Genomic DNA, 144179 nt, shown 5'->3' with positions numbered 1-144179 from the left:
CATAGATCCCCTGTTCTTCGTTAGCCTTCTGATGAACTACTTACGGTCAACTCACTGATCTGTTATTTAACTTCCTATTATTCCGGCTGTACAACTTCTTGTGTGTAAGAAAGGGCAGGGAATTTTATCCATTGATTTCTGCATCAAGTTTCTCTTCAAACTCGATTAGAGCACAGAGAAGAAAAACAACAGACACAGATTTTGTGGGTTTCTCTCTCAAATAAACAAAGTGAAGATAAGGACATGGCTGATTTCACCTTCACACAACTTTGTGGAATTTCTAGCTTCTCTATTACTACCACCAGAAGTGGAACAAATTTCCTATCACCAGGGCAATACAGAGGAGGAATAAGGCAGAAATGATAACCAAGCTATTAAAAAAGCAAAGGAAGCAAATAACTAAACACAGGATAAAGCTTGGACAGCGTAAGAAAACAAAAGCATTTGTATTTGAATAGGGATGAAACATCAGAAAAGGAACTAGAGACATAGGTAGAAAACAAGAACATGTGCAGCGCTTTAAAATAAACCAATGCAATTCTGCCAGAAATCAATGGCTACATACTCCTCACGCAACAGAGAGGACATTCCACTAACAAACCAGAACAAATTGGCCTGTACCCCTCAGCCATCAGCATTAAACTGCTGAGGTTACAGGACTGGCAGAAGTGAGCCTGAGGACTCCAAAGGAGATTTCCTCCACAAAGCAACTTCCGTAGTTCACACAAGGCTAAAAATAGGCTCTGTAACAAGGAATTTGTATACAAATTGATACTAATTAAAACATTCCAGTCATCTGCACTCCTCTATCACTATAATTTGAATCGTTCAAATAAATATTCCCTCACGGTACTCAAGTCTGTAGCACTGCAACACTCCATGTGGCATTTTTATAATGGTTAGTATTACCATATTTTTATATTTTTATAAAGCCCTTTCACAGAACCACAGAATGGCCAGGGTTGGAAGAGACCTCAAGGATCATGAATCTCCAACCCCCCCACATGCAGGGCCACCAACCTCCACATTTAATACTTGATCAGGCTGCTCAGGGCCCCATCCAACCTGGCCTTGAACACCTCCAGGGATGGGGCATCCACAACCTCTCTGGGCAGCCTGTTCCAGCACCTCACCACTCTCTCTGTAAAGAATTTCCCCCTAGCATCCAACCTAAATCTTCCCTCCCTCAACTTCAAACCATTTCCCCTTGTCCTGCAGTTATCTACCTTTTCAAAGAGCTGATTCCCCTCCTGTTTATAGGTTCCCTTTGGGTACTGAAAAAAAAACAAACTGAACAAGTCCAGCTCCCTCAGCCTGTCTTCATAGGGGAGGTGCTCCAGTCCCCCAATCATCTTTGTGGCTCTCCTCTGGACCCTCTCCAACAGCTCCCTGTCCTTCTTGTACTGGGGGCTCCAGACCTGGACACAGTACTCCAGATGGGGCCTCACAAGAGCAGAGTAGAAAGGGACAATCACCTCCCTCCCTATCCCTGCTGACCACCCCTCTCCTGATGGAGCCCAGGATGCCATTTGCTTTTTTGAACTGTGAGAGCACATTGCTGGCTCATTTCAAGTTTTTCATCCATCAGGACCCCCAGATCCTTCTCTGCAGAGCTACTCTCAAGGACTCCTTCCAGTCTGTAAGCCTACAGCACCCAGTATTCCCAACAGGTCTCCCATCCAAGTACTAACCAGGCCTAACCCTGCTTAACTTCCAAGATTGGGCATTACCAGGGTGGGATGGCTGCAGGCCATTAACATTTCATTAACAGTACAAGGAAAACTCTGTAGCATCATCTCTTCAACATCTCTTCAACAAGCTCACAGCTACACCCCACTTTTATTGATGCAAATGCTGGCACTCCCACTGACTTCACTGAACCAGGATCTAGTGGCCCTTGAAGGTCGTGGAACCCTAGAGAGCTACTGATGATCTTCTTCTACCAAGTCTATTCCTGGGCATTAAACTGAGTTTTCAGGACGAGAACCAGCTGGCTGCATGGGCACAGCAGCAGAACAGCTGGATGTCAGTGAGGGGGCTGCCACTGTGACGTGTGGCTTCAATTACAGCTTTCTCCAACAGTTGTGCCAGAACAGATCATCCATTTAGCTCCTCTAGTGAAAGGAGCTGCAATGACTTTGTCAGCCAATACAGTACCCAGAGAGAGTTCCTAGACACAGCAACACTTCAGAAGCAATTCTCTTCAGTTGCTTTCCTTTCAGTTCCAGGGGGTAGGGAGAATGAAGCTGATTTTGTACTTGAAAGCATCAGCATGTCTCCCTGGACTTCCAGCCGTAGCCTAATGAGTTGGCAAATATATTTTTGTGCTGCAAATTTTCTCAGGATAATTAACGAGATCCAAGATGAACTTTTCAGTGCAGCCAAGCCAGTTTCTCTTCTCATGGAAAAGAACCATGCACACAGCTGTTGCTGGTCTGGTTGGTTCCAACAGACACCAAAGCCAGCGGGAGCCCCACAGAACTGCTCACTCAAACACGTCTTCCTCCAGGCATACCAGTGGGTAACTTTCCTACTGTCTCACAAATGATTTGGCATTTAAGTAAATTAGGAAGTAATTTTCCAGTGCCATCCATCTGGCACTTCTTACAAATGCTAATTTACTATAAAACAACTTGTTTAAAGTAGAAGCAAACCCAAAGAAACTAAGAAATGCCAACCCAGCTACTGAAGGATGATACAGGGATGAACATAAATCAGAGAAAGAGCCTCTGAGCAGGGACAGACTCAGAACTGAGGAGCGAATGCTAAGCATCCTACTGATGGGGAGGTTCAGGCAGGATATCAGGAAAAGGTTCTTCACCAGAGGGTGGCTGGGCATGGAACAGGCTGCCCAGGGCAGTGGTCATGGCTGCAAACTATTGGACCTCAAGAAGCATTTAGACAATGCTCTCAGACATAGGGGTTGAATTTTGCGTGGAAACAGGAGTGGCACTCCTTACGAGTCCCTTTCAACTTGAGATATTCTATAATGGTTTCCCAATGGCCTCACAGGACTGCTGCAGCACTGGTGCATCCCTCATCCCCACAGGTCCACCACTGTGCGACAATCGTGTAGGAAGCATTGTTAGGCCACCTGTGATGTGTTCATTGGGACTTGCTCTGAGTAGCTCAGGAAAAGAATTGTTCAGGTGACAGACAGCGGCACTGGCACTAAGAACAGCAAAGTAAGAACACAAGAACTTAGATGCTTATGATATGGACAAAGACCACTCACAGGCAAACATCATGATTCTTTTCTCACTGAGGTGTGCACATCCTGCTTCGAGGATGGCAGCATTTCACACAAAGCTGGCAGCAAGCTTCCTGCTTGTGACCATGACACAAAGCTGACCAAGGCTAAGAGTGTCCCCAAGAGCCTCAGCTCAATGCAGAACAGTACACTAGGGAGCTGCAGAAGATGGCATAGATGCTGCATCTGGTTTAATTAAAGCTATTCAGTGTCAAGCATAAGGCTTAGAGACAAAGAATTCACACGCTCAAACCACCACTGCAGTACTGGTCCCTGCTGTCCTCTTCATGGCCAGTCCCCACTACCTGGAGGGAGGGAGATTTCAGACTTCAGCGCCATTAGGTTGCGGTCAGTGACCAAAACCAACTCCCCCCAAGGAAGCTAAGCAAGACGCATCAAGATTTCAAAAGCTATTTACTTATTCCTGTGCAGGTGGCCTCACATTTCTTCTGGCTAAAGCACTTGAAAAGGAGCTAATTATGCACATCCACTCATGGACCAAAAAAGCAGTCCAGCTATTTTAGAATTCATTTACTAATATTTGATGCAGAACATTATTGCCTAACTCCAGCTGTCAGCATTCGGTCATCCTTTTGTTAAAAGGATGACATTTTTCTGAAAGAAGTTTTTTGCAACACGAAAGCTAATTAAGAGACGATGTCAGTGGCACAGAACACTGTCCAAGAATAACAGTTTCTGCTAACCAAATGCCTCAGCTTCACTTCAGCATTTTTTTCTAAAGTAGAAACTCTGACAGTGGTCTAGGACAAAGAAATTATTTATATTACACCAAATGACCAAAGGAAATTTAATCTCTGCTAATGCAAAAGGGTGAGCAATCCTCTAAAATTACTAAGCTATTCCATTTAACTAGTTCACAGCGCAAATCAGGAGCCCTTTCCTGCGGTTCTCTGTAAGGTTAAGTCCTATTGACTTTAATGGAATTTTTCACTCAAGTGGTAACTGTAAGACCCAGCTATAAGGCAAATGTGCTTACTTTCCTGCTCTTGGTTCATTTTTCCAGCACTGCAGACTATCTGCAGCTTCTGCTGACATTCCTTCTCTCACTCCTCAGTCTCCTAAATTCAGCACTGGGGCTGCACGAGCACCGAACCTGCAGCCCCACGGAGAGCATTGCTGCCCCGTGCCATGTGAGGAGGGCTGGCAGCTGGCACTGCTGCACACAGGCAGGCTCCATCCAAACACACGGCCACGCATGGAGGGACGCTGGCATTCCAGGGAGCCGACTTCTGCAGGGAGGCAAGAACGGGTATATGGAACATGTTCCTCTAACAAACTACGTAACCTATTCATGAAACATCCCTGCTCTCGTTCCAGTGTTTATGAATCAAGATTCTGATTAATGCATTCAAATGTTCCCGAACAATTTAGGAGCACAACGTGGATGCAATTGTAGAACTCCTTCAGTGAGGCTCAAGGTGCCAGTTCCTGAGCAAATCACTGCAGTGTAACAAAGCCACCACGCAGCAGCTGAGCTGTGGCAGCTGCTCCCACACAGGCTCTGAGCCTGTGGGACCTGTAAGCCAACGGGACTTTGCTGAGTCTGTCAAAGAGAAAAGTTGAGCTGAGACTTCATTCAGAAGTGCCACGGGCACCCAGACAGCCACTGCAGCTCAGATGGCCTGAGATAACTCATTTGTCTGACATAACTCTTTTCGGAGGCTCAATAATAGAGAATTTTTTAGACATGCCATCTCTCTGGAAAAATAAAGATTAAAAAAATCTCTTATCCACTCCTTTACAAAAATGTAATAAAAACAAATAAAAATGACAGTATGTCCTCTGTACCGAGGCAGAAAGTGCAGCCCTAAAGCATAAGTGATTAAGTTTTTTTGAGACTTGCTTCTTAAGAGCGCAATTATTTAGATTATGAAATGCCTTACTAACTCCTTAGAACTGTAGAAATGCACTGTACCTTAATATTACTCCTATCCCACACAAACACAAAAATCATACTGAAATTCTCCAGAATATTTTCATTATGTTTTTTCTCCAGAGATGACATATGTTTCTAATAACTTGCCACTGAGAAAACAGATTTAGCAGGGTAGCAGCATGCTGAGAAAGATAGCAGGATTTTCAATTTTCAGATGAAAGCAGCTCTATTCCCTGGCAGCCCTGCTCCCAACCCCTCTAGGCCAGATCAAATTTTATCTGAAGCTGGCGGATGCCTGTCTTTGCCTTACACAGAAGTTGAATCAGGTTTTCTACATACCTGAAGCAAACTGTTTGAGCTCATAAAATAGAGCCTTTTAATGAGCACTTATACCAGAAGGAAGCTGTAACAATAAACAGGATTTCTGGGCTTTGTTATTTACGTATGTTTAGCAAACAGAAGACCCAGTTTTTAATCCCAAACCCATTTAATACCCATTCAGCAGACTCACTGCCCAATCTACATCATCAAAAGGAAAGTGCTATGCAAATGATACATGTCTACCCAGCACCTACAAGGAACAGATTTTAAAATCTGTTAAATTGCATAAGGAAAATCCATGGCACTATTGACAAGATTGCAATTAGTTGCTTTGAAAAACGTATCACAACCATAAAATCATAGCATCTTCGTCTCCAATGTTTTCCCCCAGGAAAGAAGGTATTTTTCAATCTTTGGACACAACTGCTCTAAATACAAACTTGAAAGTGAAGCATCCAGTGACTCCTGTGTCCCAGAAGATGTCTATATAAAGGAATATGAAGGTGGTGAGCCCCTAACCATGCTGCAACCACTGGCAGAAGTGTTCCCATTGAAGCCATGCAACTCACACTGGGAAGCTTTGTTCCACAAATGGTTACCAACTGTTCGAAGAGCTGACACCAAACTTTTCTTCACATCTTCACGTAATTTTATTCAAAGTTTTTTTTTTTTTCCTTTTACCAACTTTTTACATATGAAAACTGACAGAGTACCTTATCAAGTTCTTCAAAAATAATGTCTTACCAAAAATATGATTAAACAGCAAGACATACATGAAGATATATGAACAAAAGAAGAACAAAACTCTGTTACTATATTGACAACAATTTGACAAACCAAACATTGCAACTGCTTCTCTCATACTAAAGGCTGGGACTACATTTTTGTACAGCGTTTCTGTTTCTTTTGATAAAATCATTTCTTCCCTAGGACAGCTTAGTGCTTTGGATATGACATTGGTCTATCAGCTGTGTAAAGTAAGAATTAAACTATATTTAGCTCTAGAAAACCATGGATTTTAACGCATGCAGAGCTGCTGAAGAATTAATCTTAATGAGGAAAACTTTTATCAAGTGTAACTCTATCTTTCCCCACCCAAATGGGACTAATTTGTTCCATTATCTCTAAAAATACCAGCTAGACAATGTAACTAAAGCCTCCAAAGCGCATTTGTTCAACTAACAACCATGCAAACGTACAACCATTCAATCACGGCAGGGGCTGCTTCCTGAACATCTTCAGATCTCTCATAAAAAGCTGAATCAATCACTGCTAAGGAGCTGCTTCTTGCCCATGCCAATGCCACGAGATAGGTGCTGGGATGCAAAGAGGGCCATGAACATCCACTGTACCGCTGCCAAGGTCTGGCAGAAAGAAGACTAACACAGCCTGATCCTCCTCATATACACGCTTATATTCCTACATAACAAGGAGTTGAGTCTTTCTTCAATTAAGGTTCCTTGGGAACTTGGGAAGCTAGCTGTCGGTGAGTCAAAGCCTGCAAGCTGAAGGAGCTATTCTGGGAAAACTGTTCTTTCTTCTGTTTTGTGGTTTGTTTTTAAACTGAACAAGGAGTGCAAGATTTGGCTGTGCAGTATATAACCTTAAAAAGTTCTCTCAGCTTCCACTGCACTCAGAGGGGATTTTGGAGCACTCGGATCTTCCAAGAAGCACTCCTCAGCATCTTGCAGATGCTTCATCAATGACCAGATAGGGTCTTCATGTATTAATAAATCAAATCTAGGAAGTAAGAACAGAAAGAATGCTTAACATCAAGCGTGATAGTGTAGAAGAGTATGCAAAGCAGGCTCTCTAATTTGCTTCTCAAGCAGAATATGGGCAGATGACATCAATTTGTCTATGCACAAGTGCATCTGCCAAAATATTTCTACATCTGTTGTGAAAAGAAACCTGATAAATGTTCAAAACATACAGCATAAGGATCTCATCCCTGATGTTATCAGAGCATCAGACACCTCCATTCATACATGCTTATAGAGAACAGAAAAATTTTGCTACTTCCACTACACTGGCCTGAATTTCTGCAAAGACTCTGCTATGATGAAGTCAACTGAGACAAAATTTGGCCTTTAAGAGTGTGTGTCAAGTACCTAAAATATCTGGGAGGGAAAATTCTGAAACATAAAACAGACTTTGTTTTATTACACATCTGTTATGCAAATAACATTCACACATCACTAATTCTAAAGTCTAAATATATGAAAGCAGAAAATGAGAGGTTAATAATGAAACAAGAAGTCAGTTTGAAACCAACTTTCTCTAAACCCAAATATTAAACTTTTGAAAGCAGATTGGACAGTTACAGAGGAATTAAAACTATCATGTACTTTTAAATTGTATTCTGTAGATGACTTCTCTAATGAAAAATATATTTTTCTTAACTTCTTTTAGAAAGAAGGAAGAATGTGGACTGCAGAATGCAGCACAAAATAACTGCGTCATGCACTTGGGATTTAACAGACTAAATGCGTGACTTCAGTAACATGCTGCAAAAGTGCCACAACAACAACATACAAAATCCCCTAGAACCATATTCATAATATTTATTTTTGTAGCCAGCTAGGCTAAAAAATGATCCAACCAGGACAACAGAAAGGCTCCTGCTACAATCTCAGTTTGGAAATGGACCCTTTTTGCTTATGGCCCTGAGCACATCAGAGTCTTTCCTGCTTGTCAGAGATGCATGTGGCCCAATAATCTGCAAGAGGGCCAACAGCACATCCACCAAGCCCTCACACTAGTATTGTGTCTTATGCAAAACGATCTTAAACCAATTAAAATACAGAACTCTGTGCTATGCTGGGGTTAGGCAAGAAAAGCAAATCTCACATTTTAAAGAAAGGGGCAACAGAGCCAAACAGAGCTCCAATTTGCCTACCCCAGTGGCATGAGAAGGACTGAAGTGACTGCTGTGCTGCCAACCGTTACAGCCACTATTTTCTGCCAGCTGCTCCTATTGTTTTGAGCTGCACTGCCAATGACAGGGTCACTTCTTTAAAAATAAATAAATAAATAAATAAATAAAAATCAGTAACAACAATAGTTTGATTTCTCTCATCTGGACAGGTCATAAGGATATGAAGAATGAGACAGAACTATCAGGGACATTATTCTCTGTTGCTACAGACAGGAAGAAATCAGCTAAAAAAAAAATCAAAATGAGAGTAAAGATTTTCTTTCTGATGTCTGCTTTTGAAAGTAACAGAAGCAAGTAAAGGTCAACAGAACTGTAAGAGCTGAGCATGAAAGACTTCTTACAAGTGACCCATTGAGCTCATTGCAGATAGGCAACTTGCCCAGTGGGCACGTTAACATTAACATAATGCGTTATTTGAAAAGCTGGATGTCCTTATGCTAAAAAACCACAATGAGTTTTCATGACTTCTCAAGACAAGGATGTTTACCAGCGCATAATGCAAACACTGCCTACACCACTAAGCATACAGCCTAAAGGCAGTCCTGACCGCGGGCCAGGAGAACAGGTGTTTGCCGATCCCGGGGCAGGTCACACGCCGAGGTCCGAGCTCTCGGGGAGGGCAGAGGCTGAGCCTGGGCAGGACAGCCGGCAGCGGCGCTGGGACAGCCAGGGAGAAACTGCCGCGGCGCTCCCCGGGGCGCCCAGGCCAGCAACGCTCTGCCCCGCCGCAACCCGCTACCAACCGGCCCCGGAGGCACACGGGCGAGGGCTCCTGCCCGGAACCCTGCCCGTAGGAAGCTAACGGCAGCGCGACGCTGTCATTTGGAGGTTCTGTTTTACAGGACGCCGTCCGCTTTCTCCCCTCAGCCTGCTTCTCGACAAGGGAAGCGCATATCCCGTCAGCGTGTCACTCCCAGCTCCTCTACGGACAGAAAAACAGAACCTTCGGTTGACTCTGAGATCCTCCAAAAAAGCCACGAGCGTCAGACTTCGCGCTGACAACTCCAACAACCGAAAACAGCCGAGCGAACCCCACCAGCCACGCAGCCGAACGCCCGCGAAGGGCGAGCGCCGGCCGTTCGGCGGGCCGGTACCCGGCGAGGCGCCCGGCAGCTGAGTCGGTCTCGGACTCCACCGGCCTCGGGGTAACTGGGGCCGCCCGGGCCGCGGCTCAGGCCGCTCCGCGCCTGCAGGACGGAGGGACGGCCGGGAAGCGGGCTGTCCGCGGAGACCCGCCCGGCCGTGCCCGGCAGCGGCCCTCCCTCTCCCCCCGCGGCCGCGGCGCCCCCCTCCCCGCTCACCGTGCTCCGGCCGCCGTCGCGGGGCTGCGGAGGGAGAGAGGGCCGCGGGGCGCTGCGCGGACGGGGCGGGCGGACTCGCTGAGGCGGCCCCGCGGCTCGGCCCGCTGCTTGGGGCCGGCTCACACGTCAGCCGCCACGAGACCCGGATCTGCCGGCTCCCGGCGGCGGCGGACGGCCAGGGCGGTGCCGAGCTGCTCCCGGCTCCCGCCTCCCGCACCGCCCCTCACGGCGCCGTCCGGCCCCGTCGCCCCCCCCTCCCCCCCCGGCTTCTCGCTTGGTCGGAAGCGGCGCAGCTTCTGGTGTGCTTTTCACCTCCCTGAAGAATGAGGGAATTTGTGATGCAGTTCGTCGCTCAAAGCTTGTTTGGATGCTCGTGATTCAGAAGGCTTCTCTGCAGCCATTCCCTTAAAATAACGTCTTTAGAAGCTGTGGAACGCAGAAGGGAGAACTTGAGACGGTGGTTTCCAACGTCAGCCAGTCGGGCACCCTCATGCAGCAGTAGAGCGGCAATGCCGTGCTGCCGTGCGAGAGTCAGGAGCAAGTCTTGCCCTGGGGACAGCGATACCATTCCATAACGCAGTGGGGATCTCATAGGGAAGGAAATCTTGTAAACCATAGGGAAGGAAATCTTGTAATCCAGGGCAGATTACTTGCCTCGGGCCAACATGGATCAAGTTGTAATTGCAATGAGAAAGGAAGGCTGGATAGAGGCTGCAATTTCTCCCAGCTCCGTAACTCCCCATAGCACAAAAACCTCCTGCAATCTGACAGGGCTCACACGGGAGGACAGCCTTGGCTCATCATGGTTCTCTGCTCTCACGAGGAGCTCAAGCCTTCTTTCACTGCAATGGGGATGCCGTTTATTTTCTTCTGAGCACTTTTTGCTAGCACTGTGTGCCAAGCCCACATCACTATTTCTAGCATCAGGCACAGCACCAGCTGGCAGTTTTGCACTACCAGCAATCCTGGGTGTGCAAAGCCACGTCCCTAACACGCAGCCCAGGTGCCCATGCCCATTGCAGGTCTGGCCCTCGTAGACCTTGCAATACTGCAAGTGAACAGAGGCACAGACACAAGGTTAGGCCACCACAGAAAAAAATCTCAGGAATGAGCCATCCCAGAAGCAAGCAGAGACAATTTCCCAACACCTTTAAGAGCCTTGCCTACCTGTATGCCCCTCCAATCTAACACCTAGAGCCAGTCAATGCTCTAGAAAATGGAGCTGAGACCTGAAATCCCCAAACCAGACACAGCTTACCATATTAGTCCTGGCTCAACAACAGAGCAATGGCAAATCATAAGTAGTGGAGAGAAAGGTTCCTATTGTCAAGCTGAAGCAGAAATGCTTAATACTTCTATTTTCTTGCTTGTGAAGCTAAACTGACGTTGCTAAATGGATGGAAAGCACACTTAGGAGAACTGGTAGAATTAGGAAGAGAGTCTCGTAGTGACTGATCCATGGCAAACTTGTACAGTCGTAAAATGAGAAGGGATAAACTAGATGGCTCAGGTGCCTTGTCTGTAATAGCATGAACTTGCAAAGATGCTGCAAAGGAGAGGCAGGAACTGATGGAGATGGAGACCAAGCAAACTGCAAGAAAACACTATGGAATGATGGCATTTAGAGCTACATGTGAGATGACTTCCTCTACTGCTTTGAACCAAATGCAGCTTCCTTCAAACTCTGTGCTTTGCATCTTTTTGGCTCATTTCTCACACCATCCCATCCAGGAACACGTATCACATTGTAATCTCTTGAAATCGTCTCTTGATAAGGCATGCATGCAGCATTCCAGCCAGGCAGCATTCTAGGTGGGATGCAAATGCTCACACCCCTCCCTGCTCCATTTTTCTCCCCCTCACATTACTACTGCAAAGCTCTACATATCTGTAAATAGTTTTACATAACTGGTCCCAGTAAAAAGCTAGCCTTTTTCAGTATTGCATTCTGTACTATTTGCACTGCCTTTCTGACAACAAAATCTGATTATTTTTCTTTGTTTAACAAATATGTTTCCATTGGCATTCTTGAAAAGATGGTAAGCTAGTGAACCTAATGAGGGATGGATTGTTGGAGAGTGATTTTCAGGTAATTAAACATCTGAGTATGAACTGTCAAGGAAGAGGAGCAGGCAATAAGAGCTACATAAAGTACAGACCAGGAGCAAGAGAAACAATGCATAAGGTTATTGCTTTCAAATCAACAAGTACATGTATAGTATTTGTAGGCAGAAAGCAGCTAAGTATTTTACATAAAACATTCTGTCAGCATCCCTCAGTGCATCCCTCTGAATTTGGCCCTCCTGGTTCCCACGGGCAAATGAACAAGCCATAGCAGGCAGTGATTCTATCTCAGCTTCCCACTCCCAGGTTTCAGCCATCTGCTCCCCCTCACACTCAGAAATTTAGTGCACGACACAGCAATAAAACGAGATTCTGATAGGGAGGCTGTGTTCAGACTCACTCTGTGAAGTGTCCTTCCTGGCAGGAAAACTACAATGAAAACAGCGATGATTTAGGCTACCAGTAATGACTTTATGAAGAAAGGCATGAGGTGCATTCAAGATCGGCTAGTAATAACAACAAAACTGTAAATCCATTGATTTTAGCACAGTAGAAATAACTGTACTGCCCACTGCCAAGCAAGAATACAAAGACGACTCTGATTGAAGGGCAGAAGATGGCAATGTTCCTTCCACCAATAACCCTGTACAATAGAGGAGGGTAGGAGTTGAGCAAAACTCAGTATGTCATTCTATAGATCTGTTGACTGAAGGTAGAATGGATTGGGCCCTCTGTGAAGCCTCAGGCCGCATTCCAAATCACAGGGCTAGCTTTCTGCTGTTTAACCCTAATAAGCAGTGGAAAAGCAGGATTCATGCTGGTGAGCTAACTTGACAAACAGTGAATGAATTTGTTACAGATATCCAAAGCATTACCTTTCCCATTGTGAAGCACTCCTGCTGATGTTCTTCTCATCTTTGCTGCCTGACTTGTGCCGCTAGGCATTGTATCACTCCCACCCAGATACCCTGTGGAATGGAAATTCTTCAGCTGCAATTCATACAGGATCTGAAAAATGACCTGGAAAATTGGGCAAGTCCTCTTAACTTTTCTGTCTGCTTTCTCTTTTCCTTTAAGCAGTCCACATAATGCTGTTCCCAGAAGGAATCTGCAAGAAATTCAACTGCAAATTTTGATGCTGAAGAGCTACTTGGAACTCATCTGTATCATGGCCTGAAAATGGCATCCAGTAAGTGGAAAGAAAAAGACTGTAAAGTCTTTTTCCCTTGTGGTAGTATCAAGGTATGAGTTGCCTTTTGGCAGCAATGCCTCTTTTTAGCAATACTTTAAATTAGAAAGAGGCATCTAATTTTGGAAAAGGAAGACGAATCCTCAGAAAAGTTGCTCAGACATTCCTAGCTGGGATGGCATCTCACAGCACACTGGACAATTACAAAGTACTCTGGGATATTAGGCAGCAAGCCTGCAAATTAGCTGATACAAAGCTTGTATTGTGTGCTCAGGTTAATGTAAGAGAAATGTAGTCATTTCATCACAAGTGAACCAAAGTTATGCTGCTAGATTTTCTTACTGTGCAGATACAAGCTTAATGAACATCTGACCATAACCTAAGCTGTCAGGGCTTACAGGAAAAATATGGCTTTGTCAAAAGTAGGAATTCTACTGAAGCTGCCAGAGGAGGGCTTTTGTGCTCTTGAAGCATCAACTCACCAACACAGACTTTTAGATACCAGCCATCAGTCAGGGGAAATGATCACAAAGGATTGCTATAATGCTGCCAGATCGTAGCTGGCCAGTGATGTTTTCCAAACCAGGAAATGGAGGAATGAACTCTGAAATGGAGGGGATAAGGATTATTTTACATTTAACTAGAACATTGACTAGTATCTTACAGTAACTGTGAAATGAAAGGAGATCAATTGGAATGTTAACAGGATTAGGCTGAAAGAAAATATCTAAAAATAGAAGATTAGTGTCTGAACCACTGAATTGTTAATGACAACACTGACTGATAAAGTCATTTGAATTAGGCCAAAAATTGGATCTGTGGAATAAAACCAGTACGTCCTAAGTAATCACACAAATTAATAAGACAAAGGTCTGCTGAATTTCATTGTGTTTGACTATTATGCAATCTCTGGTAGCAACATAATTTGCAAATACTTTGGGAAATCCCCTCTAAAAATGCGGTCTAAGTGGACCAACACTAGTAAAACCTTAACAAATTGTTTTTCCTCTGGAGCAGAAACCATAATAGCAGCTGCACAATTGTGGTGGCTTTCTTGCAAAGAAAACACAAAAAGCAGTATGAACTGCTTCTTGAGTCACTGTAGTTCACAGCCATAAACTATCTGCAGCCATAAACTTACCAGCAGCTATCACTGCTACATTCATCTGAAAACTGCTGCCACTTGGGAAAGACACATAGTGTGTCCCATTCTGTGTTCAGAGCCATTTTACTGTTCTATCTGAATCTGCCTCTGAATTTGAGTCAGAGCCTTCAACTGTTACAGTACTTATGGACTTGAAATGAAAATGACTTCCTGTTCATTTTCCAAGTGAACATCCAACAGAAGATATATCTAATACACCAACCATGGGCACAAAGTTCAAGCCCGTTGGTATAATGAATGTATGTGTACAAGAATGTGTTAGAGAAGGAAATGAAAATAGGACCCCAAAGGATATTCTGAACACTTTACTATGTCTAATATGCACCAGGGAATCAAACTTTTCTGGTCAGGATTTGGGAATTATTCTGATCTGACAGGAATATAACTACTTTTGTAATTGCCAATTAAAATATGTGATTACTCAGTACACAGTTGAAATTTAAGAGTAACTGCTCATTAAAAAAAAAAAAAAAAAGGCATTATTTAGTAAGAACAAAGAGAGATAAAAAAAGGGAAGACACTTCACATATGACTGAGAAAGTGTGTCAAAAGGCATAACTCATGCCAGTCATTAAAAAGATGGCAGCATCTGTATATAGACTACAGAGAACTAAATCAAATTGTTGGAAGAGAATCTGATCTGTTATCATGGTGATACTCTGGTTTCTGTAGTGCTTTCAATCATGGTTTTCATCTTGAATTTTAGAAGATGAGAATCGAAAAAAAAAATTTAGGAATAACTCTTGTCTCAGCTTGCCAAGCTCCATGTGAACTTAATGTGATGGTTTCAGCTTGTGCACATTTCTGTTTGGATAGCCTTAGCTTGTGCACATTTGTCTGAGGATGTGGTATGGCACAGCTGGATTCTTGCTGCAGTAAGATATGCCAAACCTGTAAACCCTAGTAGTTTGGTATAAGAAAGAAAATTAGGATTTATATAGAGCTGATAAGAGTACCAGTTGGGGAAAAAGAAAAAAAAAAAGAATTCTGTAGTATTCAGCTCATGCTTCACACTGCATATCTTGCAAAAATGCTGTAAGAAATTAATGCTTCCATGTTCAGAGTACGAATTTACATTTCCAGTGCTGAAGTAGGTTTTTGTGGTTACCTTTGTGTTAAGCAACTGAGGTTTAAATTGGAAACAGATGTTGCCTCTAAAAATGGAGGTATTTATTGAAAAAGGGTGAAAAGAATTTGAAGTTGGTGCCAGAGACAACTGAGGGAGCTAGACTCTTAGTGGCACCCAGCTTCGGGGCAGGAGATATGGGCACAAACTGAAGTGCATGAAATTCCAGCTGAAGATAAGAAAACGTTGCTTTACGTTGTTGTTTGAATGCTGGAACTGGTTCCCCAGAAAAGTTGCGGCATCTCTGTCCTTAGAGATAATTAGAAACTCAACCAGGCATGGTCCTGGTCAGTGCTTTCGCTGATTCTTTTGAGCACTTCACTTGGATTGAACTAGATGAGTCTGTGAGAGCACTTTCACTACGTTTTCAATGGGAGGAAATTGAGTGAAATGAAAATAAAGGACATCCTTCAAGACACCCAGAAATGTATATGCAGGGAGATGCTATATATCTACACCATTTGGTGTTATAGGTTTTATGTCTGGTGTACGAGTAGGGAAGGAACCAACAGTGTAACACAACTGCATTCCTAGGACTAGGATTTAGAAGCTGCAAAATCCTGAAAGACAATCATACAGCATGACTGAATTTCTCCCAGCATGACTAACCTCTAATTGGGGAAAGAAAAATACAGTCTAGAATACTGCCTTTTAAAAGGTGCCAATTTCCAATTTACCACGTGATCTTTTTGCACTCTGTCAGGCAGATGGGAAAGCTGTAACAGGAAATTTTATGAGATGGGTTATACCTCACAGAAACTGCTATAATTGCTACCTCTCATTTGAGAAAAATGTTCAAGACAAGCTCCTTGTACCCAAAATGAATCTTCTGCCAAAGCAAAGGAAAATGCTACTACTGAAAACACAGGCACATAGAGCAGTAGGGATCTTCTAGATACTGTTCCATGAAATATTACATGCTTGACAGACACATAAAGATGAGAAATTGCCAACTTCTGCTGCATTCAGAGAAACTGTACATTACTTGATACATGAAGTGTATGCTATTTGTGCTTTGATTGTTTAACTTGAATTTATCCTCAATTTCTTCCTCATCACATCCTCTGTGCTTGCTATTCACATGGCCAGACTGGAGACAATTAAATTAGGAAAACAACAAAATCAGTTTATCTTTGTTATCTTCTTCAATTGGTAGCTACTGGTTTATATGACTTCAAATGCAGCACAATTAACATTTTACATGACTGTGGTCTAAACAGTGAGCGGTGATTCAGACTTGATGATTTAGTTAAATTAGTATTCAACCATAGTAAGACCAATAGAAAAGTTTATTTTCCTATTACAAAGTTGTCGTAGCCTCCAGACTGCAGATATTTTAGGATGGTATCAACAGCAATACAACTTGATAAATTACCCATCTGTCATGGATAAGCTCTTTGGGATGACCTCTGACAAGCTTCACTAATTTGTAAATTTTTGTTCTAGACAGTTCCAAAAGACTTGTATCAGTTGTGGATCTGGTGCCCATCATGACAGATGATACTGCAGTTTAGCAAGATGGCTATCAGATCTTCAGATTCTAGTTGGAATCTTCAAAAAGCCTCAGCATCCCAAAATTGCTAGATCAAGCAATACTAGCTGAATTCAGCAACTCTAGCTTTCTTTTTTTTTTTTTCTTTTATTAAAAGGAGAAATATTTTCCTACTTTTTGGGATCCCGTTAGAAAACAGACCACTGAAAGGATTCGTAGCAACTGACAATGTAAAATACACTGAAAATTTTTCTCTCTGTGATTTTATGTCCTCTGGTAGATTTCTTATTTCAGTGTACATGTTCTTATACTGTGATTGTTCATACACTGTTCATCCATAATCTCTTATAACTGGAAAGCTTTTTTGAGTTGGGGCCACATGCGATGCATAACTACTGCCTGTAGGAGCCTGATCCCCATTTTGCACATCCCTCATCGCAGCCTGCATTGATGGCTGTCTCAGGTCACAGACATGAAGAGCAAGTTGTCCAGTCATATCCCTTCCTCCCAAGCAGACGCAGCGGTGATGCAAGAGGACAGCTTGTGACATACAGTCCCTGAATAAGTGTTTTCTGTCTCCTCAAAGGAAAAGCCAGACAGAAGTATCCTGCAGACCCAAATCTGGTCTACACACAGTCAGCTGGACCACTTAGTGGGCAGCCAGCTCAGCTACACTTTCAGAAGTCACGTAGTGACTGCTGTTGTGTGATTAAGTTGTGGCTGCAGTTACTTCTACTCTGAGTGCTTTTATTTTTTAATTTATTCTGGATTCTCATACTCATTCCATTTATGCTTCACAACGATTGCTGCTCCAGTTCTAATTTTAAACTAATTTCTTCTAACGAGACCCTAACTCCACCTCTAAGCAGTCATTCCAAAATACTAGCACCATTTTAATCTTCTTTCACTTTCTCACAGCAATTAGCTACTTCTTGGCTACTACTGCACTGAACAAGAAATCTGAGCTTCTAGCTTCATGGTCGTATATGCTCCAGCCCTGGTGACATTTAGGAAATGGAAATTTCATATGCATCAGTCTGAATCTGACTTCAGTCTCTGTAGTCATTACAATAGCAGGGATTTTATCCAGTCACAAATCCTAAGGACAGGGAAGATGATGTCCTGTTATACAGGAAAAGCTGTCCAGCTACCTTTTCAAGGCAGCTCTAAGTCCCCTTTGTACCTATGAAAGGAGGAACACTGAATTTCTATTAAATAAAGTTACATAGATTAGGTAATTTACTATGAATTGTTACATTATTAGACAGTAGTGCAAAATGCTTAAAATAGTATGAACAGCTCAGTCTGAGTCGAACATGTTTGTGAGTGGAAAACAATATACTGGCAAAGGAGCATGGTAACTATATCTTTTTCATTATCTACCAAATCCTCTCTTCCCCTATAACTCTAATACTCATGAGACTAATAATAATATGTCGTGAAATCTAATTTTGTATTCCCAGCTTGCTTCCATTTTGAAAGGACTCTCAAAAAGGTGGCTGTCTTCTTTCTGTAATAGGAAGAAAGGAGTATAGCTTCACAACTTTTTCTTCATAAGAAGTGCTTTTATTTCCCTCTGATCAATCTGCCAGTCTGCTGAGGCCAATTTTTTTCAAGGCAGATGCCCACTCACTGAGAATATTAAGAAACCTGGGACCTCCTGCAGAATTATGACAAGCTTCTCACAGCCCAATCTGCTTTTTTGTTATCATTATTTTTATTTATATTTTGTGCCTTTCATAAACCCACAGGAAGCAGCCCCTGGGCCCCACAGTGTACATACCATGACTTGAAAACCACTCCTTCACAAAGAAGTATTATTAAATAATAATAATAATTTTGCTGACAGACTTAATAGGAGGCTGCTTATTTCCATGTTTTCCTATCCAAGATATTGGGTTCAGATATAACATTGATTTGGAAGATATTGCCAGGCCACCAAATTAATGAAAGGTCCAGGCCGTAACATCAGTTTCTAATGAAAGTCCTTAACAAGCAAAGAAAAATGGAGTGTTACTACTAAAGTACCCAGAATCTCAGCGCAGGCGCTGTTGAATGGAAACTTTGCTAAGTCTTGCTGTTGAAGTCCTAGGTTGTAAAATCAACAGCTGAATTCATTTCTCATCTGACTCCACTAAGTCAAGTGAATTGCATCATACAGTTTCAGGCTGACTGACTTCACATACATCCTAAGTTTAATTAGTACACGTACTGTATTTTTAGTGTATATACCGAGGCTGCTAACCTGAAAAACACAACTTGTAAAGTGGGTGAATCGTGACCGAATTCCCCACCTCTCCACCGGGAACGCCGAACGATTTCCGTTCTGCTGCTTCGAGCGTTTCGGACTGTTCTTCCTGAACACTTTGACGGAAGGAGCAGGCAACGCCGCAGTCGGCAGCAAGCCACGAGCTCCCTGCGTGCCGAACTGCTCCCCAGCGGAGGGATGCGTCTCGCACGAGCGAGGAAACCTGCGCTGTTCCACCCGGGAGAGGGCACTGTTTCACCTGGCCGCGGACCGCACACGGACACCGCTGGAAGGAACGGGGAAGTTGGGACTGCAGCCGAGAACTCGGCCGACTCGTACGACCGGTAGTTACTTTAACGATAGCGCTAATCTTCGGAATGAGTTGAGTCACCCGGACGCTGCCACAACAGGAACACTATATGACAGTCTGTAAACACGCAGGGTAAGCTTATTTTTGTGCGTCTGAAACCTACTAAGTGATCCTCGGGTAAATAAAGCAGCTCCTGGACTGTAGCTGATGACTTTTAGTTGCTGATGACTTTTTTTTGATAAAGCGTAACATAAATAAGCATCTGACCATTTAAATATGAAATTAATTGCATGTAATAGTAACACGACCTCTGAGGTTAATCCTTTGATGGATGCCTCTTGAAGACAAAGTAAGAGTACAAAATATGTTACAGTTTCAGTCCCTCTTTCTAAAATGTCTAAATGTGGATCCCCATCCCTGGAGGCATTCAAGGCCAGGCTGGATGTGGCTCGGGGAAGCCTGGTCTGGTGGTTGGTGACCCTGCACATAGCAAGGGGGTTGAAATTAGATGATCATTGTGGTCCTTTTCAACCCAGACCATACTATGATTCTATGAAATGGCACTACGGATCTCTTGAGACAGCTCTCTCCTCCCTTAAGAAATCCCCCAGCAGCAATGTGAGAAGACCAAACTTGACATTTCTGATTTCTCTAAAAGAAAGAGGCCACGATTGGGTGGGGAGAAGCCTTGTTATACAAGACATAACAGAGCAAAAGAAGAAAAAAAAATGTTGCATGCTGGAAAGTTATCGTTTCAGAAATTATTTCATTATTTTCACAGGGAACAACCTCAGAAATTCCGAATTCTTGGATAATTCTAACAGAAAGATATCCTACTGAGATGAACCGAATAAAATATGGAATATATTGAAATACAAAAAAAAGAAAATCACCAATAATCTTAACTCGAAGGACAGCAATTTAATCATACTTAGTGCTGTTGTAAGCAACTTGGAGTCCTCAGGCACCGCACTGGGTTGAGGGGCATCCAGTCTCAGACAGATGAACCACGTATGCCATGACTGTCCTATGTCTGCAGTAAGCCCAACATGCTCACATCATTTGTGCATGAACTTTTCCATGAAAATGTAGGGACATTTCTGACATAAAGGTTGTAGAATAGATAATATTTCCCATACTACATGTGAAACTATATATTGTTTAGGCTGTTTGGCTATCCTTGTATCAGCTAATGTATGCTGGCTGCCTTTTCCTAATGAGAGCTTAGGCCGATGCCTTAAATCATTGACCTTGGTTTATAAGCGCTGATCCTACAAACTTCTGCAATAAGATTGCGTAGCTACACCTTCATTTAATACACCATATCTCATGCTCCCACTTCCAGAAGTATTTCAAAGCACTGTGCCAAACATACTCAATGCATGGATCTTTAGAGATGTACCTCTCAGTCTGTTATTTCTGATCAAGACCAATAGATCATTTTGAGCTAGTTTGCAAAAGCTGTTAATGAAAGAACTGTTTGCTCTAAGGCTAAAATGATGATGGGATTAATGAAAAAGCAATCTCCTGAAAGGAGATGTGCAACAAATTTCCATAATACAAGCAGAGAGCTGACTACGTTCAAGGGGCTACAGTTTTATATTTTGTGTATGGATTTTTCTAAGGGTGAAATACTAATGAGAATTTAATTCAGAGGATATACACAGAATTGTATTACCAATATGTTATACAATATATGATGAAGTCAGATATAGAATTCACTGAAATCATGTAAATAGGCTATGTTTTTGTGTTTTTCTAAGCATTTTCTGTTATGGCCTAAAATCCAGTGGAATCTTCTGTAAAAATATAGAATACTACAGTATTGGAGGTGTACTATGATAACCCTAGCATGCTGACTGCATAAGGTACTGGAGTGTTATGCAGGATTTTAATGTGTGAAGAAATTGATCCCACTCCTTTCTACCTCCAAAAAATAAAAAAGACTTTTTGTATTCACCATATTTTACCAAAGAGAAAATGAAGAGAAAAATGACCACAAAAATGGAAGGCTGGAGGAATATACGGTGAATATGAAACAATTATTAGATAAGTGAAAAATGCCTGTTCTAAGGACCATCAAAAAGAGTGGGTTATGGTAAGGAAAAGAGAACAGTAATTCATATTAATCAGATTTGCTTCTTGCAGTAGCAGACTCTGACATTTATAACCCAAATGAGCACATGGAAACGATTCTAGATACAAACCATGCAAAATCCGTGCCCTTTACTGTGGCCATTACTGGATGTCTACTATCTATAACATACAAGCACACTCACAAAGGATTCTGACACTAGATAGAGGTTATTTTTTCACTCTATTCAGAGCAAAATCTGAATATTAGAAACTTTTTACTCCTAGGAGCTGCCTGGAAAGACATGAAGCATTCAACCAGCAGGTTAGATGTCCTGCCTTTTTCATTTTTGTCCGTAACACTCAATAGGAATTCAGCCCACAATAAACCTAGCTTTCATCCTAAAGCTCTGCAAAGCAGTTATTACCCCTGCTTCACAGGTAAGGACTTAAGGCACAGAGAACCCATGGCCTACCTCCTCAAAAGGAATTCAAACACACGATCAGGATATACTCCATCCCCAGGAGTGTCCAAGGACAGGCTGAATGAAGCCCTAGGCAGCCTGATCTGGTATGTGGCAACCCTGCACAAGACAGTGGGTTGGAGCTTAATGATCTTTAAGGTCCCTTCCAACCCTTCCATTCTGTCATTATCTATCTGCGACTTTAATGTCTAAATTAGATGAAGGCCTAAGATCACACTGGAAGTTATCAAAATCAAACCTGGCCTAATGCGAAATCATCCTTCTCAAGAAAGGTCTGAAAACCTCAGCTTGAGAAACTGCATTGTATACAAGCTTACATTTAAAGATTATCTAATTTCATGAATAGATGCTCATGGTACAATACTGTTGCAGGAAAATGGAGCTTTTCCAGTCAAATCACAGGGGAAGAATAAATACACACAGTATAAGGACTATATGCATCCATACATAGCTGTCAGGGTTTGCTGTAGTGTTGTTCTTTTATATTTGTCGGGCTTGTACTTTCTTTAATGGAGCTATAACAGCCAAAATGCTGTGTATGCAAATAGAGACAAGCAGGTAGCACTTGCACATGACAGCCAGTCCACAAGCAGACAACCCCAATCAGAAGCCACTACAATCAGTTCTAAGGAAATGGAAACAAGCTGCTTTGTGAAAAAATGCCTCTACTGCACGTTGTCCGGCAACTGCACAGGAGGAGCAGGCACTTCTATAGACTTCAGTGTCTCAAAGGCCTCTAGTTCCTGAATAATCAACTGCTGTAAATGCAATCTCATGCTCCCCTCAGAAAATCTATCTGCACCGCTCTGTACCACACCATATTCTGCGCACCTCAGATCAGCCGGGATGATCCCTGGTTTCCTATTTCAGCTTCCCAGACAGAGAGCATCTGTGGCTTGCAGCTGCTGGTTCTGCAATACAATATAACAGCCCGGGACTGATATATACGGGACTGACATTTCCACCATTCACTCTACTTTTAAAATCTTGCAGCAGAATCCATGCAAAGACATTTCTTTGCTTGCATTGTGTCCCACAATTACCTGCTGCTGGGCCTATCAGGCCCAGAGTTGCCCTGTGCCGTGTGAGGAGACTTTGGCACATCGGAGCACACGAGGAGTGTGAGGAGCTGGGCTGGGTGCGAAGGGCAGGCACTGCGGTTTTCTCAAGCGAGCATTTGGAAAAAAAAAGAACGACAAAACTGGGAATTGCTGTATAGGCAGACTGAGCAGATTCTCAAAGCGTGAGAGAAGTCGTCCGGTTCCCAAGGACCTGCCCAGTGACTTGCCAGCCAGATGTTCCCTCAGAAGCACTTCAGGGGAACGCCGCTGCCCGGCCCGGCCCCGCCCAGCTGCCCTCAGCGCTCCCGCGCGCCCTCGGGCTCCGCCGTCCCCGCGGTGACGAGGCCGGGGAGGCCGCTGAGTCCCGGCTCAGCCGCCTCGGGGCCAGTCGGCGGCAGGGAGCGCCGTCAGGGCTCTGCCCGCACGCTCTACCCCGCGCCGTCACGCCAGGCGCCGCAGGGGAGCGGCCCTGCCCGCGACACCGCGAACCGCGGGTGTCCCCGGGGCGAGACGGCCGCGCCTCCACACGCGGCTGCAGCAGCCTTCCCTCGGGGGCAACGGGGAGGAGGCTGGGGAAGGGGGAGGCCGCCTACCCGCAGCGGCTCTTCGCCCACCCGCGGTCGACGGCCCCGCTACCCCCGCCACACCGCGCACACGGCGGCCCCGCCTGAGCGGCGGCCGCGGAGCCGGCAGCCGTACCGCGCATGCTCGGCAGCCGCCGCCATTTTGGTGGGGCCGGGAGTTATCCAGCGGGAGCGGCGGCGGCGGAGCTCGCTGGGCCCGGCTCGGAGGTGGCGGCGAGTGGGTGCCCGCTGCGGAGATGGCCAACATCGCGGTGCAGAGGATCAAGCGGGAGTTCAAGGAGGTGCTGAAGAGCGAGGAGGTCAGAGCCGCTCGCCGCCGCGCTCCGCCGCCACCCTCCCCGGCTGCACGGTGGGAGTGCGGGAGCGGGGAAAGGAGCGGGCGCCCGCCGGCCCGCGGGGGGCCTCGCTGCCCCTCGGCCCCACCTCCCCGCGCGGGGGGTGGGTGGGATCGTCCCGCGGCCTCGGGGAGGGGAATGGCGATCCTCAAGGAGAAGGGACCCGCCGGGAAGGGGAGAGAGGGGGGCGGCGGAGACCTTCCCCTGCGGGAGCCGGGGGAATGGGGCCGGCCCGCCGCAGGCCGGGCGGAAAGCACCCCCGTCGCGGGGCGGCGAGCTGCCAGCCGGGCGGGTGGGGCCCGCCCCGGCCTCCTGCCCCGGCCTTCTGCCCCGCCGCCCGCCCCTCGCGTCCCGCCGTCCGCGCAGCCGTCAGCCTTCGTCCTCCGGGCCGGGCTCCCGAGGGCCGGGGGTGATGGAGGGGGCTGGGGATTCCGCCGCCTCCAGCATCGCCTTCGTCTCGCTCCTCTGCTGCACAAGCCCGGGTTTTTAATATCTTGAATTTTTTGCAGGTAAACCTCTGTTTATCTAGGATGTTTCATTGCAGGACTTCCATTATCCCGGTGTAGGTTCTCACCTTCAGCAGTGTGGCTTTAGAGCCTCCCTCATTTCTGTCTCCTTACCCAGTCTCCCTCGTTTTCACCTGCATCCTTCTGAAATGATGCACACCTGAGGGCATGGGTGCTCGGTAAGAATGGCCTGGTGCTCTCAGGGAGGTACTAAGGAAGTTCTGATCTGTTCAGGGGAGAATAGAGCAGCCTTTGGAACATCACATTGGTATGGCTCTTGCTGTACCCGTATGAGTTGGTGAACGTCAGCCAGATAGGATTTAATAGTTGTGTCGTCATCATCGTCCTACTTGGGATGATGTTGCAGGTTAGATGCTTGTGAAATATTAATGGGAGCGTATAACTCCTAAAGCTGGTGTTCTAGAAATCTGGACACGTTAGTGAGGAAAAGTTGAGAGGATGTCTTTCAAAATATATTAATGGTTTAGGGAAAATGTGTTTAGCGTAACAGTAGTTGATGTACTTTAAAATAAAGTGCACTAATAGCATTGTTGCTATACAGCTTGGATGAGCCCCTTGAAGGAACATACAGGCCTGGTTCTACAACTGCCTTAGAGCCCAGGCTGGACATAGCAAAGTTCTTGCACCGTGGTGACAGAATTGCATGTAAACTGAGAGAAAATTCTCAGTGAGTTTCTTCGTACCAAAGCTACCAATTCTAAACCCCGTACCCTATATAACAGCTCATATTTGAAATTGAAGTCTAACAGCTTCAAGACATTTTCCCTTTGCCTTATTTATGTGGAAAAGGGGAGGGAAAGAAAACTTCCCTAGTTTTAGGGGGAGATCCATGCAGCTTTTTTTAAATTTTACTGTAAAAGTTGGGTCTGGAGAGTGCATTTTTCTCAGTTCTTGTTTCTTTATTCTGTGCGTTGAAGAGCTCAGCATAGAATATTGTAAATAAATAATACTGTGAAATGCTCTCCTCTTTAAGCTGCATAAAACCCCACGAAGACCCTGATCCTTACAAATCTAAAATTACAAGATCTTAACATTAGAATGCATCACTTCGGTATTTTTTCCCCTGCCGTTAGCTAGCCATGTTAGAGTGTCACATTGATGAAGTAATTTACATGGAATTGATGTTTAAGGATATACTAATTCTCCTATCATGAAGAGTGAATTTCAGCATTCATCAGCACCTGCAGTTTAGACAACCACAGTGTATTTTGAATGTTTATATGCTCAAAGATGGTCAGACTAGGGTATCAGTAGTGCCACTAATGTGAAAATACATGCAGTGAGTTGAGGAATGGAGGATGGAGATATAACTCATACAAATCAAAAAGGAAATAATTGTGTGTTTTTTTGCATAATTTACATACTGACATTAATCTTAAATCTTGTTCCTTTAAAAGAAAGAAAACACAAATGGTGATGCTATATTTGTTACTTAGAAGTTTAAGTCCCTTTCTGATGGCAAAGTGAGTCATGTTATTTGCACTTCAATTATTCTTCATTTGGTGCTTTGAGCTACACCTGAGCATGGAGAGCAGCCCCTGTTTCTCTGCAGATGCAGTAGGAGTGCAGATGCCTGGGGAAGACTTGAGCACTCTTGGAAAGAATACAAGGGGTTTGCTCTCATCTTCCAGTACTCATCTTGGTACTGAAGTAAGGTGGTAGAACCAGAAATGTTTAAGGGGGAGAAGCTGGGTGGTATTTAACTTCTGCAACTGGAAGCACCAGGTTTCACTTCTAAGTATTGCAGAAGAAGTAATTCTGAAAAGTGTGCTTATTCTTGCTATAGATAAGGTTTAATATTTGTATGACTAAATATACTTAGTGCTTTCTGTTTGTGTGACATTGAATAGTATTTTTGGGAAACCACTACAACAGCTTTCAGTCTTGTCTTGCTCTCTGGCTTGCAGGTAGGAGCTGAGGGATTTTTGATGTGGTAGGAGGGGTTGACAGAGCATTTTCAGCGTTTTTGCTTTTTTTTTTTTTTTTTTTTTTTTTTTTTTTTTTAAACCATTTCTGGCTTTTTTTATAAGGCCTTGCATGTTATCTTTAGGAATGGGATAATGTAGAGATCCTTGCAGCTTTACATCTTTTGAGTTTATGAATAAGGTATGTGAGACTGACAACAATTTCCTTGTTGAGAGCTCTCTCCACAGTAGGAGGCTTTTTGCTGTCCTGTAGAAAAAGTTTTTAAAATTCTCAGATTGATGATGTCCTGCATATGCAACAAAAGTGAAACTGCTAGTCTAGGTAATAACTTCACTAGTAGAATGTATGTTAGAGGGTACTGTATTGTGCCTGTATTAAAACTTAAAGTAGTAAACAGTAATTAACTCATGCAGTGTTTTGAATCATAGTCTAGGCAAAGCATCAGTTGCTCTCTTTTTTTCTTTTGTCATTTCACTAATTTATCTTGTTAGTTTCATGGATTAGGCTAAATTAAAATCCAAAGTAGGGAAACATATCCTAAATGAAAGTGTGAGGCTGCAGCTTGATGGAGAAACCAACAATTGGTGGAGGGAAAATAATAGCCTGATGTTTATCTTTCTTCTTGATGACGGGGAGGAGGCTTTGGTGAGGGTTAGCTGGTATTATTTCAGAATAGGGTTACTGGAATGCTAGCCAGATTCTTACGTTCTCTGTTTGTAAGCAGCTATCTTATGAGGGGAAGGATCTGGCATTTAGCAATGAGTGCTGAAAAAGCATTGTGTTCATTCATGGACTGGTGCTGGCAAGTGGTTGTAGTTCATCAGGCACTTTAATGTGTAAATATTTTTTCTTATTTTAATATAGTATCACATGTTGTGCTTTAAGGAATGATGTTGTGCTGGCGGTGGAGGATTCAAGGTGAAGTTGACCGTCCAATATCTTTAGCATCTTAGGAGCTTTCTAAGTCGAATGCTATTATGGAGTGAAATTGCTTCTCTGTGGTATTGAGGGTAACACTTTGGTAAACATGGTTTCCTCCTGGCAAGAAAAGAGTTGGTGATATTTTTACCACAAGATGTTCCTCTTCCATGTATCAAAAGGCAGAGGTTTATCTGCGTAGAAGGTAAACACAGATAGAGCTGCAAATAAATTGAAGTCAACTGTAGTTGCAGAATATGAGTATCTGCAAGAGCAGGTATGTGCAGTAACAGTTAAAATTTGTAACTTGAGTCCCAAATAGTTTTCAAGTGGAAACAGTACGTTGATGGCAAAAATTTAGTTGCATCGTTTCCAAAAGGAAGTTGATATTTGTTCTGGAGTCTGCTATGTGATTTTGTGATATAAAAGAGAAAAGGAAGAGTAACAGTTGTGTGCCATACTGGGTCCCTCCTGAGGCAGCAAGTAGCTGTGGTGTTTGTTTCCTTCTAGTGGTCTTGGGATGCTTAGCAGTTTGTAAGCTGCTAAATGACTTCTTGGTAATTGGGAAAGCTGTGAACTGAGGATCAGGAAAACATCATTGCACCTGGTTTGCTCATACTTGAGCAGTCTCGGGTGCTAGAAACTGAATTCACTAAAATGGAAGCTTTTACTAGTAATTGTGCTTCAGTGTCATTAGAATGGCCTGATGAACACTTTGGATGTGTTTTTTTTTCTTACCATTTATTATGTAGGACCAATGCAGATGTATAAAAATGAAATGTTGTCTATTATGACTCCTGAGTCAGCAGCATAATATTTAAACAATACCAACTTTCTGCTCAGTAGGCCATTAAGAATTGGCCTATTGAGGTCAAGTGTAGGTTTAGTAAGTGCAGAGTGTGAGTAGAGCTAGAGTGGGCCTAGTTAATTAAAGAAAAAGTGTAAAAATGAGAGCATCTAAAATGAGGTTGTATTGGTACAAATCTCTGGTTTGGCTCTCGGAAAACTTGCGTATGGCCTCAGATCGGGGAGGAGGGAGGCATCAGTGCTTCAAGTGCAGGCTGTTTTGTAGACGGACGTGTAGAGACTGGAGAAATTCATGAGCTGACAGGAGCCTTGTGAAGTGAACTTTTAAGTGCCAAGTCCTGAATGTGGGAAGTAATGCTGCACATCAATGCATATGCTTGGGGACTGACTGGAGACAAAGCAAATTGGCAGAAAAAGACCTGTGGCAAAGAAGGCCAACTGCATACTGGGTTGTTTTAACACGAATGCAGTGAGAGGGATGAGGAAGTGGTTCTTTGCTTTCCCCTGCACTTGTGAGACTATATCTGGAGTGCTGTACCCTGTTCTGGGAAATCCATTTATGTGCCAAACTGAGTCCAGTAGAATGCCACAAAGGAGGTTAAGGACTGTAGTGTGTAATGTGAGACAAGGGCAGAAAGATGGCCACTTAAACCCACCACAGATACTTTACTGCAGAGGTGAATCATACTTATTTCATTAGTGCACAGGGGTAGGATGAGAAACAACAGGTAAGAGCTGGAACCTGAAAAAAAGAAAAAAGGAAAAAAAAAAAAAAGCCATTACAGTCATCTGATTTAACTGATTGGACAGAGAGACTGTGGATTCCCTATCCTTGGTGATGTTCAAAAACTCAGTGAGACAAGTTCTTGGGCAGCCTACCTTTGTTGGACCTGCTTTGAGCTGAAGGTGGGACTAGATGCTCTCCAAATGTCTCTTCCTGCATCATTTTGTGTCTCTAGTATAAGGTTCTTTTAAATTAGTGGTGTGGTGGGGTTTTCTTTATTGTGAAAGGAAATGACAGGCTATAACTGAAGACTATGACGGGGTCCCCGCATCACCCTTCTCTCCAAATTGAAAGTATATGAATTTGATGGGTTGTCTGTTTGATGGATGAGGAACTGGTTGCATGTTTGTACCCAGGGAGTGGTGGTCAGTGGCTCAGTGTCTGGATAAGGATCTGTGACCAGCAGTGTCCCTCAGAGATCAGTGCTGGGAACAGTGCTGTTTAATATCTTCATCAGTGACATCAGCAGTGGGACCAAGTACACCCTCAGCAAGTTTAATATGAGTGAAAACATTTTTGATGGTAAGGGCAGTGAAGATCTGGAGCAGGTTGCCCAGAGAGGTGGTTGATACCTTGACCCTGAAGACAACCAAGGTCAGGCTGGGTGGGTCTCTGAGCAACCTGATTGAGCTGTAAGCATCCCTGTTTTTTGAAGGGGAGGTAGACTAGATGACCATTAAGGGTCCTTTCCAACTCAAAACGTTCTATGATTCTATAACTGTCACCAGACCTCATAAAATATTTTCTCCATGAACAAATTAGGTTTTTTTCTTTATCTGAGAAGTTTCTGCTGTTGTAAGATGATAATGAATCCCCTGTGCTCAAATCAGACACTAGTTCACTAATTTTTTTTTTTTTCTGCAGGTGCCAAGTTGCCATGATTTTTTTAGGTTGAATGAGTTCTGAGTTGGAACCATGTAGGGTAGAATGGATATGAAATCTGTAATGCTTCTGGAACTTCTATTCATTTGAAATGTGAGGATCTTAACTTGAAAATAGCCATTTGTGGTATCCTTCATACCTTGCTGGAAAGAACTCTGCTGTGTATTTCAAACTCTACCTATGACAACAGGCAAGGTTTAGAGGTGGTTTTTTTTTTATATATATATATATAATTAGAGGTTACAAAAAAGGACACTGAAATGCCATTGCTGTGCCCCTTTTGGTGTTCTTAATTCTCTGTTGTGTGCTTTGTTACGTCTTCCAGTTTGTACTAGAAAATCACAGAATCAACTGAATATGGGAATGAGCAACAGAACTTGCCTTCCCATTACCAGCACTTGGCCAACTCACAGGTGTGGTCAAATGATCACTGCTGAGAATCTTGAATGGTAGATTTGAGCAGTGTTATTCATAACACTAGTGTTTGTTGGCACCTACAAAGAAAGGCCTTCACGATGATCAACTCAACTACCAACCTGACCCAGCAAGCCCCATTGTTACACCATGGCCCTTTGGCAAAATAACTTGAGCTGGATCTCTGCACCTCAGCCTTTAAAGAATTTGGTCCATAAGCTGCTTTTTCTTGTTAGAGTAATTTGCTCTAAACAAAACACATTTACTAGGGTGTTTCAAGAAAAGTTCTTACTATTCTCACTTCTAAGGTGATCTTTCTGAACTATTGGTTTACTTGCATTTTACACCTGAAATACAATTGCACTTTTTCAAAAGTGTTATGTAGGTGCTAGAGGCATTTTTGTTGTCAGTATGTATCCAAGATTTCTAGTGAATGGTATTCATTTTGGAAGAATCCCAAAGATGCTCGAAGGTAGTAGAAAGCAGGAAAAAAGTTGGTAAGCACTGAAGTCAGGCTCATTTGATTGTCTTTTGCGATCTTTTAAAAACCTGAGGAAATGTGCAGTTGTTTGTACAGGACTGGGTTAGTCAGTTTAGGATTTGCAGTTAGGCTGCAGCTAGTAGATGCTGCCTTCTCACCACAACCATGTGGACACCCCTGTAGTAGAAATAACCAGTCGTTTAACCTTCCCAGATTCCCATTCATTCTTCTGTGATTGTTTCTAGGAGTTTGACTTTAATGGGAAAGAAGTGTATGAGTTCTAAGGTTGGTTCACTTTACTTGGTCTGAAATTTAAAGGTGGCTACTGTTTTACCATAGTAAACTTCTGTAATTGTAAAAGTGTGCAAGAAAGTACTATTTAACAGTCTTGGGTTGTGTCTAATGGTCTTTCAGTCACATTAAACTTGTTAAATTAGAGCACATACTTAGTGTAGCTCTTACGTTACTCACTGAGCTTGGTTTCTCAACCCAAGGATTATCGTCACTACTATCCTTCATTTTTACACTAATAATTAGTACAGGTTTTACATTAAGGAAAAACTTTTGGTTAAACATTATAGCTACTATGCTAGCTTTTGGTATCTGACAAACCGAGTAAAAACTTTGCTGTATTTAAGATGAGAAAAAGCTGAGTTACTTTATAACAAAGATTATCAATTTTGAGACTTTACATTCTGTGTGGATTGCTCTGAAAATAATGCCCGCTGTTTATTTCCATGGAAACTGCAACAGATACTAAGAGCACAAAAGCACTGTTTGATAGAGGAAATTCTCAGCTACAAAACACTATTTTTCAATGTAGCTAAAGGCAGGTGGCGGTTGTGCATTTTCACCAGTGAAAAACAAGATCTTGCATGCTACGCTTATTAAAAAAACACAGCAGTGGAGGTGACCCACTATTGCCCCTACAAAAACACACCAGCCACTGCCTCGCTGTGCTCACGTCCACTGGTTGGTCTCCATAAATGTTCAGTAAGCATCGGTGAATGTCAATGGGTACCATTTTTTTCTGAATGAAGGGAATTCAGTGACACACTTTTGCTCCATACCCACTTCCATTTTGTTGAGAGTGCCCTCTGCTGCCATCTGTCACATGATGACAGCATGTAACGGAATATTAGTAGGAATGTTCCACCTCTACTGCCATACCATCACTGTCTGCCTCTGACAGTGTGGGGCAACGTGATAAAAGAGGAGGGATTACTTCTGGAGCTGCCCTCGTGCATCTTGCTCTAGGGTTGTAGTCCAGTTCTGCACTCCTGAGCTGATGATATTTTCCCTTTTTGGTGTCCATGAAAACCTATCGCTGTTAGTTCTTGCAGTATTTGAGTTGAGAGCGTGTGGATCTGCTTGCTCTGGGTATTTCATAAAACGATTATCTACATAATAAACAAAGTATTTCTGTGAGCAGCAACTTATTTTGAAGAGTAGGTAAGTGTCTTTTATTCTGTTTTAATAAGATTGCATTGGGTCTTTGGAGTGTTTTTATAGTCATCAGTGTCCACGTAGGAGAGAGAGGTTATGAATATTGCTGGCTGCAGAAGAAGCTTCATTCTGCACTTACACTTTATGGGACCCCAAAGAAGTCAGTCAGTCAGTCATACCACGTAACTCCACTTTGACTATGCATGTGTATATGAGAGCTGAACTCATGCTGTGTGCATCATGCTTCTACTGGAACGTTAATAGGAGCTATCCTGTCTACTTTTGTCTGTTGTCACAAGACAGACAGAAAAGTAACTTCTATTTGTTATTACATCACTTTTAGTCATTACTAGCCAGTCAGATCAACAGTTCATTAGGAAAACAAAACAAAAACAGCTAATGGTTGTGTAAGTCTTGTTGCTATGGAAAATTGAGGTTTAAGGTAACATGCCTTCGTGTTCTGCAATGTTTGTGTAATATTTACTGGGGGGGAAACAAATGAATTGGTGCATGTTTTAAGTAGGTAGTGTAGTTCAAGCTAGGTACATGACTTTTTATTTTAACTGGAAATAAACTGAGAAAGCATTTTGAAGTTTTTTGCTATATTTGAGTAGGGGAGGCTATTGCAAGGTAAAGTAGCGTGTTCAAGTGGAAATCACTGTAACGGTCTATTACCTGTTCCCCTTCTGGAATCCTTTAGAGCTGAGCCTTCGTGGCATGTAGGTGTAAACCCTTTTGCTTTGGAGTAATGGAGTCCATAGGGGAAGCTGGGATGGAAGAGCTGTTCTAAACTATTTCCAAATGTACTCAATGAGTGAATTAGCATTGACAATTTAAAATGAGCTGAATCCTGCAGTTTCTTTAGATGTAGCGTTACTAGCAGCCTAAGCAGAGTGCACTTGGACTGCAGGAGCTGCCTCAGATAGTTTTGTGTGTTTATAAAATGACTAATTCCAAATAGAAATCAAACTGTTATTAAAGCATTCTTTAACTGTAGGAGTTTCTCAGTTGTTTTGCATCAAAAACTAGAACTCTGCATGCAGAATTTGAGGCAATGTACCTTGCAGTCCTCTAGAGTTGCTTTTTTTGTGTAGGCTTTGCTGAGCCGTGTTGTTTAGAGCAGGAATCCCTTGCACTGTGCTCCTGACAGTCAGCATCTCAGTGGTACTCAGCTTAGGTTCCTGTTCCAGTTCTGCAACTCCTGCCCATGATTAATGCTTCTGGGTACTGTAAATATCATGCATGGTTAGACAGATGTAACCTATGTCTGTTAGGGCCCTTGCGTCAGCACAAGAGTGTGAGTGTGCTGCTGTATACACAGCTTTCGTGGCATGGCTTCCCCAGTTTAACCACACCATCCTCACAAGAGAGAGGCTGTGATTGTATAACCGTATGAGCTTGTGCCAGCATAGCTGTGTCAGTTACACCTTTGCCTGCCTGTGACTGACACAACTGTTTTGTCAGAAATAGTTGAGACAGCCACTGGAGCTGAAGTTTCTAAATACTTTTAGGCTGTCCGAAGGCAGTGCCAAGAAGCAGTGTCACGTGCCTCTTGGAGCCTTGTCGCTTCCTACTTTTATGCTCCCCCTCCTCGTCTCAGTTTGCAGTGAATCAAATAAGGGAGTTGAGTTGAAATGAACGAACCTTCTTAGTAAGATTCTTCTCACCCAGATGCTTGCTGTGCAGCGCAGTGAGCACTTGCATGGAGTCCTGCTGCCTTCTTCATGGAGCTCTAGCAGGGGGAGAATAGAAACTTGGCAGCTGTTTGGCTGGTCTAAGCTGCTGAGACTGGGGATAAAGTGACATTTTGACTGCTGAACATAGCAAGAACTGATACTTAGATGCTTTAAAGAAAGCTTTACTAAAATGTATCGCTTTGCGGAGTCTAGTTCAGCTCTTGAGAGATGATGTTTTTCTTGAGATGCTTTGTTTTCTTACAGAAGAAAATCCTGCTGGGATTGTCATTGTGTCTGAACACGTGTAGTAATACAGAATTTTAAAGTTGATGTAGGTTTAATCTCTTGTTAAATACGTCAATTGGAATTTGAGATGAATTTATGTTAGTGATCAATGAAAATGTCTGTATGCCTTACAAGTGCTACAGAAATATCCCAGGGTACTCATTTGTATCTCCTTAGATACATTCAAATATTTTACATATTAGTTACATAGTATATTAGCAAACAAAGTTTTTCCATTAGAAGACAAAGCTACCCTAATTTCATTTTTTTTTTTTCTTTGTAAAATGAGCAACTAGAAAATACAGGTGAAACTTAGGTGAGATGCAATTTGCAGTGTGGAAGAACTTCAATACTGAAAGCTGTAGTAGGGCCAAAGAATGTCAGAGTATTTTAAGAAAATGCATTTCTTTGTATTGATCTTTTCTTATCTGGGAGAACTGCTCTTTAATGTATTTCAGGCAGACTTGCTTCCTCTCTTTTCCCTGCCCTGCCCCAAACACTTGATGATGAGCATTACCTAGAAGGTCAGCAAGAGCTCTCCCCATGAATGTGATGTACTGATCTCAACTGGTTGTGCAGTACAGATAATTCATAGCCATGACTGACAGTTGTGACACTTTTGCTTCTCTTAACAAGCTTCAGGTTTTTTAGGGCTCCGGAGATGTTCTCCTTTCCAGCTTTTAGCGGGAGTGAGTCTGAAGAAATACTTCCAAGCAGTTGAGCTATTACAGCTCTTCAGAGTTTGTGACTGGTGGGGGAAGGGGGCATTTTTGCATGGAGCTGAATGTTTTCTTGCAGTCTAATTTGCCATTTTGCTGCAGTGTAGTGCCTCGCACTTCTGGTTTGCTTTCTAGTTAAGTGCTATGTCCTATCTTTTTTCTGTTCTCCCATTTCTGGCATAAGTGCGAGCTGTCTGGATGCAGTGTGCTTCCTGAGCTGCTCTGGTGAGGTGAAGAGGGAAGGCCAGAGAGCTGGAGGAAAGGAGGTGAATTGATTATAATAATGCAGATGGAGTCTAACCAGTTCTTCTGAAAAGAGAAGACCAGAGCACTACTTCGATGCAGGGGATGCATTTAAAAAGGGAAAAACCCCTCCATTCCTAAACTTACTAGAATATTGAAAAAAGCGAGGCGGGAATGATATGTGCCTTGCATTCACTGCTTTAATCCTCCTTTTTCTCATTGATCAGCCTTGATCAAAATTATTTTAAAATGAGATGGTAGAGCATTAGTTCTTGTAGATTCCTTGAAGAAGGTTTTGGTGTGGGTGGAGTGTTTTCATCTTGACAAGTAATATTAGTAGGAATTGTTACAAAACTTCTCTGGAACTATGGAAGTAAATGCTGCCAGTGATGGCATGGCTCAGACATTTCAGGAGTTGTTAGCCCAGTGATTTAGTTACCAAATTGCTACTGAATCAACAGGAGGTGTTGCTATTCTAGGCTTGGCATGGAAGAGTAATGAGGTCTTTGTGGGAGAAGTGCTTCAGGGAAAATCAGCTTGTGCTGTGTGATCGCAGGTTGGATCATGTGTTGTGCAGTGAGGGCTGTTGGTGCTGATGAGGCGTGCTTCTGGAGTGTGTAACAGTGCTGTGGTGGCAGCTTCACAGAGGCAGCCCCAATGGCTGCGTGGGAGGCCGGGGATTTCTTCTGTTAGAGCTGCAAAGATGAAGTGCTGTTACCTGTGTGATCCTCATTATAGGAAAACACCCCAGATTTGATGAGATGAACAGTCAGTATGTTTAAATATTAAATGTTTCAGACCATTCCTCTGGGGATGTGGACAAAAACAAGCGTTGGCAAAGCAAACTGAGCTGTGCCTTGCAAAGTCTATCAGCACAGTAGGAAGGGGATCCTTCAGCTACGTAAGTCCTTTGCTGTATGGGGGCATGGTGGAAACGAGGTACGATCCCCAAAATAAATAAACCCTTTCACTGATACAGTGTGAGGCAGCCTACTGTTCTTCAAGGTTGTGCACAAAGTACAGACCCCATCATCGCCTGGCACAGGGCTTGCTGGTTTGTGAAGGAAGTGGTCCTGCAGCTAGCAATAGTGGGTGTGCGCTTGTTGCCACCAATGCTCAAGGTAAGAGGGAATTGTTGTGAAAAGCTGCTAGTGTGATACTAATGGACATGGAAAATGAAGATGGGTATCCAAGCTGCTACATCAGCGTGGAGGGTCTTGAGGAAAATACAGAGGTAAAAATGCTGAGTGGAAAATAAAGTAAGTTACAGCATGAGTTGACTGCAGATACTGCTGTTGGCTTTCTGGGCAGGAAGCAAAGGTTTGAAAGGTTCTTTGAAAGAAAATTCTCTGGTCAGGCAACTTCTCTAAAGAGTAGGAAAAATGAAAATCAATCTTAAATCTGTTCAGATGTAAGGAATGTAATTTCATCGGTTCTATTAATAGCTTCTTCTCTTCTCTGATGTATTTTCTAAGGTCATGAAAGATGGCGCAACACCTGATGCTAAATTTAAAATAAAAGAAGCCAATTAGTTGATACCTTTAAACAAGACATTAATAATTAAATACTGACTTTCAATTTTGGATGTGCGTGGTGTAGGCTTAAATTTGTAATGTGGTTGAATATGTTCTTTGAAACCCTCTGCTTGGCTGTGTGGTCACAGGAGTTGCCTCCCTTCTGTGGGTTGAGGGCTTTTTACTCAAAGTCTAAAGGCAAGTGTGTGTTACCAGAAGTGGAGGGGGAGAGGGGAAGTCCCAAATCGCGGGATTAATTTAGTGGAATTTCCATCTGGTATTCTTTACATGGTGAAACTATTATTTAAACTTTTCCTTTTTTTTTTTTTTCCCCCTTTATATCTGTGAGCATCTCTGGTCTGAAAGGCACACTGCTTTTGGTGGGTGGCACTGAATCTATAGACCATTTATGGGAAGGAAATAGGTAGTTAATCTCCCAGTGGTTGTTCAGTGAATTCTGCATCGTTAACGCTTCACGTCATTGGTAGATCTGAGAACCAGCTGATGGCAACCATCATCTTCACGTTCTAATGATGCAGGAAGAAGGTACAAAAGTTGTGAAGAAAATAATGTGCGATTCAGGAAATCCCCGTTGCGTTCAGTGAGTGCTGCACACGCGACAGCAGAATGGGCAAACCTTTAATCACTTCCAAAAATGTCACGGTGTTTCTAAAAGGGAATTTTGCTTTGCCTTGTCAGAAATGTTACTGACCAAAAGGTCTGTATGAATTTCATTAATACTGCTCTTTGGACTTGAAAGGCGAATTGAGTGGAATATACAGCTCTGGTTAAGCATCAGGAGCGTTTCTGGAAGGCATGTTTTCTCTGTATGAAAATAGTGTTTTTATTTTGCAGGCATGGGTGTGAAAATGCTGAGGAGGTGACAATGAAATTCAAGAGTATAAATAAATAATACCTTATGCCTAAATATTAAAAATAAACATGATCTTTAGACTCCAGTGTTCTGTTTAGATCATCGTCTTGTTCAAAAATAGTGAACTCCACATGGGATGTCTGTCTTACTCCAGTGAAAGTGACAATGATGTCTATTATTATTCTAGTAGCTCTAAACCAGAAAAAAAGACAGCATGTAATTCAGCCAGCGTAGTTTTAGCTGGTTTAACAGAACAATCAGGATTTAAATGTAACTAATAAAAAAAAATAACGTCAGATACTACTGAGTTGTTTTGCTTATTTTAGTGATAATATAAAGAAAATTAATGATGCTGCTAATGCTTTACAGATTATTTTTATTGGAGGAGGACTCCAGCTGGAAGATCCAACGTTTGGTCACCATGTTAAAAAATTTAAGCGGTTCAAAAATATGTAGTATATTTGTGGAGAAATCTGTGTTAAATGCTTACTTACGACTCTCTTTCTCTGTTTGTTTTTAAGACGAGCAAAAATCAAATTAAAGTAGATCTTGTAGATGAGAATTTTACAGAATTAAGAGGAGAAATAGCAGGACCTCCGGATACACCGTATGAAGGCAAGTAAAGTTTTTATGTATACAGTCGCTGTACGCTTCGTGTGTCTTAAGATGCTTTGTTTGTAAAATTAATTAACATAAAAATTAAGAGCTACGTGTTTGGAAATGTTAATTTTTTTTAATAGAAAGGTTTTTTTTAAGCCGTTTAACACGTGTTGCCTGGTGCGCCTGTTCTGCAGCAGGACAGGCTGTCCAATATCAAATGCACAGGTACAAGCTGTGTGGTACAACTGATACAATGCTGGCTTTATTTAGCATTAATAATTTTAGACGTCTTAGCCATGTAGCATCAAGAATCTAAGTTTTAGTCTGTTATAACTTTACATGCATTTCTGTGGTCAGATGTGGTCATTCAAAATGTGCTGTTACTCTGTCTGAAGAGAATGCCATTGCAAGTTAAATTTGGGATTAAATTATACTGGAGTGGGGGACTCTATTGGACACTGTGTCTACAGCTGTCTTCAAAAGTAACCTTGGTGACTTTTTAGTGTGGTAAAGCTGATAGCAGTAGCCACACACTTCAAGTAATCACCCATTTCTTCAGTCAGGAAAAAGGGACGTAATTAAATACATACTAAAAAAAAAAAACACAAAACAAAAAAACTCCAACCTTAGGAGCTAATAGAGCACGTGATTCAAGATACCAAATAACTCATAGTGCTTACAACTGTGGACACTCTTATCTGTGTATGATAAACATGAAGCTGATGGAAATGCTTTCTATTAAAATTCCTTGATGAAAAAGGATGGTTTTTAAACGGCTTTTTTTAGTTACCTCTAAACAGTGTATTAGCAAAAGTTCTACTTCATTTGAATTTTTAGCTAAACTTTCAGTAAACAAAAATGTCCCAAGGACTGTTGCAGACAAATTGTTTTGATGAAAACTTAATCAGTTTTCCAAGTTTTCACTTGTTCTAGTTTTCCATGCCTCAAAGCCAAGATTGGGATCTCAGTATTGTTCAGATCTGTGCTGTTTATCAGTGGTCTGAAAGATAAATTCTTATCAACTGGGAAAATACCTGAAAGCTGTGTTGTAGGTACAGGTGTACATGCACTCAGCACTGTGGCTACTGCTGGAAATCTGATTGTCACAGTGTCAGGGAGAAGCTCCCTTGGAGCTGCTACTCAGGCTAACAGCTGCTGGTGCACTCCAGCACTCTCCCAGCTGGAGTGAAAGAGTCCCAGCTGGGACCCAGTAAAAGAGGAGGAAATAAACCAATACAGGGTGGAGGATATCGGAGGAGGTGAAGGTGCCTAAAGCTGAGGAGAAAAGAAATGAATCTGGAAGGGAGGGAGCAGAAAGGTGGAAAGTATCTTGTCTGTAGTGTTAGGGATATTCCCCTCCAGAACACCAGACCTGGAGTTTCTCTGTCAAGCAAATAACAATTCTCCCTCGTCTCCCATGTCTCCATGCCCTCCTGTCATCAGTCACCAGTGTTTAGCTGACAGAAGATAATAGTTGCAAAGATGATGACTTCTTCAGGTTATAATGTGCCTTCAGTCTGAAAGAACTACACTGCAGACATGAATGCCCTGTCCTGGTAAACCTACTTGGAAGTTGGTACTTCTGCTTAGTCGAGTAATTCTTTTGAAAATATAGTTGGTGCTGTAAAACCAGTCTTACTTTAAGATGCTAATGTTGCAGGTATTTGGATACTAGGAAGTATCTCAGTTATTTCTGTTTGGAAGATGGTTTGAGAGCTGTTACAATGAAAGATGTATCTGTGTGTCACAAAACTTCAGAACTTTACATCAGTTCATGAGGAGGCTAAAAGAGGTTTTAATGCGTGTCTGCAGAACTGGATTCTGTGTTATGCTGGATAATTCCAGCTGGACCAAAATTTCAGGAATGGAGCACTGGGTTCATACATTCAGTGTGTGTAGCTAATGAAAACTGGCATTGTGTTTAGTGCTAAATTTCTGGTGGGAAGTGCAGGCATAGTTGCATCCATGCTAATGAGTACATTTAATGATGCAGTTGAAAGGATATACTAGATATCCTGTTTTGAGGAGAAGTAGGGCAGAACTGTTATGTACACTTACTGTGGCAGGGCGATAATGTGGCCACACGCTTACTTGAATCTGCGAGGTAAATGCACCAAGAGGCAAAATTAAAGTTTCCATCAGCCCAAATTCTGGCATTTCCTGATGTTTGAGTTCTTCAAATGCTAATGTTTCTGTGACATAGTTTGATGCATTTATTCTCTGATGTAGTTACAGATGGCTTGCCAGCATGTGTAGTTTATATTTTGTGACTAAAGCGGAAGTGTGTGCTGCGTAATCACTGACTGATTTCGGTCATCTACAGTCTGAACAGCAGTACCACACTTACTTTATGGGGAGAGGCTAACTGACGTGGCCATTCAAGTCAGATCCTTCCCTGATACAGGAGGGAGTTTTTAGGGCTGTTGTTGAAGTAAAAGAACGATAATATTTATGAGTGACCTCAGCTGATGAGGTATCTGGAAACAAACTGCTGCTACAGAGTTCTTTTGTAGGCCTTATTGGGGCATTAATTGGTCTCGGGGTGACTGAGAGGAGGAATGCAATCTATTCTTGACAAACGTACAGCTTTTGTTTTTCTGCAAGTGTTGTCAACTCATACTGATCAATTTTTAGAATATTACAGGACACGACTGCCACTGAAACACTGCTGCTTTCCACTTCAGAGCACTCATTTGAGGAGAGGACCTTTAAAAGTCTATTAGCAGCTGCTCTTTTACTTGAATTCAAGAACTTGTCAATAGTTTTTACACATTGTGTAATAAAGATATTAATTTCAAGCCAGGCTTGCATGTGAACCACAGTTAGTGAAGGAATGTCTGACTGTAAATTCCATAGGAAAGGTTGCTAAAACTTAGTCTAACTCTATCAAGAAATGTACTTTCCAAAAAGAGTGCTGAAGGAATTTCTTCCATTAGCAGTTAATTTGAGCTCATGTATTAAATGCTGGGAAAAGATCATACAAATGTATATTCCCTTCTTCTAAAAAATAAAGAAAACAGCAGAAATCTTAGCATTTTAAACTTAGTGCTGAGGAAATGAAGTTAACAACTGTCCAGACTTGTTTATTCTGTCTTCAAATCCATGGATTTAACTGTAAACTTCAGCGCACAACAACTGTGCTTAATAAGTAACATTGCCAGCTTACTGGTCCCTGCCATTTTAAAGTCTTTCGGAGTTGTACATCCCAGCTGGAAAAATCTGGCAGCCAAGCAGTCCATTGTGGAGAAGGCTGTAATAGTCTGTCTTTTACAGGCACCGTCTTAATGGCGTGCAGAAGAAATGGTTATATCCAGGGCTAGGATTTCTTATATTGTGTTACAAAATGGTGTGGCCACGAAATCATGCAGGGACAGATGAATTTTAGTTATCTAGGAACAGTGTAATTGCATTTCTTGAAAAAATTGCTGCTCATTCAAAGAGAAGAAGAAGTGAGCTTAAGTTGATGTGTTAAATGTCTTCAAAAATAACTTGCCCATGCTATCCTGCAAGCAAAGGCAAGCAGTCAGTTCAGAAATGGTGGTAATTTGGGGCTTATTATCCCTGGTATATTTTCTGCTGAATCTTTTGGAGTTACTGTAGAATTAATAGAGGGAACTGCATTTGTAGTAGGCACTGTAAAACATCAGCTCTGTTAAATATCAGCAGATACTAAACCATAGCCAGTTTCAAATGTACTGTATTACACTGTATTGTATTTAAAACAGTGAGATGTTGGTACCTTCTAATGTGTATTTTTGGCACAGATAAAAAGATGTCACGGACTTGAGCTGTTCAGAGTGTTCTTTTTTTTTTTTTTTTTTTTTTTTTTTTTTTTTTTTGCACGTAGACCTATACAGAGTGCTTGAGATCTGCTTTTGTATAGGGCTGTAGATAACTTAAGAATTAAAAAAAAAAAAGAAAAAGTATATTTAATGAGAGGAAAGGTTTCTTTTAGAAAGAATGGTGGTAGAATGAGGGGGAAAATTAGCAAGTGAGGAGCAATGTTTTCAGTTTCTATAAAAGCCAAGTGTCTAAATTGGTGTGTGTGTCTTGCTATGCTCCGTTCTTTTCATCGTTAAAATGATGCCACTGCTTCCTGGCAAGTGAGCATGAGTAGGCAGAGATGGTTTGAGCTGGGAATCTTGAATGTTTAGATAATGATATAGTAACAGGCAGATGAAAACAAAATGTGTTTAGAGAAGGGCAGTAGAGTTCCATCTTCCAGATTCATGCTGTCCTTTATTACATGCTGTAATTCTGCAAGTGGTATTATTAGTCCTAGTATTTGGAAGTACTGAATTGCATTGGAGTTGTAAATGCTATCTTCAGACAGTAATGTAGAACATAATGGGAACAGCATTGGGTCCTCCTTTTTTTCCAAAGCACGGTAGCTTAGATGGCATTATTGAATGTTCTCAGGCCTGGAATGCTTAAGTGAAATTAATTTCAGCTATGGGGGCTGGGCAGGAAATCTGATTGGTATTTAATAGATGACAGAAAAGAGTCAAAATAACATTCCGTGTTCACCCTGGTCAATCCTGTGGCCTTTTGCTTCATTTGATGTCTGTTTTGGGGTACTGATTTATATTTTAATATGTTTTGCTTACACAGAATAGAGAAATGATAATTTTGGAAATAACTAGAGGTGAATGTACACAGTAACGTACCTAAGGAATATAGATTCTGATTTGCATACACTGATATGACTTTATTAGATGTCGTTAACATTCATTTATGTATAAAGTATATGAAATCTAGAAGAACCTTCTAGGTAATGCCTACTGGTGAGTTTAAATTGCTGGAAAATGTGAGCCTTTAGAAGCCTACGTTTTGCTGATAAGATTAAGCTTAATTAATATTCAGTTATAACTTCTTATTTATTTTTGTTTTCTGAAGGTGGAAGATATCAACTAGAGATAAAAATTCCAGAAACATATCCATTTAATCCTCCTAAGGTAAGATCAACATTTGTTGTAAAATAATTTATTTTTGATCATTCTTAGTTATTTGCTTATGTTCCCATTTGCTTTGCAGTACCATCTTCCTTTTTTGATTCTCCTCTAGACTGGAACTGTCTTTTCAAGGTAGAAATCATGCAGGATGTGTAACTGTATCCAATCAGAAATCCACTGATTATTCTTCAGAGTACAAATTGATAAATTCTGGGCAGTGGTTTATTGACCCTCTTGTAATTTCTTCTTGGCAAGATGCAGTTTTTGGGTAGCTTCTCTTGATGTAGAGGATATTGATTTCTGCCTGCTGCTCTGTGGAGCTGCTAAAGGAATGCTGTAATAGATAATTGTTTGTTCTTTTAATTCTTTAAACCCCATATACTATATTTGGTAAAGTCTTAGGTTTAACCTTCCAAGTTTTCTGTTAATAATTAAATACGGCTGGAGCTGCAGTTATTTTATGACCTAAAGACCAATAGAAATAGTAGGGTTTTACTGCAGTTTTTCTGAAGGGGTGCATAAAACGCGTGCACAAGCTTGGGAGAAGGGAAAAGTGTGCTAAACTTCTGCAGCTTGCTGCCCTTCACTTTTACCACATCTTTTATGTGTCTTTCTGGTATTTTCAATCTGTGACTGCTTCCATCTCAAATAGTGCTCAGGATCGTGTTTACTCCAGTGTTGTGCAGCTGCGGTTGTATATTCCTGTAGTCTTGTTTGGTCCCTTCTTCAGTGGCTTATGATAAGCTAGCAGACTCCAGCATTGTCTTACAGCTGTCTCACAGCTTCTTGACTGGCTTTCTGTTTAAATCTGAAAGATGTTTTTGGCTAAGAATGTGTCCTGAGTTGTGATTATTTTCACCCTGGTATGTAATAGTGGGAAGGGACTGGGAAAGAGGAGAAGGGGGAGCAGTGTCACTTAGCTCTTGTCCTTTGAGTGACTTCCTTGGGTCTGGAGTGAAAGGCAGTAATTTCTTGTTCCTGAAATGTCTGTTGGTTTCAGTTCTTTCATCAGCATGTGTTCTGGGGGGAGCTAAAAATAAGAATGGCTGAAACCAATCGTGGGCCCTGAAAGATAAGTCTATGGACCATGGTTTAATTGCTGCTTCAGGGCTTGATGCTCATTTCTAAAGCTTATAGGTAGCTGTTAGAAACTCAGTGCACTGTAGCACAGTACTGCTTATTCTGGAGTAGATGGTCTTGAACTGGAGGCCTTTTGGCTTGTATCTAGCCCCCCCTTTCATCTGGAAGATTTCTTTATCTTGTTCAGAATGTGGTTTGACAGCCATTGTTAGCTTGCATTCTCTGTGAGAAAATACTTAATATTTACATGGTGCCTTCTGGTGGTTTTTTGCGTTTCACGTGTACAGAGTTGAGCTAGTTAATAAGAGGCTCAGCAGATGTGGGCTCTTACATTCTGTCCTGGAAAGCAGAACTGTTATGGTGTCAGCTATTCATACACTGATTGTTTTGATTTTATTACAGTCCTGTATGTACACTGTTTTGCTGTAGTACTTGGCCAGTAATGTATTGGCTGCACTGATTGCTTACAGATCAGGGGCAGAAGTTGAGAGTGAGTCTGTGCTGTTCATAAAATCATTGGGAAGAGTTTGGAGTGAGGAGGTGGAGATGAGAAACACCGAAACAGGTCAAAGTCATTATAAGGCAGTTAAAAGCAACTAAGAGGTTTGAAGAAAATTCAGTGGGCACCCATGGGTTTGCATACATTCTTTCAGAGGGCAGTTCATATAGGAAAATGCGGATTCTAATTTTCTCGGCATCTTTCAAAAAATCACCTGATGTATGCTTCAGGAGTGTGAATACGCTTTAGTGCTAAAACATGGACGTGATCGATGAGCAAGTGCTGGGACCAGGTCTTTCCAACAGCAGAGAAAAAATTCTAATTTAGTGAGGTTTGGGTTTGTTGAAGGTCATTGTGCAAGATGGTAGGAGTGGGTGTTTGTGGAAGTATAGCACCCACCAAGGGAACGTTTTTGATGCTCTGGTAGCTACCAGCAATTCAGCTGAACAGTGAGATCCAGTGCCTGTGTCTAGGGTTCAGGGATATGCCTTAACTGAGTGGGCTTTCCAGCACTTAAGCTGACTTTTGACAATGCTGAAGATGTGTCTGCTTTTCACCATATGCTTGTGTTTAAACACTGGTACTACTGGAGGGTATTTCTGAGTGGCTTTGTGTGATGTGAGGATGTGCCCATGTGACAGTATATGGGAAAACAGCTGGGGATGATGTTGGCACTCAGTGGAGCGGTAGTCTGCTTCTGAGTAAAGCAAGATTGTATGTAACAAATGGACTTGCAAACATGAGGCCTCCTGGATAAGGTTGTATCATAGTCTTAGCTTTTGTTTTTAGTTTTTAGTTTGATCTTTCCTAAATCAGTGTTACTTCATAATATTAGAAATGGTACATTTTAAAGATGCTTACTTTGCATACTGCATGTAATAACCATTGCATTTTGAAATTTTCTTGTATTTTAGGTGCGGTTTATCACCAAAATATGGCATCCTAATATTAGCTCAGTTACTGGGGCCATTTGTTTGGATATTCTGAAAGATCAATGGTAAGATTCCATATAGGCTTAAATGTGCGAAAATCAAGCATACCGGTGTCCTAGATGGAAAGCAGCAGCTTGTTGCTTTTCAGTTTGTGTTTGTAATTTCATATACTCTTAAAGCATAAAGTATTTCAGTACAGCATTTTATAATGAAATGGCTGGGAAGTAACTTTGGGAAGTATTGAGTAGATATTAACTGATGAATGAGCTTTTTCACAGATCATTGTGTACGTTTCATTGCTGATGTTTTTTAGTTCTCCAGTAACAAGTGCTACCTTCTGCCTTGTGAGCTTCTGAGCTCCTGAGATGAAAGCAGAAAAAATAAGTACTTCATTTTGACTTTGGTTTGCACTTCCAAATAAAATTAATTCTGAGAGAGCTGAAACAATGTGTGGGGAACAGCTGGGAATCTGGGAGTGTAAAAGGTAACAGCTGGACAATAGGAATGGGAGAAGAGACTGCTATACTGGTTCTATCTCAGTTATGGTTGATAATACTTATGATTTGAACTTCTAAACTTTTGCCTTTTAGCTGCTGGTCAGTTGCTGACTGATTATTTGTTACTGTTGTGTTAATTAAAAATGTTTTAATAGCCCAAACCCTTGGAATAAATCTGTCCAAACAGTAGGAGATGAACTCACTGCATACATTTTTCCCCAAGCGATAAAATCTTCAAGCAGTATGAAATGTGTGCACCGATTGTGTTGTTGTCTGATATCCAATGAAAGAAAAGAAAGATGAATTTCACTCTTACACATCTGTCCCAAAGAAATGGGACTGTAATTCCCAGCTAGATAATATCACTGTCTAATTCACATAAGATTCAAATGCTTGTTACTTCCTCAGCTTCATCAAGACTAGTATTGGCCAAGCAAGCGTTAGCGGGGCTTGGAAGAGAAACTCCAGAGCAGAAGGTTTGAGTTCAGGTCTTGCAGCTGACACATGGGATATATACTCTTATTTTTACATGATGAGAAGTTTTGCTGTGCGTGTGGCAAAGTATGGTATAAATTAGCAAAATGAATTGTGAAAAGCATACATAATTATTACTTGTTGTCTTCATTTTTTGGAACTGCTTCGTTTTTCTTACAATCTTGCAGTACTTTAGCCATATTTTAGGCAATAGAATCTTTCAGCATGGTGCACTGTGCAACTTATATAGCTAAAGCCAGTGTATTTTTATGTTGGCACCATCCCTTACAGTTGTACTGGAGATTAATGGCTCTTCAGCTGTGCAAGTGCAGTTTCCTGAGAGATCATAAGGCAGATCAGCGAAAAGCTGTTGGGCAGAGAGCTGGCAGGCTGGTTTCTCTACTGGAGGTTTTTTCATTGGTAGGTTGGTTTTTGGCTTTGGCAAAATAACAGACTTTAGGGGGTGTTTTTAACATCCTTTCACTGGATCCTTTCACTGATTTGAACATAAGTCTCACTGGGAGAGCAGGTTTCTTTCATTTGAGGCAAGGTTTACATAGTGAGCATTTATTTCTAGAAGCAAAGGTGGTTAACAGGGGACCTCATTGCAGTCATTAATAGTGTCCTCAGAAGAATTTGTCCAAAACACTGAAGTTCAGGGTCTTGTTTTTTTCCCTCTCATCTTTTGCTACTCCTTTATTCCCTGTCTGGTTGCATTACTCACAGTACCTAGACTTGTGACTTCAAGTATCTTCAAGGCTAAATCTTTCTGTACTGAAACTCCTGAACACTTTTCTGTTTGTTTTTCAAAAACGACATCTGCCATTTTCTGTTGAAAACTCTGAGGAAGAAATCCTTAGCAGAGGTCTTCCTTATTTATTGTATTATGAAATAAAAGCAAAAGTCTATTAACAAATTAAAAAGTTCAGTTATTTTTGTATTACTTTAATATGTTCATGAATTAGTGTTTCCTGTGAATAAGGGTTGGTGTTCTTGCCTTTGTACCAGCAGATTGGGGCTCAGGAGACCACATTTCTGTTTCCATTTCTGGAACAGGTCTTCTTTCAGCAGTGCCAAATGCTGTGACTTGAAAAATTCTCACAGTTCAGTCTTATCCCAAAGCTGCTGCTTTAGAAGTTAAGCAGTTATAGCTTTCAGGTGAGTTTCTGGCCTCGTCAGTTGCTGATGAAACTTTAAAACAAATAAATAACAACAAAAACATAAAATATCAAAAGCAATGGGCGACCATGAAGGCCCAAAGAAATAATGAACTGAAATTTGGAAAGGAAGCAGAGGAGATTTGACTTGTGCTCTTGTAATCTTTGGAAGCTAGATCTTGCACAGATCTATTAATCTACATCTGCCAATAAAGAGAATGTTCTTACCTTCCCTCACCAAGATGTATTCAAAATGGGGATATTTGAAGATCTTGCCTTATGTGTATTTAAACTGTTTGGTACAAGGAGCTCTGATACCATACCATTTGTGTATTGCTGATAATGCAATGATAATGCTCATATATGTGGTGAGTGCAAATACAGCTATTATCATGTGTTTGAACAGCTAAAACATCCTACTCTCCCAACCCATAGTAACAGTCTTCTATTCTAATGAGCATGGTTGAGATATTGTTATGTATATTGGCAGGAGCTTCTATCAGCTTGCAAAGTAATACCTTTAGATGATTTAATGAGTTTAATGAAATTTTCTCTGCAGTATATGCTTGATGCTGACATTCTCTGCAGCTGTGGATTTTTGTATTTAGATGTGTAAATACCAGTTATGCCAGTTTGTTTGCAGAACTACTGTTTACCAGTAGAATTAAAATGGGGATGTGATTATTATTATTATTATTATTATTTTTTAAGAAAGAGTACCATTTATGCTGGGCTGATTTGACTCTTTTGTGGTTTCACTAAATGTAGCTTGCATTTAACTTCCAGGCTAGTATTCTATCCCTGAATTTTATTCTTAAATATAAGTTGTATCAATACTTTCAACTGAAACCTGAGAGCTAAATTATTTGGAAGTTGTTTTGCATGAAACCCTTGAGCAGTGAGTTTGCAAGCAGACATGCTGTGGTTGTGTACGTTGCTACAAAAAACTTTTAGCTGTTATGGTTTTGACAAGTGATATAAAAATGAGTTGTAAGAATATTTTTTTTGGTAGTGGCTGTACTGGAGCATTCAACCTTCAGTTTTAGTTGATAAGCAAACTCGTTATAAGAGATAATATAACTTTAATAGGTACATAAGCAACAGCCAGCAAGTAATCATTTGGGCATCTAAATCTGCTGGAGTTTTTGCTCAGTTCGTTGGAGGGACACTAAGCCTTTCCAGAGCTTTGAAAAAATAGGCAGAGAATATTAACACTGCTTGAAGGAACTCTGTAGTAAACCTGCCACTTCCCCCCCATCCCAAAGTCAATGTCACTCCATCCAGTCTTGTATTTCTCCTCTAAATAGTGACTGTACAGCAGGCTTTCACTCAAAGGCCTCATTCATTTCTTCTCCCCTTCCAAATTCTGTAAACCCCTGGTACAAATTCTTTTCTCTAGGATGAACAAGTTTAGTTATTCTACAAATTGAATCGATACTGCAGATTATTTAATAGTAATGACAATAAATGTTTCCAGTAGCCATGCCTGGTTGACAGACTGGAACAGCAATCTGCTGGCTGCAGCTGTGCCTGCTGTTCTGCTGGGTTGCCTCTCAGAGGTGGAGTACCAGAGAGACTTTTCAAAGAGGAATGTACAGAACATAAATAAAATCTTCCTTAATAGAAAATTACTTAGCCTTTAAAGATGATGTGGGGAGAGGGAGAGTGCTTCGTAATCCTCTTAGGACTCTTTCAGCTCATCAAAAGGTAGGAGATTTCTTACCTCAGGCATGCTGAGCACAACTGGGTTGGCATGTCTTTCAATATTATCATTGTATTCATCCCCAGCTAAGGCTGCTTATTTCTAATGGAAATGCCCCCAAGATGTTAAACAAAAAAAAAAGTGCACGTTTGCATATCTATCAGCATCCAGGTTTTCCTTAGCAGAGTGCTTCCCTGCACTGTCCATGCACGTTTACCAAGTGCCATGCCATCAGGAAGCCTGCTTGGGGGATAGGAGTTGCAAGGTGGGGATTACAATTCTGAGTTCTCATTTCCCACCCGTTTTATAGATTTCAAGATAGCAGGCCTGCCTAGAGGCTTAGGAGCATTTTGGGATAGGGTCAAAGGTTACAGTGAAGTTGAAGAGGTCCTGAGGTAGAAGGCAAGTAGAAGGCTGGGGTGCAAGAGGCTCACCTGCATCGGGTAACTGCCTGCTTATTTATAGTTGGTAAGACTTCAGGTGGATTTGTGTACCTGCTCTGAGCGCTGTATTCTAGGGAAGATGGGAACCATGGGAAAAACCCAGAGTAAATAACAGGAATGATGGCCTAAGCAAATATGACTTATGAAAGATCAGCCATTTTAGCATGCCAATCAGCAAATGCAGTGAGGCATCAAAGTTGGTTTCCAAGAAATTTAGGAGGCAAAGATGTCAGACAAGAGTCTGTCAGGAGTGATAGAATACTCTGCCTCTGGCAAAGAGGAGGGGAGGGAGTTAAAACCCAAACTTGCAGCTTCCATTGCTAAAGGGAATTGCTTCAACTTGATGATAGGTTGAGTTATAAATCCACACCTAAAAATGAGCTTCAGGTATAAGAAGAGTTCAAAGTATTTTGTTCAAAATTGTATTCCTGAAAAATAGGCTGCTGATGGACACTGGAAAATGTGGAAAACCTCTTTCTTTTGGAAGTTGGTTTTAAAGAAAATCCTCAACTTTCCTTGCAGCACATTCTTGTCCAGCTTCTGGGGAGGTGATGCTGGGTGTGTGTTCTTGTTTGTTTGTTCTGTGCCACTCTCAGCCTGCTTTTCTCCAGAACTGATGATGACACTTGTTTCTGCTTTTTGCTGATGAGGAACAGGTCCTGCTGCTTTTTTCTGATGTCTGTGAATGTAATTCTGAGCAGTCATTTCTGTTCACTTTATTATCCCAGAAGTAGGCAATAGGAAGAAAGAAGATGGCTTTTTTTTTTTTTTAAAAGGAAATGGGAGAATGAGAATCTATTTTTAGCTGTCTTTCCAATTTCTTCTGGGAATCTTAATTTGCTTCTGAAAAAATTAAGCCTCATCTACATAGAAAATAAAAAGACTTTTGGCCTTTTGATCAGGAAAGCTAATTCATGTCCTAAAGGTAGGAAATGTTGAGTATATGGTAGTTACAGTAAATGTCAGATTATTTTTTTGCCTTTAACCAGAAACCTGATTTTCCTTCCATTAAAAAAAAAGAAAAAGTGTGTGTGTATTTTTACACTATTAAAAGCTAAAACTGTAGCTGGTTTTCTTTTATAACTTAAAAATATTTCTTCAGGTGCTTGTGTCAAATGAAGGCTGTCTTATGCATGAGAAGAAGAAGCCATTTTGAGGAATGAAAGTAAATTGTAAATTACATTTTAAAACCTTTTAACATATATAGCTAACCCAGCGAGTTCTGAGAGTTGTCAGCCGTCTGTATATCCACACAAGTGAGGTATTTATTTTTGTTGTCCATTTTGAAATTGGAGTGTCAGAAGTTCAGGTCCCAAGATGCTCCATATCAGCCTACAAGCAAGAGATGAGTCTGGAAAGGCAGAGCCAGCAGGAGCCATGCCGGGACTCGTGCTCTGTTTCTCTAAGGCACCTCTTGTCCTTGGTTGTGCTCCTGCTGTGCTGTTCTTTCTGCTCCTAGAAGGTACAGTGTAAATGAAAGTAAATTGCTTGTAAAAGCAGTGTGTGTGGTCAGAACTCCATGAGCCCTGTGTAGTCCAGTTTAAATAATGGTAGTATTTTCAACACCTGAAGTAGAAGGATTTCTGTGAGACAGAGTTTGGAAGAGCTTTTTTTGGTGACAGTGTAATTACGGTGTCCGTTACAGTTGCTGATAGTTCATGTTAAGTGTCTCTCCCCAAAACAAATAATCCTAGACAGTGTAATAAAACAACATAACTGAGGACCTTGGGTTAATAGCATGCGTAGTGGCTGTGGTAGCTTCTGAAATTCCCTGCAAGAAGATGGAAGTGGTTACATCCATTTGAGCTTAGAAAGGTGAGAAAGTTTGGTGGTCCGTTGACACCTGAGTGCCAGAGAAGTCAATACATTGCATCAAGAGTCATTTAACATTAGCAGTTATCCTGTGGGTTGTGCCAGCAACGTATGTGTTGGGCAGATTGATTTCAAGATGGCAGAGAGGAGGAAGATTGTAAGAGTAAAACAGCACAGGTGCGTGTAATGCAAAAACACTTCAACTCTGTTATTCAGGGTCAGTCTTCGTGTGTGTGTGATTTAGGTATGGAAAAGCAAGATGGTTTGTATGCAGTTTACTGAGTTAGCTAGGATCTCTTCATGCAGCTGAGGCTGCGTTTCAGTAACTAGGTGTTCTTATTGGATTAAGCATCCTTCTAGTTAATCCCCAGCTTTATAATTTAAAGAAGCATTCAGCTAGGAAGCTGAAATACTTGATTTCTTAGAATACAGATCTTGTAAAAGTGTTAGGGCTTTTCAGTTTTTTTGGGTTACGTTTTGAAGAGTTAAGTGTATGAAGCTGAGTGCTTGAGGGGACTTGAAACTGATGTAGCAGTTGGAATGAGACAGTGTGTGCTAATTAAAATCTCTAGCACATGGGATGCTTCTTCTCACTTGCATTTTGATGTGGAACATTACACTGTGAAATCTCAGTGATTATCAAGTTGTGGGTTTTTTTTTAACTTAACTTTCTAAGAAAAATATTTAAGAATTTGACATAATTAGGGAAGAATGCCTAATTGGACTGGCTAGCAACATAGGAGGAAAGCCTTAGTGTATACAGCTAGGAGTACAATACTCGAGTGTCACAGACGTACCTCTGACACCTTACGTGACACAGAGTGCAGCATAGATGCACTCTGCCGTACCGCGAGACAGCGTGTCAGTACTGGAAAACAGCCAAGCTTCTGAAATCTGACACTGGAAATACAAAAAGAAACAGACAGCAATGCTATCTGGACCAACAAATGCTATCCATTTCATCTGGATGAAATTCCTCTCTACCCATTCTGACAAACTCGCTGCACTGACTTCCAGCCTTCCAGAAAAGGAGAAGCTACTTTCTGTTAATTGATACTTGTGTTGATTGATTATGCTTTTCTCCACAACGTTCCTTTAGCATTTCATGTACTGTAACTGTCTAACTCAAATCTAAAATGTTGCATTTTTCCACTAGTAAAAGGTTGAATAGTTTTGTGTATTACCTTGAAGATCTGTCTGTGCCAGCAGCGCAACAACTGAGTCTGCTGAACCGCTTAGCACAGCAGGATCCTGATGTGACTGCCAACGTGTGCCAGCTGGAATGGTAGATCAGAGATGGTGTTCATGATCAAAATCTATTGAAACTGTACATTTGAAATGTTACAACTCTACAGATTAACATGTAAATAATGATTTGATACCTCTTTTCTGAGTGATGATTGACTTTAGATGCATGCCTGGTTTTCCCTTTTAAAAGCAATTGAAGTCTCTTATTCTCGATAGACGTTGAGATGAAGGTAAATGATGAACTCTTAGGAGATGGATGGTTTAGACTCCAGAGCCATGTTGTCTTCAACAAACATCTTTCAGAGAAGCCATTAAATGCCTTTAGAGCACCATCGTTTCTACAGAAACGTTTTCTTACACTGTCTGGAATTGTATCCCAGCTGAAACCGGGACGGCTGGTTGAAACTGTCAGTAGTGTATCATGTTGAAATGAGACAAAGTTGGGAGACTACCTTCAGTTGCATGCTTCTGTAATTGTCCAACCTTTTTTTGTTGTGGTAGTGATTCACTATGTAAATTGTTAACTTCTTTAGGGGGAAGAAATGTAAAGTGATGCAATGCAAAAGATGTCAAATGTAAAATTCCTTATCTGGTATAAGAATTTTAAATAAAGGTCACTGTTTCTGTGTATGCTATTTTCTTATAAAGAGTGCCAGCAGAGGGAGCACACGTTGGCTGGCAGTTTGGTACCCAGAGATTGAGCAAGGTACTGTTACGGGTAGTAAGGAAGAACAACACAAACTTCAAGCTAACTTCTTTTTTTGAGCAAGTGAAATGAATTCTGTGATGTGGGTAAGATCAATTGTGTAGGTCAAGAGTTCTTTTCCACATACTTAGAGCATCGTTAATGATCTCGTCCCCATTTAAAAACTCACTTCAATTAAACTGTGTTTTACTACCTCTAAACTGTACTAGTTGAAGGTTCTAACTTCCAGATTTAAAATATCTGGTATCCCTTGTTTTATGACTGCAGCAGCAGAGGTGTCTACAGGTGTGGGATTTGGTAAAGTCATTTTCAAATTCTAATTTCAGGGCAGCAGCAATGACTCTAAGAACAGTGTTGTTATCTCTGCAAGCATTGTTGGCTGCTGCAGAACCAGACGATCCGCAAGACGCAGTAGTGGCAAACCAGGTAAGAAGCTCAGTTGACTGAATTGCTAACATTTCTATAACCTTCATTAACTCGAACCGAGTTTGGAATAAGGTCAGTCAATAAAGATTTTTCAGTCATCTATTTGAAAACTGCTTTACAGTAGGTGTCAGTTACTACAGTGTTTTGTTCTTTACTCTCTGGATTCCGAAGTAAATAGCAGTTACTGTGCAGTGTGAAAAGATGTATTTGTTTCTTGGTTCCTTATTTAGCTTGTAAGAAATGTCAGGAGGTAACTATGCATAGTAAAATGGATTCCAACGTAACTTTCCTTTTAAACCTTCCTTCCAGCCTGCCTGGTCTGGTGGTTGGTGACCCTGCACATAGCAAGGGGGTTGAAACTAGATGATCATTACGGTTCTTTTCACCACAGGCCTTTCTATGATTATGTGAAAATCTAAGACTTACACAAACATTTGTTTTTATTCTGAAACTATTTATTTATTGGATTTGAATTGGCTTGTAGCTCCTCTTCTAGATTAGTATGAATACTGCTGAGTGTTGATTTGTTGAAAACAAAAATCTTAGGATTAAATGCTGCAAGTCACTATTCGTGAGACACGTTTAATCTACATGGAGCATTCTGTGTTTTACCTTTGCAAGTACTTGGGTTAACTATTTTAGTCAAATATGTATTAATAGAATTCTAATGTAATCAGCAAGGTTTGTTATTCTTCAGACAGTAGCAACAATTTATTAAAAAAAAATAGCTGGTGCTATTTAAAATGTTGATTAAAGATGGGAACAATCTTTCTATGGCTTCAATCATTTGACAGTTTTCAGCAAAATCCCAAGTATGCATGTATTTTTCCTTTTTTCTTTGGAGGGAGAGGGGGGGGGGAGAGAGAGGGAGAGAGAGAGAAGGCTTTGCTTTGCATTTGACTGATAATAAGGATATATTTCAGTAACAAAAAAAACTCAAGCAAGTAAAAAGTTCTTCCAGCATCAATCTCCTCTATATCTCCTGTAAGTCAGCACGCTCCAGGAAAGGGTAAGAAGTGTGTACTCCCTTCTCCTAAAGTCTAGTCTATGTAGGGTGATAGTTAATCAGTTTATCAAAGCTGTCTGGTTTTAGAGGGAAACGTGGAGAACAGAGGAAACTCATTTTGTCCGTTGGTGGAAAAGCTGTTTTGCATTTTCCTTTTTCACAAAGAACAAAAATAGAACTTCCTATTCTGCTGCTGAAAGTAAAATTCCAACAATCTCATAGAAACACTTCAGCTGGAAATTGTTTTCCCTCGGATAGAAAACTTCATGAAACTCTCTGGACTCTGGATTGCAGTTTTCCAGGTGGTCTTTGGGGGTGTCAGGTGGGACTGTGGCACGGCTGGTGTGGGGAAGATTCAGTTTGTCCCCTACAGATATCTATATCTGCTGTGCCAGCAGGTTGGCCTTTAGTTACACACATGTGTGTAAGTAGAAAGTTGTTATAATTCCTCTGAGAGAGGTGAAGGTTAACATCCAGTTCTTCCACATAATGGTGCACGGTCTTTGTTTTTTCCAGGTCACTTGTCTTGTCCCATCCTATTGTTCCCCTCCACTATCCCCAAAAATCTTCTTGAAAACAAAATCTAATAAGGAATTATTTATCCTGTATGCTCATCTTTGTTTTACTTTGCTAATTTACGTAATTATTTGTTAGATGAGGTACAGGGAAGTATTTTCCTACGCATGTTTTGGCTGAATCTCAGGGTGAGCACAGTGTTCTACTCCTGCTCAGATAATGGCAGTGATTTCAGGTACCTGCCATCTTCAGATGCTGTCCGGTGCCAAAACTACTTCATCATACTTGACTGGTTACAGCTGGTTTTTAAGTACAGCAGCATAATTGACTGTGACTCCCAATACAGAGACATCAGTAAGAGATTCTTGTGTGCTTCTCAATTCAGTGAGAAGCCAGATTACTAAATAAAGGAGTTCTACTTATAGGAAACTGAAAGCTAGTTCTGAATAAAATGTAGTTATGCAAACACGACTTAAATTCTTTCCACTTCAGCTTGTTGCTTATTAGATCTGCCAATATTTTCAAATCCTTAAAAAATAGAATAGGAAGTTTTCTTAAGACAGAATTGTTTTGGGATGTTACTGATGCTACCCTTACTGCTTCCTCACTTCGTTAGTTGTAAAGATTAAAAATGTATTAGAGAGCACTGTTTATGTAAGTTATTTCTACCAGTAGGTTATCTTCTCTGTTTGTTTTAACACCATTAATAGTCAGTGACTGTGTGGGGTTCTTCGTGGGGAACAGAGTTAGCAGGAGGTGTACACAGCTCATAATGCAGCTGAATTTGGGACTGTGCTGTAGGAAAAGTGAAATGAAATGTAAGAAGTACTGACTTGGACAGTACTTTACAGGTATGATTGTTTAGATGTATGGATAAAATACTAGAATGATAGTTGGTTGTGTTTCTGTCCTTAAAATGACTCTAAAATCGTGCATTTTCCTGTATCTTGTCACATCATCTTAGTGCTAGTATTTATTATATAGGTAAGGATGGAAAAACTTTTTCAGGAGGAATGATTAAGGAGAAAAAGTATGGTTTGAATAAAGGCAGTGTATGGTTATGGAGATTTAAAACTTGATTTTCTAGATGAACGTTGCTGGAACAGGAAGCTGTCGTCTTGCTTTGTTGTATACAGTTCATGACAGATGACCCACTTTCCTGGCTTTTGAGTTCCTGGCACAGGGCAAAAGCTCTTACAATGGTCATTGTGTTGTTTGCTGAAAAACCTGCTAGTGACAAGATTGGTGCAAAATAAAATTATGCAGTGTATTTAAATGTTATTGTCTGATTAACAGTAGCTTGCAGAGAATTGCAATTTCCTAGTTTCCTGCACATTCACCTGGTTTTTCAGCCCTTTTTCATGGTAACAAGCTGCCCTTACATCCGTATTTTGAGTAGGAGGGCATGTAGTAAGAGTCAGCCCTCCCTGAAATGCAGAAGTCCTTGCAGTGTGCAAAACCAGGCGTCACTTCAGTGATGAGAGAAATACACAAAAGTTCAGCACAATGCATACATTCACCAGTTGCTGACGTGGGAGCAGCTCATGCTTTGCTGCGCTGAACAGAAACGTTTGGTAGCTGTGCCAAATACAGCTGCTGCACTCCTTCCTGGTCGCTGAGTTGAGAGCGTTGTGTTGGCAGAGCTAGTATTGGATTGTACACACACCTGTAGTGTGTCATTTAACAAAGGCAAACGCATCCAATTAAATGCGTGCATAAGCTTCAGCTACATGTAATGCTCGCCTCCATGTATTGTTTCAAAAACTTGAGTTGGATCAGTGTGAAATAAGGTTGAAATAGTGTTGAAGATGTTACAGAGAGAATTGGGAATGGAACCTGCTGCGTCATCGTACTCTTTGGTTGGACCGTTGAGTTGACTTAACTTCCCATTCTCCCCTCTCTTTCTTTTGTATAGTACAAACAAAATCCAGAAATGTTTAAACAGACAGCTCGACTTTGGGCACATGTGTATGCTGGAGCACCAGTTTCTAGTCCAGAATACACCAGAAAAATAGAAAACCTTTGTGCTATGGGCTTTGATAGGGTAAGTATATCCATGAGGTTCCCTTCCAACCCAAGCCGTTCTATGATAGGTAACTTGAATGTTTTCCAGTAGGAGTGGGGCAAGCATATAGGCAATATAGGGAGCCATTCAGACGTTGAAGTAAAACTCGCCATTTCTGTTCAATTTGGAGGGTCAGTCATGCGGTTTGGCTGCAGTTGGAGTTCTGAGATGCTTCGTTGTTAGTGAAAGAATAAATTAGTAAATCTGAAGTTCCCTCACCCTTTTTGAGTAACCTTTCTGAAAATGATTAGTTAAGACTTGGGTGAAAAACCAACATAAGCTGATAAATCTGCAAACAAATTTCATTTCTCAGTTGCAGGCTCGCGCACTGAAAATGTTGTCGTTACCTGTTTACCTTACTGTTTGTTTTCTCATTGCAGAATGCAGTAATAGTGGCCTTGTCTTCAAAATCATGGGATGTAGAGACTGCAACAGAATTACTCCTGAGTAACTGAACCATGTAGAGAGCTGCTTCGGTTGTCCAGCTTGCCCCTTCGGAGGAGCATCACCATCTGTTATTTTTAGGATTCTATATAGATTCTCTTTTAAAACTGGCACTCTTGCCTGATGATGCTATCTAGGCACGATTGGAGACTGAAAAACCGCTCTGTAAATAAAGCTAATTAAACGTCTGTGTAAATTTAAAAAGGGGAAATACTTTAATTTTTTTCTTACTAAATATTGTAAAAATTCTTTGAGCTCAGCTAAAATAAGGGGGGGGAAAAACATGCCTACTTTCGTGTTTAGCAGTGTGACGAAAACTAGCAGGAACTTTCTTCAGGATTTTGATTTAGTAATTCAGAAAGCCACATTTTGAGTGTTAGTCATCAAAATTGTTGGTGCCGCTCATCACAGCTATCTTACTGTTCTTAACATGGATCCTATGTGCCTGTGGATTGACCTATATTTGCATGCTTGTACTTAATAGACGTATTAGGTAGGGGCGCTGAAGAGAGCACCATTTAAATACCTGAGTGTTCCTGTTTTCCTGAAAGACTTTAAAAGATTTACCCAAAGTTCCAAATGGTGACCTGTTCAGAACCTTTTTCTTCGTAGCTTATTAATTGGGGAACCGGATTCTCTTCTCCCTTACGTCATACAGCTGAGAACCCTCCCTAGATGATTCTTCATTCTGTTGGTATTGTGTGCCATGTATGGTAGTCTAGGCTCGCCTATGAAGAACATATTTTGAATTATCAGTGATTTTCATCCATCGTATTTTCTACACACTAGTAAGGGTTTAGTATGCCTTGATATAGCACAAGAATGGAGCTGGTTTTCTTTTCTTTTTTTTTTCTTTTTGTCTTAAGTGGATGTAAAATGTTCTTCAATATATCTTGGATAATATGACTTCACTGGATTTGAAGGAGGAAAAAGCTAATTCTCTGGCATACTGAGAATTATATTTTCTTTTGAGTGCTTGATATGATGCAATCAGCTGTTTTTGCAGCAGTTTCCTAGCTTTATTTTGGGCTTCAGTTTAAGGATTGCTTTCCAGGTACTTGAAAACTCATCCTTGCTTGCGTTTTTCTCTAGTTGACACATGGAGGCTGTGTTGGTGTTTTTACTGTACATACTTCAAATGCACATAGAAGTTTGTTCTCAATTTAGCTTTCTTTTGGATTGATGTTTCTGATAAACGAGAACTGAAACTTACCTTGGCTTGTACATACAGTCAGTCGTCTTATTCGTATTAAAATGACATTTCATCCTGAGTGCAAAAGCTTGAAAATTATTAGTTTTGCAACTTCAAACACTAGTACATCTATTTAAAGAGAGCTCTACTGTCTTTATGAATATGATGCTAACTTTCGAGAATATATCTGACAAGTACTTTCAGAGAAATGCTGAGACTAGGGTGGGGATTGTCAGTGCTGTACCACGTAAGGCATTTTTCCACAACTGTTTCTTCTCCTGAAGAGTGCATTAATGGGGTGGGATGTGGGGAGGGACGTCTGGTTGGGGTTTCTCTTGGACTGTGAAGTGCAGGCTGAAATAGTTTCACTCTTCGTAGAGGTTTGTTTAGAAGTTGTACTAGATGGGATCAGGAACGCTGCACCTGATCAATGTCTGGAGCACAGCTGTGGAACAGAACCAGAAAGTAGAGCTGTACAGACCCAACTCTTCGGGGATGTGCTCTCAACTCTTCTGTCCCATGTGTCCGAGCTTAAAATATTTTGGGGGCACAGACAGTAAATACTTCTAGCTCATATCAGTGCAATACTAAATGCATTTGCTTAGTCTTATACATACTGCTTTTTGAGGTGTAGTCAGTGATCACTTTTCTTGGATTTTCTTCAGTTAGTGTATATCATTCTCGAAGATGCCAAAGGAAACAAATTGTTTTGTCTTTCTTTATATTTATTTATTTTTTTAAACAAGAAGCTGCTACTGTTCAGCTGGTTTGCTAGGTGAGAACCAGGGACGGTAGGAAACTGGCAGAACGCCGCTAGTGTTAACCTCAGATTGCTGTTTTTTCTGTTGTACAGGGTAAAAACTTGATTACGTCAACGCCTTTTCTGTTGTGTTGTTTTATCCTGGTGGTAATTATAAATTGCTGACTGCTTTCCCTTGCTCTTCGCTGCTATTCATCAAAAGAAGAAACTCTGAAATTGTTGTCAAGGGATATAAAACTTCTGTCATGGGCTTCTGCGTGTGTCTTTGGATGAGATCGGTCTCCTCAGAGCACCCACTGAAAGCGCGTGTCCAGAGGTACCCACATTTCCTGAACTGTGCGTAAAGGAAGATGGGGAGGGAAGAAGAGTGGAAGTGGTTCTGAGGTGGTCATGGTCACCACTGAAACAACACCCTGTTAAGTTCTGTTTCTCTTGTGAAGTTACCTCATTTTTTGTCTCCGTACAAGAACACTTGTCTTCCCTTTCCCTTATGTGTAGGTGTTGGATGCTATTTTTTGCCCTCCATCCCCACGTGCTTTACAGCAGAGATACCTTGATGCTGGCTCAGGTGCTGGCAGAGGGCAGCTTCTCAAGGCCTGAGCTGGGAAGGAGAGATGACATTCGGGAGACATCGGTGGGCTGAAGTTCTCGAGTTCTCGTTAGTCTTTCCTAAGGAGTGGTTTTGTCTTCTCGATAGTTATCAGAGTTGAATACAGGAACAAGGTTGTTCAAGGTTGGTTCAGCTGCAGCTGGGGCTGAGCCCCAGGGAGTTTACTATCAGCATTCAGCTCGCTGAGTTTGTGCACAATGTAGTTGTGCCATCTGCGTGAGTGGCGCCATGTTGTGGGCCCTACACATTGCCAATGCAGAGCTGCCACACCGCTCACTGCTTCAGGCTTGGGCTCACATTTTCTGCTTGCTTAAAATGAATTTTTGTGAACTGTGGGAACAGTTGCTTGCTGAGTACAATACATCTCATATTGTCTTCCTTCAGTATTTAAGAAAGCAGCTTGAAACAGTTATTCTGAAGTCTAGATGGCCCAGTTTTTCTTAACAAGGCATTGCTAATGGAGCATACAGATTTCCAGAGCGTGAGATCTCACTGCTCAACGTTTTAATGTTCATCTGGCAAAGTGGTTGGTGGGGAACCAGCAGCTCCTATCTCATCCACTTCTTCAAAAAGCAAAGTGTAATTTTGCATAGAGATAAAGGAATGTCCCTTTGTGTTGCCAAAAGCCTCAGGTTTCCCGTGAGTGCCAAACTCTCCATCTCTGGCATCTGCTCCCCCTTGCCAAACTCGCAGCTTTCTCCATCGTGTCTGTGAGGGAGTTGTGCTCCTGCTGTGACCAACTGGGACCTCTTGGACAAAGCTTAGCGATGGATCCTTCCAGAAAGTTCTGGCCTGCGGTGCTACTCCTGCGTGTTCCAAACTTCCCTTTTGCAGCAAAAAGTGTGCCAAGCCAGCAGCGCAGAACTGGGTATGAGTGAGCAGCTTTCTGGTGAGCCTCGTGCCAGCTGGGCGCTGTGCTGTGCCTGGCCCAGGAGTTAGCGTGGGGCTGGGTGCTAACGCACTAGGAATATTGTCTGTCCGTCTTCTCCTTTCAGATCAGAATAAAAGAAGAATTAAAAAGGCAGGAAGGAGCTTACCTGGTGATACCAAGCCTGTAGGGGGTGGTGTGGGCAACAAACATTCAAACTATGCAAATTGAAGCTGTGAATCAGTCTGGGTACTTGAAAGCCTATGGAGTGCTGATTTATGGGAGGGGGAAAATCAAACCTGAAACGTAGTTTCAAGCAAGAGTTCTTGTTTACTGCATCTCCTAATGTGAAATGTTCTGTTTTCAGAGTGAGGGGAAGAAGCTTGACTGTGAGCACGTCCCTTGCTTCCTTCCTAAATACCAATAAAAGCTGGCTTAGTGTTGGAGGCTTGCCCAAAGGGGAAAAGGATAACCACCTGAGCAGTGCTAGTTTGGTTTCGTGTCTGCTTATATGCAGCCTCAAGAAGGTTAGGTGTCCTGTCCTGCCCTATTTGTTGATGGCAGAAGTTGATCCAAACATCTAGCTGCTCACTTGTGCTGCGCTCGTAGGACTTGATGAGCTGAGAACGCCCTTCATCGTGCCATCCATTGCATTGTCCGGCTGCAGCAGGAAGCCAGGGTGCTCAGCGAGTGCCTCAGGCTTTGCCTGGGAAGGCCATGCAGGTGGTTTGCTATGACTTCTTCTCATTTTCCAGTCAGAGCCTTCTCCCATGGCTAGGTGAAGAAGCAGCTGTTTCTTCCCTCTTGCTCATTTTCTGATTATTCTGAAGCCATCAGTGGCTGCACACAGCTCGCTCTTCTGCTGGTGCTGCATCCTCAGCTGGTTCAGCTGTAGCCACATCAGCCCAACTGTCCTCAATGCATTTTGCTTCTTGCTCAGTTATTCCAGCTGCAGTGCCCTGGAGTTAGCAACTCATCTTTTCAGATCTGCTCTCATTCAGCAAAATCTTAGAACTCGTTTGCCCTGTACTGTGATGTTTCTTCTCTGCTGTTACCTGCTTTGTAGGCATCAAACTCTCTGGCCGGCTGCTTGTGGCGCTGAGCCTCTCCTTGCTGGTGTCAGCTGGGAGATGTGACTCAACAGCTGAGGAAATGTACTGTGAAAAAGCTGTATCTGCCCACTGCTGGTGCTGGGGGTGGCTGGAGCAGGCTGCCCTCATAATGCTGATGTCAGCTGTGGAAGAACCCTGCTTTTCACTTTTCCATCTGAAATTCTGACTTTTCTTAAAAAAAACAAACAAAAAAAAAAAAGCAAAAAAACAAACCTTAAAACCCTAAAAAATATATTAAAAAGTCTGATAAAAGCTTGGTAGGAGGTGGGCTCCTGTGCATCAGCCTGCCTGTAATGGAGTGGGGGGGGCTGGGATGCAGCATCAGTGTTTTTTGTCTTGAAAATAAAAACACAAACACTTTTGTACACAAATGATTTTTTAAATAAACACACATTTGAAAAGATGTTGATTTCTTTTCACTGGGAATGCTTAATAAATGCATGTTTCCCTGAAAGCAGTTTTCATTTTATTTCTGGTATTTCAGATGGTTCTCGTGTTCCCCAGTGCACTGCCTCTGTGTCAGCAGTGAGAGCAGCTGGGCTCTGTCCTAATGCTCGTGGAAAAGGGAGAAATTGTGTAAATTTAATCTGTGTAGTGAAAGCATGATTTTGGCTAAGGCTGCCTCCCAGAGCACACGCGGTGTCTCCTTGAGAAGAAGAAAAGCGGTGTAGGCTGTGTCTGAAGAAAGAGAGGAAGCAGCCTTTGTTTCCCGCTGCCGCTGATCTCGTAGCTGTGCATTTCCAAGCACGGTGTGCTGCGTGGACTGCGGCACTTCTCTGCAGGGAGGCGATGGCTCTTGCTGAGCTCCTAGTGCTGTCCTGCAGCTGGGGGAGGGCTCGGGCAGAGGCTGCGGGGTTTGGGTCAGAGGTTGCTGAATGGAACAGGGTGGTCTGAAAGCTGCCTTCTGCTCAGTGGGAGCTGACAGAGGATACTTGATGAAATACAGCCTGGAGCTGGGTTAGCGGGCTGTGCACCGCGTGGCGTTGCTGTGCAGGGATGGTGTGACCATGAAGCGAGGCTTTGATCGTGATCACAGCTGTTTGGTTCAGTTCTCCTGTATTTAACTTTGTGTTTCGGCAGCTGTAACGCTGGCAAATTTTAGCCCTCAGCTGGGTAACTCTGGTAACTCTGGTGCAGCAAGTCCAGGATTTAAAATTGTTTTAAGGCCAAGTTTGGGGCTGGAGCACCCATGTCTGGTGTAATGTCAAATAAATTACATTGTTTCACTCAGTAGCTGCTTTGTGGTGAAATACGTGAGGTGTTTAGGGGGGTTTTAGCCAAATGAAGAACAAATGAAGAGCAGCTGGAATTGTGAGGGAAAAATGAGAGCTATGGTGGTGAAGGGGGAGAAGTGGCTCACAGTGCAATCCACTTACAGTGGGGCAGGAGGATGATGCTGGCAAGCACCTCGTTTGCCCTGCCCAGGTCCCTTCCTCCCTGCATTACTGCCAGAGCAGCTGTTCTCTTTGCTGCTGGGCTGGGAGAGGCATTACTGCAGTGTGTTAAAGGGGAGCGAGGCAGTGAGCTGCAGGACTCCTGCTGAGCCTGCTGGAGAGGCTGGGGAGGCCCTGCAGCCATGGTACCCACCTGTGGGCACAGCCCTGCCTGCCTCAGGAACCTAACCTACCCTGACACAGCCCCAGTGGAACAGCAGCCCCTCACCAGCAACAGCTCAACACAGAATTGCCAGTCAGGCTTGGAGGAGAATTTTGTTTCTGGAAGCAGACCTAGAGCTGGTCAGCTCCATTTCACAGGGTTCATGGTATGTATTTCTTTCTCAGCAAAGAAATAGCACTGGAAATGCCACCACTACCATACTTCTTCCAGCCCTGAGGCTAAAGAGCAAACCCTGGGTGTGGAGCAGGGCAAGAGCACTCCTGGTGCATCTTCAAGTCGTTGCAGGAAGGTGGAATGGCTGAGATGCGTCTTACCTGTGTCCAAAGTGATTTGAATGAGCCGAAGTTGTCAGCTTCAATGGAATGAAGACTTGTTTATGGCTTTCACCATTAAAGGGACAAAGACTGTGAAATGAAGCGTGTGTATGAATGTTCCAGAGGCACATTACAGCTGGGCTGGGCCTGGGGATGTGCTCCTGCTTGTCATGCACATTGCCCTTTATAGCAATCTCCCACGTTCAAGTCCCTAACTGGCCTGAACCACATCAAAACCCCAGGAGCAAACTGTCTGCAGGCCACACTTGTCAGAAGAGAGAGCTACTTAGAAGCAGACATGTCCCAACAAAGTAAGTACTGACAGTTCTCCAAGTCAGATGGTGCAGAGGTAGAAAAAGCCAAATGGCTCTTAAGAACAAACAGGGAAAGTGTTGTTTCTCAGACTGATCATTTGTCACTCTTCCCACTTGGGAACAGTCCTCAGCTGTGACTGTTCAGCAAGGAGAAACCCGTAGTGCTGCACATAAGGAGGCACAGCAGCAGGACATGCTGTGGGCACCCAGCTGGAAGCAGCTCCCTAGAAATGGACCTGGGGTCCTGGTGGCCACCAACCTGAGCACAACTCAGTAACACGTCCTCGCTGCTGACAAGTGGCATCCTGGCCTGTGTTAGGCACAGCGCTGCCAGCAGGGGAAGGGAAGTGGTCCTTCCCTTCTGCTCAGCTCTGGTGAGGTGTCTCTGATGTGCTTGGTCCAGTGCTATGCTGCACAGCTTGAGCGGCCTGGATATGACAGAAAGGGTCTAATAAAGGGCGTGGAGCTCCTCTTCTGGGAGGAGAGGTAAAGAGCTGGGACTGTTCAGCCAGGAAGAGGCTCAGGGGGATCTCATTAATATGCATAAATGCCTGAAGGGAAGGTGCAAAGAGCAGGAAGCCAGGTTCTTTTTAGTGGTGTGCAGTACCAGGGCAAGGGGCAAGAGACACAAAATGTAGCACAGGAGGTTCCCTCTGAACACCAGGAGCACTTCTGTGCTGTGTGGGTGACAGCTCTGGCACAGACTGCCCGGAGGCTGCGGTGTCTTCTCCTCGCAGATCTTCAGAAGCTGCCTGGCCATGAGCCTGGGCACCTGCTCTGGCGTCCCTGCTGGAGCTGCGGCTGGGCTGGAGGGACACAGAGGTCCCTGCCAGCCTCAGCTGTGCTGTGCTTCTGTCCCAAATCTAGAACTTGTAACGGTGCCTACTGGTCAGTTCATCTTTCTAGGAACAATGACCCCGTGGTGTGGACGGGGGCAATTTCCTTCCGAGCCTACAGCCACACATGTGCCTGGCCTCCCTGCTGCTGGACCTGGCCCTGCTTGCTGCACAGCCCTGCAGAATCGCTCACGCCAGGCTGCAGCAGAAGCCATCCATTTCAGCTCTGCACTCCTCCCCCAGCTCCGGGAGTCTCTGCACTTGCAACTGTTTGGACATCAAGAAAGCTGCCGTGAGTCTGAACTGTAATAAACAGATTGTTTTTATATATACATACATACATATTTCAAAGGGAGGTCAAAGCCACCTCCCTTATCCTACTTAAAAGGATTTTGGTAGTATCTGCTGTGTCAGTGCATTCAAATGGTTGGTGGCTGAAGGTTGAAAGAGATTATACAAAAAAGCCCCTGACGTTACTGCCACACATCGTACTTACTGGTTTTGAAAAACAAGTGAAATTATGAATTCGTGTGATGAGCAAAAAAACCCAACCAAACAAGGTCAGCAGGAAGAGAAAACAAATGGGAAAGGTGCCTGCTTGGAGGTGTGCAATCAGAAAATCATGTAATGCTGCCTGGAGTGAACTGCCATCATTTCAAAGGACTCAGAGCCCAGCGCTGACATCACAGGAGCACAGCACGGCTGAGGCTGGCAGGGACCTGTGGGTCCCTCCGGCCCAGACCCATCCAGGACACCGGAGCGGGTGCCCAGGCCCATGGCCAGGTGGCTTTTGAAGATCTCCAAGGAGGAGAGCCCACGGCCTCTGAGCAGCCCAAGCCAGTGCTCCGTTCCTGCATTATAAAGAATATTATTATTTATCTTTTAAAAGCATTTGAACAAAATTCCTTGTTTCTTTGCAGCAACTACATGTAAGAGAGAAACCATGACTGCCTCTTGTGTGCTCTTTGAGAAGAGTCTGACACCAGTTCTCTACCTTCTATCAGGCGTTTATACAGAGATATGATGGAGCCCCAGAGCCATGAAGTACTCGCAGTTCTCAAAGAGCAGCCAGAACCACCTACTTGAGCTGGGATAGATCCATGCTCCAAATGACAGCAAAGGACAGGAGGCAGGACTTCCTCATAGCTGGGAGGAACACACACAAGTTTGGAGCCTGGGATTTACTTGCACTTTTCCAGTCTAAATCAAGCAAAACCTATCACATGAATGCCACCTCGCCTCTGGTTTCTGGAAAAACACTTAGAAATCCAACATGAATGCTGTTGTACCATGAGGAAGTACCACCACCGGCCTAGAATAACTCAGTCATCTCAAGATCAGTCTCCAAACCCCTGCCTCAGACTAGGAATATTACAAAGTGAAATGAAGCATGTCCTTGCAACATCCAGTTAAGCCTGTGGAAACCACTGGTGTGACAAATTAAGTTTTAGGGAAAAAAAAGAAAAAAAAGAAATATTTGTATCAAAATGGCTGAAAACTGTATCGTAGTTTCAAAATAAAAGCAGTAAAGACATCAGATTTTCAGATGTGCACAGGAAAAACATCAACAGGAGAAATTCCAACTGTTAATGTGATGAACAGCACACACATGTGGAAGTCTGTCTGACATTACATTAGAGGCTTTGAGTAAGAGAAGCAAAGAGCTTTATGCAGCAACTACGTGTAAGAGAGAAACCTCACCCAAGCAGAAGGCTGGAACATGCTGAAATCAGACACCTTTTCTCAGAGACACCAGTGCTACCCCAAAATATCCTCAACATCCCAGCTTTCTTGCAGACAGTGGTTGCTACCCCTATGCTGCACCAAAGAAAGAACTCAAAATTGTTCTAGAATAGATGGTGATAATCTACCTGCTGTGGAGCACTCGGACCTAACACCAAAGCAGCTCAGCTCATGTCTGAGACTTCAATAATCATAGGCCAGCTTTTGCTTCCCAAGCTTTGGTGAATCAGGGCCAAGATACATCAATCTCAACTTCCAGGGCAAACAGATGAGTTTAATGACTGAACTTAAAGAGTAAAACGTGTATTTCTTGTTCTAGAGCTTGCCTGCCTTGCAGCTGTATGAACACACATCTGAACTCTTGTGGCTATGAACACACATCTGAGCTCTCGTGGCTGTTGAAATAATAGTCTGGTCGTGGGTGTGGGACACTGCATGTATGCAGAGCTACCTGGTTGAGCTTCTTACCTCAGCTGACTTGCTGTTGACTACCCCATCACCAGCATGACTTCTCAGCAAGTTACAAATCAGCTCCAATAACCACCGCGCTTCCTCTGAAGAGCAGACGCGCCTCCCGATGCTCCCACTCCTCAAGGACCCAGCTGCGCCGACCATCTGTACTGCCCACGGATGTCTCAGCTCTACTGACCGTGGATCTGATTGTGCAGCTGCTGGTAAACCCACCAGGCTGAAAATTGAATGGCTCTTATCAAAGTTAAAGGGTCACAGCAAGTCCTGACTCTTCCCCCTAACTGACAACACCCAGCCACTGCAGAGATATGCTGTTCCCTGACAAAAGCTTGTCATCACACTTGCAAAGCAGAAACTGAGAAGATACTTTGTCGTGGGTTAGGAAGACCTTTCCATCAGGTAAAACAGGAAGGCTTCTCCCAGGGCAGCCTTACAATGACTGTATACTGTTTGGTGCAGACAGTAATTCTGTAACTTTGTAGCATAAGTACGGCTTGTGTCAAATATCCCTGAGCAACACCAAAGCTCTGAGGAACACAATCACATTGTTTGTCTTTAGGCAAATGAGACATCGCTGAGTTCAGGTGTAGCTGCTTCTACCAGGTAATGGAGGGAGTGTGCGTGCTTCTTCTGCTTCTGTAACCTGAGCAAAGGGTTTGAACCTTAACAAGTGTGAGCTGACCTCTTCCTACGGTCCCATCAGATCACTTATTTCTTTCTTTACAAGCTGCTATGGTAGCCTAAAACTTCATTAGCTCCTTTGGAACTATAGAAAGTAAGGCGAGGTAGTGAGGGAAGGATGGGTCGTGTTTCTGATGCTGGAGGGACACAGCAGGTGCTGCTTACAGAACTTCAACTGCTGTTCAACACCTTGCTATTCTCTGTGCCTACCTGTTGTTGCACCGAGACAATTCCTCATGCTGACACCAGCTACTCTGAATGATGTTTAGTTATCAGCTATGCACACCTGGAGCCTGGCTTGCAAGCAGATTTACAGTCCAACTTCTTTGGTTTGGGCTATTTCCTCGAGCATGATTTGTGTCTTGATTTCTGCACACAAACAAACAAACTTATTACTGCCAAAAACACAGCCATGGAGCATGCATGCAACTGGACTAGGATCAGCACAGTTGATTTCTTAAAGAAACAATTTCTTGGGTACTTAGTGAACCCAAATCTTTCTGGAACTTCACACAAGACAGTTCAGCTATGAGAGCTATCAGACTGGCTACTGAGTTTCACGTTAGCTAGTGTTGAACTTGGTCCACTAATGTGAGCTAACCATCTACTGGCTGGAAAAACATTTTAGGAAAGGTATTTTTGTTACTTAGCATATGCAGAAAAGATGAATAATGCATATTATCCTTCCTGTTTAAGACACACCGGTTTGTTCTAGAAATACTACCTTGTTTATAACAATTATTCAGATTAAATTTTGCAGGGCGGTTCAGGTTTCATGTACTACTTTACAAAGGATGCTCCCAGAACAGCCTTCCTCTCCTTTTGTTTTAAGAGCCAAACAGCCTCAGAATCAGAGAAACAGAGATAAATGCACGTCTGCTAAGAAACCGAGTTTTATGAAAATGAGAACTTGAAAGATGGTAACTTAGAGCTAACTATGGATCTGAATGAGAAACCTCAGCCCCATCCACAAACACCGGGTTTTAACTGGGCTTTCTTTTATTCTTTATCACAGAATAAAAGGTGGAAACCTCTGAGCATCAGTTCTCTCATTACCAGAGACAATCCCCACTGCTATTTCAGAGCTCGCATACGGTCAACTACAAAATAAGCATCTCCTCCCTTGCAGTAACTTGTCTTCAATTCCACAGCTCTAAACTGATCAACAGATTTTTATTACTTGTTCTATCCTCAAAAAGAGAACTGGCAATGCACACACGTATGGATAAAATTACGTATAACATTACATATGGATAAAAATGATGCCTGTGCTTCCCTGTATTTGGTATAAAGGCTAATGCTCACCCGTGGAGTAACTGAATTTTGCCACATGTGCTCTCAGCACTTTGGTCAGCGATAGCTGGAGTCAGGCAGAGAAATTGTGCATGTAAGCTGGTCTACGGTGCCAGCAAACCAGGGGACCTTTTCCTACAGTTGGTATGCATCTCTGCACAGCCTAATTTGCAGCATGGAGTGTTCATTTTCTTTAGCTATACTGGGCTATACTGGTAGTCGACGTACAGAAGTAATTCAAATGTCCATCTCAAGAAAACTAAAGAAGTTTAGTTTTCTTTTCAGGTTTTTTTTTTCAGTCTAAAAAGAAAACTGGAAAAAAAAAAAAAAAAGAAAAAAAAAAGCCCTGCTCAGAGCATGGCACTGAATCATATAACCTCCACAAACACTGTCTAGCCTCTAGAGCTCTATGAGGATCCCTTGGGAGACTTGACAATTAAACTGATTAAAAACTGACCTATATAAAAACTAAACTTGCCTCCCAAAATAATATTTTGAAACAATTCAGAATTAAATATTTGCACAGTTTGCCAAGACTTTTCACATAGTTTTTAAAGGCACATCACTAAATACCAGAGCTCATTTTTAAGAGAGTTCCCTTCTTGGTAGCACCTACAAACTTCTATCTAAAAGGTTTAAAAATTGTTTTAAACCAGCAGAGCACATCAACTCCATGAGGGAAGCATTTGACCAGAGCACAGAAAACCAAACCAACTGTGTTACGATCAGTGAATCAAATTTGTGGAAGTATCTCACAGAAATCAAAACCCTGATGGATCAATGTGTGATTAAATGCTTTTCAAATCCCTCTCAATGAGAGCATCTAAAACACTTCAAGTCAAATACTTTCAGACAGTCCTAGGAGAAGCTGCACATACTTGCAAAGCAGAGCACGTTTTCTCTGTAACAGAGGAAAAATACACTGTGACACCAAACAAATGCTTGATAAGGGAGACTCAGTGCTTGTTTATCAGTATGCAACCACACTGCATCCATCCCAGGACAGCAAGTAATCCTCAGCTTCAGTCAACAGCACCCAGCTCCCCTACAGGGCCAGCAGGGGATTGCAAAATGATTTGCAAAAGAAGCAGTGAGGCACGGAGGAGCAAAACGAACTGCTTGCAGTTGTTCTGTAGACCAACCCCTTTCTCGCCATACAACTTCAGCAGTTGTCCACCATAATTTCACCTAAACACAAACCTTTTACACTACATGAAGCTGTCTGCTTTACAGCTTATATGCTAATTTCTATGAACACCTAAGACCATGCAGAGATACAGGTTTTTTGAGAGAAATAAAAAAAAAAAAAAAAAAGGGGGGGGGGGGGGGGGGAAGAAAAAAGACTGCCATGTGACACCTAGAAGCGTTTATTTTATGCAACAAACTTAAATATGATCATGTGTACATAAAAGTGTACACTTTTATCTATGCTGAACAATGCCAGGAAACGTAATATTGATGCAACAATCTTCTAAAATAAACATTAAAAATGAGCCTGAACAGGAAGACAAAATGCAAAACAGACTTACTTCCAATCAGCACGATGCTTAAAATTGAGAGCAATCCTAAACATTTCCAACTTTCCTTACAAAGCTGCCAAAGTCCAACTATTTTTAAAAATTGATTTTTTTTTTTCTTTACATCAATAATAAAAATCTGGTGACAAACATTATAAAATCAAATGCTGGACTGTCTTTACTCCTTTAAAATTCAGAATATTCCAACAGAACCGCAGGAGTAAAAACACTTAAAAGTGATATATGTTTTTATAAAACAAACATCAATATGTACATTTATTGCAAATTATATTAAACTAAAATGGAGGGAAAATTAAAAAATGAAATGTCTACTTGCGAATTAATAATTTTAAGTGATTACTTTCCCACTCTGATAAAAATCAGAAAGCAACATTTATAAAATTGCCACCACATGACTTTTCATAGCAGGGAACTGAAATCTGTACATCTTACTTTTGCAGAAAAGTAGGCAGGCAGAAAGAATTATACATAAAACAGTCTCCAAAAGTAAAGCAAAAAACTTTTTTTTGTGTGATTTTTTTTTCCTCTAGTCTTATTTAAAATCCATTCAGTAGACTTCTACCTTTTCTGTGAAACATGGGAATACCTGGCTCTAGGATCGCGAATTTTCAGTGTCAGTGTAAGGACCTCCCTCTGACTTCCTTTAAAAAAAAAAAAAATGCAGCATGAAAATTAATGGTGTAAATACACTTTTAAACTCCAGAATGCAGGAACTGGAACCAAGTGTTAAGCAATTTGCTTAATTATTGACTTTTCATAAAAAAAGTCTCTGGGGAAATAAGTACAGATGCTTTTAGCCTCTTTCTCAAGAGTTTCTGCTTTACATTTCCATTGAGAAGGATTAATTTCACGTGGAAGGGAAGCATAGTTTTCCTTCTGTTTTCAGAGCTGAAAGCTGTGTGTTTTTCGAAGTAATTTCAGTTCCTGTACAGGAAATTTCTGAATCCTAGTTTTTGCAGAAGCTTGGAGCATGCCTTTATTTGGCCTTCATTTCCTCCCTTTTCGAGTGAGTTTTCTTTTTACCTTTTGTGGGGGGAGAAAAGGAAATCAAGGTTAATTTTAAGGACAAGGAAATTACAGCTAATTCTGCATCAAACGCTGTCCGTAACATCCAGGTGTTAGCTCATACACTCTTCCTTTATATGCCGAGTCTTCCAACTCTAGCTTGTATCTTAGCTGTTATTTCATTACCTCAACACAGCTGAATTTCCTTACTGTATATCACAGCTTTCTGATTAACTTGAAAATACACAAGTCCAATGATGATCACTCCATAACTGAATTATGCTTTCTCAGCATAAACAGAAATAGATGTATTTGGAGCTTTCACTGAAACCACAATATAATAACAACTTGTTTTACTGTATTTAAATACCTAGAATTATAAAAATAGCTTTACTTAGAAGCAAATCAAAGGTTTTTCAAATGTTTACACTACCTCGTACAGTTCAACTTAAAAGCAGAAAAGCTATCACATGTAGCTGGCTTTACATAAGTTCTTCTAGAAAAAGAAGACATTTCTTTGATTCCTTACTGTATAAACTGCAATAAAAACCATAGAATTGGCCTACATAAGATGCCTGCTACACCTTAAGGAAGCCTCCCTCTGCTATCTCTGTATCCTCAGTGTCTTCCTGGCTGCTCTCACAGGCTTTAAAAAGATCCATTGCACTCTGGGAATATCCTGGACTTGAGTCTATCTCCAACAGTGAATCTCCATCACTTCCAAGCACCTGGCTTCTGAAAAACGTTAACACTGTTTTGGTATTTTTTCCAAGAAAAGATGTATTGCATATTTCAAACAAGGAATCTTGACAGAGCCGGTTCACTTAAGACTATTGGTGGAGCAGTATTTTTATGAAGACTTAAACAAAACTGACATATAAAGCAAGCATTGCAAGGCAGAACACAAATACTATTCTCTTGAGAGACTGAACAATTCACTAGTATATGAATCTTGTGAGAAGAAAAGGGTAATTCTTTTTGACCAAGATTCTCTTCAAGATCTTCAATTTGACAAAATCTCTAGAAAGAGACCATCCCAATTATTCACACCTCCCTAAGATTGAGCTTTCTTTCAGTATGCTGGTTTGCTGACCTTACCCTTATTGCTCTATGGCTTTTGCCACATTTTCATAAAAATTACCACTGTATCAGAACCAGCACATTTATGCTTATTTGTTTGTTTACATTGGAAATAAATCAACGCATTTAAATGCTAAAGGACAGAAAAATAAATTATCATCAGAGAGCTATTTTTCAGATTATGGTTTCAAATTCTATTGTTGATTTATTTAAAATGTAGTATTAAATGTTTGTTAATGTTAAACAAGCATCAGACAACATATGAGAAAATAGTTACAGTTAGAATTACAGTTTATTCTATTCATTAAAGATGATCACTTTTAAAGCCTTTCTCATCAATGAGCAATGCACAAATTCCTGCACACTTAGCGTTAATGAATGTACTGAAAGAACCTCAAATCTTGGTACTTTTAAACAGCAATGCTAGTAAGGGGAACCAGGATGCAACATACTGGAAACACAATTTATACCATCCTGAGAGAACAACTTCAGTTCTCTGACTGCGAGTACACTGAAATAACAGAAAATAACGTATGTTGGATCATGGTGTTTGTAAATTATTGTGGCTTAGCTGTGCTCTTAACATGTGCTCTGCTATAATTCTAAATAAAGAGTCTATCTTGAAACAGAGAAGCCCCACCCCACCCACTTATTTTTAATTTAATTTATTTTTACCTTTGTAGATCAATTTGTCTCTGTGCTGCTGCTGGCTTTTTTGCTGTGTCTTGCTGTTTTGGTGCTTTGGCATTACCTGTCTCTAAACTTCCTGGACTTTCTTGACTGGCTGCTGCCCTTTTTCTTCCCCTGACAGGTGGCTTATTTGTTTCCTCATTTTTTGCAGTGGTACCCTGAGGTTCAGGTTTGGGTGGACGCCCTCTCCTGGTTTTTGCTGCAAGCGATGGTCCTGTTTCATCTGCATTATTTTCTTCTGCTTTCTGATGAATATTCTCAGTTCCAGATGCTGTTGCTGTTCTTTTTTTCCCACGTTCAGTACTGTTTCCTTGCGTAGCCTGATCAGAATTAATTTCCTAGGAAAGAAAAATCATTGATATGAAGAAAGATTGCCAAAGTCAAAGTGAAATTGTTACCTCTGTTTGGCGGAAGCATGAGTTCATAAAATAAAGTGTTCTTATTAAAAAATAAATCAAATCTGCTTAGATCTAGTAAAAATTTTTACTAAAGATGATTTTTAGGGCTAAACAAAAAGAATTTTCTAGACTGTGTGCAATTCCAAATCTTAATTCAGAGAAATCAGAGTCAATATAATGAACTGCAAGTTGCTTTGGCCTGCAACAACAGTTCTCCTTAAGCTCCTTCACTGCCTCTATAAGGGATTAAGATTTGGTCATCTACAAAGTTTACATGGGTAATTCTGTCATGTTTAAATAGGTATGGCTTAATTGCATGTTCTTCCCAATGAAATGAGCAAAGTAATGGAAGTGTTTCAGTTTCACAAAGCGCTGCCTGTATGTGAAAGACAAATGTGTCAAAGCAAGTCTCTACACAAAAAATAATTCACATGGAAACAAAAATTGGATGCTGGAGCTTCCTTTGAACAATAGCTTGTGAAACACTTAGTAGAGAGATGCAGAGAGAAGAGTATTTAAGAAGCATGGCTAGGATGACTTAGCAGTTTCAACTAATTAAGGTCCCTCGCTATTTAAAAGTGCTATGTCTGAACCAAGGACTTATCTGTTAAACATTCTTCCATTTGAATAAATGTTTAAATAGGTCTTGCAGTGTCCATAATCTTCATTCCTGTTTTACAGATGCATAGGCAACATTTACAAATGCCTTCAGACTATCTTTACAAACAACCACTCCTGAAAAATTTCTGCTAAGGTCACGTTTCAAGAACCTAAAAAACAATCTGAAGAACCATTTCATAACTACCTTCCCTGTTATCAACCTTTTCAGAAGAGCTCTATTTTGGGAAAGAAGAATTAAAAACAGAAAAAAAGAAGAAGAAGAAAAAAAAAGGAAGCATAATACAGTTGAAATACGTATATTTTACTTTTCTTCATTAGCTCATTGCTGTGACCATGTGGATGTTATTTGACAAGATCACGAAAACTTTTTATTTATATAAATCCAAAATGTCTGTTTATTACTCTGATTTCATCTAATTAAAAGAGTCACTGTCACTGTAGATATACAAATTCTTATAATATGCAAAGCATGAGCCATCTATGTATCCCCACATTATGAGAGAAATCTACATTGATTTTAGAATCACAGACTCATTCAGATTGGAAGTGACTTCTGGGAATCATCTGATCCAACCTTCTGCTGGAAACGGGTCACCCTACTTGTTGCCATACCAGTCCTTGAAGAGCAAGTGACATTCCATAATGCTTCCGGGCAACCTATCCCAGTGTTTAGTTTTCCTCACAATGCCTGATTTTTTTTGCTTATATCCAAATGGCATTTCCCCTTAAGCAACAAGAACAGAAAACCTCCATCTTCTCAGTGAACAGCTTCACAGTACTGAAAGACTGATGAAGTCCCGCCATAGCTTCTCTCTTCTAGGATGAAGAGACCTAACTCCTTCAACCTTTCTTCAAATAACAATTTCTCCAGGACTTTAATATATTGGTGGCTCTCTGCAAGACTCCTGTTTTCAGTATCTGAGGTCACAGGATTCCAGGTTTGGTCAAAAGAAAGTCAAATAGAATAGAATAATCACAGTCTGCTGGTTATACTGGTGCAAACCCAGGGCCCAGTTTGCCCTCATGACTGCCAAAGCATACTGCTGACAAGTTCTGCTGGTTTCCCACTGAGACAGTCCCCCCAGGGCCTTCTTAAGACCTGCAGTCCTAGGCAGATCCCAGTACATTGCCTGAGTTTAATACATTCCGTGTGTAGGACTTAATATTTACTGTCGATAACTCTTCATGCAGCTACATGCTTCATAAGTTAAAAAAAAAACAACAAACAACATTATTACTTAGGCCTGGTCATCTCTCTCTAATGGAAGAAAAAGAAGGCATTAAAAATTCTCAAAATTTAAACAACATATAGAGTTAGTGCATGTTTGTTCTAGAGGACCACTTGACATTCGCCAGACAATATCTTCAATTACTGCAAAAACATAAAATAAAGGTGGGTACCTTTTGGTGCTCTATAAAAAAAAAGGAAGTATTTTCTGAATTTCTGTAATATTTTTGAGCATGACTCCTATAAATTACTCTGGATAAAATTAACAATAGTTTTGAAAATCAGAGACGTTTCATTGGACTAAGAAAACTGTAGTTACATTAAACCTGACATTATCAATTCCTTTGAGACCATCCACAGAGATGTATACTGAATTAATGCCCATTTCCAAGCTAATTATAGAGATACAGTCCACAAAATCCCCAAACATACCTTATTTTTCACAGATTCTGTCTTTGCTGGTGTGACTGAAATAATTCGTACAGGATTTTCATCGTTTTCACTGACGCCAGTTTCTGATATATCTGAACTTTGTTCCCTGGTAGCATAATTGAAGACAAAATAAAGCCAAGATACACAAAACAGAAAATAAGATGTTTGCAACTTTTTAAGCCAAGTCCTTTATGGCAGACACAGTGTCATGCAATTATTTTCACAAACATCATGATTGTTACTCTAAACTAATTCGTGTTTCAGATGGAAATTCTATCAGATAGAAATAGCCAATTCTAGCAAAGACATGGAGGAAAAGTAAAGACCAGCAGCACTCAAACCAATTTATACAAACATACACAAGTTTTTAAAATGAAATAGTTCCAAATAAATAAATAATCAAGATCATTTCAGTGTATTTCATGCATACTTCTGTACCTTGATCTGTTTCCTGCAGAAGAGCTCAGCTCAGAGTTCACACTGATATTGCTTCCAGTCTCTGATCCTGTAGTTCTAATATACGGTCTCCTTCCAGTTGCAGACAATGGTTTGTTTACTGTACCTAACACACCGGTTGGTTTTGGCTAAAAGAAAATGGTTTTATTTTAAAAACAGGAATTTTCAGACACATTTTAAATATGTTCTTGAATATTTAAAAATATTGTTTCTGGATTAACAGTCTCGGTCATGATGCCATCAGTTTAGAGCTACAGACCTCATCCTTAATTAACAAGCAGTCTATCACAGTTTTATTTCTCATCATTTAATGGCACTTCATCAATTGTTCTCTTTCCTGCTTTGAAGTCACAGAATCACAGAATCACCAAGGTCTTGTGGGAAAAGACCCACAAGATCACCCATTCCAACCATCCACCTATCACCAATAGTTCTCACTAAACCATGTCCCTCAACACAAAATCCAAATGTTCCTTGAACACCTGCAGGGTCGGTGACACCACCACCTCCCTGGGCAGCCCATTCCAGTGCCTGACCACTCTTTCAGTGAAACTAGTATTTCCTAACATCCAGCCTGGATCTCCCCAGGGGCAGCTTGAAGCCATCCCTCTAGTCCTATCACTGGTCACAAGAGAGAAGAGGCAGACCCCCAGCTCACTACAACCTCCCCAATAGAGCAATAAGCTCTCCTGAGCCTCCTCTTCTCCAGACTGAACAATCCCAGCTCCTTCAGCTGCTCCCCAGAAGGCTCGTGCTCCGACCCCTCACCAGCTGTGATAGTGCTTAAAGAAGTACCAATAAGAAACACGATGTTGGATAATACTAGATCAAAAGGATGTAGCAACATCCCATATTTGCAAAGCAAAAAGTCTTTGAGAAAAAGCTCTTCAAAATATAATGCAAAATTGGACTCATTGCACCAGTAGAAAACACATACATTTCTACTCCACAGAAAGCAGGTGTACAGAATCACAGAACATCCTGAGTTGGAAGGCACCCACAAGGATTCATTGAATCCAACATCTGGCTCAGTACAAAACCACCCAACATTCAAACCATACTTCCAAGAGCATCATCCAAATGCTTCTTGAACTCCGGCAGCTTGTTCTAGAGAGCCTGGGCCAGTGCCTGGCCAACCTCTGGTGAAGAATCACAGAAATCATAGAATCACAAAATCACACAGGTTGGAAGGACCTCAAGAGATCAAATCCAGCCCCCCTGCTAATGCAGGATCCATACAATACGTCACACAGGTAGGCATCCAGATGGGTCTTGAATACTTTCACAGAAGGAGGCTCCACCACCTCCCTGGGTATCCTGTTCTAGTGCTCCATCACCCTTACTGTAAAGAAGTTCTTCTGCATGTTTGTATGTAACTTCCTATGTTCAAGTTTTAGGACACTGCTCCTTGTCCTATTGCTGTGCGCATCCGAGAAGAGCCTGGCCTCACCCATTTGCCTTCTAACTTCCTTCAGATATTTGTAAACATTTATCAGACTCCCACTTAGTCTTGACATTCTGCCCTGTACACCCCTCCCTGTCTCTGTAGCCCTTCTTCAGGACCCCTCTTAAGAGTTCTATGTAATTGCTATATTGTCGTGTCTAAACATGTACAGAGCTCCAGGTGAGGCTGCACAGCACAGAGCACAAGGAGACAATCTGTTCCCTTGCAGGGCTGGCAAGTGCTGGGCCTGGGCCTCATGTACCCGAGGGTATGGTTGGCCTTCTCAAGCTGCCAAGGCACACCGTTGAGTCATAATTTCTTAATACACCATCTATGCTGTGGTACTCCGATAGAGAAGATGGTATTTTGTATCTTGCTATGGCTGCTGAATGATTTGATCACGCTGAATAGGCTGTAAGTCTTTCCCATCTCTTAAGAAAAAACTTCCTTGACTTCTCTCAACTAACATGTCATATTCTTAATGTAATTTCATGTTTCCTTGGAGATTAATGCATTCTATGATTCTAGAATCATTATTCTATGATTCTACAATTCTCACAAGAAAAATTAATTTCCATGCAAGGAAGCTGAAGAAGAGGCAACAGAGGGATACCACAGATATTAGATAACATTTGGCCATCAGAAAGCAACATCTCTGTAAAAAGCCTGTTACCAAAGTAACTACCATTCAGTAGCTGCATCAATATTTATTTATGCTTGTAACATGTTTTATTTGCTCAATATACTGGGTATTTTTAGAAAACAGGAAGCATTTGGTGCAACTCCAGTGAGAGAGAAAATGTTTGAGAGAAAAAAGAAAGTACTTCCTCATCAAGAGGGTGTGAAGGCAGAATATCAGTAGGTTCAAAACACGAGCAGACAAATTTGTGAACACCATAAACAGACATCAAAACCAACTGACAGAGATACAGAGTCTAGCACTGCATTAGAAATCATATATGCTTGGAAGCATGCAAAATAAAGTGGCTAGGACTGCATGATCGTATTAATCTGGTCACTGGATAAAAGAAGGCCAGTAGAAACACTGGCCTGATTTAATGGGGTGTCTTTCTACATCTGTGTTTTCTGAAAAGAAAGTAAGAAAAACAAGTGTCTGCATTCTATCAGAGCATGGAATTAAAGTTTATTTTCCCAAAACACTGACAATTACTTAAACAATGCTAGCTTGACACAGGACACCCTGCCCTCTTGATTCTCTATAAAACTCTATTCTAAGAGAGTACAAGAGAAAAAAACATAACTCAAAAATCCTGCTATTTTATGGTAAGGCACCTTTGTAGCCTCATTTGCTGAATACTTTATCAAGAGAGAAATGTTCTACATTTATACAACTAACCACAAACTCTCCTTTAGTTGTATATCAATATATCAAATATATATCAAGTGAAACAATTACAACAGCAAACAGATAACACCAGCCTACTACCAACTGCTATCCAACAAAGAATAGCTTACAGAAGGTAGTCTTCTGCCTGCCTCCTCTCTTCCTAACATAATGCCAACACTTGCTAAATGAGCACACAACTATCTACATGCCCCCGTCCCTATTTTCCTGCCAGTGTAACAAGCTTAACCAGCTCGCTGAGCAGCATCCAGGCTAGTGTTGAAGTGTGAACATACAGTGAAAAGATACAGCATTCCGCCAGCTGAGCAGAACTCACCCACATGAACTGCTCTGATAGCAGGAGTTTTTGTAAAGAACAAAAAACAGCGTGAGGAGCAGTTTGAGATGATGGCTACTGATGGAGCGATTGCTTGTTTCTACCCTTAAAATGAACCATTACTACAAAGTTCTGCTCTGACTGAAGACTTAGAAAGTAATGCTTTCACTGTTCACTGAACACAGAACATGAACATTAAAAAAAAACAACATACGATGTTACATAGAGATATAATTTATACTGTTCTTTTACAGGTCAGCCAACATTGTTACACTAAACTCAAGAAAACAACCTGCTAGCTTTGTGAGCTGCTATAAAAGGTATTCCAACGAACTTTAAATGCAACCTAGGAATCCCAAGAAAGAAAGAATCCCCCTAAAAAAGAGTGGCTGGTAAAAAACTGGAATAGACTGATGTTTATGTTTTCCTCCCCACAAGAAAGACATGGTAGGTATTTTCTCTTCCACATGGAGTGTCAGCCAAATTATATCTGAATTAAAATGATCAGATGGATATAGACATTTATAGTTAAATTTAACAGCTTTAGCAGTTATATTGAAAGTAGTAAGACAACAAATCTACAATAATCAATCCTAGCAACATCACAGAATTAAGCATCTGAATTACAGTTTTATGCCACAGTTATATGAATAAAGAAAAAACCTGTTACAATCTGAAAGACAAGATCAAGAACCTATGCCTCTGTTACCTTTATGTTCTCCATCCTCTGTACTACCTTGGTGTTTTGTCCACTCTGAGTAGTATATGGAGTTAAAAGCATTCATTATTCCCTCAAATGAATGAATGATGAATCACTGTATACAAATTCTTCATACAATTTTTTTTTAACAGTATCACGATTCTCTTTATGATTTATTATCAAGCTAAGGAAAACTTTTAAAATCACAATAATCTTCAAATTAATTGTAACTTGTCAGAATATACTACCTTTCCTGTCAAAAGAAGAACCCTTGTCTCTTCTGAAATGTAATTCCGGTCATTGGAAAAATCCTATTTAAAAAAAAAAAAAAAAAAAAAAAAAATTAATTTGCATTTGATCTCTCAATCTTGCTGTTGTTTTTACATTTACACGATTGATTTCTTAAGAGTGATGGCACTATGCCACCTCAGAATCACAGAGGGGCTTGAGTTAAAAAGGACCTATTTCCAATGCTCCTGCTGTGGGCAGGGCTGCCACTCACTAGATCAGTCTACCCAGAGCCTCAACCTTCTATTGATAATGAATAAATCTAATGAAGATCAGTCACACTAGTGCTTCAGAGGAGATCTGAAAGAGCATTACTAACAGTGTGGCATATGAGGAGCTGGAATTTACATTTTTTCTTCTTAAATGACATGGATCACTTGAAATGAAGTAAAATTGACTTCCCTCTTGCTTCACTTCCATCTTTTTATGGGAAGTCCTAAGAGAGAACGAGTGCTATCTTCTCTAGAAAAATTGAAAGTTGTGAACTTCATCTCTCTGACTACAGTTTACAGAGACAAAACACCACACCTGAATGCAGGCACCTATCACAGACACCAGCTTCCCAACACAGGGGCATCACTCAAACCAGAATTAATTAACCAGACTGTGTTTTGTTTAAATGGACTCTGCTAAGGCAGTTAACAGTCTCAGACGGTGAAAAATGTGAAATGCATTGCTTGGTACGATCGAAACTAGTATGGACAATTACTATGGGTCCACTTATACATTTTTAAAAATATGTCTCTGAAGTAACATCAGCATTATTGCTGACAGTAGAGATACACTCACTTGGACTACTGCTGGGCAATAAGAGGACTGGTTTGGGCACCAAACAAAATAGCCAGCTATTAAAGCTAAAACATCACAGAAGGTCAGAAATGTTCCTTTTTTCTTTTTTGGCTGTTTTGCATTCTAATTAAATACACAGTCAGAATATACATATATCCCCATACATTCAGGAGAACATGTACAGCACTTCAACAGAATGATCTAGCAATATCTGCAGCATGTTGATGTTTACTCCATATAGCTCTCACCAGGTCACAAACATTTCTGGCAAATGTTAGCTGAGACACATCTAGCTTATTGTACACCTGGTGATACCAACTATATGGTTAAGGAAAAAATATATGCCTTTTTCCATGACATGATCTCAACTGTAACAATCAAAGAATTTCCCCTTATTACCCTGGAAACTAAATTAATAAAACTTTACCTTTTCAGGTTGTGTAAAAAATTTGGTTGGCAATACAGGGTCCTTTGGTGAATCTGCATTGCATAAAGCACTTTTGCTGTTGATTACACACAGTGCTACATCACATACTGTATAAAGTTTCTGAAGAAAAAAAGAAAATTATGCTTTAGGAATTACTTGCTGTGTAGAGAATGCAGTTCTTTAGCAAATTGAATCTGTATGTGAAATAACCACTACTAAGGACATATTTTGTAATTATGTCATTAACCATGCTGTTGGCTCTTAGAACAGAGAATTCCTCATTTTTAATATTACACTATTTAATAAAACATAATAAAACTACAGACATTTAAGCTGTGTAATAGAAGCTCTTGATGGAATCACCATAAATGGTTTCTCTTCTCAGCTGGTAACATATATTTAACAGCAGCCATATACTACAGTATTTCCTCAACAACAGAAAATAATTATGTTAGAAAATCAGATATTTGGAATTAAAATAAGCACTACAGAATAACAGGAATATTTAACAAATCTTGTTTAATAACTTTTCTGGTTCTGTGTGCTGGCTAAGGTCAACAAGTTTCAGAAAGAATGAGACTGGTAGTACACACACAGTGCTTCCAATTAGCACACTCTAAAAGAATTTAAATGTCTGAGCTAATGTTTTTAAATTTCCTGTAAGTCCTGTCCAGCAAGTAGTTTGTGAAACCCTTAACCCATCACCAAACACTCATCTGAACTGCACTTCTTACTTCATTGGCCTTTGGCTCATCAGGAGACTGAGCATCTCGTGTAAGCTTGATGTTTTCTGCCATCTTTTTCATGAAGGCATGGCTATTGTTCTCATTCTTTGTCATTAAAACTTCAAGCATGAACCACAGGCACCTAAAAAGCCATAAACCACAGTTACATTCCAACTTTTATACAGCAGCTTCTCTGGGAAGAAAAAAAAAAAAAGTCAGCTGTGCTAGCTTTTCTTTAAGCAACTAAGTCAATTTGAAAAAATCATGAACAGATAGCATCCAAAGAGGAGAACAGAGTCTAGACCTTTAATTATAACTGTTTCAGTCTTAGGCTTCAGAATAGAAAGAATTCCAGCAATTCTACAATCACTATCTCAGGCTATGGGTACCATACTGCCAACAATTTATCATGACCACACAAAACTAGCTCAAACTATACAACTGCTCAACTGTTACCCACACTACATAAACACTGGAACAGACATACTAAAGGATCCCAAGTGAATAGGCCAGATACAGCTGATGCAATAGAAGAACAGTCACATAAAGAAAGTTCATTCTCTGCATGCATTTCATTATTTCTTTGGAATGTCAATTCAGAGGGAAAAGACACCTTTTTGAGAGAGAAACAACAACAAAAACAAACATAACTCTACAGGACAGCCTCAAAAGACACTGTAAGTGTAAATATCACAAATTACAAACAAGGAACTCACTAAGTATGTATTTCCTTATTTGACTATATTTAGGCTACATAAAACTCAAGATGAACTGAGGAGACAACTGCAAAACACACTGCCAGTCTGCTTCTACAAGTGTATAAGCATCTAAGTCAACACTTTAAAATGAACACTGTGACTCTCAGAAGTCCTGAAAGAAATGCTGTATTACATTAGGAAAAAAATGTTTTGGATTTATCTCAGAAAACTTTTCAGAGAAGCATTCCTGCCAAGATTCCTGTACATAGCATTTCTTTCTTTGGAGCAGTCCTCTCTGGCTTGTTCAGCCAGCCTGTGACAAGAATGAGGGAGGAAATCTGGCAACAAAGAACAGCCATACAAGGGATGTCCAAAAAACCTCTGTGCACTACAAAGTACTTCTCACAGTACTGCACTGTAACAACTGCAAATCAGAACTTGTTCAATTCTGGATAAAACAGTAAAGAACACAGTGGAGTGCTTTCAGGTGTGGCCAAGAACAAGAAGTGCTTAAAAAAACAAAAAACAAAACAGACTTGATTATTAGTTAAGAAATCTTTCTCAACTCCAGGTTCTGACCAAGTGTGAGTCAAGTAACTCAGAAATCAGAACAAATTCAGGTCTTCAACTAAAGAAAAAAAATCAGACTGGGATTCTCATAGACAAAGGTACAAAAAGAATTAAGATATGGACATGTACATTTGTGCAAATAATTGTTTTTCTAATTATACGTATATTGTAATATGTCATTATATGTGCTTTCGTGGTACCAAAACAAGTTAGCTTACAGCTCCATCCAAAATGAATACAAAAGAAAAATCAAAAACAAAGAATGGTGATGTGGAGAGATGGATGCCTAAACAGTTAATAAAGGTTAAAGGTTACCATTTGGTGTTTCAGAATATACTGCTAAGCAGTTTCTGAAGTTTTCCTCCTTTTCCAAAACTAATGTTTTATCAACAGCATATTGCAAAACAAGGGATCATTTTCCTAACAATTTTTTCTAAGCACAGAAAATAGTTCTAGAATCATTTAACACTTACTCTTTGACATCACGAAGCTGATCAACATCCTGAGGTTTTGTGAAATCTGGATCATGTGCCAGTAAATGAATCATATATGGTACCACATATTCAGGCAGCAAGGACAGCAATTTTTCTGCAGTAAGAAACAAAAATCATAACCAATCTCTTTGTTATACATACATACAGACAAGCATCACAAGACAGAATATTTTCAAGTATTACTTTTCCAAATACACAGAACATAAAACTTCAGTCTGTGTTCCTTTTTCTGCAGATTCTACTTTCTGAATTATAGAATAGTTTGGATTGCAAGGGAACTTTAAGATCACCTGGTTCTGACCCTCCTGCTATAGGCAGAGACACCTCCAGTTTGCCCCATCATTAAATATAAATGAGTTTTACTACTTTGAAACTATTTGGCCCCAAATCAGAAAGAGATCATAAAACCTAACATATCAGAAAACAAAATTTTATTTTTCAAGCAAAACAGCTACCAGAATAACAGTATTGTACTTTACACATATGTTTCTCAGCAATATATAGAAAAGTATTTTATGGTTAATGCTAAAGTAAATTTAGATTTAAATGTGATAAATATAAAAAAATGAGAAAACAAATTAACTTTGTATTTCTTTATAAAAGCAATTTGCTTAACTTTTAACCATTACTTCTTCCAATTTAGCATTCAACCATTTTATTCTTCACAAATTTACTGAAACACTAACCGTTAGCCATAGGATTCTGCTTAATATATTCTCTTCGTATACTGATGTTTTTAAGCAAGCACTGTCTGGCATGTGCTCTTCTCTCCTTCACAGGATCTTTGGCACACAAAGCAAAGATTGCCATATATTCCAAAGGGAGCAGTAATTTCACAAGTGCTTTATGCAGTTTCTGAGCAAATATCTGCCTCACTTGGTAGCACTCATCCTGTAACAAAATAAAACATAAGAATGCAACCGTAACAATTTTGTTAGAACAAAATAAAAATGGAAAACATCCAACTGGAATGATGGGGTGACATGTTTTAAAAATATCAACAAGTGTTGTATAATAAGTATTTGCAGCTTCAAGAACTCTGGAAAGCCACAATGAGCAATATTAAATAATCAATTTAGCAGCAACAAAAGCTCAGATGAAGGACTTTGAACTCTAAGAATCACTTCAATATAAAAGTAGTTACTTACATTAATGACAAGCGCACAGAGTTGAAACTGTTCTGGGGTAATTATTTCATGGTAACATGGCTCCTGTGCAAGCTTCATTATTGCACTGCCAGCAGCTAATCGTAGTCGAGACATATCGGATTTACTATACAAACAGGAGGGAAAAACCCCAAAACTCTGCTTAAATTACTTGTGTACCACAATTTCTTTCTTTTTTCAACACCATTTACAACACAAGGTTCTTCCCAGTCTGACCAGCTCAACAGCTTCATATTGTTAAATTAACTTAATGACATTTGTGAAAATAAGGTGCTCTGCAGCTCTATTGCACTCTTTCTTGTTTGCACACCACTACGTGAATCAAAGCAACTCATTTGTTACAGATTTCCCTTACCATCTGAATGGAGATGTGGTGTAAAGTAACCCCACATTGGAAGATGCTCCACCCAAAATTTACCCAACATTTAAATGTATTAAACCTGATTGTTCAGTTTTTTTCAAAGAAACCTGCAAGTCTCTCTGGAATGTCTTTTACTAGCAAGATATCTACAGTGTTCTAAGCTATATTATGAGTAGACTGCAAGAAAGAATCAGTATGAAGAATATTTTCATATGCACCATTCAGTCCTAAATTTTAAACTCCAGTCAGATCCACCTCCTATTATTCAATATTACCCAACGTTACCTTCACACGTTAAGATTCTAAAAGGGTTCAAATTACTGTTTTTAGTACACAACTCCACAATAATGTTATTATAAGCCTAAAAGTAACAGAATCTGACCTGATTCGTTTCTGTTCTGTCAAGTCTCCCTCACTGACAAGCATAGCTGATAACAGTCGGAGTGTGGAATTTGCAGATTTTGACTGGTTGTTTTTCATACCCAGCAGCCAGCGTACCAAAAGTTTAATTGCTTGCACCTATCAAAAATGGACAAACAAACAATGAACTTACTTTCTAGACTTGTTATGAGCTACAGTCCATTTCTGTCAAACAGAAGCTTCCAAAGACTCCTACTTCTTAGAGTTGATATATTTTAAAAGGAACAGAACAAAGCAGTAATATTTACAGAAAGAGAAAGGCACTATCAGCTGTGGTTCAGTGCTTTCTCACAAGTACATCTATGATACCTGCTACATTATCAACAATAAAAGCAACTACACAAACCTTTCTAAAAACAGTCACAACTAGAATCACAGTAAATAGCCTATCAAAGAGAACAAAGAAAATTCAAAATCTCAATTTATATCAACTTTATTTACAGTCAATAAGGACTAATAACATCTCTGACAAGGAAAACTGCAACTTTTGGTTGTCTAAATTTTCTCGGCATTCAATATACTCAGCCAAGACACCAAAATGCATGGTTTCCACCAATTTTGTAATGGTGTATTTATATAATTGACAGAAAACCTAGAACAGTGCTTCTAAAAAAAACCCAAACACCTAATACAAAAGTAATTAAAGAGATTTACTACACTCTAAAGAGATTTATCAAACTCCTCACTGCACAACTTCAAAAAAGTAAGTTTTAAAACTCAAACATATACATTATTATTGGCAGCTGGCCATTCACCTTTGCTAGTACTTCTGGAGAAACCTCTTCATCTGGAGACCACAACTTTCCATTTTTCTCACCTGTTGACTACAGATACTCATGTAAGTTTAAGAACTGGTTCAACCCATACAGAAAATGTAGAGAGAAACAAAACAGAGTTTTGGACTGAGCTTTCTTTCATACAGAAGATTTTTCTATGGCGTGACATCTCTTTACGAGTCATTTATAGAACACTCCTTTGAACCATTTTGCAAATACAAAGCAAAACAAAACAGCCCTGTTCCCCAATAACAAACACAGAGAATTGTAAGGACTTAATAAGAAAAGAAGATCTTACCCTGTCATTCATTAGAAGATCTTTTACAATGAAATTTGCAACAACAGATTTCATTGGAGAAGCAAACTGGTCTGGGGCCAACATAGAAATATGACCCAGTGAGACTAACGGAGTTATAAGTTGTTCTGGTACATCAGCATTCAAACTTCTACTAAGAGGCTGAGGAAAAAAGAGTATGTATGTATTAAAAATGAGCTGTAGATATGTAAATCACCATGCCTAAAAAACACCTTATTTTAATACTGGGCTGCAGACGACTTTTACAGGGTTTTTTTTTCCGTAAGAATTAGTAACATTTGCAAAACAGAATGGAGAAAGAATGCAATTTCCCAATTAACAGAATAATTAGAATCTCACGTGAGATAGGAGCAATATGATTTTATGTTCTCATCCTGTTTTAACAGTGAAACACATTAAATCCTGGGAGAAATGGGAGGAAACTTGACTCCATGTTCTTCATGAGTTATAGAAAGTTGAAAAGTAGCTAACAAGTGTCAGAAAATAATGGCAGGTCAAAAAAACCCCCTAAAACTAACAACTGTACAATCCTGTAAATAGTTGTTTCCACTGGTGATCAGTATTTCCTTCAAGACAACAGTTATGATAATTCCAGGTTGCTGTATCACTCAGTACCTTTCCACAGTAACATGATAGTAGAGAAGGGAACGTGAACTTGCACTCTCATGTGAGTCTAAGCAGAGAGATCACACTCTGTAAACTTAATTCAAAGATTTTCACACCTCTGAATTATATATACATTCAAAGATGGCCATGATGGAGAATCTATGATATTTTACAAGTGTATATTAATATTAGTGTTATTTAAGAGCTTATAGTGAAAAGTAACCTCTCTGCCCTATGTATGATTTTTTTCCTTTATCACTTTTCTAAGTAGTAAGAGAGGAGTAAGCTAGTGTCTTCACTTGTAGATGTGTACTACTCTGCATTCACTTTCTGAGTGAGAAAGTAATGCACAGACACAGATCTTAGACAAGGAAACTCAATATGGTTTGAAAGTAGAGGATGTTATTCTCCATTTAGAATCTGCTACATGCATTCTCGTGAGATCTGGTGTGGAGCATTCCAGCATATTTGCTTTGTTTTCCTCTACCTTCTCCCATATAGACAAAAAAGGAGCACCTTATGTGTCAGAATGTTACAAAGACTACAAGAAACAGAAATATTAATAATTTTCTATTGTAAAAGTAATGACAACTACCATACATCTGTAGGCTGACTTCATAAATTATCTGTTAATTAGAAGTAGAAATTAATCATTAGTCTCAGCTAAGAACAGAAACAAATTTTAAAAACAAAAAAAAGCAAGACATACCTCAAAGATCTGAGCAAGTTGCACTTCTTTATTTGAAAATATGGCATGTATACAGTGAACAGCTTGTTTTGCCTGATGGGGAGTGCCTCTTTTTGCTTTCTGATGCAAAATTGGAATTAATGTTCTGTAAACATTAAATAAAATACTTCAAAATACAGTTTGCGATCTACGAAACATGAAACTTTTCACCTATACAGATACATCTCTACAGAACATGGTCTTACAAATCATGCGCTCCTTTGAAGTCAGTTCAAAAAAGACCATAATAAATTGAAAACAAACAAAATATTTAATATTACCTGCTGCACATCTGACTGTACACAGGCAGAAAAAGGCTCAGAGGGAAAAATCAAACATGAAAGAAAACAGTGATCAAAATAAGGTTATTAAGGTTATAGCGTGGGGGGAACCAACAGTGGGGGCTTGTTATTCCATCATGCTTGGAAGCAACGGGGCAGAAGAAAATTTGTAAAACCTAGGAACAGCTGTTCAACATTAGTGGGTTTATAGGCTTTTACTGCTTTAAATTTAGTCTTTATTTGCAGTGTATGAGCAGATTAGGAACTGCTTAGAGTTTTGCATTTGAGACCCCTGAAATCTATTTTTGCTCATCAGTGGTCACTGAAGGAAAGCGCAGGGCAGAAGCCACTGCAGGGACTCACAAGAGTGTGGGAAGGCTGGCCTGTCACCTAAGACAGCAATATCTGAGACATCAGCTCATGATGTTCAGCACTCAGTTACTGAGTCAAAATGACAGAATTGCTTACAGAACACCTGACACAGAAACATCTCAAAAAACACTAGAACCATTTAGAATTCCCTGTCCATGAAGTGGGGCACAAAACCATTTGTTTCTCATGTGAGGAAGAACTTGGGCTGCTACCGGTGAACCCTACTCCAAAGGGCAGCAAGCTGTCTGCATACAGTTGGTTAAAAAAATAAAAATAAAGAAGCCAAACAGGTTACTTGAAATGAAACTATTTTTCACTTATGGTAAACATCACTGAACATACGAAATCTAGAACTACTGCCTATATTCTGACACGTTTTTGCACAGTAGTAATATTGCAAGTATTTCAATACATGAGAACTTGTAACCTCTACTTTATAACCCAGATTAGTTAGTTACTAAAAGGCTGATTTTAACATTTTAGATGTCAGTCACCAAATTGTAAAGTCTGTGAATACTTAGTAGATTATGTAGCTTTAACCAACATGAATACTATGAGGACAACACATAGACAGCCTTTTATTCTTTCTTAGAAATTTATGCCTGCTTTTGGAACTTGTTTCTCAATTTGTTTCAAAACAGAGCTGTTAACTAGAGATCATGTTTTCATTCCTTACAAAGATAGAAATATCATGTGAAGGAAATTATTGTGCCAAGAAATTACATCTCCACCATATTTCTGTTGTTGCTTGTTTTGTAACCTGGGAAACATGCTACACTCTGGTTTTAACATGTCTATTATAAAAGGACTTTCAAAAGCAGGTAACATCTTAAATAAATAAATAATGTGAGAACAGGGAATTTAAAAATGAAGAGACAGAAACTTTGTGAAAGAATACAAAATGATGGAAGATAAGCTGTTCATATTCACAAGGCTGTAATGTAACTTCAGGGGCAATACTCTGAATTAACTACCAAGAGCCAGAAGTCTGGGTATGAGAAACAGCATGTAAAGAAACACACTCACGATCTTATCTGTGGCAGGTCTGTTTCTATTTTGTGACCCGTGTTTCTGAAAATCTGTATGGCTGCCTCAGCTACCTTATCATCTTCCATCCTGAGGCACTGCAGCAGAGACTCATAGGTCTCTGCAGAGTGAAACGAGGTAGGATGTGTAAAGGACAGAACCTGTAGATACATATTAAACCATAGGTATAAAGATACATTTCTCCAAGCTAAGTGAATCATCAGAGAAAAACTTACAGCTGTTTAGGAGCCTTACCGTCAACAGAAATAGTTATTACATGCTCACATGAGATTATTACATTCAAAAACTACATTTTTGGAGAAAGTTATACAGACATTTTCAAATAAATTCATCTACATTTTATTCTTTAGGGCCTCCTTTCCTCCAAACATTTTATAAGATATAACATTATTTGAATATGGAAAAATAACTATTAAAATGAATATTTATCCAAAATTATTCACTTATATTCCAGTCTACTTAAAAACACTTTTCAACTAAATGTAATTGAACCGAAATCCTAATTCCTCATAATCTCTGGTTTCTGAGCAGAAAAGAAATCAAGAAATCAAGAAAGTTAAAACAAGCACAGTATTTAATTACTGTCTTTTAATCTAAACTGATCGAATACTCATTATTTTAAATAGAAGTCATGTTAAATAAAAAACTAAGCGTGCAAGGATGCAAGGAGAGAACAAACCATTATCCCAGAAGAAAACTATATTATGTATAACAAAGTTCAAATAACACTTCGTAGGGAGATCAATTAAAAAAATGCACGTTTTCTGTATTTTTTAATATTTATCTTATTTTGGTTTCTTTGATCAGAGCTGTTTGCATCAATATCTGAAGTGACTTTCTTAAAGGTATCCATGTCACAGCAACAAAGCCTCCAACCTTAACAGCTTTCTTCTCTGAGCTACATGAACAAACAAACTTTACTTCCCTGTGTAATTCTGCATAACTGTTTCTAATGCATTGCTGCCGTTACCAAATTTGGTGCAATATGTCTCCATGAAGTTCAACTTGTTCATTCACACGTGAGAAAAGTCTTACTTCAATTATCTAAACTGCCCCTCCGTGCCCTTCTTTTTTACTGTACAGCCCTCTTTATAACATATTGAAAATAAACTACCAAATCTATCACAGATGTTACCCAGATATTTCAAGTCCTCCCTTCTCTCCTTCAGGCAATTCTCACTCATCAACACCTTCCCCCCTCCTTGTCTGCTTTCCTTACAGCACTGTACAAGCCAACAAGAAGTGCCTCTCCTACTCTGCCCTTTTCTCCTCTTCACACTTTATGTCCTTATCTTCCTCTTTGACTTCCCTAAGAGGAAACCAATTCCTGCTTTAAGGAATACTTCTATTCTGTATGTCCTTTGTGAAACATACTTTTCCCAAAAACTGGTTATTTTTATATTATTTTCCCCAAGCAAGTATTAGCAATCAAAACCTTTCTGTCATTACAAAAGTTCACTAAATAATAGCTTGCACGTACTTAAAATATATTTAAATAAATACTACCACTAACATTCATTCTTAGCTACTTTAATGTAGATTATTTAATGTAAATTACCTTGAGAAGTTCAAGTCCTGCACGAATTGCAGTATCAGGACTTACACCCTCCTCTTCATCATCAGCTGTCCCCTCTATTGATTTATTCATCAATTTTACTAGTGCACTAAAACAAGAGATAGAAAAACAAACAAACCAAAAAAAAAAACAAACTTGAAAACATGCAATGTCAAGTTTGAGCAGCAAGATTACCTGGTTTTGGCAATAATTTATGGGACAGTGATAGTCTGTTTGGTGTTTTTGTTATAATCTTTTTCTTAAATTAAACTCTTTCATTATTCCTTTTCTTTCTGACTTAGCTTACTGCAAAATTTAATTGCTTAGGTAAAAGACATGTTGGTAGCATTCAGATCAACACAGAGTAGCAAATGTTTCCGAACGTAATTAGGTTGCCAGACAAGTCTCAAAAGGAATAGAAACATTCTCTTACTCAATCCCATAAAAATTAATTAATTCAGCTGTTATATTGAAGACCGTGCTGCAGTTAACTATGTGAGAGCTATGATCATCATATTCACACCTTACACCCCACAAATAGCAGTTTCACAGGGAACAACTGCTAAATTTTATCACCATTTATAGACGTAGCATTGCAAAGCAGTAAGAAAAAAAATCCCCTCCCCCCCAAAAAAACAACAAAACCAAGACCCCACACTGCTAGAAATGCAAGATATTAATGTAAAATACATATTTTTAAACGTCTATCTACAGTTAGGGCAGACTAACCTGTATAACCCATTCCCAAGAAAATCTTTTTTTTTTTTTTTTTTTTTTTTTTTTTTTTTACTTAAATCAACTTTGTAACCATTCATGAGCTCCTATGATCTTCCAAACTTACCTAATGGCTTCTGAGTCAATATGTACAGGAGCAATTCTCTCCAAAAGAAATTTGACCATTTCCAGAAAGGGATTTGTTGGCTGCTTAGGATTTGCAAGTTTCCGGGCTATTTCTCTCTACAAGAATGTTACATTACCAACAATAATTATTCTCATGTTAATTATTTCCTAAGCACGTTGAAGAAGTTAAAAATTAGTTCTTTTAATTACAGAAATTGTGCAAATAGTCAATGAAATGTATTTTAAGGAGGACTGTTGTTATTTCTGGATCTTTCTTTATCACATTACAGTGAAAGTAGGCATGCTCTGCAACAGCATTACAACTCAAGATGCTTGCAAACTTCTTTCTTAAGTGTTTCTTAAGGAAATGGAGACCAAATTCAAAACAAAACCAAGGGAGTGCTAAGTGCAACACAAACAGAATGTAAGTATCTATGTAGACAAGAGTAATTCATAGATCTGTATATAAATCTTGCTGCATGCTTCAGATTCCATAAGCAACAACAACAAAATGCAATAGAAGCTACAATGCTGCAGATATGGAGAAGCACTATGCCACTTCAGTTCCAACTGAATGTTCAGTTCAGATGTTCAGATGTTCAGACTCCATGTTCTTGCCAGGGAATGTCTTGGAATCAAAAACCTTCCTTTCCCCCTCTGAATGCAACAAGTGTCAAAAACATTAAATTCTGCTGCAAACTCAGCAGAAGGTGGTGGATACAAAAATATTTTTATTTTGAACACAAGTTTAAAACTCAAGTCTCAAATAAATAATTTCTCAACCTTCCTTTTACTTCAAGTTTGGAAGCTGTAGATCTACGCAGACCAGGAAATTGCCCTAACCATTTTCAGATTGCCCTAAACAATCTTCAGGAGAGAAGATCAGTCTTCCCTTTGAAACTGCATCACTGCATTCCCAAATTGCAAAGTCGGCTATTTTAGAAAGAGATGTATTCCATACGTTAGTGGTTAGAACATAATTCTGAAGGCCATTCTGTTCTCTTCCCTGGACAATTACAGAGCCACTAGGCAAAAACCAAGAAGCCTGTGTTTGCTGATGCTCTGTATTGAGATCTCTGTCAACCAAATTGCTGCAATTGTTGGCACTGTAAATCTCTGGAAAAGCCTGATTTAATATTAACGTGTGTATTCTCAGCAGTGATATTAAATAAGTGAGAGAGAGAAAAAAATTGATCTCAAGATAATTTTGTACAAAGAAAAATGAACCAGTAATATGCAGATGGTGCAATAGTTGTTGTGCTCACACTTATGTAAGTTTTATCAGTGCTGGGAGACAGTTTAAAACAGTTTACATAAAAAAGATTCTTAAAATGAAGCAAAAAAAAATGAAATTAGTCTTTTAAACTTAATGTTTGATCCTTATAACCCCAGGAAGGAATAAAGCCAGCATTTGTTTGCTTTTCTTAGGATGATTGCCAAAGATTATATTACCAGTAATCTTTACAGGTTAATTAAAAAGGTATTTCATAACAATGAGAAACATACATAAATCATATTAAGGTATCAAAATAGACCATTAGGTCTTAATAACTGTTTTAAGCACAAGTATTTAAAAAGTTTGCTTTTCCATTTCCTTACCACACAGACATCTGCCTGTTTACATGAACACGTAGGACTTATCAACAGTTCAAGCTGGGACCGAAGCTTTTCATCATCGCCTAGAACCTGATTGAATTTCTTCACAAAATCTTGTGCTTTTCCAGGATCTGGAAGGTTTTCTATATAATTAAACACAGTTTATTAAGATAAATTTGCTACTTCAGTATGACAACATTCATTAAAAAATAATTTCCAAGAACATTGTAACAGCAGTTTAAAGAACTTATTAACACTTACTTGCTATGGTCATCAGCTTCCCAAACATGGCAGCACTGTTTGCTTCTGACTGGGGACAACAGCAAACAGAAACAAACAAAAAAACATCAGCACTGTCTCCCTCATGAAAATATACCTTTAAGATCATCTGTCAGTTCTATTGCAGCAGCATGTTCTATTGGAAAAAGACCTAAAAAAACCTCAACAACCAGTTCTAATAAACAAAGAAAATCCCTCAACATTAAACCCAAAACACTAAAGGTAGCCTCCCATACTAAAACCCCAAAATTAAATGCATTTAAAGTCTCTGCTAGTTTGAAGATTTACTTTTAAAAGTATACTTAAAAATTTAGAAAATATTCCACTTAGAAAATGTTAAAGTCTTTACAGTGAGAATCAGGAATTCTATCAAAAATGAACAAAAACTTGAAAAACCACATTAATTTCTTCTGAAGAAATTTAAGGAGGCCATACACTTGGCAAGCATTACTGAAAGCAACTTAATGTCAACAGAACTCTGTCTACATGTTGAAATCAAAAGTCAGCTGAACAAATAATATAGCATTAAAAAAAAGGTAGATTAGTCTAACAAGTCCATTTGATAAAGTATTATTTTTTTCAAAACCGTACTGTGGGCTGCTTATGCAAGTCTAGTAATTCCCGTACGTGACTCCTCAGCATGTTCTGGCACTTCCACATCTCATTCAGTGCTCTGAAAACGTGCAAAATCAGAAAGAAAAACATGATTCGTTTGTCACAATAACGTGCTGAATGTAGTGTTAAATAAATTATCTTGTTTACTAAGTGCAACACATGACTGAGTGAATCAAATCCACAAAGTATTAATAATAACAATTCTAAACAAAATAGATCATTTTTCATTTTTATTCATCTACTTGTATCAATTTCATGTATATAGCACAATGAGAATGTATTGTTCTCACAGGATGAAGACTTAAAACAAATCTTCTCAAATATCAAGGTGCCTTCTTGTCTAAAGGCCTCGTGCAGTTTGTATGTAAAATTACTGGAGCTAAAGGAAACATTTTGAAATAAAATCACAAATACCGTTAAGCATCAGTTACCTATAATGTTATTTAAGTCTTGATAATATATGCAGATGATGTTAGGAAAAAAAAAGCAGTAAGTATTAGCTGAATTGGAATTATACTCACTTGACAGCATTTGGATCCAAGCTGGCATACAAATAGTACAAGCACTTCATTCGCTCTTCTGTTTCTAAATTGTGTGGAACAAGATACTGAGCAAAGATTTTTTCTACTAGTAATCTGCAGGAAAAGAAGAGAGAAAATCTGTACATTTCCAAAACTAGTATTATCTTTTAGATGAGCTGAAAGAAAAAAAAAAAAAAAAAAAAAAGAAAAAACAACAACAGAAACTAGATTTTTCCCCCACAGAAGAAAAGTGGCCTCTTTTCATCTGTAAAGATAACCTCCACTGCTGATAGAAAGATTACCAAGAACTGCTCCTTGAGAGCCTTTCCATTAAATTTCATCTTTAAAAGGATGAAACATTTTGTCAGCATTCAAATTCTCCTTTTTCTCCAGGTTTGAAGAATCTTAGTTCATCCTCATGCATAAGTGAAAGAGATACAGACAGTAGAAAGCCCAGATAAAGAGGAGAGGATATAAAAATTTAACTGAAGTGGAAGTAAAAGTAAAGTGCCGATGCATCCTAGGGGGGAAGGGTAAAATAAAATAGTAGCATTTGACAAACACAAAATCTTTGAAACTGTTATTTATAACACAGAAAGTAAAGTAAGCATTGAAAAGGTAGAGAAAAAGAACAGCAAAATGTATAGAGGAAAAGGAGCACAGGGAAACCCAAGTGAGTGCAAACCAAGCCAACAAGAACTTTATCCAGTTATCGTTCTTAAAACAACAACAAAATCCTAACAACAACAGAAGTAGACATACTGAGAGTTTTCAATAAAATGCAAAACTCAAGCTACTGTATGACTGTATAGCCCATTAGTAACACTCCAAAATGAAAGAACATTCAGGTATTAATCTAATTCTTAGCAGTGAGAGCTGTGCAAAGCATCCAGTCGCACATTACCATATTAACAGACATTTTGAATTTACAGACTTTGTTTGCTATGATTCCTGGTAAGTACCCAAGGAGTGCCTTGTACAAAGAACAGAGAAAGCAAAACAGGCCAAATGTAAGTTATTTCAACACAAAGAACATTCAAAAGGACATGAAGTCAAGGCAGAGGAATAAAAGTATGACTATGAATATGAATACAGTTATCACAAGGCATTCCATTAACATTAAAGAGAACTTGTTTTTTTCCCTTTAGGTGTTCATTTTCACTACTGATGACTTGGAAAACAGGATTTTTAGATCTCAGGAGATTCCATCTCTGTTTAATAGAACAGGTGATTGGAGGCATCAGAGCTACCTGCTTTACTAATCCTTGAACAGTGCTGTGGTCCATGTCTCTACAGATACATTTTCAAAAACAGCTGTCAATACAAATCGTGAGGCTGTATTATGCCTTCCATGTCAGCTAGGGTAAAGATTTATGAATTGGTGGTACCTATGGAACACTGACTTTTCTCCTGTGAGGAAAGTCATCCACTGGCATATTAAGAGCTGGCAACAGGACAGTGTTTATGAAGTAGTTATGTTGCACCATTCCCTATGCATGTGTTGTAAGAATCTCAGCACATACAGGTGATAAACTACCTTTCCAGCTGCAAGTTCTCAGACTTGAGCACAGCACACCAATACTTAATGTTAGATCAAAAATATTAGAAGATGTTAACATTAAGGATGTCCAGAAAAAAATTCTTCTGTTCCACCTCATGCCTGAATACTGTGTGATACTGCAGTACTTATTTTCTTTTGAAAGACTAGTGTCATTCCACATGCATAGAGGAAAACACTGCAAGGCTCAGAAAGCTGTTCACCATTATATTTTATCCTCCTTCCATATGGAAAGAATGCAGGCCAAAAGTTGCCAATTTTGACTTCTACTTGTGTGTTTAAAGGCCTGGAATGGTTGAGTCTTTAAAATCACAGCACTTTTACAGTTCTACTAGTTAAAGTACTATCTTTAGAACTCTATCGATAACAACATTGAAATACATCTACTTCATAGAATCATAGAACAGGCTGGGTTTGAAGGGACCTTAAAAGACCACCTAGTTCCAATGCTCTGCCATGGGCAGGACTACCACCCACCAGATAAGGCTGTCCAGGGCCCCCTTCAACCTGGCCTTGAGCACCTCCAGCATGGGGAATTCGCAGCTTCTTTAGTCAGCCTGTACCAGTGCCTCATCATGCTCTGAGTATCAAATTTCTTCCTAACATCGAATCGAACCCTTTCCTCTTTTAGCTTAAAATAGTGCCACTTGTCCTGTCTTCCACTCTAAGTACATCACCTAATGAGACAGACCAAAAATTTCATTGTCCAACCCGAAAAACTAGCAAAATTTTGATTAAAATTCCAGGTATCAGCCAAACTAGAAGAACACTGACAATCAAGCTGCCAGTCTTTCAGTGTGGACACCCAAAATGCAAACAGCATGCAGTCACTGCACTCAAAAGACTGCCTCATATGGCTTAACAAGACTCCTAGAAGACAATCACATTCAAAGAAACAGAGCTTTGATGACGTTATCCTTCGAAATTCCTTGACTTGCTTCCTTCACGATATTCTGCATTTCCAATAAGCTGGAATACTGAAAAAAAATCTGACACATTCACCATAGAACTTTGATTCATTCCCTGAATGCTGAATGAGCTATGAACACATCAGAAAAAAATACAAATCTCTCCAGCATATTTGACATACACACAAATACAATATTGGCTTTGTTAGAAATTACATGGAGATTTCCTAGTTGATGCCACTCTTTGATAATTCTACCTCAGCAGACTTCCAGTGTACAATTTTTTTTTTTTTTTAAGAAAGCAATTAATAAAATATGTAACAGAAACAGTTATGACCAGCAAGACAAACAAAAGCAAGATCCTTCACAACTGCAGCAGTGTTTTGTGATACAGAATTAAATACAATAGGTGGCAATTGAAGGATGCTGTCACCCATTTGGGCTAGTTACTAAGATTATGCAACATACTGAGGCAGTAGACTGTATATGCAAGATGCTAAAAAACACTATAAAGGTATGGCTGGATTCCAGGTCTGCTATGTTAGAAATCTAAGCTCAATTTCCATCATTGTGTGATTTCATAGTTTGACTTTTCTTGTGAAAAGACAAAGAAGTAAGAGCTGAAAACTATCTTCCAAAATCTGAGCCAAAATTCTTTCTCTCCCAAGCCAAAAACAATATTTCTAAACTAAAGGGACTGAGTGACAAAACAGGAAAAATTAGACAATGGTGGAAGCACTTTCTGACATTTCTTCAGTTTCTGTTCTAACTAAAGGGTCAATTTCTATGTAGTCTAACAAAAGGAGATGTCATTGTGGTACATACATGTACAGTACTCACAAATCGTTTATTTTAACATGCTAACCTCTGGGAAGTAAAAGACAAACACAGCAGAGCATAATAAAAGCAAAATCTGATGGCTTTTTTCCATGCAGAGGTTAGTTAATGACAATGTACCATCATAGCAGACATAGTTCTATCAGTACATAGCATAAATACAAGAACAGATAATGTAACCATCCTGGAGTTCTTAATACATCTTTAGTAATTATTAATTTTTAATAAACATAAACCCACGTGTACAGAATGTAATATAACAGCTTTTTCATGATAAGCACATATTTTCATTTTCAGAGCATCTCTTATCACTGTACAATTAAAATTAGGAAGGCTTAGGTTGACTCACTTGTCATCAATGCTATTTTGATAATATATGTGCAAAAGTTTATCCTTTATCCAGCTCACTTTCTCTGCAGCATCTTTTCCAGCCTCGGCATGAAGACAGTATTTCTTGTATAGCTGGGCAAGACCCATCATAGCTTCTTTTCTCACTCGCCACTTGAGAAGGAAGAGAAGGAGATGGGGAAGTAGCTTTGGTAAACAGGTATCAAGCATACAAAATACAGCAAATATGTAGAAGCATAAAAAACAAAATGGCCACATTCTGCTCTCCTACATTTAGGCTCTGCAAACACTGAAAAATTAAGAGTTTCTAAATTAAACTTTGTAATACCTATTCATTTCTTCTGTTTACTATGCAAGGTATTATCTGTAAAGAGTAATCCACTGCTCCCATGTGCTGAGCAAAGAAAAACTAGGAGTTTGGTGGTATTAAAACTTAAGTAGAGCTTAACAGGCATGTCTGAATAAGCGATTTCTTAAGCCAGGGTTTGGAATATTTATGTATTCAGAGTTGGGCACCAAGCAGAGGTGGCAGCTTTTTTTCATCAGCCTTAAATTGGCAAACTTGTCTAGGAATCTACACCTTAGACCTAGCTGAGCTTGCTAAGGCTTCAACTCTGAGACCACTTTCCACAACAGTAAGAAAGCCTCTTTTTGCCTAAGCTTTGAAGTAATCACTGTAAGAGAGTATTAAAGAAAAAAAATGAAAGAGCTGTCTGCAGCTTCCAGTTTTTGGTGATTGCTACTCTACCCATTCATGTAAACAGGAAATGTCCCATTAACACTTTGACAGGATCTACAGGCCCTCTTACACTGACTTGCTGAAGAAACCAGAAGAAACCATTTCACAACAGATGAAGGATTAATTGAGGGAGAGAATAGTGTCTCCCACTTAATAGTCTACATAGAAAATCTTGGTTAACTAGTAAAACTCCTTCACCAAAGACTACAGGTCTGAGTTACAACACTCGTGTTAATCCCTTACTTGTTGGAATAGTTAATTCCTACCACAGAATTAAGAATAATAGCAATTAAAAAAAAGGAAACAAAAAACATTAGCTGACAAAAGCCACAGTGGTTTTTAGTACATATAGAAAATGAGGAGTTAGAACTAATTAATTCAGAAAGTATTAAAGAAAGTCCCTTCATGCTAAGAGTCTGCTCATGCTAAGGAAACAATCATCTCACTCTGACTCGTTGGAAGTGCCAGTGAGAAGCAGGAGTTAGCCTAAACATTTTAGGTCTCATAAATAACTTTGGGGGGGGATAATTGTCTAATAGGTGAGGGGGGAAAAAAAAAGAAAAAAAAAAAAAAGGAAGTGGTCTTAATCATGCCTGAACATTGAGTAAGGTCATACTACAGGGACGAAGAGTTGCTTTATAATAGCAAATATAATATACTCAAAATCAGATTTATTAGGTATAAAGATGACAAATCCCTTCTCTCCAAACCCAAACCCATTACAGTAACATTCTCATCTAAACACGTTAATGTAAAAAGGAGAAAGTCATTATAAAAGAATTAAAGGGGTTATCTAGAATGGCATGCTTTACAGAAATAACACTGCCTACCAAACAGGAACAAAAAAAAAAATTGGCATTGCTACATATCACCCTCCGAAACACTACCGAACCACGTCCAAAACAGTGAAAACAGAAAAGCATAAATAAACTGTGATAAAACTGAATGTAAAACCTTGATAAACCATTGCAAAGTTTCCAAACTGGTACTGTAAGCATGTAAATTAAAACACGTTCACCAAAGACTCCAGAAACAGGAAGCATTCAAGTCTCCTTTCTAGGGTTGAAATCCAATTTTATTCCAAGACAATAGTCTGAGAAGGATTCTTAACTTAAGTATAATCAGAAGATGTTTAAAAACAGATTTACTAGGAAACAGTAACAAAATCATCAAGACCAGATGGTATCCTAACCATGATTTCTACAGGAATTTAGAAATGATGCATCAAATACTAACTATCCCATTACTGCAATCTGTCAATGAACAGATTGAACAATTGTCCAGGAAAATGGCAAATGTGAAATGATTTTTTCCAAATGATTCCAAGAGAAAGAATGCCACACATCAGAAAATGTGATTTTGAATGGGAAAACAGACTGAAACAAAACAATAAGAGCAATAAAGTGCAGACAACAACAACAAAAATTAAGAGAATTAATCATTATGATTTACATAAAGGGAAGTTATATCTAACAAAAACTTAATTATATCAGACCCACAGGGATGGCAGTAAAACTCACCGAGGCCCCCAGAAATTACTAACTAAAGCATAGGAGTCAAAAGGCAGAAACAAGTGGCTGGTATTCCACAAGGAGGGGAATCTATGGATGGAATCAGGAGGGAATTTGTTTCACTTAATAAAAAGAATTAGAAAATTAACTGAACATTGAGCATACAATTTGTTGATATAGGACAACTGAGGTAGTAAAATCTAATGCTATGATAAATAACTATAGAAAAATGTTACGCTACTGAACCATTACAACATAAAATGAAATAAACTCAGATTAAGATCAGGTTTTCCCACCACCTGCACTAACTGCATGAACAGCACTGGAATGATGCAAGATACTGAAGTCAATATGAAAGTTCTCCAAAGTTGTGGGCTCAGTATTCAGAGGTAGTGCAAAAGACAAACAGAATGTTAAAAAGTAAGAAAAAAAATTCTGTCACTAAGAATGTACACAATATTGTACGTATTTTGAATGCCAGGCTGAGTCTGGTTACCTTGGTTCCACCAGGACTGCAGAACAACCAGACAAGAATGATCAGAGGTATGAAATGACCTGTGTGGAAGTCAGTCAGGTGAGTCTTTATCTTGGAAAGCAGAGGAGTGGAGAATATAAGGTATACATATTTGTTAACTGTAAGTGGGACAGCTTTTTTTTTTTTTCTTTTTATTATTTCATATAATGCAAGAACTACATTTCAAGAACTACTTCTTCCCCCACACATACATTAAACATGAAGAGGTGCCAGGGACACCCAACAAGTACAAACAGGTGAAAGGAAGACCTTACTAAATTCAAGGGAGAAAGTTCCATTGAAAGCTAGGATGAACATGATCAAGTAGACTGAAGAAATCCTTAAAAGACAAACTGATGTAAGCCAGAACTGATCGCTGTGAGAATTATACTAGGCTGTAGAGACCTTCGGCCTAAATCTATGTTGTTACTCCTATGCTCTTATAGTATTCCTCATTAACCAATGATTGTACTTGCTTGACAGCGTGCGATTGGTGTTTCCATAATATGCCTATCTTTGTTAAGATGAAAATTATTTTCCCCAGAGTATTCTATTTAATGGCTACCTTTAAGATTCTCTTTCTGCGGGGTTTGTTTGTTTGTTTTTACTTTTATCAATGACATTAAAGGCAGAGACATTCTTGAAAATAAAGTATCAGCACTTACTCGTTTGTCTAGTGTTCTTTCCCTTACGAAGCCAAGCAGCTGGTCATTGACTAAGGAAAGATCTCTCTTGCCCGCAGTAATAATTGTAACAATAACATCATGTCGAATAGCTTCCTCTGGGTCATGTGACCGAACCTTCAAATATTCTGTTACAGTGAGAAACAATGAGAAGTTTGGCTCTTTGCACATATACTGCAACCTACTAATAATTACAAATTGAATTCACATATTCAGTCATATGACAACAATAACCTTATTTGCAACAGGCAATTCTGAGAAAAAAAAAAAAAAAAAAGCTCCTTAGAATATACTGAAACTGAGTAAGGGGAAGAAAAAAAAAAAAAAGAAAAAGATAAAACAAATATTTATTTCCAGAGAGAGAAGAAAATAAATAATTTATAAATCAGAGAGATAAGAAAATAAATAATTTATAAATAATTGGCTATTGTTAAAATTTCATTGTATCAAAAAAGAACAGTATTTTTGGTTACATCTGAAATTCTGCTCATTGTTAGAATGATGAAGAACTGAAGGAACAAACTTTTTCTAAATTCAATGGAGGAGAGCATAGAGGAACACCAACTATTTTTGAAAATAATTCTGCATGTCACAAAATATTTGCATTCATGTGGCAAAACTTGCTACAGAATCTGAAAATACTTTAAAACTGCAATGGGTAGCTTCTTGAGGATTCATTGTAACAAAGGTCACACAATGTCAGGCATTCCACACACACGCATGCTTTTTCCTCATATGCCTGTCTTCACCGGAAAGCAATTATACATTAGTAAGCTCCCCCATTCAGCATCAAGCATTGGACTTGATACATTTTAGAACTTTATTGTTATGTACAGAAGTAATTACATTCTATCCTGCTCATTTCTTAAATCATTCTAAATACCAGTAGTAGCATCTCACCAGTGAGGTCTTTCGCTAAGTCTGGATGGTTCATTAAACAATGACTGGCGAATTTCACACTCTCTAATCTCACAGGGACATGGATATCATTGAACCTAGAGAGATAGAAGACTATGAATGTTAATTTTTAATTAACTTTGCAAATCAAGATTATTCTCTATGTAGTAACACGTGTTGGTAGTATGTCCTATTAATTATTAGAATGCTTTTAGATGACAAAATAATACATTACAAACATTCTGAATTTATTTTCATAATCATGAAAGCATAAAATCATAGAATGGCCTGGGTTGAAAAAAACCATAATGATCATTTAGTTTTCATAACGCACCTCAGACAAGTTTGTTGCTATTTCTGAAATAAAGTTAGAACTAAAATTAAAGCATAAATACACTATATTGCAGATGAAATGTTGGCACGTTTGTTTTCATTCAGTGACAAAGTTCTCCCCATCACACGTTCACTATCAATCACCACTATACAGTAAATATTTTATATATATACATACATATCATATAAATATATGAAATTATAAAGAAACTATGTATACGTCCATATAACATGTATTATTTAAAAACATTTGCTTTTGTAATGCTGAATTTCTATATTTACTTTAAAGTAAATGACCTCATTCAGAAGATAAAAGTCAAATAAAACGTACAGTTGCAGATACAGCTGAACAGTAAACACAGCAGTATTGTCTGGAATTTCATTCTGTGTAATTTATGCCATGTATCTAATGTAGCTATTTCTCTAATCCATATCCTCATAGGAAAACAGCAGTAATCATTCAGGCTTTTTATTCTAAAATGCAGCCCTACGTAACTCCCTGATTCAAAGACTTAAGGAAAGAATTTGTTCAAATACAAGAAAACAGCTACATTCCCTGACAACACAAAATCGCAACACTATCAGGAAAATTCTGCAAAACAAGAATGAAAATTCAGAGTTCTACCACTACTTCTCCTACCGCCCAAGAAAGCACTGCCACAGAGGACGATTTTGTGTGGCCAGATCAGAATCTTTAGAGCCAAAGAGTTTAGCCAAAAGTCGAACAACAGCCAAACGTTCTTCTCCATCATTGCTCTGAAAATCAAAAAATGAAAAAGAAACTGCAATTCATTACCTGTGATATCTTAAGAACAGCTCATGGCTTCCATTTCCTTCTGTTTTTATAATTTAGATTGTAAGGTAATTTGAAATAATTTTTTATAAACTCCAATCTTTCTAATTAAATTAGATTATTAAATAAATACAATTAAACACACACAGACACACACAACCTGTATAAAAGCCCAAAGTTTAAAATGTTAGCCACTGATTAGAAGACTATGCTTGAAAAATGCCTTTCAGGGATAAAATAAATAAATAAACAAACAAGTAAATCTATAACCTAGTTTGAATAAAATGTATTTCTAACTTTTCAACAGCAAATAGTCTCATTTTTGTTTTAAAACATACGTTAGACTTCTATGCATGTGAAAAATAAATAGCAACTAAGATTTTCAAAATAGATGTGCACAAATAAAAGATATTAAAATAAAATGATGTAATTTCATTGGTCACCCATTGCTTATGTTTTATTGTCCCTATACCCTATGTGTGCAAATGCACACATACAATTCTTCACAATTCTTACCAGACACACCTTTCTAATTTAAAATCAAAACAAAAGGATAAATCAGCTATCTCCAAAAGATTCATCATCAGTCAACTGAATTACACTATTAAGAACATGACAAAATATTTGGAAACAATTCCTCTATTATTAAAACATTATTTCACAAAATGAAATACTGTAAATCAATACAGAAGCTGGCAGTCTTGCATTTCATGAGTTAAGCCAGTCACATCCCAATTATTTCACAAACTTCAAGTGAAATCCAAAGATTAAGTACATACAGCTTTCAGACTAGATCATATGGATTTATGACTGCAATGATGTTACACATTGTGTGCACGCATAGTATGCATTTGCAAGCACAGAAAGCACATAGTCGTATTTAATGCTTTGGTGCCTTTATTTTAACAACAAATATTAAACAAAAATGACAAGTAGAATTTTTATCACGCTAATGAACGCTTTTTCATCTACAGCACCTCACACTTCAATATCCATTTAAATTTTATTATTTGTCCCAAGCTACATTGCAACCTACCTTCAGTTTGAATTCAAGCTGGGGCATGACAGACAGCAATAAGTGAGGATCTATGGCAAAAAGCTCTTGTATCAAGTCAAATACATGTTCTGATAAGTCACTTACTGAAGACTTTCCCAGTACCAGAACCTGGTTAAAAAACTAGAATGAAAGCATTATTATTTAGCAGATTTCACAGAATCATGGAATCATAGAATACTTCAGATTTGGAAGGGACCTTTAAAGGCCACCCAGTCCAATCCCCTGCAATGAACAGGGACACCTACAGCTCAATCAGGTTGCTCAGAGCCCTGTCTATGAGCCCCTTGAATGCCTGCAGGGATGGGGCTTCCACCACCTCTCTGGGCAACGTGCGCCAGTACCTCCCCACACTCACTGTAAAAGACTCTCCTTTATCAAACCTAAATCTATCATATTTAAGTTTGAAAACATTTCCCCTTGTCTTATAGCACCACAGTCCCTGCTAAAGAGTCTGCTGTCCCCTTCTTTCCTGCTTCCCTTTTTCTTCATTGGCATAAGCAGTATTTAAAAACATATTTTAATGTTAATCTCATTTATGTTTTAATTCTATTGGAAGATATCCAATTACTTTTTTTTTTATTACATTGAAGATTTTTCCTTCACAGAATCATACAAAAAGTTATGAGTTAGAAGGGGCCATTTTAAAGAATGCCAGATGACTACGATAGGTCTTCTGGTATTTGACAGTACCAAAAAACAGACAAACAAAACAAAAACCAACCAAACAAAAAAAGGTAGCCAAAATACGAATGATTTCTCATGGATTTGATATGTTTTAATGTGCTTGATACGTTTCCTATTAGGTAGCATGGATTGATACTAGTACTATTTGAGGAATGCAAATGCTATAAAGCTATTACACACTTAAGCAAGAACGAGTTAAAGAATATTACCTCAACAGTCGCCCTGGCCACTATCCTGTTCCCAGTTATGAGTAATTACACAAGCGTAAAGAAACAGGGGGACTGGAAAGTGGTACTTGTTGGCAAGATGTCTTCAGTTTTTACATACTTAATCTTTCATGAATTTACTTAATTCCCTTTTTAACCTATTCTGACTTTTAAGAATACCATAGAACATATTACTGATATTCATCAAAAGGAAAAACAGTAGAAAGAGGCCCTGTAAAGAACTTGAGTCTTTTAGTCTTTCTGACTAAAACAAGTTTAGGACAGACAAAATCTATGAATGAGCTGTTAGTCTGGAGTGCTTCCTCCTACATCTAGGCATGAAATGAGGATGCCTGGTTGCTAGATATAAAAAGCATTAACAATTCCTTTTGTTGCAACAGGACTCTTTAGTGCCAAATAGTACTGCAAGACAGGTCATCTGTTGTCACAGTCTAGATTTATAAGAATGAGATGGAAAAAAAATCTACTTCCTCTTCATTTATATGGGACATCTTCCTATTAAAAAAAAAAAAAAAAAAGGAAGAAAAAAAAACCAAGCAAGCTAATGATTCCTACCTAAAAAATAGTATTCCTCTAGTTACATTTCCAAATGTGACTTTCATAAACATCATTTTAAAATACACAAACCTCCAACAAATCAAAACATCAACAAGCACAATCGTTAGTTGCAGTAATCATGAACTAATTTACATACATTGGCAATGCACGGTTCAATGGTCTGGACAGTCCTTTTCAGCAGGACTTTTGCAAGATCAAATGCTTGCTTATTAAGGTTCTGGAAAAAAAAAGGGGAGGGGGGATATAAAATTTTAAAGAAAGACAAACTAATTGAATTAACTTCAAATTTCTCTCTCAGCCTTAAAAGACCGTGATTTTAAGTAAAACATGTTTTGCCACCCATCTATTTATTTTCAAAGCACTCGAAGTTCAGTTATATTAACTTCACCAATGCAGACATAATAAGATTTTTTTTTTATATATACAAAGAAATCTAAACTTGCAAAGTCATCTAGGTTGTTATCAGTCTAGTATTGTACTAGTAACTAAAGAAATGTTTTAACATACAATCATTAAAAATTTCAAAGAAACTTTATCCCAATCCCATACTTTGGTAAGTATCATGCACCAAAGCTGTCACACTGAGGTGTCTGCAATCTTTTCAAATAAACAGTTGGTTGAAACACAACAAGTCTACAAATCTAAACATTGTTTTTATTAATCTGAAGCAAGGTAAGGAATGTAAGCACACATCTAAAAAATGTGACTGTCCAAATCTGCACAAAATCCACATATATGCATGACACATATGCAATATATCATCTCATCTAGGGATTAATGCAACTTGGAGAGAAAATGAAGAAAAAAAAAAAAAAAGAAGAGAGAAGGCTGGATTAGCTGACTGCCCTGAAAATTATGAACCACTGCAAATAAAATACAGATAAAGCATAAGGATGACCAGTTATTAGAAAGATTGTATTTGGCAAGTCTACACTGAGAATGATTCTCTCATGTTCTTTTAGCTGTCAAGATGACAAAAATAAAGCTCTCATCAACTGATATTAAGGAGAAAATGGCCAAAGGCTCAAACAAATACCTCTTCAATCAGATTGATATGTATAAAATCTTCACAAATTTTTGCTATTACATGGTATTACATAAAACAAAATTACTTCTCTCCGTATCAGACCACCATAAAAATCACCTTGGTAGGTATGTTTGTACTGAACTGACAAACTGCTGCCCGTATATAAAAGTACATTTTACTGGGGATCTTCAAATAAAATAAGCAATCTCTTAGGCAGAGCATAAATCCTCAAAGTCTGGATAGGACATGACGTAGAAGATGCAAAAAATACATGAACTTTATCTTCTTTAAGGAATGGCTTTGTCAAGAGCAGCGTTAATAACTAAATATGCAAATAAATAAATCACTAAATAGACTGAAAGTACTGGTTTTAAAATTAATAAAAACAACTACAGCCTGATGCCATGTGTCTTCTGAGCTGTGATGTACCACACTGTTGTTAAAAAACTGCATTTAATAGAGGAGAGCCTTGTTAGCACACTCAGAAAGAAGAACAACATATATTAGGACCACTTAATTGATAATAAAAGTGCAAATAAGTGTCATTTAGATGCTGAGATACTTCATGTCTAAGTATTGGTATACTTCTTTTTAAGTATAAAGGTTTGTTAAGTATAACAAACTCTTAAACGATGTGGAAGAGTTTGTTTGAAAAAGGAATAGAATACATCATCTAAAATACATATTTCAACTTCGTTACAAATATGAACTTCTATTAAATGTAATCGTCTAGCCATGCTGGTATCTACGTAATGTATAGCAGAGAACAACTTATCAACTGCTTGCACAGGTATAACAGCACTGTTATAAGTTCTGTACCAGAAAATAAACTATGCTTTTCATGCAATCAGTGGTGTTTTGGATTTACATTAACTAAGGACAAACAATGAACATAATCCCAGAATTTTTAGGAGATCTCTGCATGAAAGGAGAACAATTACTACAGTCAAACTCTGCTTGGCAGAAAAAAAACAAAATAACTTGGTTTTATTTGTTTGTTAAGTAACATGTAAAGCAGCAGCTAAAGTTCTTTTGTTATGGGTAACAAAGAAAGGTTAAGATAGACAAAATTACTGAGAAAAGCATGAAACTGCACTCTGAGTACAGCGTATTACTTTGCCAGTCATGATGGCCAAGAGCCAAGGAGGACTGGCAATCAGTGATATGAAAGATACTAAAAAATATTAAGTAAGTTGCACATCCCAGTATTTACTTGAGTTTTGCCTTCCTCTCGTCAACCTTTACACCTTCTCTCAATAGTCAAAATTACATTATTAAAATAATACGTATGCTGAAGAATTATATTCATTTTTGCTTTGCTTACATGAGCAAGTTAGAACAAATTGTTTAGTTGCACACGGTCTACCAAGGTCTTTGTATCTAAAGAGCAAGGCATCACCAGGCACTTGCCACAGACACCTACTCTTCAATACACTTCTGATCTCTACTGCCTGTAATTGACTACAAACAACTCAGAAAGATCTGTGTATTTTAAAATAACCCTTCTATAGCTAAGAGGCCTCTCCTGCCATTAGGGATTCTAATAATACATCATCTCATTGCTGTCAATAGAAAGGAGCTGATACTATGACACTGCATCTCATGGCTTCATGTACAGCTTGTCACAGAAGAGGAGGGTCACTTACAGCTACAGGGAGTGGACCTCTACAAAAGTTGAAAAGATTACAGAATTCATACAAGAGTACAGAGAACTAAAAGCAACTAGCTGAACTAGAAAACTAATGTGCTTTAGGTAAGAAAAGGATTTATTGGGACAAAAGTTTAAGATGGAAAAGAAACAGGAAAAAAATAACAAGGAGATGGAAGGGAATCTGACTGACAAACAGATGCAAGAAACAAGTCTCCACAGAAGCCTGGAGAAATATATATATATTTTTTTCGAAGTAAAAATGTTCTCAGAGTATTAAATATGCTTTGTTCCTGTTTAAGTACAGAATTTCTTAATAATGAGTAATCCAGACACAGCTAAGAAATAGCACCAAACAAATCCTAATGGCAATTTTCAGCCTACTGTTACAAGGCTTGAAAAAATACAATCGTCACGGATAACCTAAAGTGTGCAGAAATATAAGCAAGCTAAAGGCAATTAAGATTGTTATAATGATATATTGCTATAATATTTTACTTTTAAATATTTTTACCTTGTGTGCAGGAATGAGGTTAATCAAAATGGAGTCCAGCAGCTCCTGAGTTACTCCATCGCCTTCCATGATGATAGAACTCATCAAATCCAGCATATGCATTTGTACCTTCTGGTTGTGGCTATTACTGAGAAGATAAAAGCATATTATCAAGTCAAACTTTTCAGACCCTGAGAAATACTAGCACTTCAAAAGACAGTGGATTAATACTGAACAGTGTTCAACTCTTGCATTTTCAAATGTTGAAAATATCAGCGTAACTATTTTGACTTCCCTCTGCTCTAGAAAAATTCAAAAATCTACAATACTCTACTTTGCTTTAAGAAAGGGAAACAAACGAGAAGCAAACATCCAACCACAGAAATAAAAATGCACATAAGTCAGAATGAAGTATACCATTGCAACATAGAAATTTTAAGAAGTCAGAAATGTCTGCTTTTAGAAACACACCTCTCTATATTGCCAGTAATTTGTACTCATTTGCTTTCCTATTACCTCCTCATTTGGAGGAAAGGGGACTTTGTTCTGTTCAGATCTATTCATTTGTAGGCTACATAAGGATTCAGTCTATCCCCAAATCTGATGATATTTTGACAGTTTAATATAATTGAAGTGATTCAACTTACTTGATAACTGAAAAAAGAGTCCTAAAAAGCTGAATAAAAATTTCATTGCAATCTTCCAACTCAAAGCAGATGTTGTAAGATTTAACCCAAGCTAAATTCTAAAACAAAAATAGGATATTCAGGATATTAAAACTTTGCAAATCACTTAAGTATAATCACGTTAGTTAATTTTTCTTCTATTCAGATAAAAATATTATACAATAAAAAACCCTTTGGAGAAAGAGACTGGATATTTGCTTTGCATATATACAGCTCTTAACACAAAGGGGCTTTGCAGTACACATCCACAAGAAAAATTAGAGAATAATCTGATTTCTTAGGTACAAAAGCAGATTGACACAAGCTGTTACCATAATAAGGTTATATCTAGACTTATTTTGGATTCATGGTACGAAACAATGCTGCTTTTTTAAATTAATAAGATATTAAATAATAAAACACTTTCTAAATGCACACTGATAAGATCCCAACATTTCTTGTCCCAACATCAATATAAGAATATTTGCATTTTAAACAGCATTTAATTTTTTTCTCTTTACAAGGTAAGAAAACCTTAAGGGGACACACAAAAAAAAAAAAAAAAAAACAACAAACCAAAAACAAAAAACAAAAAACCCAATGCCTAAAATTGTAAGATAAAGGCTAAACATTAATAAATACCAATCATTTTAACACAACCTCAACTGCAGGCAGCATGAACTTATGAAATACCTATGAAATTTTAACTGTTGAAAGAAGCAATCTACTGAACATTACTTTGTTTGCTATCATTTACACTATAAACACCTGTAAATTGGGCACATCTAAGGTAGGATCAATTACATTTCTTAGAATCACAGAGCAAGTAGCACATCTACTGAAAGTTTCAATTACTACATTACCTCTAACAAGTAAAAGTATCTGTTAAACTGAGGGCTCTTTGTGTCCTCCAAGCCTTTTAATTGTCTTGTAATAAACAAGAATATGTCCTGTCAAAACACAAGCAGGTGTTTACAAGTTAGATTCTGTAGAGAATAAAAATACAACCTGTTAGTACTGACATCTACTCCCTTTTACAGACTCATGATATAAAATATTTTGGACACTGACAGAAATCTATCAACAACGCATTTCAGGTCCTCTCCACTGACTCACAGGACTAAACCAAGATCTCTTTAATAAAACTGAGTATCAGTACAAATGCATTAAAAAAGCTGAACAATTTTTATTCACAACAGGAAAATAAGGCAGGGAAAAAGCCTTTATTTACCTTAAGTTTGTCATGGGAAGTATATGGAGCTTCAGGAGCATAGATACGAAAGATATCAGCCAAGCAACATGCTACAAGGAGGCGCACATCTTTATTGGGATTCCTGAGGAAGAATTCAGATGCAAGGTGCAAGGCTAATGGGAGATACTGCTGTTTCTCATCTTCTGAGTCCTGGTCCATATCCATGAACGTTTTTACCACCATCTGGAAAATACAGGAAAAAAAAAAAACAAACCCATTTTAGTGCTTTTAGTGCTTTCAGCTTTTATTCATAGAATCATAACATCTCCAAGGTTAAAAAAGACCTCCAAGGTCATCCAGTTCAATTGTCTACCTACCACCACCATTCCCCATTAACCACATAGTACCACATCTAAATGTTTCTCGAACATCTCCAGGGATGGTGGCTCAGCCGTCTCCCTGGGCAGCCCATTCCTGCACCTCACCACTCTTTCAGAGAACAAATTTTTCCTAACATCCCCTTTGAACTTCCTCTGGCACAATTTGAGGCCATTCCCTCCAGTCCTATCACTAGTTATGCAGGAAAAGAGGCCGATCCCCACCTCACCACATCCTCCGTTCAGGTAGTTTGAGTGCAACTAGGTCTCATTCCTAATACTTTCTAAAAAGATGAAACAATACATTTTAGACTACTGAGTTGCAGTAATGCAACTTTTTATTTGGACAAACATCAGAAAGAAGAAAAGCATTATTCTGATGCTTAAATGCTTACTGAATGTGAACTCCATGTTTTACAATAAGACACTGAAAAATACTGCATCTCTTCTCATTTTGCCAATACGAACCTGAGGTGCAGCACAAAATCTTACGTATTGATGAGCTTGGAGCCCTAAATCATTTCAATGTGAGGATTTGCCTCAGTAGGAGGAGCTAGAGGTCATCTCAGCCAGCTTGACCTAAAACATGGGTCACAGGACAGTGCAGCTGCGCAATCAGCCATACCAGCCTACAAGTAGGCAATCTTAACTGGCTGCATCAAGGCACAGAGTCCAAGGGCTACTTTACATGCACACAATCCTTTTATCTGTATTAAATGAACTAGATACCAGATAAGCATTTCATCCCTCATATAAAATGTCCAACTCCGCAGATCTGCTCTCTCTCTGCATAGTCAAAACTGCATCTATATTCTCATATATATAAGGAAAAAAACTGTATGTTTTTCCTTGTCTCCTCTAGCACAGTGAAGAACTACTAGTTCCCATGAAATGCCATCAAAATTGGCCTTAAATGTTTCATTTCATTGGGATTTTATAATCTCAACATAATTAGTTGGCAAAACTGAAAGTGAAAATTTAGTTCGAAAAAATTAAAGAGCCACAGATTTAACTTCTGAAATAGGAACATTAAAGGACAAAAAGCCCCCAAGATACCAGCACAGAACTGCAGACAGTGTTCCACAGGTAAATATGTCATTATGACCCAAGTTAATTTAAGTTTTGTCTTTCTACTTACTAGTACTCTTAGAGTGAAAATTGTGAAGGAGAGCCATAGGAGTCTGTAAACCCAATACCCCGTAAACATAAAGAAGAGAGATAAGAAAACAGAATGGTAAGTTGATGGTTCAAGTCTAGCCTGTAGAATATTACAGTAAAACACAAGAGAAGACTGAACTCACAAAGCTAATAAACACTTCTCTTATGCTTGCCGCAATTCTTTTGTTACTATGTCATTCAAATGATAATAAGGCTGTTCCTCCCTTAGTAAGAATGCCACGCTTCCTACATGAAAACAGTGCCTTACGACTTCACTCCTTCCCCACATTTTGGAACTCAGTTTTAAATGCAGTACATCTTACTGATCAGGTGTTTAATTGTAACCTAACCCGCACTGTTACTCAAAACTCCTCAGTTTCTATCAATGTACATCATCAATCTCTCGTGACCTAACATCTAGGAAAAATCAAGGTGGGTGGGAACAAAAACCAACCAGAACAAAACAGAACCTGAAAGACACTGCCCACAAAAATCCCAATTCTACTTACATCAGCCTGTTTCCCACAGATTATTCTTAAGGTATAATTAAAGGCATTAGCTGAAAGGACAAAAACACAACTCCTACAAAACTCCGTTTTACTTCCTTCAGCTGACAGCACAGGTCTCTCTGCTGCAGCGTCACAGATCACCTGTCCTTCCTACATCCTCCAATTTAAAAATTAAAAACAAACAAACTGAAAACCTACACTTCATAATCCACCAGATTCTTTCAGTACAAAAAGTAACCACCTCTTTTGTCTGCTGATGGCAAGACGGGGAACAACTGCCCTGAACATGGGAATACTCTGAATTATAGGCACGAAAAATGTAACAGTAACAATTGTTAAGTATTGATTCAGATAACCACGTTATTGAAGGCTTTAAGAACAGGGTAGAAAGGACTGAAACATCTGTGGCTTCGGAGGTCAAAGATAAACTGTATCCACAGCCACATAAACTTGTCACACTACGAATCCTTCCAATCTGGATAACCTATATAAGCAACCATTCCATCTCTCTTTCAAGTCCTATCTCCTCTGTGCCTGTAGGTATCATAAGCTTCATAAAAGAATACCCTGGACAAACAAGGAATCAATAAGGAATACAGGACAAATAAGAAATCATGTGTATGGGGTATATAAAACACATACCACAAAAAAGCAGAACAAAAAAAAAAAAAAAACAAAACAAAAAACAAAAAAACAAAAAAACAACCCAGAACCAAACAAAAAACAAAAAAGGAATTAATATATAAAAATTAACTATAAAAGACAATGCAATAGTTCAAAGCATCATGTACATCTTTCTAATAAATAGCAGAGCATTCTGGGAAAAGGTAATTAATATTTTTGAAGACTTGCATTAAAGTACACCCTACAGGATCTGTTGATTCTGTCAAGGTTCAACAATACTATATATTTCTTGAATACATGTAACTAACTATATCCAAAATCATACACCATAGGAGCACTCTCTAAAGCCAAGCAACTACTGGCACTGCTTAAGGCATTACATACTAGAACAACTTCCAAACACCTGCTCATCTACATAAGAGATCATTGTTGAAACAGAAGAGAAAAAAAACAGCCCAGACATTAAGTACAATATATGCTTGGCTCTCAGCACTTGCTAGAAAGCCAAGAACTCAGTCAAAACTTCATCAGTTACAAGGTCGGTATTGTTGCCCTCTAGCACAACTGAAAAACTAGTTATCTAATCATAATCAAGCAACCTAAGCCTTTAGAAGTACAAAAAATGGCCTATGTGATTAAATAATTTATTCATTAATAGAATGGTATATAGCAGTGACACACTCCTGCCTTTCCGCAGCTATCCTCCTATTTGCTCACAAGCTCTCTAAGATGGAAACCACATTCCCTTCCCCAGCATTTATACAACTTTAACACAAAGTCTTGGTCTATGAATGTGAGTCACAAATACTCCCAAAACACTAAAAACAGAAATGACTGCATACATTAAATTCCTTCAGTGTTAAGGTCTGATGAAAAAAAAAAAAAGTAGTTACTTCTTATCACTTCTCATAGCTGGTGGTGCTCCCCAGTGGTTAGTACTGGGGCAAGTCTCGTTCAACATCTTCATCAACGACCTGGATGAAAGGACAAATGCACACTCAAGTTTGCTGATGATTCATTTAAAGCTGGGAGGAGTAGCAGTCAGACCAGCAGGCCATGTTGCCCGTCAGTGAGACCTAGACATCTCAGAGAGTTGGGCAGAGAGGAACCTTATGAGGTTCAACAAAAATAAGCATGGAGTCCTACATATGGGGAGAAAGAGCTGCTAAATCGCATGTTCCTTTGGAGAGAAATAAGAAAATAAATGAACAATTGTAGCATGCAAGTTTCACAGTGCTCAATAAATATTGGTAACATATTAGGAAGTTCTGATAATATCTTATGAAAGTTATTTCTTCATATTGCAATTATTTTCACAGTTACAAACCTTTAGCCATACCATAGAAATATGACAGCCATTGTGCTGCAGTACCAGTAACAACTGTGGTAGCTAGAAATGGGTGTACTGGAACAACATGCTTATCAAACTGAAAACCTGGAATTACAGTCACACTAAGCCAGTTTTGATTCCAGGAGAAAAACAATTAAGCTGTAACAGGAATTCACTATATTTTCAAGTTGCAGCACTATTGGTTAAGTGACGTCCAGCCATACAGTAGAACCAACCCTAGCTAGGGCAGCAATTTCCATTGATGGAAAAACCTACCAGACTTAATAGTTTCCACCACAGACAATCGTCCCCAGTGGAAAAATCAGGAGACAAAACAGCAGTATTTGAATATATTAATGTAACATCATCCACTCTTTTCTGAGCAGTTAAGCACCCAATTTCCACACCAATTGCTAGCACAGGTAAACAAAATACAGCTGTTCACATTTCAGATTAAATTCATTCTATGCTGCTTTGATTAAACGCGTCTTCATTAAGTTATCACATACTGGCACTTCACTAAGTGTTAAAAGTAACCTAGAAATTTTCATTATTGCTATTTTTACCATAGTACCTCAAAATTCTAATTCTCACACTAAGATTCCATCCTCCCAGGCTTTCTAAGCATAGCTAGAGCATTTCACTTCCGTAACATAAGAGACAGTACAGACATGCAAACCACTTCATTCCAGCTGGAGAGAACTCTGCTCAGTCACTCTACGTATTATGAGCACACTGAAAATTGAAGAATTTAAAACTTTCTGGGAGGTGCTTATCTGAATATATAACAACACATACTGTGCAAGCCAATTGCTCTGGGCTATCCCTTACACTTGCTGGAGTGAAATGAACAGACACTGACCAAATTCAAGCACAGATGTCTGATGACATCTACAAACCTGAGTTCCCTTTTCTCCTGGAAGTGCCTAATTCTTTCTAAAAGCCTAGCTCTCTCTTCAAGAGTATGGCTAGCATAAGGAAAAAAGCCAAGAGAAAGTCTGGTATCAAAGTCCACACAAATACTGAAACGTTCGGTTTTGTCACTGAAGAGTTTTTATTTCTTTTCTTAGATGTTGTAGGCAATATCATATATTACCTTTGCCATTACCTATTAATAGTAAGTGATGACTTCTGATTAAGAGCAATAGTATTAACTACAGACATGTTTATCAGGGAAAAATGTTTCTCAACAGCTGCAGAAGTAATGATGTAGACTTGAGATGAGAGATCTTGGTTTATCTCAGATACAGTCTTATCTATCAGCTGGAACCACCAGAAAATATGGAAACAAGGAAATTACTGCATGGACGGCAGTAAAACTGAAATACCTCTAAACAATCACATACTTAGCAACAGGTTTCGTTTGCTTTCCTTTATAATACATCAAACAAGATTATCACAGGGTCAGAAAACAGCAAATGTTAACCTAATTATCAGGAAAGGTGATTCAGCAACACAACCCACAGGCTGACATCAGAAGAATGTATTAATACAAACCAATTTGGAAAGACTAAATAGACAAAGGAGTTTAGAAAAACAGGATAACACATAAAAAGGGATTTACAAAATTACTTTGCTAACCTGATAAACTTACTTTGTTAAGTCCATCAACTTTCCAAACAAGGGAGACCATGACAAGCAATGTAAGTGTCAAGGAGAGCATCACACTGAGCCATGCTGAAATAAGTTGGAGGAGATGGAGTTTAGTTCAGTATTGTCACTCCTCTTTAGACATTTTTTTAAGTGTTAACTTGAAAGGACATACAGGACCTGAGTGAATTTATTAGCTGAGAATGGCGTTATAATTGACCCTGTTTGCTGTTCCCATAAACAATTGTGGCATAAGAAGTAGGAATAACGACAACTGACAGGTAGGGACCAGCAGCACAGGACAGAAGAAATAACAAAAATTAATCTACTAACATAGTCATATGCCTAGTGTTTAAAACCAACAATTTGTGCTAAGAGCTCATCAGCTGGAAACAGAAGATGGGCATTTATTAAGCAACTGTAAAGAGATTATGAGCCAATAACAGGCTATGTGCAGGAAAACAATGAAAATGCAATTGCAGGATGTGACAGGAGAGGTATTTTCAGGCAAGGCAAGGAAAAAAAACAGCAATACTACTCATGAAATGCTAAAAATATTGAACGCTAATTCGAAACGTACCTCTCCAGTCTGATTGCCTGTACTGATGAAAAAACAACACAAAAAACAACAATTCAGTTTGGGAAAGGTATGGAAGATGGCTGCAAAAGGAAACTAAAAAGCCTTTTGGTAAAAGGGGACAATACAATTAAAAGATTGACCTGTTTGATTTACCAAAACAACCACCAAAACTGAAGTATTTAACACTCTTTAAAGACAAGAGCGCTATTTATGCTAAGGAAAAAGACTCATTTAATTGCCTTTTTAATAGTCCTAACTTGACAGAAACAGATACACAAATTAAGCAAGGGACATATGTGGATCGTAGCGAAAAATGAACTAGAAAGGATGTACTATTTCTGTGAAGTTTTGCTGTTCTCATTAGCAACATTAAAAGCAGTGCCCCCTTCCTGGTACCATTAGAACCCATAGAAGAACTTTATTTTCTGATTTCCACTCCTAATTCTATCCATAACCTGCACTCTTTGACACGACCCTTACGCAGCGCTAAATAACTCAGAAACAGAAAAGAAAAAAGAAATGCACAAAATATTATGCAAAGCACACTGGGGCAAAGACTATTTGCTTCCTTCTTCATACCCCGCTCTCCAGCCTACGTTGACAAAGGTTTCCAGCTAAGAGATGTAACGCAATGGCAGCCTGCACTGCAATGATCCTGTGATCAGACAAACTGCTTAAGCAGCTGTCCTTCTTCTGAAGACAGAGGGCATTTCTGTGGAGCTTTGGCCAATTGCCAGATCACAAGCAAAGTAGTCTTGTAATTTACTGCTATCTTCACATTCATAAAGCAGCAGGCTCTGTATTAGATTTGCTTGATGTAAAGAAGATAATTAGAATATTTTCTAAAAGCCCAGAAACCAACCTGACCTAAGAAAAAGCAAATACATTGACTACTACTTAAAGAAAAGCAATACACTGAGTAGTTCATCTATTTGGAGAAACTTTCTTGATACTTACATTTTAAAGTAACTACATAAAGATTATAAACATCACACACCACCACATGATAACCAAAACAACAAATACTGTTACAAACTTGGGAGAGGCAGTACAATTACCTGTGCGCTTCATTTCCATAATTAAAAATATAGCAGTATTTAAGTTCTGCTGTAAATGTAGAAGATTCCCCATGTAACACAAATGCTAAAGGTGGGGTGAGGATATGGACAAATGTGAGGATAAAAAAATCACATGCCTTGATCCAACATGTCTTTCACATCACAACTTATTTAAATAGTGGTAGAATCCAATATCATTATTATGCAATCTCAGCTCCTTCACTGTAATACGTAATTATGCTTTTTTTCTCCTCCAAGACAAATGCTACTCTACAGCCAAGTCTTTCTTTTTTTTCTTAAGCAGGAGCCACTATTCCTCACATAAGAACATCCTATAAATTCATTTATATTGACTACTGTACAATACAAGATCTTTGTCACCTCTCCCCTGCTTTGAAAGACTCCTTCAAACTATTAAAGAACTCCATCCAAATAGATCATGCTTCTGTTTGTTCTGAAGATACTAAAATTTGTTGGTTAAGAGAAAGCAGAATATAACAGTGTTAACGCCCAGGAATTTAAGAGAACTTCCCTTGTAACTGACTTACCAGAGGTAAAAATAATCTTGGAGCTGATTTAAATTCAGCAACCAGTGACTGGCTCTGCTGATTTGAACTCAGTCAAGAGCCGGTACTAAGTCAAGAACACAGTACCCAGCACAGCTTTTACTGACACCCAACTTCTCTGAAATTCTGTACATAGTGACAGGGTATGAAATACCACAGCAAGATGAAGCACAGACAGAATTTCAGACCAGTCTGCCAAGCAGGAATCACAGCAGTGCACAATTTAAACCCCTCTCCCGGTACTTACAGTTTTGATTCCATGTGACACAGAGATCCTGTTAAACAGCTCGCTGCCACCATCTGCTTCTCCTTCCCACATTACTCACCCTGTCCTGCTTCTGGCCATGCAGTGCCACCACGTATTTTGCACTGGCTCCAACATCTGCTGGGTAACTGCTAGTTGATGTGAAATGCAGAAAACCTCCTCAGAGAATATCCCGGATGGTTTTCTGACAGGCATAGATAAGCCAGCAGATGGGAAAAGACAATTCAGTGGCCAAGACCAGGGAGTGAAGAATTTATCCTTCTGGTAGATAAACCAAGCTCTTCACTTAACCATAATGCAGACTCTCAACAGTGACAAGCACATGAGGCCTGAAATTGGCAGCTGTATTCAAATCCTGCTAGTCTCCCCTAAACACATCTTTAACTCTGTTCATTAGAACCCAACATATGTATAAGATGCGACCACTGATAATTTTGAATTCTTTGTCTCAGAAACATTCTGGTCCAGGAAACTCCCAAACTTGTATCCAATACATCAATCCATTTATTCATTTTAAATTTACTGATGTATTTCCTGGTTTTGTCTCCTGATCTGAGACAGCAGAACTTAACTTATCCATTTACATCTCTACATCATCACTTTGTGTTTTCACCATCTTTATTATTCTCATCACTTCCTCCAAAGGGTCACCAGAAGTGCAGTGTCAAAGAGCATATCCACACAGTTTTAAAACTAGCACAGATGCCTGATTTCTAGAAAGGAAGCATAATATCCATGGCTGTTTGCAGTCCTGCTCATAACACAACTTTATGGTCCATTTCCCTTTCTAGACAGAAGTTGCTCATGAAAGGTTTCACTATATGGTCTATGCTGATGCATTTCTATTCCCTGACTTAGTCCTCTAAAACATAAATTCACAAATACTTGTTTTGTCTTCACATTTCTTACCTTTTAATCAAGTCTAAGATCTTCTACTGGATTCATCTCATCCACTTTAAAATATCTGACTGACTAGGAATTCTGTGAAATCCTCACAGAATCCTATGAATCCAACCAAACCAATTCACCTCATAATTTCCCAAACAGCTAAAAAAAAAAGTTATCAAGCACACTATTTATTCTTGGTTAATTCTACGCTCTGTCATTAATAAAAATTACTTCCTTAAATCTACTTCTTCTTTGTAGTCAGTTTTTCATTCCTGGCTACTCAATCCAAGATCTTTAAAAATAATTCATTATAAAAGTGTTGAGAAATATTGTTAGTTTGTTCTTTCCATACTTGAATTCTTCCAAGTATTTTGTTATCCTGGTTTAAAACTCTGTTGCCCAATTTGCTATGATATAAGCTATAATTCTCCAAATCAAATCCCAAGCTTTAAGTGGGTATATACTTCTTCTCAAATAATGAGAGGGAAGGGACAGAGGAAATACTAATCAACACTTCATACTTAAGCTGCATACCACCTTGGAGACATCTGTGATTAGAGTGCAGTGCCACAGCACCAACATTAATTTTGTTAAGCAATTCAATCTGCAGTGGTATCTAGTCTTTATTACTAGAAAGATTTGGAAAAGGATTCTTTCCAGTTTTTCCTGCCAAAGTTTAACAGTTGTTTAAGTACTCCAAAGAAGGTTAACATTTCATAAATTAAAACACTGAAAACCTTCCGCTTTCTCAGAAACTTCACTCCCACATTTATAGATACATAACAGAAGAGTATTTGCAGAGGGACTAAAAAGACTATTCTTTAAATATTATAATTATAATTCAAGACACAATCAGAAGCGTTTCATTAAACCTTTTCCCCTAAGGTACACTAGCAAGTGCTATGTATGGTTGGGGCAAGACCAAAAAAATTCTTAAAAGCCTATTCCCTGTGGTGAAGGAGTCTCTGTTTCCACATGAAGTTTCCCCAGTACTTTTATAATAACCTCCAGATGTGAAAGTGAGGATTCTTTATAATGAACTCATTGCTGCATGATAATTCATTTCCTCTTCCAGAGGACAGGAGGTGGTGTTGAACAAGGAACTATTTTCGTTTTCTAATGTGAACTGAGTGCAAGGCTTCATTTTGCAGTGAACATTAAGTCTCAGTTCTCACAACAAAATCAAGCCTTAGACTTGAACTTTAAAATACAACTAGAAGACTACGCTTACAGTACTAACAATATTTCAAAAACAGATCCATGGTTACTACTACACTACAGTGCAGCTGTGTTCCAAGGCGCATCATACAGTCCTCCTGACCCAATCATCCACAGAGAAGATGTAAAAGGCAAGGCATGCCTGTGCCTGCTTGCGTTCCTACACAACCAATGAGACAAGCCAACAAATCCATTATTTTCTAAGAATATACAGTTTTTGTATTTCAGCAATCCTGTAAATTATGGTGAACTGAAAAGTTTACATCTACTGAAGCAGAAAAACTACACAAAATATTTGTAATGTCTTGATCTTCAGCTGCAACAGAACAGTAACAGAAGAAAGAAATTAGAAGTTATTTAGCAGAACCTGTTCAGTGACTGGCAATTAGACAGTGCCACCACGTACAGTAGCACACAGAAGTATCAACGTCAACAGGAAAATATTCTTCAGCTGCGGCATTCATTTTCTGGCTTTGTTAAGAAGCAGATTGCACTTAGCCTGAATGAACTGCAGGAGGCAATGATGCGATGTCCCAGCGTGAACCTGTGCCTGGTGATAAAGCTGTGCCAAAGAATTTTGTCTGTGTGCCTGTTACCTACTGCAGCCTTAATAAAAAGCTCTCATTAATGGAGATAATCTAGAACACAGATGGTGGGTTTCCATTTCCATGTGAAAGACTGGATAAAAATGAGAATTGCCAAATAGTAAAAACAAACAAAACAACCTACTACAAAACAACAACAACAACGTGTTATTTCACAATCCAAATTGATACTGCAGACCAGAAACAACAACAAACCCTAACTGATGGTGCTTTAACCAGAACCTGCTCCACAGAACTCACTGCCTAGAACGGACACTCCCACTCAGCCCAGTGCCATGGAGATCAGCAAACAACTGGTGGGTCTATCAGTCACTGCATGCATCAAGCTGGAAACGACTCTACAAAGATTTTCTATTCAGACAAATGCTAATTCCCCAAAGAAGAATCATTTTATCAGAAAATTCTGCTACCCTTTTTACCCCTTGCTACACATTAGGTACATCACTAGCAATAAATAAATAAACAAATAAATAAATCCCCTTTAGGTGGCCACCAAGTTCAAAATGGGGCTCTTCATTTTTCCAGGATGGACTGAAGGCAAAATGCAGGCATCTGCTCACTGTTTATGTGGTCACTTTGTTTTTTGGTAGCCCACTAAGAGCACTGAGTTGCTGGGGGGGGGTTAGGGGGGGGAAAGGCTGCAAGAATTGGGAACTAAAACACAATTGCAGTAGTTTGCTGGTTGCAAGTCTTATTTCTTTCTTTAGTACTGGCGGGGAAAAAAAAAAAGTGTAATTACTGCATGGAAAGTGTGGTACTTGTAGAATTTATTATGTAAATTTAAATTATTTTATTTTGATATAATTACAAATATCCCCAGTAATAAACACTGATTTCTCATCTGTATTAAAAAGAATAAAAAATATTCTAACAAAGTTTTCCCCTCTTAGAATTTTCTACCAAAAATATATAAAATGGATGGATAGAACATCAAAAGAATTAACACAGCTGATATAAAAGTCAAACCCATGGTGCTCAGAAACAGAATGATTCTAAAGGCAGAATGAAGTTTCTAAGAAATAAGCCTGGTAAAAGATGATGACATGCCCATGTAGCTTAGTACTATGTAGGTAAAAAAAAAAGGCAGTATGAGAAGCCTACAATAAATTCAACTGCTATATAATAGTGCCATCATAATTGCCTTAAAAAGGACAATGTAGGAGATTGAGAGAAAGGGATAAAAAAGACGAAAAAAAAACCCAGACAGACTTACACATTCCTGTGTCTGTATCAAATTTGTTTTTATTTTCTGGAATTATCCATCTATATCCATCCTATCAGCAGTCACAAGACTGGATTTTCACTTGTTTAGCAATTCAAACCATGTTGTTAATTAGCTGTATGGTTCAAAAGTGCACCTTGAACTAATTCACTAAGTCACAAAGTCACTTCTCCTCCTCCCTGATCCACAGTAAATGTTCTTTTCCCAAAAACATGAGATTTTGGGGCACCTAATTTAGTAAATACATAGAAATAAAGGACTGCTTTAAGAGAGCTCTACTGTACCTTCCTGCATGGGCAGTATTGTGCATTACCTCCATAAACTGTTGTGTTTCTTTTTATTTTCTGCAGTTATTTTATTCTTGGGCTAATGAACTCTTATTTGGGAACTTTTTCTCACGTTCTGAGAAATTCAAGTAACTCATTTTTTTCCACAAGAGTTCTGCAACTGTTGCTTATCAGTTCTGTCAGATTTTTGCCTTGTGGCTAGTTAGAATATGCCAGCAACTGCCATACCTGTCCATCAGCATTCCTCGTACGCAATTGCAGCTTTACTGCTGCTGATTTTGCCAAGATAAGTAGCAGGCAATATATCAGAAACAAAACATTATTGCAACGATTCATTTTTGCTGAAAGATTTCAACACGCTTTTAAGCGCTTCACCTTCTAAGTTACAGCAGAGAGCCTTCTCGTGTTATGATTTTCTTAGTGAAATATGTGAAGATCACTCATGCCCCAAAAAGTCAGAGACCTCAACCATTTTCCCTCTTTCCTAAGTACAGGCTTCAGATGAAGACATCACCAGGCACTCTCCATTAGCCAGACCCCACAGATTCTTACTGCATCGCTGTCATTAGGCAACACTGCCCCATTTTTAACCTCTACATCCACTTCTGCTTTATTCTGATGCTCTCCACCTACTGTCACTATTTCATTATCTAAGCAAAGATATATTCTCTATAAATACATTACACAAAGAACTAAAACCAAAGTTAGAAAGGCTGAAAGGTCACTGTATAGAACTCGTGACATTTTCCTACTTAAAAAGAAAACCAGAGACTGTTTAGAAACATTCAGTTGCATAATTATTCATTTTGAATTTAGATTAAAACAAGATTTATCTAAAACATGTTGCTGAAATCAGCAATTTGCAAGTGCTAAATATCATTTAAGTGGCTGCCAGCAACATTCTCATAAAGAATGTCTGAAACAGAAACCAAGAAAAATGTTGAGAGGTGTACCACCACGCTTAATGAGAATAAAAATAATTAAAAACAAAATCAAAAGACTTAAGGTAGAATAGTTTTGTCTTTTTCCAACCACTTTTATATGTTACATTTACGCAGAAAATCTTCTACCCAAGAGAAAATTAGAGATACTTCAACACTAAAAGTACAAAACAACGTAAGACTCGATTCATTTTTTGAGTTAATGCCACTATTAATGTTTTGCCTTTTGCTTGTTTAAAACACTTAGTACCTTCTTTAAATAACCTCAGAAACCAGAAGTCATTTTAAATCAGTTTTACAGCTTTTATGAGCCCATTGGACAGGTCTGTCACTCATGTCTTTAGATAGTGACAACAGTGAAGCAACGTGCACAACTTTTGCCTTCACTTGAAACAGCAGAATGATGAAGCTGATTCCCTTTGTACGCTCAGACAACTGAAGCAATACCGGACTGTGCCCCAAGTGTGAACGTAGATCTGGCCCCCATGGGCACGGGATTTGGTCATCTCACAAATGCCTAAATCTGTGACAAAGAGACGGGGCCAGTGACTTGAGAAATGTGAGAAGTTTACAAGCCTCAGCTTACAGAAGCTGCCCAGAAAACATGAGAAAGCGCACACTTCATCAAGTGCACTGGCTTCCAGTGGCCTGAAGCAAAGAGCAAAAATAATGCCTCATTGTTAAAAAATGATCTTTGTTCTGTTTCCCTTCTTCAAAAAGTGAACAGAGAATCAAATAAACCTCATGTGCTCAGCTGCAGTGACCTCAGAATTGCAGTCCACAGACACATGCTGGATATACAAAAAGCGGTTCAGGAAACAAAACAAACTGAAATAAAACAACCTAACAAAAACACCACATTGACTGTGAAAATAGAAAAGAGGATGGGAAAAGTTATCTATAACAAGATCAGATCTCTCACCTACAAACTATAAAGGAGAACATTAAATTACTGATCATGTGACTGTTAAAATGAATCAACTGATACAAATATATTACCAAAGCACAACATTTAGCTGTTCAAATTTAACAGCACTCTAGCCTATAAAGTTATTGCCTTCAGGTCCTAAAACTCACAGAAACTTCCTATGTTTGTTTCAAACTTGCATGTAAGAGAGGGCTAGAGCATCTCTCCTATGAGGAAAGGCCGAGGGAACTGGGCTTGTTTAGCTTGCAGAAGAGAAGGCTCCAGGGAAACCTCATTGTGGCCTTCCAGTACTTGAAGGGAGCATATAAACAGGAGAGGGAACAGCTGTGTATGAGGGTGGATAGTGATAGGACAAGGGGGAATGGTTTTAAACTGAGACAGGGGAGGTTTAGGTTGGATATTAGGAGGAAGTTTTTCACTCAGAAGGTGTGACACACGGGAACAGGTTGCCTAAGGAGGCTGTGGATCCCCATCCCTGGAGGCATTCAGGGCCAGGCTGGATGTGGCTCTGGGCAGCCTGGTCTGCTGGTTGGTGACCCTGCACATAGCAGGGGGTTGAAACTGGATGATCATTGTGATCCTTTTCAACCCAGGCCATTCTATGATTCTATGTACAGTACTTAATTCCACTGCATTAGCTATGGTTCAGAATCCAAAATGTGTGAAACTTGGCAATTTAATTCATGTTCTATAGGTATAATCTTCTATTGTTGATTTTTTTTTTTTTTTTTAAATTGCCCTCATGATCACAGCATGTAGGTGAGCAGCATCCTGAAATAGCTCATCCCAAACCTGTGGACTGTAGTATCTTGCTATGCATGTTTTCTCACTTTTTCATTCTACAAAGATTTAGCAGCGTATTGCTCTGCTGGTCTTGTTTGCTTGGTTGTTGTTTTTTTTTTTTTTTGTTTTTTTTTTTTTTGTTAAACGTTTAAATATTTTGCAGTGCATCTGTATAGAAAGAAACGAGGAATTTACAAGTGCACTTTGGCCTACAGATTGTTTACAGAGGTTTACAACAGTCTCTAATACCTGCAGGAGTTGATTTGAAATCGTAAATGTGCTGTTAGCCAAGATTTACGATCAGGGAAGAAAAGCTATCAAGAAAAATCTCCAGTGCCTAAAACTCAGGCATTAAGACAAAGCCTTTTAGCACCTTCAAGAAAAGTGCTGAGACCAAATATTTGACTATTTATTTCATTGAAAATTACTACAGAAGACAGCAAATTGTGGCCTAAGTATGTTAAATTGAAGGAAATGTTTCAGTATTTCTATTAGGTATTCCCAAAATACAACTACATTCATGATGCAGTTTCAATCCAGATGTTAAGAGCAGGGTTAGTAATCAAAATGGGGATAGGGCTGAAACTCATAGTCAAACAGAGGGCAGAAGGTGCTACCTTCTTGAATCATATCTTGAATCTCAGTGTTTTCCACACCAGTAGTGAGTGCAGCACTGGATTAACAGTAAAAAAAATTAAACAAACAAACAAAACAAACAACAACAAAAAAACCTAAAAATAATAATAAAAGAAATAATCAGAGAAACAACCAGCAAAGGAAACTGAAGGATGCATAAAGAAGCTTCCTGCTGCCCATTTGAATCCACTGCCTTGTTCACCTTCATCTTAAGCATGTCTTTATGTCTTTTGCCATAGCTCTGGTTGCTCACTCACAAGCCTACGTTGTGGTAAAGCCATGTGGAAACACACATCATGGCCATCCATCCATACCTGGCTGACAAAGACAGCATCCAACAACATCTGCTTTTAATTCGCTTAGGAGCTGTTTTTACACATCAAAAGGAAGATTTCAGAAAAGACTTGATTCTTAACAAAGTGAGATACGAGAGATATATAACACATATAATTTGATATATAATATTCACATAGGCAGACAAAAATTCAAAATGCTTATCACTCATTTTGGCTAAGAAAATAGTTGTCCCTGGTAGTCAATCCCAGAGAAGTCCACGAAAATGAACAGGAGCAATAATTTCTGCACTGCGAAGGTGACATATATGAGGGTGCCCAGAGAGAGAGTGGAACCTCCTTCTCTGGGGATACTCAAAACCTGCCTGGATGCCCTCCTGCATGACCTACTCAGGGAACTTTACTTCAGCAGGGAGGTTGGACTTGATGATGCCCACAGGTCCCTTCCAACCCCTACAATTCTGTAAAAATCAGGACACTCTCCCCCCTTCACCTTCACTAAGACCACCGTGCATGCATTCTGTTCAAATTAAGACAATGCTAACTCAGTTTGACATTTACACAGGTTCTCTTTGCAACAGCATTATCATCTACTACCAACATATCCAAGTCTCTTTGCAAAAACTGGTCAAGCCACAGAGCAGTCGATTTACTGCTCATGACTGGTACCAGTTGCTTATAGTTTTTCTCTATATGATCAGACAAAGAATTCAATTACAGATTTTGAATCAATACTCACCTAAGCTGTCCAAAATTTTCTGTAACAACTGAATTCAGGAGCCCCGATAGAATAACTGGTGATACATGCAACACAGATCCACACATTCTTTTCTTTTTTGTTACTGTGAAGCTTTCTGAATTTAAGATGACAAGACTAGCTTAAATAACAATATGAATTGAAACAACTAAAAACAAGCCAGAAACTCCCTCAAGAACACGAGATTAAATCAAATCGTTTCAAGGAAAAGATTGTATAATCAAAATTATCCATATAGCTTCATACAACAGTTTCTGGCAACATTCCTGTGCAGTTATTTTCATAAGAAGTTTCCATATATTACACGCACATTGCTAAGGGAAAAAAAAAAAGTTTGGCAAGTACAGATACTCAATGCATGCAGCACCACAGAAGTGCAAGCTCTCTGCAAACACTGCATCATCAAAGAATAAGCAAAATTATACTCGGACATTTTTCTGTGTTTTTTGTTCAATTAAGGCATCCTTAAAAAAAAAACATGGTCTGCATACTTGTTTTTTTTAAAAAACAAAAAATGTTTTTAAAAAAACATACTCTGCATACATGTTGCAAAAAAAACAAGTCTGCATACTTTTCAGAACCTAAGAGCATAAGAAATACAAGTTAAATGGCTACCATTTTAAGAAGTGTTTTTGCTTTCTATGGATATTTGCGGAACAGATGAATGCCTAACAGTAAACCCGTGGTCTACCTATGCGCCCTGTGGTGTGTTACTAACGCTGGCTTTAGGCTGACAGAAAAACGTTCTAGTATTTACTAGCTCACGCTTGGCAGAGGAAAAAGAGCAAGCTCTTTCTGGTGCTTAGCTGCTGGGAGGTACCTTTTTTAAAAAGTTATGATTATCTAGAAGATTCATTTCTCTGTATGAACATGTAAGTTCACACAAGCCTTTGTTTAAAGAACAATCAACTGCAGCAGGCATTAGGAGGGGGAAAAAGAATAAGAGCTGGCATGAGGACAAATCTGTTTGCAAGCAATGGCCTGTCCTGCACACTCTAGTTCAAGTCACAGCAGAAGACTACAGTGTGGACTGCAGAACAGGAAAAGACCAGTCTAAACATCAAGGCTCACATCTCTTTATCACAATACTAGCATAGAACTGTGAGCCATCAGGCATAGGGCAGCCTGAAGAACACTGAAGCCTCAAATTCTATTTCTTTTGTTCAAACAAAAAAAGATAATAACGGGAGAAAGCAGAAAACCAAACATTCCTAGACAAAGGAAAAGTGTAAGAACCTCTCATTATATATGACACCCATCAGTTCTGAGCTCCAACATAAAATCCATTTATTTTGAAAGCAGTTATGTATTAATATGAATGGTACGATCTATTATTCTAGCAGCCAGTCTGTTAGAACATTAGAAAATTCATTCGGGATCTCACAACATTCACATCAGTTCAAAACCACCAGCACCAGCAAAATTCACACCTGTGTACGAACACAGCATGATTTTCCAATATAGCACACTGCTTACATTTAAATTTGAAGCTCTCTGAAACAAGAGACATCATTTTGTCTCACCAAACCAGGATGGGGGCAGGCGTTGCAGCAATTCTTAGGGTGCAATTTCACTGCAGTGCAAGTTAATCTGAAAATGCCAGTTCCATCCCTTCACTACATCAGCACTCACAGGATCGAGGAGTGGCACTACATGGCTGCACAAGTGCTTACTGTCAGTACAAGACAAAGGTAGCCCCACAGGGGCGGGCAGGACTGCTTCAGCCCAATCTCAGGGTGCAGTTTAATTTATCCTTAAGTTGAGCTAATAACATCGAACCAAATGAACAGTGTCCCAGATTAAACTGTTACTGAATGTAACAGTCGTACCAACCCAAGAATGCCACACGGATTCTGCCAGCACAAGGAGAGGGAAGCACAAACACCTGGACTGGCACATGGGAAAAAGTTGGTCCACAAGCAAGACCACTTGTCTGGCTCAGTTGTTCGCCTGTCCACACATTCCAATACAGTGAAGCACAGCAGGGTTTGATTAAAAGTAATCCTCCAGCAACTGGTGTAGCAACTTCATCCTTTCCAACTTCATTATTGCCCCTGCTCCACACTCCTTCCCTCACTCCGTATCTCCATTTTTCATTTTTCTCATCGTAGTCTTCACAAACTTGATTTGCTTCTACAACCTTGAGAGAACTGCTGACTCAAAGAAGGAAAACGACTGTGAATTGGAACTCTCTGAATAGCAATAGCAGCAGGGTTAAGGATGAAAAACTCCTTTCTTCAGTAGCAGCATCAGCTTAGAATACTCAGAGTACTCAGGTGCAGCACTGCAAGAACAACAAGCTTCCAAAACACGATACACAAAAGGACTTACATTTTGCATTTTTAGGTAAACTAACTTGCTTTTCAACTAGACTAAAATATGTGCTATACAGGTCAGCTTAGACTAAGCTTACTAACAACACGCAGCTATTTCACGATGCAGCCCTTTAACCAATGCGTTGATAGGAGTTGAATCTGTTTCTATACTTTTAGACTCATCACAGCCCATGTATGGATTGAAGTAGGAATGATTCTGAAGAAGGTTAAGATAGTGTGAATTAGGGCACAGTCCTGCTGTGCTATTTCTCAAGAGACAGAAAAAGTTTGAGACAAACTGCAGTACAGAACTCATGGAGAAGATGAATACGGTTTCATATTGGCATAACAAATCCAATTCAGGCCAGTGTACTCCGACATCCCAGCACAAGACCCAAAACAAAGTTCCAGGGTAAAAAATGTCAAAATTAAACAAAATTAACTGGCAGCATTTCTACTTTGCTATCTGACAGAAGGCGTTTTAACTTTTACAGGAAATAAAGGCTGGGAGTGTAAGACTGCCTTGGGAAAATGTGCTGTGCTCACTTCCCCAGCTGAGGTTTACAAACATAGTCTTTAAACTGCTTTTCACTCCCAGTTCAAAAGATATTTTTAAAACTTACTAGGTTTACAGCTGACTCACTTCCAGTTGTACCAATGCGCACATATTCTACAAAGACAGATCTGTATCTGAAAGCCAACATCTCATCATTGCAAAGCTGTCTAGATTACCAGTTTCAACTAGAATACAGCTGAAATCTCATTTCCTGATTTTCTATTTTTCCTCAGGCTGCAGAGTTATGCCTACCTTCACATTTCACGTATGTTTTCTAAGAAAACCATGTCACTAACGGCTCACAAACTCAACTCCTAGATCAGAAGACCCAGATCATCCTAGTCAGCATTTACAGATAGAAGCAAAAACAGTACCTATTTTCTTGTCACTGGAATTTTACTGTGTTTAGAGAAGCTTTAGATAAGAGATGGATTAGAAGTTTTGCAGAAATAGTGACATGCACCATCTACATTTGCAGAGGATGACTGAGTGAGGTATTTCAATAAATGTACTTCCAGCAAAAACCTTCACAATTCTCTTGCTTTTCTTTCTACTTTAATTTTTAAGTGAATGAATGTTAACTTGGCAGCAATTCAATGCTAAGAATTGCTTGTTTAAATACAACAAAAAGCCCATAGGGTAATCTTTTCCACCTCTTCCCAGAATGCCAAATTCTGTTTCCACCACCAAAAGAAAGAAAACTCTATTTCATCTCATTGCTGGAACACCTTTAAGAATTAAAACTTCTCTTCAGGTACCCTTTCATACCATTATGTCACTGCACAAAGGAGCATAATTCTGAATGATTCCTCTTTCCACGTAAACGAAGCGTTTTAGAAAAGTCACATCCTTTCAAACTGATGAGGCCATTAGAACTGAAGCTCACAGGGAGGCATCACAGCTAGTGACAGATAAGTACCTGAATATCATGTTTTATTACTTTAAATTACAAGAAGAATTTCCATTTTCCTTAAAATTTAATTTCAAATAACTCCCTAAATTATGACCATGGTTTGATTAAATTTCAATGATGAGCTTACTAAATAAACAGGTGCTACTGCACTTTGGGTAATTAAGAACACGCATATATTTTAGAGCAGGAACACAAAGCTATATTAAAGTAACGCGACTTACCCTACTTTGACCACTATCTACCTGAACACAACAAAGAACTTGAGGGGAACAATCTGGCAGCATTTTCCTTCCTACAGAAGTACAGTCAAACACCTCCCATTTGTTTGTTTTCAGGAACAGTAACTGATTCCAGTACTTACTCTTTTCACACCCACACTACAGCATCAGACAACCCAATTGCAAGGCTCGAAATTCACAACATCCTCATATTAAGCACCTCCTACATTCAACTATTTGCTTTTATCTTTTTCACCAATTGTGAAGCTAATTCTCAGGCAATAAGAACTACAGTAACAGGATTTCCATGGGAAGCACCAGTTTGAAGTTGGCATTTTAATGGTCTCTCACGTCAGATATAGCAATAAAATAGCCTTAAGATCAGCACGTTGTACAGTATTAAAATGTATTTTGTAAATCTGCAAATCTGAAGCTATTCCCTGATGGTTAATCAGGTTATTTCCACAGAAAGTCCTAAGATAGACAGACTACAATTGTAGATGAAAGGGAACTCTTCAATGACTGCACACTGAAGTTCACACTACTAACCACTCCCATAACTACTGAAGAGTAAAGCCTCTTAAGGACTGTGCTGCATTTGATACAGAAGGAAGGGGGGGGGAGAAGAAAAGAACTGCAGAAAAATCTGATTCATCCAAAGTCCTTTTAAAATCCTCTCTTCTCCTACATCCATTAAAAAGGGTATTTTTAAGTAGAAACAACAAACAAACAAACATGCACCTCTTTAATGCTTACAAACATATTTTGCCACCATAAAACTTTTGTACTACTTCAACGACTTGGAAATTTCTGACAAATCTCCTAAAGATGGCTGTCATAATTTCTATGAAAAGGTACTTAAAAAACACAACCTTCACAACATACTGTAAGGCCTATAACTCCCAATGACGCCATCAGATAGCATTTCAGCAAAGGTAACAGGCTGCATTTATTGATGGCAATAGAATATCATGAAGACGAGTAATGCTGCCAAACAGATAGAAGAAAATGGGCTAAGGAAAAATAAGACATTAAATAGGCTGACTGCCCTTCACAATAAGTTTTGACGAAACTTTTCCCCCACCATGACTGCAAAACAGATCCCACCACTTCAGTTCTGACACCTCTATCTGATAAGCGCGTCTCATCTGTCTCACATTAATTAAACAAACATTTAGGATATGCCACAATATCTAGGAACGAGAAAATTCTCACCTTTTGTTTCTGAGCAGGAGCACCTTTTGTACACTTTGTAGCCCTTCTATCTTTCTTTTCTTCTAGCAGTACTTCATCATGCTTAAGACATCTTTGCAACAACCAAAAATCTGATGTCAGCACAGCAGTGGGAATACAGTTCATTAGTTTACTGCAGCTGCAGAGCCGGCCAACGCACACTGCTTTGAGTGAGACCCATAGTAAGCACCTGTTTTACATTTCCAGGTACCAACAGTGATTAAGGACATGCTGCAGTCCATTCAAGAACTTCATATACGAAGAATGTTTAATGTGGAATAGGAGCTACACAAGTTTGGTTCCTTTAAAGTATGTGGCTCTAATACACATTGTGAACTAATGATCTGCTAATTAATTTTTTGGTAGCAAAAGACACACATTGGCATTAAGCAAACACAGTAACATGAACTGATTCAAGCAGACAGGGAATAAAAGTAACCTCAGACAATGTTTCATTTTCCTTCCTATCAATCATCTCCACGCTACTGTCTGCAAACCAAGTGATAATTTTTCTTCTCTCGTCTCATAGCCCTATTGCAAGATTAACACTTTGCTTATAGCCCTGAGCACAGCTAATGCTCCTGCTGTTTCACAAACGCATACAAACTTCTTGTACGAACGCAGCAATATGGCTAGGATTTTGTATCCAAACTTACTTTAAAATGTTTGAATACAGCAGGAGTTTTCCACATTTATACCATAAAACACATACTGCCAGGCACACCCACCTCAAGTAAGTGACTTACATCTTTAAAGCACTGCTGCAAACCAAATTCAGTTCTGCTCTGCCACAACCTTCCAGTATGACCCTGAGAAATAGCTGACCTTCAACAATATTTACGTTTCACCTTTTCAATTTAAATAAATACTCTTTCTCCATGAGTGGGGATCAAAACCAGAAATTCGTAATCTACTATCTGGCATCAATTATTTTCTACACTTTTACCATGATTAATCTCTCGTCCAAGTTAAACAAATCTATACATATCACATCGCTGTACCATTTCCTCAATGCTAATGTTAATACAGTATTTGCTACGTGATTATGCACATTTAAAACAAACAAAAAAAAGCCTTGAAGCCACTTCTGAATTTATTTAGTGAAGCTGCAAGACAATAAATGAAGAAAAATATTGCAGGAGAGAAGTATTTTAGGCCTCATTGGGCAACCGATCCTGCTATACTGTTACCTATTACAAACTTTCTATAAGATGCCTGTTACACAGCCTGCAACAAACTTCTTCCAGAAAATGTGACATTTTCCAGGTTCCTAAGCAGAAAGAAGGGGGCTTGCTTCAAAGAAGAGCTAAGCACTCCAAAGCGTAACTGAAACCAAAGAAACATGTGGTCTGAATGAGCAAAATGCAACAAAATGCACAGTCACTTCAGAAGTTACATCTCAGACTTGCCAAATCAGGCCCCTGAAGCCAACTTAGTGGTTGTTCCCCTGGCCCCCTCCCAGTAGGGGCAGCTTTTCAATCCTCCATCTCTTAAACTAAGGTTTGTATCAACCCCTCACCAAAGAACAATAACAAACCACTAAGCACAATAGTATTAATAATCCCTTGAGGTTTTGATTAGAATAAACAAGGACAGAAAGACTTCTAGTCTGTCCATTTCAGTGGTTCATCATCAGATCACAGAATCACAGAATCTTCAAGGTTAGAAAAGACCTGCAACATCGAGTCCAACCACCCACTGATCACCAACAGCTCTCACCAAACCATGTCCCTCAACACAACGTCCAAACATTCCTTGAACACCTTATCTCGTCCACCACCTCCCGGGGCAGCCCATTCCAGTACCCATGTTTCCAGATCTTATCACAGTTAATTCAGCGAACTTCAGTTTCCACCTCTCCCTCCATCTTCCAACCAGGACTACTTTTCTCTTGCAACGCATTTATATTTTTATTGCCAGGATATCATCCAAATAATATTATATACACGTAGCTGCCATTGATTACTGATGTAGTTGTAACATAAGAAAATTATCTTTGAAAAGAATTTAATCATCAATCAATTTGAAATAAAGTAACATCCAGGTGAACCTACATGGTCTATTCCTCCAAGGATTGAGAAAATTGGGGCATTTACAAAGAAAAGAGCTATGACTTCATTGGAGAAAAGAAGAAAAAAAAGATCAGTATAAGATTTCTTCTTCTGACTGGTGGCCTGTCCTAGTTAATGAAAAACTTGATTGTTGCAAGAGTCAAACTAATTAAAAAGATTAAACTATGAGCAAATTCAAATTAGAAATTTGGCTTTAGGCTTCTGCGGCCAGCAATAGCTCAAGAACATTGCTAACTGCAGTCTGCAGTTAAATACAATTAATGGAAGTTTAAGAAGTGTTAGAATAATTATCTGTGGATCATTTTGCAACCTGGCAATGCAACCTCTACAGAGCTACTTACAGTTCTCACATTTAAGCACATATGGACATGCAAGTCAGAGGTCTAAGCCACGAGAACATACATGTCATCTCTTACTGGCAAGTAGCATTTGTTAGTTAATGCAATCCGACGTACTAATAAGGATCTAATATGGATCTTTTCCCCCCCTCAAACGTATCAGATCCCAGCGTATGATAACAGAAAACAGGTTCTCTTCTCTCAGATGATATTCTAGTTTTTATTTTTTAGTTTCCTTCACAATAGCAACACATGCAGATCCAAGTTCCACCCAGCATACCACACAATCCCAAAGGCAATATAAAGAAATATTAGGTGAGTAAAGAGATTATTTTTTTTATCCTCACAGATCTCCAGCTTAATCCAAACATTAAAAGAGGAAAAAAAAAATCCACACATAATAATTAGCATTAGTTATCAGCATTAACAATTTCTAGTGATGTGAGGATAATCTTCCAGAGATAAAAACACAACAAGCTCAACTACAAAGAAGACAACATCTATTAACTTGAGGAACATACAGAAAGACAATGGGAAGGATAGGGAGTGCTTGTTTATATCAGCTAATTTAGAAATGCCAAGGGACAAGATAAGGAAGTCTGCAGGGCACACCAGGAATACCAATCCAGATGATCACACACTGGGCCTCGGGGTGGGGCAGCAGAGGGGGAACTGGAGGAGAGAGAGATAAAAAGAATCTCACAGAAAACACCTTGCTGGACTGTTACCATGAGAAAGTGACAAGACTGCTGGACTCACTGTGAACTACGGGAAGACCGACTCCCCCCATCCAGAACACCAGAACAAAAACCAGAATGCTAACCCCAACTATGACAAAGGACTGCATAATCCTCAACAAATTCTCACCCACAGAACGCTCATTTCATTAAAACTTTAATTACATTGCCTTAAAGCTTTGTTAAAAATCTCTACACCGAAATATATCTCACTCCATTCTTTCGTAAAGTTTCAGAAACTGTTTTTGTACTTCTGTATTTCAGTGCCTATTAAACGTACTTTGTACATATTTTGAGTTAGGATTGCTTATACTGATACTTAGATGTAAAGCCAACCACTGCACTACAGATACTTTCCTTTTTCCTACATGTCTCTCAAACACTTATCAAATTGTGTAAGTATCAATACAAACCTAAACTGAACTTGTACATCACACATCAGTTCTTCTACTGAAAAACTAGGCAAGAAAATGATCCGGGCTAAAATCGATGCAGTAATTTGTTTTCTCCTAAGTTTTAACCCAGATCTGTTTACCCATCAGTTTTACCATGAGGCAAAACAAAACACTTGTTGAGAAGACAGAGAACACAGGTAGGAAGACTGGCAGCAGAGACAGACATCCTTCAACGGCAGCTCTCACTTCACCTTTAACGGCTGTGAGAAACTCTCTGCATTTTGGACTGCTATGGTTATTTTAAGTAACTGTGACAATCAATTACACTACTACTAATCCTACTCCTAATGATGACACGGTTACATATAAATCACATGAAAATATTCTCTTGTGATCAAAGAAATTTGATATTTTACTGACAATAGTATACAAGTTCTATACAAGTTTGACAAGGCAGTAAAATACATTCCATCTTGAAAACTTTCAACAGTCAGTTATTACTATTTGTTTTAATTTTGAGGTCATTGAGAAGTTTTGCAGGATAGATGCTGAGTGCCTCAGGCTTCCTTAAACTACCTTAAAGGAAAAAACGTAACACCAATAGCAACTGTTCCCAACTGGTTCTTAGTTGCTGGTTTCACCATAGACCTGAAGAAAGACTTGGGTGACTTGAATTATTTACTTTCCACTTATATCATTCCGTTAAATAAAAGATGCTATCTCTCCCTACAAACCTTACTAACGTGATGAACATTTGATTTATAGCTCTGAGACCAACTGCTATATAATGAATTGGTGCACCGTAAAGAGCAATATTATCTCCCCCCAAATTTTCTGTAGCTACTTTGCAGGAAGTTTCAAAACTGTTACTTGCGAGCTGCCTCATTTGTCCATTTAATAGATTCTATTAAGCTCAGGCCATTTGTCCCCAGCCATAACACAGTATTGTTGGAATCGCTTCTTTAATGGCTGAAATGACACACAGCGTACATCCTACTCCACGGAGGCACTGAACCATCAGCGTAACCTAACATACTAAAAAACATTTTTGACACCATCAAGTGCCTGAGCTCCTGGTGCTTTGTGCAACACACACATGCAATGCAGAGGCTTCTCCTTTCGGCACCGCTCAGAAGGCACACGCTGATTTGAAAGTTCTCGATACCTCCATCTTTGGGGCAGTGCTAATGTTAGCATACGTATCTATCAAAACACTGCAAATGAATCTGGCCTACATTTTATTACCCACAGCCCGAAGCAGGAGAGAAAGGATAGAAAAACACTCTTTTTAGAAGTCCTTGGCACAAAAGCTGCTGCTCAGGCACTCTGGGACAGGTGCCCAGAACGTCTCAAGTTCCAATAATAAGAAAAGCCTTCATTATGAGTAGAAGCCTGGACACAAAAATACAGATGTGATATCACAAAAGTTGCTAATATCAACACAAATTTGCAGCCAATTAAGTTGACTGTGCTTTTAGTAAGTCAGAGAATAAAAATGTGCTTGCACCAAGAACGGTGGCTATCAGAGCACCAAGATACATAAAAAATACACACAGAGCATCTTTAGGTGATACATGGCCAAGTCAAAAACCCTACAGCTGCAAGGATCAAAACATGCCTGTGCATCTTGCTCAAGCTGGCTTTTATCAATATTTAAAGCTCTGGAAAGTTATCTTTAAACTGAACAAAACTTTCACGTGCATTTCTGTCTAAGTACTGTATTACATTCCACATGCCAATGTGATTTTCTTTCTATAAAAAACCAAGTTGATATAAAGAAACATGGATTTCATATGCAAAGATTAATGCTTGCTTTTAAGCAAAAACAAAGAAAGAATATTTGTTGGGTTAGTTCTAAAAGGTTCTATACTTCTTCAATTTTCATGATGTTTTGGGAAAGAGAACAACAGATGAAAAAAATTTCCAAACTCAGATTAAGCAATACCAATACAAGAAAAATCTTTCTCTGTTGCTTAGGCAAGAATGGAGCCACAACCAAACTATTTGCTCCCATTTACAATTAGTCTACAGCACAATTTCTTAACAGTACTTGATAAAAAAATGAGGAAAGAACACCTTATCTTAGCCTGAAAGTCACATACAACACACAAACAAGGAAATTCAATGATACACATGTGTATGTCTTGGAAATCCTATTATTTCTGTTATGTAGGATGGCATGGCTCACCAATGCAAGTCCTCCAATTGGAATAATAATAAGAATACCCATTTACCACAAAGGTTTCAAAACCGCACTCCTCCCCATTCTGCACACTGTGATTCAAGGTCTCTGTCCAACCAAAGCTCTAGGTTCTTCTGTAACAATATGCCACTGCGGTTTGGAAAATACTAGGTTAGACTCTTGCATTCAGCAAACAAATTTCCAATCTGTAATTGAACAAGGTCAATTTCCACAGAAACAAGACACGGACATGAGCCTTGATGCTTTGGGAGCACAGGACGATGCCTACAGTTTCTTCACATTTATAATTAAGACGTTTTTCACTGTGCTGAGCAACTGGGTGAGACCACAATTTCTATCTTTCCATCTCTGTGGAGACACGACTGTGATGGGAAACACATCATCAGATAAGAGAATATTTCTGATCTCAAAAAAATCATTACCACATCTCCACCCTGGGCACAGGCCCAAATCCTAGATTACGACAACATTCTGGTCCAAAGACCATGGTGCTAACAAATGAGCTGTGCTAATATTTGGTCAGCGCTTAATCTTCTTCTCTGTTCTTGGCACAGAGTTGAGAAATAATACTACTGTATCATAGTATTTCATGTATCTAAAGGAAAGAGAGATTAAAAAAATAAAGCAGCCATAAACCTCACAGTCCTCCAGGATGCTGTCAAACAAGAAAAAAATCATGTGTTTACAGCAATTATCCCTTTTGTTTATGAAAATTTAGCAACTTTGCTAAGCATCAGACACGTGACTTGTATTAAACTCCAAAATCTGATTGATTTTTACATCGGAAACAATTACAAGGCTCCACCTATGAATTCCAGAAATTCATCTTTGCTGGTTCTAAGCAGTGCTGTCTTTTTGGTCCAGAATACCCTAAACTAGACCTGGTCATTTTCCCCACTCTGCTAAATCTCACTCTGCTGGAACCCAGGGATACCTCCTAGCTTACCAAGAAATAGTTTGGCAATACATGTTGAAATTAGTAATTATGACCCCACTTCAGAACCCCCTCCAACACAGTGGATGCATTTCAAGTACAAATCAGCAGTTCTTTGTACTGACTCCAGCTATGAGAGAACACATGAGGACAGTCAAGAACTAAAAATCAATTCCTCCTCTTTTAGAGACGAGCAAGGAATCTGCGTTCTTATGAACGTCTGTGGGTGAGGAGACATTTCAGTTCTGACAGGAGAACTCGACAGTCCTGTAATGACACATTTACTGCGAGAAGCAAAACTTGCAGGAAGAGGGTCCGGGATGGCCTACCTTTAACCGTTTCACCACCTCATCGTTGGTTATTTTGTCGGTGATCTCCTTCACTCCGGGCGGGTAGTAGATGATTTTACCATCGGCGGCGGGTTTCGGTTGGGCGGCCGGGAAGTCCATCCTGGCGCCGCCGCTCAGAAACTTTCCTTCCGCACAGTCCTCTACCGGCCTCTATCGGTCAGAAAACAAAAGTTCAGCGGAATGGCACCGACTTTCTAACCCTCTTTTTCCATTTCGAACCCTCAATTCGCAGAAGGCCCCGGCCCCCGCCGCGCCGCCCGAACCCCCGCCGCCGCCCGGCCGCATCCCGCCGTCCCGGAGCCGGACCCGTCGCCCCGCCGCCCCGGCCCCTCCGCTCCCCACCGCCTCCTCCTTTCATCGCGGGGCCGCTTCAGCCCGACACCGATAGTTGGGAGCCGCCGATTTTACAATGAAATTTCGGCCCCGATCGAAGGACGCCCCGGTCCCCGGGGACGGCGGGCGGCCGAGGCGGGGCGCGGGGCCGCGATGCCCGGCACGCGGGGCGCCGAGGAGCCGGCACGGCGGCGCGGAGCCGGGAGCCGAGGCCTAAACAGTTAGGCCTCAAAACTATCGGGAGGCAGAGGAACCGACGGGAGAGGAGGGGGGGGGGAAGCAGGGAGGCGGCGGCGGCGATCGCAAACAAAACCCCCCAGCCCGGCCCCGGCCCCTCGCCCGGCCCCCACCGGGCCGTGGGAGCCCCCCTCGGGGCGGGGGCCGGGCCGCTCGCCACTTTCCGTTTGTTCCCGCAACTTCACGGCCCGGCCCGGCCCCCCCCGGCCCCGCCGCGCCCCGCCGCCCCTCACCGTGCGCCGCCGCGGGGCCCACAAAGAGCCCCCGACCGGGCCGGCCCAGAGCACGGCCGCCCCCGGCCGCGGGGAGGAGGACGAGGAGAAGAAGGAGAAGGAGGGGGCGCGGGGAGGGAGGGACGCGGGACGCGGAGCCGCCTTTACCTCACGCAGCTCCGGAAGGTGCAGCATGGAGCGGCCTCCGCGCCGGCCGCTCCTCGCTGCTCCGCCGCCGCCCCGCCGGCCGCTGCCCGCCCGCTCCCGCCGCCTCCTCCCTGCGCGGCGGTGCGGCGGCTCTGCTCGGAAGGGGGAGGGGGAGCTGCTCGGTGGCGGTGGCAGCGGAGAGGGGGAGGCTCCGCCGAGTGCGCGCCGCGGGGACACAGTGCCGCTCTCCGTCCGGCCGGGGAAGAACAGCCGGGAGGAGGCTCCGCGCCGCGCCGCGCCGCCCCCTCGTTCTCTCCTCCCTTCCTCCGCCCGGGCCTGGAGCCGCAGCGCCGCCCAGGCGGGACGCCTCCGGCCCCGAGGCGGGATGAGGCCGGCCGTAAGTCGCGGAGCCGCCCGCGGGGCACGGTGCGGGGCGCGGCCGCCTTGGCGCCACTTCACGCTCGGCGCCAAAAGCGATGGAGCGCCACGGGCCGAGGGAGCGGGCCGAAGGCTGAGGGCCGAGGGGCCGCGGCCTCTCGCGGGCGGGGCCGGCCGTCGCCGGCTGCCGAGCGATAGACGTGTCGGTGGCTGTGCTTCGGGCGCCGCTCGGCCCGCGTTTCCCTCGGCTCTCGGTTCCGAAGCGGGGACGGCGGCCGCGGCTGACCTGCGTGGTAAATGGTCAAATGGGGGAAGCGATGTATGGTGGCACTGTGGCGGGGAATGGCCTTTCTCCAGCCAGGTTTATGGCTACGTGCCAACATCTAGGTGTTTTGCCTTGGCTGATGGCAGATGAGTGTCTCACGTTTGGATTTCCATGTAAACCTTCAGCAGAAGCTTGGAGGGTGCAGATGGAGGAGGCCTTACCACTACCCTCACGGATTCCTTCCCTAGTGAAATGTCTTTGTACTGCCATATTCCTTTTGCTTTCCGATATGTCTGGAAAGTCACTGACAAAGTGGGATCCATCCATCCCCTTTTGGGCCTGTTTTATGCCACGTGTGTCCAAGTACAGGTGTCCAAGAAGTACCATGTGTTTGCTTGTCCTGCATTCTGCTGATAATTCATGGTTACACACCAGCTAAAAGTGTCTTGTTTGCAGTTAGCTGATGAACTTTCTGCAGAGGTCTGCAGGGATGTGTGTGGCTGGAGGGCACGAGGAGCTGTGGAACAGAGGGGAGGTGAACCTGACGCTTGGAGGGAAGGGTCCTACTACCAGATTATGAGGAATGGCAGGAGAATGAGGAGGTCTCA

General features: G+C 39.8%; 2 protein-coding genes across 5 annotated transcripts; one reads left to right on the top strand and one right to left on the bottom strand.

Annotated features, from left to right (window-relative positions):
- Positions 1-23734: 23734 nt before the first annotated feature.
- UBE2K (ubiquitin conjugating enzyme E2 K) lies at positions 23735-57905 on the top strand (the record flags this gene model as incomplete). 4 transcript variants are annotated; one of them, XM_079534544.1, is made up of 7 exons in its annotated part: positions 23735-23803; positions 37857-37950; positions 42832-42890; positions 45381-45463; positions 53764-53863; positions 57301-57429; positions 57831-57905. In XM_079534544.1, 7 exons carry the CDS (start codon positions 23741-23743, stop codon positions 57903-57905), a joined length of 603 nt encoding a protein of 200 aa, XP_079390670.1. The 4 variants fall into 4 exon arrangements, with proteins under 4 accessions (XP_079390670.1, XP_079390667.1, XP_079390668.1 ...); XM_079534541.1 differs by lacking the exon at positions 57301-57429 and having other exon boundaries at positions 23741-23803; XM_079534542.1 differs by lacking the exons at positions 37857-37950; positions 42832-42890 and having other exon boundaries at positions 23741-23803.
- Positions 57906-72230: 14325 nt separating this feature from the next.
- PDS5A (PDS5 cohesin associated factor A) lies at positions 72231-142976 on the bottom strand (the record flags this gene model as incomplete). The annotated part of the gene is made up of 34 exons (XM_079534794.1): positions 72231-72266; positions 72833-72983; positions 74004-74356; positions 76698-76803; positions 77136-77281; positions 81228-81290; positions 82484-82603; positions 83218-83350; positions 84950-85064; positions 85657-85861; positions 86119-86242; positions 86880-87016; positions 87673-87741; positions 87992-88150; positions 89325-89448; positions 91022-91182; positions 92601-92706; positions 93439-93554; positions 95037-95176; positions 95295-95343; positions 95904-95985; positions 96449-96562; positions 100101-100252; positions 103529-103674; positions 104447-104541; positions 105417-105532; positions 106606-106746; positions 108232-108312; positions 111285-111411; positions 111911-112008; positions 112792-112878; positions 113160-113363; positions 141979-142149; positions 142950-142976. 34 exons carry the CDS (start codon positions 142974-142976, stop codon positions 72231-72233), a joined length of 4254 nt encoding a protein of 1417 aa, XP_079390920.1.
- Positions 142977-144179: the final 1203 nt, after the last annotated feature.

This window comes from Tetrao urogallus (assembly GCF_951394365.1).
Source record: "Tetrao urogallus genome assembly, chromosome: 4".
NCBI classification, from domain to species: Eukaryota; Metazoa; Chordata; class Aves; order Galliformes; family Phasianidae; genus Tetrao; species Tetrao urogallus.
This window is presented reverse-complemented; position numbering and strand designations above follow the sequence as displayed.